Source organism: Castor canadensis, chromosome 11 (assembly GCF_047511655.1).
Source record: "Castor canadensis chromosome 11, mCasCan1.hap1v2, whole genome shotgun sequence".
In the NCBI taxonomy this organism is placed as follows: Eukaryota; Metazoa; Chordata; class Mammalia; order Rodentia; family Castoridae; genus Castor; species Castor canadensis.
Genome location: NC_133396.1, coordinates 128,499,625 through 128,642,223, shown reverse-complemented (window position 1 = coordinate 128,642,223; position 142,599 = coordinate 128,499,625). Strand labels below are relative to the sequence as shown.

The 142,599-nt window shown below is 47.0% G+C and overlaps 1 protein-coding gene and 3 long non-coding RNA genes across 7 annotated transcripts; 2 read left to right on the top strand and 2 right to left on the bottom strand.

Annotated features, from left to right (window-relative positions):
- Nucleotides 1-31,790: 31,790 nt before the first annotated feature.
- Nucleotides 31,791-33,434, top strand: LOC141414117 (uncharacterized). The gene is made up of 3 exons (XR_012439207.1): nt 31,791-32,014; nt 32,360-32,861; nt 33,149-33,434. It is a non-coding gene; the product is annotated as an uncharacterized lncRNA (long non-coding RNA).
- Nucleotides 33,435-47,579: 14,145 nt separating this feature from the next.
- On the top strand, nt 47,580-138,062 carry Atp2b4 (ATPase plasma membrane Ca2+ transporting 4). 4 transcript variants are annotated; one of them, XM_020176114.2, is made up of 22 exons: nt 47,581-47,983; nt 89,547-90,198; nt 102,861-103,058; nt 103,655-103,912; nt 104,448-104,573; nt 104,990-105,115; nt 106,218-106,253; nt 107,808-107,969; nt 110,485-110,699; nt 111,068-111,310; nt 111,871-112,112; nt 113,080-113,311; nt 114,190-114,369; nt 115,093-115,180; nt 115,833-115,939; nt 120,180-120,371; nt 120,821-121,034; nt 121,554-121,765; nt 122,736-122,843; nt 124,655-124,831; nt 128,178-128,328; nt 133,531-133,692. In XM_020176114.2, the coding sequence occupies exons 2-22, from the start codon at nt 90,006-90,008 to the stop codon at nt 133,554-133,556; spliced, it is 3,486 nt and encodes a 1,161-aa protein (XP_020031703.1). In that variant the 5' UTR covers nt 47,581-47,983; nt 89,547-90,005; the 3' UTR covers nt 133,557-133,692. The 4 variants fall into 4 exon arrangements, with proteins under 4 accessions (XP_020031704.1, XP_020031702.1, XP_020031703.1 ...); XM_020176115.2 differs by lacking the exon at nt 106,218-106,253 and having other exon boundaries at nt 47,580-47,983; XM_020176112.2 differs by lacking the exon at nt 128,178-128,328 and having other exon boundaries at nt 133,531-138,062.
- On the bottom strand, nt 48,489-50,920 carry LOC141413969 (uncharacterized). Its single transcript, XR_012439036.1, has 3 exons — nt 50,317-50,920; nt 49,504-49,562; nt 48,489-49,239 (listed from the first exon to the last, which is right to left on the bottom strand). It is a non-coding gene; the product is annotated as an uncharacterized lncRNA (long non-coding RNA).
- LOC141413968 (uncharacterized) lies at nt 56,718-65,819 on the bottom strand. The gene is made up of 3 exons (XR_012439035.1): nt 65,302-65,819; nt 59,393-59,566; nt 56,718-58,208 (listed from the first exon to the last, which is right to left on the bottom strand). It is a non-coding gene; the product is annotated as an uncharacterized lncRNA (long non-coding RNA).
- Nucleotides 138,063-142,599: the final 4,537 nt, after the last annotated feature.

Here is a 142,599-nt window from a genome sequence, read left to right as displayed (position 1 = left end):
AGGGCAGGGTGCTCTAAACATGGGCCCTGATTGGCTCACTGCCACCTCATCACTCATCACCAAACCCACACTTCCAATGCCTGTCAGTTCCTGACTCCAGTGACTCCCACCCTGGCCACATGGCTGCCCACTACTGGTCACTGGAAGCCTCCTCTTCATCAGCAAACCTCTCCACCACCCTGACATAGTGGCTCCTGATCCCACCTTATTTTCACCTCTCAACTCCAGGGATTCTCAGCTCTGCCCTTACCCAAAGAGTAATGAGGCTATCCTCCAAGTACTTACTGACTTTGAGATGAGACAAACTTGGGTTCAAATCCAGACTCCACCAACTTACTGTGTCACCTTAAGAAGATAATTTAATTCCTCTGATTTTCATTTCCCTAATCAGTAAAATGAATAATTTTCCTTACCTCAGAATGGTATGGTAAGAGTTCAATTAGGTAATTGTTATGTTTGGATATGAAATACCCTCTCCCCTCAAAAAGCTCATATATGAAAGGCTTAGTCCCCAGCTGGCGGATCCAATAATCGAGAGGCAATTGCGTCATGAGGTCTCTGACAATGAATGGATTGATCCACTGATAGATTCATAATTTGGTGATGTTGGAGGGGGGGTGGAAACTTTCAGAGGTGCAGTCTAGTTGGAGGAAGTAGGTTACTGGGAGCATGGTATAGGGAGCAATACCTTGTGTTGGGCCCCTTCCTCTCTTTCTGTCTCTCCCTTTCTCTCTCTCTCTCTCTCTCTCTCTCTCCCCCTCCCTCCCTCTTGACCATCATGAGGTGTGCAACCTTGCCCTGCCCACCTTTCCACCATCATATTCTCTCTCACCATTGCCCCAAAACAAGGAGCCAGATGACCATGGACTAAAACCTCCAAAGCCATGCCAAAAATAAATCTTTCCTCCTTGTATATCATTTTGCACAGTTACTTGTCACAGTGATGAAAAACTAACACAAAAATGGGTATCAGAGAAGTTGGGTCATTGCTATGACTTTACCTGAAAAGTGGTTCCGGAGCCTTTGGAATTAGTTTGTGGGAGGAGTTTGGGAAATTTGGAGAAGCGGGCTAGAGAAAGGCTTGAATGTTGTAAGCTGAGCTTAATGCATGACTGTTGGGAGCTCAGAAGACCAGAACACTTATGGGAATGTGGACAGTAAAGACTTTGCTCATGAGGCTTCAGATGGAAAGAGGACTCTATTGGGACCTGGAGGAGAGGCCATTCCTATTACACTGTGGCAAACAACTTGTCTACATTTTGTCCATGCCCAGAGACTGTGGGATGCTGAGTTTAAAGTTGACAGACCAATTAGACTGATGGAGGCAATTTCAAGGCAGCCCAGCAGTCAGACTATGGTATGAGTATTGCTGACTTCTTTGAGACAAATTTGTATTAAGAATTGGTAGCAAAAGGAAAAATAGCAAGGTTTGAAAAAAAAAATGCAGTGAGATCATAGAGGAGTGGGTGAAAGTTTTAGACCAAGAGGGTACTGTTGTTAAATAAATTAACACCATTGCACTAGGACAATGGGAAAGATGCCTTGAGGACATCTCAGGAACTGACCAAGATCCCACCTCTCCTAGACTCCAAGGTGTAAAAACATAAACTCATTTGAAAAACTTTCCTTGGAGAAGAGAACACCCTGGGGGTATCTGCTCACACAGGGCTGCCTGCAAACTTGTTTCCCTGGATTCATTTCACCATGTTTAGCCTCTCTGGCACTCAGAGCCCACTGCAGCCATGGTCCAAGGGGACCCAGCTACTTTTCCCACTGGCAGCATACCTTTGTGTCATCCAGGTGGTGCTGGTTTTGTAGGCACACAGAATGCAAGAGTTTTGGGGTATCAGCAGCTTCCCCTCAGATTTTAAAGGAAAGCCTGGAAAGCCAGGCAATAGGTAGCAGGATTGGATTCCCCTGGGGCAGCCCCTGAGAGGGCTTCAATCGTGAAGCTCTGAGCTGAAGCCAAAGCTACATTGGACACCCCAGCACCCTGGAAATGCCAGGAATGTGGAACACCTGCTAAGAACAGCCACAGGTAGTGAGCAGAGCCAGCCGAAGAGAGAGGCCATGTGGGTTATAACTGGCACAGCCATAGGGTGGGGCTGGCAACACCCCTTGGAGACTGAATCATGCCACTGTGTGCCCTGAGTGCTGGACTTGGAGCTACAGGACTTAATGTTTGCCCTGCTAGGTTTCAGTCTTGCTTGGATTCCATCCTTCCTCTTTACACCTCTATTTCTCCCTTTTGAAATGGAAATGTTGACCCTGTGCCATTGTGGTCAGAAGTGTGTAACTTGCTTTTTGAATTTTACAAGTGCTCTCAGCTAAGAGATTGCCTTGAGTCTAAGAGGAGACTTTGAACTTGGGCTTTTGAACAATGTTGGAAGTTTGGGAGCTTTGGGAGATGGACTGGATATATTTTGCATTATGCAATGGACATAAGCTAGGGTGGAATTCGATATGAAGTGTCCCCACAAAAGGGTTTAAAACCATGAGCCAAAATAAATCTTTTCTCTTTTTTTACATTGCTTGTCTCAGGGATGAAAAACTGACTAATACAAATAATTCATATAATTCATAGCACAGAGCTTGGCACAAAATAATGGTAGTTTGTTTGCGTTTAGGTGAAATTCATATTTTTTTTCCTTTTTGTGCGATGTTTGAGATCATTGTATTTTGTGTGGGGTGGCAGTTCTGGGGTTTGAACTCAGGGCCTCACACGTGCTAGGCAGGTGCTCTTGCCACTTGAGTCACTCCATCAGTCCAGTGGTGCTTGAGATCAAACCTAGGGTACTGTGCATATGAGGCAAATGCACCCCTTGCCACCCAGGTGAAATCCATGGGTCTGGAGAGGACACCCAGCAGCCAAGGTCTGACCTCATTCCAGCACAGACACCCCTCACTTCACTCCCTGTTTCCCAGACTCTGTTCTGGACTTCTCTGCTTTTACCTACCCTTGGGCTCCACTTGGACAGGACTGGCTCTTATGAACAGACCCCCGAGCTCTATTACCTTAATTATCCCACAGATTAAGATTCAGATAAGAACTGCTCAACTCTCCAATTACAGTGTCCCCTGCCCCTTCTACCACTTGCCATCCTGTTGTTCTAAAGAAGAAAACCTAATCTTACCATGCTGGTCTCTTTTCTCCTTAAAATGCCAACAGGAGATGAACACAGTGGGGGCTCTTGTCTAAATCTGACTTCTCCCTTCTACAGTGCTATTTGTGATGGGAGCTTGAAAGCAATTTATCACAGTAATGATTGCTGATGCCAATGCGCCATGGTGACTGATGGCCATGCTACCTGGAGCTTGTCTTCCCAGCATTGTCCTTCACTAAACTGTAATTGTACAGAGTTGGTGGTGGATCGGGTGGCTAAGAGAGGACAGAGTCACAGCTCAGCTTGTCTCCAGCCCTGGGGCAAGAGGGGAGGAGAGAAGGGCACAAATTAATAGCTGAGGTGGCTCACAGAGAAAATGCCAAACCTGTGCATTTAAGTGGACTGTTTCATCACTGGCTTTCTGAGTGTCTCTAACATACTCACTGCAGGCAAAAACATTGCTCCAGAATCAGGGAAAGGTGTGACCAGTGCAGGCTGGGCACAGGGATGGTGGCATATCAACAAAGGCTGTTCACACCAACCTCAAGGACAAACCAAGAGGAAGGATGCTGCAAGATGGATTGAGATAAGCTGAAGGAGACGCCACTCCAGCTAACAAAAAACACTTCAGGGGGTGATTTATTTTCCTAAGGGATCGTCCCAGACATCTGCCTCTCTTTTGGGTAAGGAGGACCTTACCTGGGGGATGGGGCTCAACCATTTTCGTTTTCCAACTTTCTAGGAAGCTCAGAGGGTGGGAGAGGAGGTGGGTTAGAATGTCAAGTTCTGATATGTCCCTCTGAACACCTTGCCCCATGACTGGTTAGCAGTCTTGAGGTATCCTCACCCCTTCCAGAGCTCTGGTAGGATTGTGGAATTAAGGGATGGAGGAGGTTAAACAGTGTCTCCCACAAATTCATGTTCAACCAGAAGCGCAGGTTGACTTTATTTGGAAATAAGGTCTTTGCAGGTGTAATTAAAGATCTCAAGAAGAAATCTATATTTGGGGTGCACACTAAATTTAAGGACTGATGTGCTTATAAGAGGAGACACATCAGTTGGAGGTCAAGTGATAGAGCACCTGCCTAGCAAGTACAAGGCCCAGAGTTCAAACTCCAGTATCTCAGAAAGAAAGGAAGAAAGGAAGGAAGGAAGGAAAAAAGAAGGCACATGGAGGAGAGTCCTTGTGAAGACAGATGAGGAGGTTGGATTAATGTACTTCCAAGACGAGGAATGCCACGAATTGTGGGCAACCACAAGAAGCCATGAGCAAGAGGCACGGAGCAGATTTCTCTTCCACCCTTTATTTCTGACTTTTGTTCTCCAGAATTGTGAGAGAATAAGCTTCCATGATTGTAAATCTCGTGTTCATGGTACATTGTTATACCAGTCTTAGGATAATAGTATAAGGGATCTGGGCAGAAAGACTCTAGAGGTACCCAGTTTTCCTGACCCCAAAGGGCCCTGATGGTATCACCTAATTTAATGGCCCAAATGTTACTGTCTCCAGAGCCTCCCACAGTGTCTTCAGAAGTTAGAGATTCTATCACATAGCACCCCAATCTCAGCACCCTTGTGCCCACCCAGACACATAAAAACCCTAACTTGGACTGCCATCTGTGCCCACCTACAGGGACTTCCTTTCTCCTGGTTCACCACATCTGCTGCCCTCATGTTCTTGTCCTCCCCAAGATGGCCTCTTCAGAAGCTTAGTCTACTAGCAAAAGCCCAGACAGTGGCTGTCCTTTGTGGCCTGTCACCTGCCTCACTCCTCACCACAGCTTCAGGCGCAGAGACCACCCAGGGCCTGTCTGGCCTGGAGAAGCAGGGAACTGATGAGTGCCAGGTTAAGAGAGGTCAAGCCAGTGGAAACCAAGGTCCAAGCACTCAAAATAGAGATATCAGAGAACCCCAAGACATGACATCCATACAGAGAAGGTAACTTGTACCCACTGTCCCCACTTCCATCCAGGTATCTGGGAAAGTCCCCTTCCTCTAAATGGGGTGAATATACTTATATGATATTTGGAAAGAAATCCAGCATAGACAGGCAAACAAAAGTAGACACAAAAAAATTTGGGGTCTCTTGAGTCACTCTCCCTCCCTCCCCCATTACTCTCCTCCCTCTTCTTGGACATTTCCATTTTTCCCTTCTTATAGTTAGTCCTTAGCTACCTAGTAAAGCATCTGAAATTTATTAAATCCCTAAAGCTGCCTTGTCCTTCTTCAGAGTTAAGGCAGATGAAGGCACAATGCTCAGAACTCAGTCCCTTTGCTCTTCAGGGTGGGCTTCTAGCTCTGTTGCCTGCCCCAGGGAGCTAGCAACCAGGAGGGGCGAGCAGCTGTCCTTATTCCCTTGGGTGTAGGTTGCAGTAAGGAAATGGAGGCCTGATGGTGGACCTGTGCCTTGAGACCTTGCCATGGAGGGAGCTGAGGATGAAGGCAGTCCCTGGGGAGGGAAGGTGGAGTGACATCTTGTTGAAGATGAGCTATTGGATGGATGGAGTAGAAACAAGTGGACTCTGTCCCCTCATTCAGTGACAATGCATGGGAACAGCTGATGGGGAGGAGGCAGACTGACAATGTCCCGGGAACTTTGGTTCACTGGAAGAGAAAATCAAGTAAATCTTGACCAACACATCCTGGTCTGGGCAGGCATGGAGAGAGAAGTGAGGGCTGGACTCAAGGAAGCTGAGGAATCATGGTCACAGCCACCATCTGTTTCATCACAAGTCTGAAGCCCAGCCCAGTGCTTGTCCGACGACCTGTCCAAATGTTTGATTCCAGAATGTAGCCACCAGAAACATGGCTGTCCTCCTCCCACCCACAGCCGGTCAGAGCCTGTGACAAACTAGAATTCTGTCCTCTTCACTCCAGCCCAGGGCGCCTTTTTCCACTTGAACCTCCAGCCTGACTCATCACAGGAGACGAGGGGAACACATGGCCCTGGGGACTTGTAGCCCCTTGGCTCTCTTCTGCCTTACTCCTGTTCCCTGAGTACATTCCCCACCCCGATAAGGAAGAGCTGACTTATACCAGGGGCAGGCTTCGTAGTCACCACTAAAGTGGAATTGCAGGACTAGGGTACCATCAGGGTTGTTTGGTTTTGAAACTATCTCCAGAACCTCCTTGATTTTCAATAAAAGAATTCTAGTGACCAGGTAAGAGGGGGCAGGGATCTGGTCCAATTAGATCCTGATGCCTATGCTTCTAGAAAGGCCAGGGCATCATCCAGAGTTGCTGGGCCTGGGTATCCCTGGAGCCTGGGGACTCCAGGGCAGGTGCTGTAAGCCTATTCTCTGGGAAAGGAGTCCTGCAGTAGGGGAGGCTGTTTCCCTAATTACTAATAAACGCTTTTTGTTTCTTAATGAACAGTCTGTCTTCCACCTCCGACTTAATTCAGTATTCTGCTTTCTAGGACTGATGGGACCTGAGGTTCAGTGTCTGGTGAAGGGGAGACACCCACTCCTCACTTTCCTGCCAGTCATGTCCTCTCAGGCAGAGAACCTGGGAGCCTGGGCTTCTGGTTTTCCTTTGGGAAATCAGGGGAGAGGAGTCCTTGAAGCTGCCATAATGAGGAAGTAAGGGAGGTGAATGGCAGAGGGAGATAAATCACCTTGGTAAAAAAGGAAAGCCAGGGGTGCCAGAGTCCTGTGGGAAGCAGGCTCTAGAGCTCCATCCCTTGCTTCCCCCATCCCAGGGCACCTCTGTCTCTTCCTTGTTCTTATGTCCCTTCTCCCTTGATGGCTCAGGGAAAGAGGGCTTCAGGACTGGCTTACATTTTCTCCTGAGCTATTTTGAGGGGTAGAGGGGGGCACAGAGCTCTCCTCTCTCTGGTTCCCACCCTCCCCTCCCCAGTCTGTGTTTGGAGGTTGCCAAGGGAACAGCACAGCCTATCTGCATCTTCTGTTTTGTTCCTGTCAACACCAGGAAACTTTGTAAGACCAAATCAGTGGGAGCACCCAGTCAGTGGGCAAGGAGAGGCCGCTCTGTCTTGAAGCCTCTGCGCCATGCCCTCCCACACAGCTGTACACATGGGCACACGCGCCTGCACACACACAAGCTCATACCACCCACGCACACACCCGCAGCTCCAATCACCCAGCCCAACCTACCAGGAGAGAAAATGGAAAACAAATGGGGAAAAAAAATCCACCCTGCCCAGCTCCCAGCAGAGCCACACCCCACACTGCCTCCATCTTCCTTTCCTCTGAGCCCTATGGGGCTGGTGAGGCATGGGTGCCCCCAGAAACCCATGCTCCAGCAATACCCTGCCACCCTGGGGGGAAGGGAACAAGGCAGGCCACCCTAAAGAAGAGGACAGCAAGAGAATGAGGACGAGTGGCCTAGGAGCTGCACAGTAGGAATCATGAAGTGGTGTGTGACTTTGAGAAGGGCACCCCAATTTGCTCAATGTCACCAGGACACAGCTGCTCCATGGTGTAGTGCCATCTGTCAGGGCTCCTGTAAAGAAGACTTCTTCCTTGAGTGGAAGCTTAGATCAAACGACCCTTGATGTTCTGTTGGAAGGAAGATTCCAGAGCCCATGGTTCAAAGTCTGAATCCAGCAGGCCATCTCTGGGCATGGTGGCCTAGGGGCTGAGGGCAGAGGGCCACCAGGTCCTTCCATACACTGGCATTGTCTGTGCAGCCATCTTTCCTCCAATCAGTCAGGTAGCCTGGTAATTGCTTTTCCTGGAAGGCCTAAGGGATTGAAGGGTAGACAGCCCAGGGGAAGATGTCTGGTGTGAAGAGGAGAGGCTTGCTCAGCCTGCCAGGAGTGGGTCCTGTCTAGAAGGCCAATTTCTGCTGGAATTGAAGAGTTGACAAGCAGCAGCTCCTGCAGTCAGGAGTAAGGAATGCAGGATATCAGCATCCTGGAAAGTTCCAGTCACACAGCAGGGAGCCTCTTGCTAGGGGACTGCTGCTTGACCTGCCGCCTTGCCGCCCACACCCCTAACCCCAAACACACACAGCTATGGAGGACTCTCAACCAGGCCACCACTGCTGTGAATGACTGCCTACTGTCCACACACTTTTTGTTACTCTCTCTGACTTCCAGTCCTAAACACCCTAATGGGATACCATTCTGGCTGACCCACTTTCACGGCACCCTCACTCTGCCCATGCTGCCCTGGGAAGGGGAAGGAGATCTCCCCTTTAGCTTGTGCAGTAGAAAGTAGAATCCTCCCTCCAACAGGACTCACGTGATGAGGAAGGCTCTCAGAAATAGGAAGGTGCTCAGATACCAAGCAACCAAGTCCATAACAAATGCCCACTTTCACACCTGGTGGCTCACACCTGTAATCCTAGCTACTCAGGAGGCAGAGATCAAGAGGACTGTGGCAAAAAGCCAGCCTGGGCAAATAGTTTTTAAGACCCTATCTTGAAAAATCCCTTCACACAAAAAGGGCTGGTGGAGTGGAACAGTGCCTGCCTAGCAAATGTGAGAACCTGAATTCAAACCCCAGCGATGCCAAAAAAAATAAATAAATAAAAGTCCACTTTCCTGTCTTCACCATCCCAAGTCATCCCTCCCATGCCACCTCCCTCAAAACTTCCTCCTCCCTAGGCACTCTCAGTGCTCCTCCGTTACACAGTACACATTTACCTCTACCAAGACCTTCTTGTTTTATTACATTTGTTTTCAGATCTGTCTTCCTTGCTAGATTGGGAGCTTCTTTTGGGGCCTTAGAGTGTGTGACCACTTGTCTACATCCTCTGCTCTCCCTCCCTTCAGTGAGTGGGGTTAGTGGGAGCTCAGGAAAGTTGTGAGTGAAGGATGGAATGACCACGCCTATCTCCAAGACTCCTCCTGTGGTATAAGCTTGGCTTCTATATGTCAGATGCCTGGCTGTGTGGGATCCTCACCATGGAGATGGGGTGACAAGAGTGAAGAAGTGGCACTAGGTTCCTATGCTTACAAGAATTAGAGGAAAAAGCTGTTACAGTGACCTTTTTCCCGAAAGGGCTGTGAAGGTACATGTTCCACAAGGCTCTCCAGAGAGAGGCCTGGCGGGGTGTTCATCCAACTGTAGCTCTGAGGCCTTCTTTCTTGTAAATCCGAAATTGTGTGGGCTGAGAAGGAAAAGCTTTGCACTCATCAGGCTCCATTGTGCAGGCAATTATACAAAGGCCTGCTGCAGACACCTGGGCCAAGAGTGGGCTGCAGCGGCCCTAAGTGTCCCCTCCCCCTGGTTGGGGGGAGGGAAGAGTAGAAGGGAAGCATCCAGAAAGACATGGAGGGGGAGCAAAGGCTGCTTAAAATAGAAGGGAAGAAGCAGAAGAGAAGGTGAGGAGAAAGCACCAGGAGAAGGAGCCCATGGGAACCATGCCTGGGAATAAGGATCGGGGGATTGGGTGCTGGGGGAGTATAGCAGGAGCTGCAGCTATGGAGCCCAGGGCTGGAACCAAAATACTAGTGGAGAAACAGAAAACCTGGGATGACATTGGCTGCCACCAGAGATAGGAGGCAGAGAGGGCTAGATAAGAAAACCAAATGCATATTACCTGCCTACCACCTGTCAGGCACTGTGCTAAGGCACCAAGAATATAAAGGCATATGACTGTATATAAAACAGGCAAGCCCTTGCCTTCCAGGGCACACAGACCAGTGATGCTGACACACACACACAGATTATATATAAAGCATTTGGTAGATGTACAGATAGGCCTGAGAGAAATAGTGACCCAGGTATGGTGGCACATGCCTATAATCCCAGTCCTGGGGAGGGTGAGGCATGAGCATCAGGAGTTTGAGGCCATCCTGGGTACATAGCAAGACTGTCTTTTAAAAAAAGGAAAGAAAGAAAAGAAAAGAACACAAGGTGAAAACAGTAAAGGAGTACTTCACCTAGGCTGATGGAGGAACCCATTGAGTGTTGGAGAACAAGTTAGCCATGGGAAGAAAGGTTGAAAGAGGCTCCAGTCAAAAACTTGGCACGAGCAAACACGGGGAGGCCTGGGATGCTGCAGAATGGGGCACAGAGGCAGACAGGAATGCAAGATGAACCAAGAGACAGTGAGGAGCCAGGCACAGCAGGCACATGTTGGGACTGACCCGCAGGTGATGGGGTACGATTTGCATTTTAGGATTGTCACGTTGACTGCTATGTGAGAGGTAATATATGTGGAGGAAGACTGTAGTCAGGGAGACCAATTAGAAGTTGATTGCCATTGTCAAGGTGAAAGATACGTGCCATTATCTGAGATGGAGGACCCTGAAAGAGGAGAACAGTTAGCAGCAGGAAGGGAAAAGGATGACACATTTGGCATGTGTTGAGTACAGAATGTTTGTAGACTACCTAAGGGCAGGCAGGTGTCTGTTAGGCAGCTGAAACAAAAGAAAGGGACGACAGCTAAAGACACAGACGGGCTCTATCAGCAGATAGATAGAACGTGGTTTTTATAGAAATGAACGGGCACAGCTCGAAATGAAATATACAAGGCTAAGCAGTGGGCCCAGGATGGAACTCAGAGGCACCCCAGTGTTTAAGGGGTGCAGAAAAGGAGGACAGTAAGAAGGAGAATGCTAAAGAAAGTTCAGAGATACAGGGGAGACGTACAGGAAATTTATGGCCACAGAGGCCAACAGATGGAAGGCTTCCAGAAGGATGGGACAGACAGGACAGCAGAGTCATCAGCACTACATAGGTCCAGAAAGACAAGCAGAAAAGTGGCCAAATGAGGGTGATGGGTGATTTTTTTTTAATGTGTGTTATATGAGACAAGATATTAGCAAATGGTGAGCATTGAGTGCATAGGAGTTCCTTTACTCTTCCCACTGCTTTTTTATAACTTTGAAATTGCATCAAAATAGAGTCACCCCAGAGCTTGAATATAGCTTAGCAGTAGAGAGCTTGCCTTTCACATAAAGATGCTGAATTCAATGCCCAGCAGTAAAAACAATTAAAACTACCCAAAGCTGGGGATAGCAGCTTATACCTATAATCCCAGCACTCGGGAGGCTGAAGCAGGAGGATCAAGAGGTCCAGCCTGGGCTGGAACCCATCTCCAAAAAATTTTTTAACTAAAAAAAAAAAGCTATCCTAAAAAAAAAACCCAAAAAACTAGTGTTGTTTTTATCTTTGTTTGTTTTGAGACAGGGTCTCACTGTGTTGCCCTGGTTGGCCTTGACCCCTAGGCTCAAGAAATCCTCTTGTCTCAGCCTCTGAGTAGCTGCAAAGAGGCACATACCACCATACTGTATGAGTTGTTTTTTTGTTGTTTTTTTTTTTTAAATAATACACAATCTTGGAAAGATTCACACGGTTCTAAAACACATCAACAGAAAATGAAAATTCCCCTTCTCTGTCCTTATCTAAATCCCATCCTTCAAGAATAACGTCTTAGCTAACTCTGTAGGGGAGGGACTGATGGGTGCATTAAGATCTTAAAGTATGCAAGTTTGTTTCTCTGTATCTGAAAAGAAGCTTTTGTTAACCTTTATAAATGTGTGTGTGTGTGTGTGTGTGTGTGTGTGTTTGCACAAGCCCCTGGGCCACTCCCCTACTGTTTTTAACCTAGGTTGTCCATGGATTTGCCATGTATATAGCCTCAAACTCACAATCCTCCCGCCTCTGCCTCCCAAGGACTGGGATTACAGACATGTGCCACCACTTCTGGTCATCTGCAAACTTTTTCTTTGACAGACAGAGGCCCCACCAGCCCTCCTGGTGAGCAGGGACTGGACCTCACTGCATCCTTCTGCACTGCACAAGTTGGATGCAGAGAGCTCCAGGCCCAGATCCCATCTGGAGAGAGCAAAGCCCTCTCGTCTCTGAGCAGGCTGATGACTGCCAGGCCTGCAGCAAAGGAGGGAAGGACAAGCACTTGTTTAGAGATAAATTCACTAATGCTCATGCAACAAACGTTTCGCCCCCAGATCTGGAAGCTGAACCAAAGGTTTTACACATGCATCCGAGCACTCTTCCACTGATCTGCATCCCCAGCCCACAACACGCACTTCTTTGGGCTTATTTGGTTTTTGAGACAGGATCTTGCTATGCAGCCTAGGCTTTGAACCCAGTAGGTTCTCAACCTCCCTAATTCCCTGGAGGTGTCTCTGGACACCAGAGTTTCCCTAGAGGAAACTCTGGATCTTCCTGCCTCAGCTTCCTGAGTGCTGGGATTACAGGTATGTACCACCTCACCTGGCTCCTGCAACATACACCCACACTGCTTTGGTACTGGGAATCGTGGATAGAGTTTATGACAAAGCAGGGAATTCCTTACATCCAAGGCTTCCTTGGCTTCCTCCTGAAATTCCTTTCTTACATAAGCTCAGTGGCTAAAAGTGGGACTCACCAGGTTTGCACTGTCCCACCTTTCCTGACATTGGTCTCCTCTTTGCCTCCCTCCCCTGTGTTCCCCCAACCCAGGCTGTGCCCAGCCAAACAGGTTGGTCTTTCATGTCCCCTGTAAGCGCTCCAGAGTGGGGCAGAATGGGTCTGCCCTACAGCAAGCTGTAGCATCCCGGCTCACTCTGGCTGTGTTGCTTCCTCTGACTCATTTGAGCAGGATGACAAATTCTAGCCTTCATCATGGCCCTTGGTTTTCTGCAGACAGCAGCCTCAGAAAGGAGAGACCAAGCCAGAGTTGGTGGCTCATGTCTGTAATCCTAGCTATTCAAGAGGCAGAGATCAGGAGGATCAAGGTTCAGTCTGGGAAAATAGTTTGTGAGACCCTATCTTGAAAAAACCCTTCACAAAAAATGACTGGTGGAGTGGCTCAAGGTGTAGGCTCTGAGTTCAAGCCCTAGTACTGCAAAAAAAAGAAAAAGAAAAGAGAGATCAGAGACTTAGAACTGTGGTCATGGGCTTGTGGAATGGCCCAAGTGATAGAGCACCTGCCTAGCAAGCATGAGGCCCTGAGTTCAAATCCTAGTGCCACCAAAACAAAACAAAACCCCATGGTCATGAGTTTTTCCTCTGTTCCCTTATGGAAGAAAGTCTGTGGCCCAGGAGACTGATATTAAGTCAGACAGGGCTGGGAGCCGGTGACCCAAGAACAGGGCTAGCCAGGGGTGGCAGGTTGGGGATTTGCCCCTACATTTTGCCCTCTGTCACTGTCATGGACATTCTTCATGGATGAGGTGTTCCCATGTGGCATTTGCTATTTCTGGGTCCTGTGTTTTGGAGTTTTGTGAATGTGCCCTTCATATCTGTCTACCCTTCCAGACCAAAAACCTCCCAAGGGCAGAAGTGATGTCTTCCCAGCATGGAGCCTCCTAGGATCTCTTACTTGTTCTCTGTGTCCCACCTTCTGAATGGGTTGTACCTGCTTTGGACTAATAAGGAAGCCAGCCTCCTTCTATGAGCTCTGGTCTGGCAGGAAGGTGAAGAATGAGCACAGCAAAACCACCAGATAGCTTCTTCCTGCAAAACCCTACAAAGACACCTCCATGGAAAACACTTTACGAGGAGGTTTATCCATCCCTGGGAGAAGTCTATGATACCAGAGGACAGAATCTTCATTTTCTATTTTGTCTTGGTAGGGAACCCCTGAGAAATCAAACCCTTTAGACAGACAGGCAAATCACAGATCTGAGAGTGGCTAAGTTAGAATTCAAATTCACAGCCCTTTTAGCCCTGATCCTCTGCCTGGCTCCCCACTCCTATTTGGTGGGATTTTTGCAAGTTGGAAAAAAAGCTCAATGCATCACTAAGAGATAGTGAACAGCTCAACAGACCCTGGCTGGTGGTTTTAGCTGCTCTCTCACTCCTGCTAATGAATAATTCAGTTTGGCTGTGTAGTGAGACAGGTCAGAAAAGGGCTATACATATGCATGCAAAAGAGAGAGTCATTGCCCAAACCAAGCACTATACAGGGAGGTGAAGCAGCAGATTGAGAGGTGAGATGGGGAGTGATGGCGAGGGTAGGCAGGGAAGACTGGAAGAGGGTCTACAGGGATGGTGGATGGGCTACCACAGAGCCTAAGAAGGACAGGTCCCTTCTTGTGGAGACGAAGAGGCAGATCATCAAAGCAAGCTGAGTGTAGGGATGCATACTTGTAATCCCAGCACTTGGGAGACTGAGGCAGTTCCAGGCTAGCCTAAATGGGTTTCCTTTTTTTATACTTTCCCTAGGATTGGGGCAACTGTTGCCTGCCCAGAAAAGAGCTCCAGAACTCCTCCAGGAGGCTGCGTGCTGTGTGAGCTGGTGCTGCAGTTTAAACCTGCAGTGATTGGTATATTTAAGTCGATGGCAAGACATAAAGGCTTCATCCAAATCACTGAGTGTAGTTGTGGATGCTCATAAGACCTCATGGAGAAGAGATTCGCTAGCCTCAGATGAAGAGCAGAGAAGGGGTAGAGAGCGAGGGAGGCAAATAAGGCAGAGCCTGAGAGCAGATGCAGGATCAGATGCAGTGAAAGGTCCGTGGCATCTTGTCTGAGGCCTGCAGGATGGGGCCTTTGCAACAACAGCCGGAGGAAACTAGAATTAGGGGGCTAGGCACGGCCACCTTATTCATTCCTTATCTCAGCCATGCTCCTGGCAGACAAGACATGGGACACTTGCGTTTCCCAAGGACATTCAACAGAGTGGTCTGATCTGAATTAAAGCCAAAATGGAGGCGACAGAATTCCAAGGGATGTGCCTCCCCTTTTCCAGAAGAAGGTGAGATGTGTAGCTCCTTGAGCTGAAGCAGGAGCAGAGTGAAGCTCTGACAATTTGAATTTTTATTAATCTTATTACGATCGGCGATGTTATAAATGATTAATAAGGCGTTTGAATTGGAGGTATTGTCCAGTGGAGACAAGAAAGTCAGGAAGGGAGATTAACATTTATCAAGTACAACATATATCAGGATTTCTGCTTGGGGCTTTCATACACATTATCTAGTGTAGTTTAGCCTAGTCTGAAGTTAACTCTTAGCCTCCCACAGTTTCTCCTTGTTTGCCTCGTCTCCATCTGGGCCTTTGGAATGCAGGTTGGTATTCCCTATGAGTTTCTGTCCCCAGGGCTGTCTGGGAGCCCCAGCATCAAGCGACTAGGTTTTCAGGATGTCCTGCTCAGCGTGGACTCAAGACACCAAGTCTGCTGAGTAAGCTGCAGATTTGCGAAATACAATTGGAGAAGAAGGAAGAAGAGGAGGGGACACTTTTGGTCAACTTTTCCAATCAGCACAGTGACCCTTACTCTTGACAGACCCTCCAGGAAAGGGACTGTACTTGTGTCACTGCCTGTGACATTCTGGATGCTGCATAGGAGGCCAGGGTCCTGGAGCCCACCGTGGTTCAGTCAACCTCACTCGCTTTCCCTCGAGCTCAGGTGCTGTTTCTCAGGCCTTGGTCAATTCTGACCTAGGAAGAGCTATAGAACCTTAGCAACATGAGAAAAGGGACTTTCCTTGTTTGGTGCATAGCTGTGCCAGGAATAGTGCCTGGCACACAGTAGACCTTGAGAAAATATTTCTTGGAGGAGCCTCTTGTCCTTTCTTCTTCTAGAGAGACATCCTTTCCTGGGAACCCACCTGTTTTGTACCAAAATTCAGGGAACAACATCCAGATCCTATAATTTCCCTGCTCAATCAGCCCCTCTCCTCAGGCTCTTCAGGTCACCAGCTAGTCCAGCTCCAGGCTGGGCAACTCTCCCTAGGGCTTAGTGGGCTGGATCTTCCATCCCATTAGTTCTGTCTCATATCCTGAAGAGCCCCCCAAAGGGGCAATACGTTTGGAGCTGCTCTCTGCCTGCTTGGAACTTTTCCCTGGGCTCAAGAAAGGCAGTCATGTTGTTCTCATTAGCCCATGGCCACCCATGACCCTGCTCGTTTGGTGGGGGGCGTTCCCTGCTTCTTCCTCCTTGCACCTCCCTTCTTGGTAATTAACAGGGCCTGGAAGGGCATCCTGCCAACAGACGGCCAAAAGGCAGAGCAGGCAGCCGTGGCAATGACAGTGCCAGCAAAAGGACGGGCGATTAAAACAAAATGATTCATCTTGGGAATGAGTGCAAATCGCTTTCCATTTACAGAAATCAGGGCTAGGCTCCAAACAGCCTTCATGGGCTTGTTGGGGATGAGTCTGGGCCATTGACCACTAAGTAATGAGCTCCTTGGAGTGCTCCCTGATGACTTGGTGGAGAGGGCATCTGGCTGGCAGCATAGGTGGGAAAGCCAGGGAAGGGGCAGGGACTCCCAGGCTGCCCAGATTCTTTAGGACATAGGGGACAGCCAGGAAGAGCTCCTGCCAGTTATGACCCTCTAGATTCAGAGTGGTCCTGGGTATCCTTGTGAATGAAGACTAGAAGACAACTGGGCTGGGGCCACCTGTGCTCTGCCACTCGGGATTCCAGAACCCACAAGGCATTTAAGCAGAATTTTCTGAGTGTGCCAGCCATAGTGGCAGGCACCAGGGAGCTGGCCAGGAGGGTCTCGTCCCCAAAGAACTTAGAACCCAGGCCCAGGTGATCGGCAGATGAACCGAGGAGAGCAAGGTCAGTGAGAAGGCCTGTGACACAGACAGAAAGAGGCCATGATGAGGAGCTCACGTGGGCAGAAGTCAGTCCTGCCTGGTGGAGGAAAGGCATCCAGGTGACTCTTGTGCTAAGATAAATAAGTCTTCTCCAGATGGATTGGAGGTGGGCAGCAGAGTGGAGTAGGGAATTAATCCAGTTAGAGAGGTGAACTTGAGAAAGGACACATCAATGAGTCCCTTTGAAAAGTGCCGGAACTAGAATAGCCTCCTGGGGCTGAGTGGGGGAGGGAATGCAGGTGGAGATGGCACAGGATTCAGAGAGCCTGAGAATGTCATGGTAAAGAGGTCTATTTACCCTGCTGGCAATGGGAACCACTGGAGAGGTCTAAGAAAGGAGGTGATGAGGTCAGATTGCAGTTTTAGGCATCTCCCAGCCATTGTGGGGCTTTTCAATCAGATCCCATCCAGGGAAGCCCGCTATAGTCTAAATGTAAATTAAAATGTGCATGCCAAACTCTTAGCATTTATTTTAAAGGGGAAGTGGGAGCACGGCTGCCCGTCATGTTACTCTTTGTACTTTAAGTTTTTAAATTTTAAGCTGGGCAGGTGGCCTGAGCCTATAGTCTCAGATACTCAGGAAACTGCAGAGAGAGGATCACTTGAGCCCAGCCTGGCAAAACAAAACCAAACCAAGCCCAGGGACAATAAAAAGGGATTTTCATGTGTCCCTGTGTTAGACAATGTGCAGTATTGAAGAATAAGGTGAACTATATATGCCTGTGATATATATTTAAGTTTCTGAACAACATACTTCTGTTTTTGTAACAATAACAACTACCACATGACATGGAAGGAAAACAAACCGCTTTTTGTGTTCAGGTGCTGGGATTTGAACTCAGGGCCTACATCCTGAGCCACTCAGCCAACCCATTTTTTTGTGAACTGTTGTTTTGAAGATAGAGTCTCACAAACTATTGGCCACATGGTAACACCTCTTGTATGAAGAATGTCCATGGCAGTGACAGAGGGCAAAATGCAGGGGCAAATCCCCAACCTGCCACCCTTGGGTCACCCCAAGGCTAGCACCCCTGGCTAGCCCTGCTCTTGGGTCACCAGCTCCCAGCCCTGTCTGACTTAATATCAGTCTCCTGGGCCACAGACTTCCTCCTACAAGGGAACAGAGGAAAAATTCATGACCATGGGGTTTTGTTTTGTTTTGGTGGCACTGAGATTTGAACTCGGGGCCTCATGCTTGCTAGGCAGGTGCTCTATCACTTGGGCCATTCCACAAGCCCATGACCACAATTTTAAATCTCTGGTCTCTCCTTTCTTTTTCTTTTTCTTTTTTTGCATTACTAGGGCTTGAACTCAGAGCCTACACCTTGAGCCACTCCACCAGTCATTTTTTGTGAAGGGTTTTTTCAAGATAGGGTCTCACAAACTATTTTCCCAGACTGAACCTTGATCTTCCTGATCTCTGCCTCTTGAATAGCTAGGATTACAGACATGAGCCACCAACTCTGGCTTGGTCTCTCCTTTCTGAGGCTGCTGTCTGCAGAAAACCAAGGGCCATGATGAAGGCTAGAATTTGTCATCCTGCTCAAATGAGTCAGAGGAAGCAACACAGCCAGAGTGAGCCGGGATGCTACAGCTTGCTGTAGGGCAGACCCATTCTGCCCCACTCTGGAGCGCTTACAGGGGACATGAAAGACCAACCTGTTTGGCTGGGCACAGCCTGGGTTGGGGGAACACAGGGGAGGGAGGCAAAGAGGAGACCAATGTCAGGAAAGGTGGGACAGTGCAAACCTGGTGAGTCCCACTTTTAGCCACTGAGCTTATGTAAGAAAGGAATTTCAGGAGGAAGCCAAGGAAGCCTTGGATGTAAGGAATTCCCTGCTTTGTCAAAACTCTATCCACGATTCCCAGTACCAAAGCAGTGTGGGTGTATGTTGCAGGAGCCAGGTGAGGTGGTACATACCTGTAATCCCAGCACTCAGGAAGCTGAGGCAGGAAGATCCAGAGTTTCCTCTAGGGAAACTCTGGTGTCCAGAGACACCTCCAGGGAATTAGGGAGGTTGAGAACCTACTGGGTTCAAAGCCTAGGCTGCATAGCAAGATCCTGTCTCAAAAACCAAATAAGCCCAAAGAAGTGCGTGTTGTGGGCTGGGGATGCAGATCAGTGGAAGAGTGCTCGGATGCATGTGTAAAACCTTTGGTTCAGCTTCCAGATCTGGGGGCGAAACGTTTGTTGCATGAGCATTAGTGAATTTATCTCTAAACAAGTGCTTGTCCTTCCCTCCTTTGCTGCAGGCCTGGCAGTCATCAGCCTGCTCAGAGACGAGAGGGCTTTGCTCTCTCCAGATGGGATCTGGGCCTGGAGCTCTCTGCATCCAACTTGTGCAGTGCAGAAGGATGCAGTGAGGTCCAGTCCCTGCTCACCAGGAGGGCTGGTGGGGCCTCTGTCTGTCAAAGAAAAAGTTTGCAGATGACCAGAAGTGGTGGCACATGTCTGTAATCCCAGTCCTTGGGAGGCAGAGGCGGGAGGATTGTGAGTTTGAGGCTATATACATGGCAAATCCATGGACAACCTAGGTTAAAAACAGTAGGGGAGTGGCCCAGGGGCTTGTGCAAACACACACACACACACACATTTATAAAGGTTAACAAAAGCTTCTTTTCAGATACAGAGAAACAAACTTGCATACTTTAAGATCTTAATGCACCCATCAGTCCCTCCCCTAGAAGCTTAGTATCCATGGGAGATTGGCTCTCACACCCCCATCCATGGATGTGCTGGAGGTGTAGCTCAGCAGTCCAGCTCTTGCCGAGCAAGTCTGAGGTCCTAGCGTGGCAAACAAACAAAATAAACGAACAAACAAAAAACTCACTGATTTCCAGCTGGGCATGGTGTCACCCAGCTGTAGTCTCAGCTGATTTGGGAGGATCACCTAAAGCCCATAAGTTCAAGGCCATCTTGGGCTACATAGTGAGACCCTGTCTTAAAAAAACATCTAGTCAATGACTCATGCCTATAATCCTAGCTATTCAGGAGGCAGAGATCAAAATCATTGAGGTTGAAGCCAGCCTGGGCAAATAGTTCGTGAGACCATATCTTGAAAAAAAAACCCTTCGCAAAAAAGGGCTGGTGGAGTGGCTCAAGGGGTCGGCTCTGTGTTCAAGCCTCAGTACTGAAAAAAAACAAAAAATCTAGAGATGCTCAAGTATTCTGTATAAAATGCCGTAGTATTTTCTCCTCTCTACTTTGCACACATACTCATATAATTTGTTGTTGTTTAAGAGAAAGTCTATGCCACCCATGCTGACCTTGAACTTGAGCTCTTCCTGCCTAAGTGCTGGAATTACAGGTGTGTACCACCATAACCTTCCCACCTATATATTTAAAATCTTGTCTACATTACTTAGAATACTTAATGCAATGTAAATGTCATATAAAGAGTTGTCATACTGTATTGTTCAGGAAATAATGACAAGAGAAAAATCTGTTCATGTCCAATTCAACCGCAATTTATTTTCCAAATTTTTTCCATCCTTGACTGATTGAATGTGATGATTAGAGCTGGTGGATACAAAGGTATAACAGAAAGTCACATGAAATCACACACATCCTGACCTCACCCTCCTGTCTGGAGGGCTTGTCCCAAAAAGATGTAACTGGCACATTTGCATCTTTCCCAGAAATGAAGTGGCATAGCAGCCCAACCCCCAGCCCACCCCACTGACTGACAGTCTGACAGCCCTGGATTCAGCCCTCCATTCTGGGGGACATCTCTTCCCCCTGCCCCTTGCCAATTTTGTTTCATTCTAATGGCTCTGTGTTCAGCCTGTCAAACTAATTCCTTGGTCCCTGAAGACAACACAACCAATTATCTTCAGCCTCCCCACCCAGAGAGGTGCCAGGCCACTGCTCCCTACCTGGGTACTCTCCTAGTTCCTCTTTCCAGTCCTTGCTCAGTAGTCACCTCCTCCAAGAAGTCTCCTCTAATTACCTCTGGTTTGTTCTAAATGGCGTGACTTCTCAGCACTCAGTAAGAAAAGTGTTTAGGTTGGAGGTGTGCCTCAAGTATAGACAGCCTACTTTGCAAACATGAAGCCCTGAGTTCAAACCCAGTCCCACCAAAAGAAAAGTGCTTTCCAGCTAGAGGTGTGACTCAGTAGTAGAGACCTTACCTAGCATGGGCAAGGCTCTCAGTTCCATCCCCAGTAGCCCCTCCCAAAAAAGCCTGGACATGGTACCACGCACCTGTAATCTCAGCACATGGGAGGCTGAGGCAGGAAGATCATGAGTTCTCTAACAGTCTGGGCTACATAGAAAAACCCTGTCTAAAAAGTAAATTAAAAGTAAAAACCAAAAAACAGATAAAATAAAGTGCTTTCCTTTTATTGCTTATTGTCTGTGCTGTGTTGGATCCGACTCGCGGGACTGCTGCCTTCTCTATTAAATGAACATGTTCTGATCCTCCAAACAATGTCCCCTTCCTCCAAGTTCTTGTGGGCTCGGGGGAGGCAGTCCTCTGGCTGCCAAGCTTCAAGGCTGCTGGCTGTCAGGACCCTGATGGGTCTCGGGAAGTTGGACCCAATGGCTGGAGCCACTGGTGTTCGAAGGGGGAAAATCTTTCCCAGAAGTGACTGTCTAACAATCACTGAGTGGAGAACAGCTCCTTGTCTGGCTTCAAAAGTGGGAGATGCTCTCTGTTCACTTCCCTGATCTCCCTAAGGTGATCTTACGCCAGGGAGAGCATGGTACAGAGCCAGCAAGGTGAGAACAGTCAACAGAAACTCTGGAGGGCAGGTCAAAGGAGAGGGGAAGAGAGAAGGAAGGGGAGGGGTAGAGTGGAAGGTGACAGAAAGAAAGTGTGTCTTTTGGGGAAGACAGTAACAAGAGAGGAGAAACAGAAAGTGGAGAAAGATATACTGAATTAAAAAAAAAAATAGAAGATAAGACAGAATTAGAAACCAGAAGACCCCTAACACACATACTAAGGCAAGGAGGAAGTCTCTTCATTCTACCTCCATCTGCAAGGAGGATTGTGAGTTTGAGCCCAGCCTGGGCTACAGAGAACAAGATCTAGTCTCAAGAAAAACCAAACCAAACCAAAGAACACTGCAAGAGCCATCACACATTGCATGGAACCCAGTCCAGATGCGTTCCCTGCTCACAGGGCCAGAATGTTTTGGCTGAACTGGGGAGAGGATGCCTTCCCATGACCAAGCTGGAGGAAGGACAGATGGCAGGACGGGCCTTAGGAATCCCTTTCTTTGTAGAGTTTCAAACTTGGACCCCAAGTTTCAATGGATTGCTGAAGTCTTGCCTGGAGGCTGTGGGAAGGACTCCACAATCTCTCAAGGTCACTAGAGAGACTTACACTTTAAACTATTCAGACAGGCAAGGAGGTACCAAGAATGAAATAACAGCCATGTGCGGAGCACTCCTTAGCTTCACTACACCACCATTAACACCACTGAAGACCCTGCTCACCCTCCTGGATGGCATGCTCCTTCTCCTCCCCCACTGCCCACAGCTCTGGATGTGGGGTTCATCACCCTTGGGGTTCTCTCCGCCCTAGGATGCCTGCCTCTCCTCCATCAGCTTTTGGCATCCTCCAGTTTCCTCCCATCCAGGGCTGCCTGATAGTGCTCCCTTCCTGCTTGGCCTCTTGCTTTCTGCTCAGATGGCTGAACAGACAATCAATATTTATGTGACTCCATCAGGCTCCCAGGGAGGCCAGGCGCACAGAGGCAGAGTCACATCTCCAGTGTGGGCGGGTTTTGAATCAGACACAGAGCACATAAAGAGACAGCCAGACCCAGGTTCCTGGCATCTCAAGCTAGGCTGAGGTCAACAAAAGCCAGGAGCTGGCCATGCTCTGAAACCCCAGTGGCCAGGCCCTTGTGCCTGCCAGGGCCAAAGTGTTGTACAGCTCCTCCCATTCTTATCTGGGTACAGCTCCCATTTTCTATGGTGGCTGACCAATCAAAAATCCCTGGGTAAAGCAAGGGCAGAATAGTAAGCAGCTTATTCACCCACAGGTGCAGAGCAGCCACACAGCTGCCTGGCTGGAAGAGCCTTTGGGGAGACACCGACCCATTTGCCCTCCAGGGCTCCAGCCACCAGCAGCTCCTTCTGTCCAGCTAGTTATGCATCACTCTCAGAAGGACACCCTGCTCTGCACAGTTCCACATAGGTCACCCCACCTCCTCTCAGTGGCCTCTTGGTCCTGGTCCTGCTGTCCTGGGCCTGCTGGCCTGGCTCCATCCTCCTTAGGAAGCCTTCCTTGGTTAAGCCTCCCAGCCCCTCAATACTTGTCCTCACTATATACCCTCAGTTCTCACAGTCAGCTGTCACAATGGCCATTTCCTCTTGTGAAAAGACAGCCTCCTGTACAATGAATTACCTTCCGTGCCATATTACATCCACTGGAGATCAGGGACCATGGTTAATCCATCTTGGACATCTATCCCAGCCATTTTCACAAGTGACTCCGTAAGTGGTTCTTGAATGACTGAGTGATCTCTGCCCTCCACATCTGTCTAAGAATTTCTCAAGAATGGAACCACTCATATCTTTTCTTGGACTCTCCCAGGAGAACCTATAGGGGGATACCCATTGCTAATTGTGGAAAAAGTGGAGAAAAACACTAGAAAAGCCTTTGCAGTTACCCACTTAGCATTCCTTCTCTACCCGCTGTTCATTTGCCCACTCCTGGCCCTGCCCTCCCCTCCAAACAGTAGAAGCAGAACCTATCATTCTTTGATCACATTCCTTTGAAACCCCTACTGATCTTGTTTTTGTTTGAGGGGTGTGTAGGTTGAGGATTTGTCTGCCCATTTATCAGACTCTACAATGTCTGGATCAAAACTGTCATAATTGGAGCTGGGATGTAGCTCAGTGGCAGAGCACTTGCCTAACATGCATGAGCCCTGAGTTGATTCCTCAGCACTATAAAAAAGCAAAAAAGGAAAAAAAAATTAATATCTAGCCAGGCACTGATAACTCATGCCTGTTACCCCAGCTATTTAGAAGGCTGAGATAGAGAGGACTGTGGTTTGAGGTCAGCCTGGGCACAGAGTTCTCAAGACTCCATCTCAACTAATAGCTGGGCACAGTGCCTCATACCAGCTATGGCTGAAATTGGGAAGGTCAGCTGGAGGAGGGAAAGGGTTGGAGTTCATGAGACTTCATCTCAACAGAAAAAGGTGGCTGTGGTGGCACATTCCTGTCATCCCAGGTATGGTGGGAAGCATACAAGGGTTATGGTGCAGGCCTGCAGAACAAAAAAGTGAGATCCTATTTCCAAAATAACCAGAGCATGAAAGGCTGGAGGTGTGGCTCAAGTAGTAGAGCCTTGTCTAGCAAACACAAATCCCTGAGTTCAAACCCTAATACTGCCAAAACAAAAGAAAACAGGAAAAAATTCTAAGAAGAAATTTGCTTCCACGCTAACACAGGACTTTTACAGTATAGTTGATCTTCATAGCAGGGTCTTCATTTCACAGATGAGGAAACAGGTTTACAGAGATGGAGCAACAGATCTGGTCCCAGTGTGGACCCAGATCTTCTGACTCCAGTTTCCCACATTGCTCTGATACTGTTTGGCCCCTCTCCCTCTTCTGATGTGGCTGTCACAAACCACAACCTCCAGGAAAGTTCTCTCTGCCTTTGGTCCAGATATAAAGGTCTTTGAGAATGATTCAAAGCCCCACCAGACTGCCCCAAAGCCTGTGCAGGAATGGGTGTGCCTGGGGTTTCTTGCTAATAGAAGGCTTGCAGGAGCAGGGGGAATTAGCAGCTCCTGATGGAGGCTAACTCCATCCGTGGCAACTAGAACACCATCAGTCATTGTCGAGCAGCCCAGATCCTCACCCAGCTCCTAAGGCCTCCAGGAACCAGAGAGGCTTCCTTACTCTTGACCAGTGCCCAGCTTCTTCCGAGGCCTGGGATGGTTATGCTGCCATGCTCTGAGACTTTCTGCTAAGCACATATGTGTTATCATATGTCTTTCTCAGTGCAAGAACTCACAAGGAAAGTGAATCCCTGCTTACAGGTAACACATGGAACCCAAAAAGGTCAAGCAACTTGTCCTAAGACTTGTAGCTGTCAAAGGCAGCATGCAGCCCCAATTCCAGGTCTTTCTAAAAGGCATCCTAATAACCTCTTTACTATACTGCTTCCCATAAACTGTTATCACCACCTTCCTGTTCCTGAGGACTGCACCTTGCCTAGGCCAGGAAGTGCATTTATTTATTTAACCGTGCTAGGGATCGAACCCAGGGCATTGCGCATAGTAGGCAAGTGTTCTACCACTAACCTATATCACCAGCCCCAAGAAAATTATTTTAAATTTTTTATCTTTACTTTTTTTTTTTTGATGGAGCTGGGGTTTGAACTCAGGGCTTCAAGCTTGCAAAGCATGTGCTCTACCACTTGAGTGACACCTCCAGTCCTTTTATCTTTACTTTTCCACATGTAGAGCCCTTCCAAAGCCTAGCTCCTGGAAGTACTGAGTAAAAGAAGCCAGTGTTGTTTTTCTTATTTCCCAATTCCAAGCAGGAGCTTCTTTTCCCTGGTGTCTCCTTCTTGCCCCTCCTGCCCTTCTGTGCTTTGTTGCCCTCCTCATGCCACCGTACACCATCTGTTCTTTGTGACTGTGAATTACCCACCAGCTCCTGGAGGGCTGACCTGTCTCCTTGGTTTCTACAGCCCGCATCAGCAGCCATGGGTCTTACCACGCAGCAGCGGTTTGGTAAAAGGTCTGTAAAGAAAGGAGTTATGGAAAGTGTCCCTCACAGCTCAACCTTCCAGGCTCTTGGTCCTTCAGCAGAGGGACAAAGGTCACCCCAGCCAACAGGCTAAAGAGCCCTCCAGCTTCCCTTCCTTCCTCCCTGAGTTCTGGTAATCAGGAAAGGTTTTTTGACTGTGCCATATTTAAAATTCCCAGCTCCTGCGCAGCCCCATCTCCCCACAGCCACCCACACACCCAGAGCCTGGTATAAAACACTCAGCTAGTCCACCTCTGGGGAGGGAGGGGGTGGAGAATATTCCCTGGCCCCTCTCCATTCCCCTCCTTCGCGTGTCCCCGGTTTGGACCACACACCACCAGGGAGATCATCGCTAGGGACTGTTGCCCAGAGAGCGGAGGGAGGTGGGAGGAAATCATTTCGATTTCTCTCTGGGAGCATAAATGCTTTTTTAATTGCTGTCAAACGCGGCTCTTTGGGAATGTATTATTGATAGCAATTGAAATGAAAGAGAAGAAAAAGCAGTACTCTCCCCTTTGCTGGCTCCACTGCCCTCCATGCGTGGCCACCCACCCACACTCTTCCCTGCAAGCCAGACCCCACCCCAGCCTGAGGCTCCCCCTCACCAGCTCTGGCAGCCTCTTCCTCTGCCGCCTCCCCTTCGCCACCCCTCCTCACCTGCCTACTCATCCTCTTCCCCGTGGTTGTGTGTCCCTGCCCCCTCCTGGCTCCCCAGTGTGTCTCTTTTCCTGCCTGTGGAACTCTGTCTCATTCACTTCCTGTCTCTCACTCTGCAACTTCACTTCTTGCTTCACCTTGACTTCCTCGTTGTCACTGGGTCCCCCACTCTTATCCTAAATGTCCACCATCTAGCCATTGCATTGACACTTGTGCTCCCTTCTCTTGCCATTCTAGCTCCTCTGATGCTACATTCTACCCCTCTCTTGCCTCCATTCTCTCTTCTCTCTTTTCCACTTGGGCTCTTTCTCTGTAATCTTCGGTGCTCAGTTACTCCTTCTCCAATCAAGAGAGGCTGGGCTATCCTTACGGTGTTTCTGACCCCCCACACGTGGGATATGAACACTTTAATATCCATCCTCCTTTTGTACCCAGGCCTCCACCCATTCCCCCAAATTCCTAGCCTTTAATCCTTAGTGTGTGCCAACAGGTCAGTGGATCTGGTGAGGTCACCAGCTAGCAGAGCCCAGATAAGCCGTCCCTGATCAAAGGTATAGAAAACCTCCAGACTGCTTCCTTCTCTCAACCGTGCAGTCCTGGTTCCTGAGCACTGGGGAGTTCCCCGTGGTGGGTCAGAATTCCACCTCTTTCCTTAACACTGGAAGCTGTCGAGGCTCCGCATCAGAGCCTCCTGTGCCTTTAAGAAAGCCACGCCTTCAGGCACCACCAGCTCCTCCTTGCCCCCTCCCCAGCTGGGGGGAGGGGAGCAAAACTGGATATTCCAGCATAGCCCCCTGCAGACAGGCTCATAAATGATGGCTGTTCTTCCCATGGGGGAACAGGGACGGTTCTGCTCTTGTGGAGTCTGGGAGAAGGGTGACAGAGCTCATTTATCTCCTCCTGCTCTCTTACTAGAGGCTCCCTTTTCCCTCTTCTTGGCCCATTTCTCCCTCTGGAGCTTACGGAAGTGAGGGATAGGGGGAGAGTAGGATGAGGCAGAGGAGACAGCCCTCCAGTCTCCTGCTTTCCACTCTTCCCCAGGCTAATATTTACTGAGCATTTCTCAGTACCGCTAGGTACAGCAGCAAAGCACAGGTCCTCCAGCCCCAGCCCCACCCTCACAGCCAGGAGCCCTGATCACAGCCCCTCCATCCCCTAGCAAGGTCAGAATGGCGGCCCCAGCACTAGTTTCTATAAGAGCAGGTGATGTTTGCCTTCCTTTAGCTTTTAGATCAGAAAGCAGTCATTTCTCAAGCCTCTCTGGCAGTCCCCAGGTTCCTGGCTCTCCTCCCCTCCCAGCACCCTCCACCCACGTACAGTGCCAGTCAAGTCTGGTTCAGCTCAGCTGGGGCTGACCCTTCTTTCTTGACTCCATCTCAGTGCTCTAACTCAACCATGTCCCCCATGTCCCCAAGGCCAGGGGAGCTATACCACTATTACAGAAAAATCTATGGGCCACCCCTAGCCCAAGCCAGGGGCTGGGCCCCTGGGCTGCGTGAATTTGCTGACTCGAGGCCCAGTCCCTAATGATGACATCAGAGGCGGCCAGAGGTCAGGAAAGTCCTGCCATCTCTGTTCTAATCATGGCTGCAGCAGGGCTCTCAGCTGGCGGGCCAGATGGGAGCCTGGCCTGGGGCTTCTTTTGTTGTCACTCTGTGCTCCCCCATCCAGCTGGCACCTGTGCACAGACAGGGCCACTGAGCTTCTCTCCATCCCAGGAACAGTGATCTGTCTGCTTCTTCTCTCCCTGCAACTCTCTTCTGTACCTCTTTTTATTCTCTCCCTATTTCATCTCCTTTTCTGTCTTTCCCTTTCTTTCCTTCTCTCCCTCCCATCATTATGTCTCTTTTTCTTCACCCTCCTCTCTGTCCCCTCCCATTCTCCCCCAGACTCCCTCCCTTCCTCCCTCTACTTAGTCCCTCCCCACCCCCCAAATCCACACCACCTTCCCTCCTGCCACTATATTTAGCTCTGAGCTGGGGGTTTAGACAGGCGCCTGCCGCTGCTGGAGCTGGCGTCTAGCTTTGAAGGGTCTGAAGCATTTCTCCAAGAGGCTCTGCTGCTGAGCATGCAACCAAGCAGCTTTCTTCCCTTGCCTGCACCAGGCCTGGGCTGAGTGTCTGAAGAGAAGGGACCTCCAAGTATATTGGAGAGATCTGCCCCCAGGAATGGTCAAGGTCTTCAAGAGGAGAAAGAAACGCAGGCCAATATCCTGAGGGTGGATCTGGGGCCCAGGTAGCCAGCCATAAGTGAGGACCTTCAGGACCCTGTGGACAGAGCCCTCCTAACCAGAGATGGAGAAAGAAGGTCTCAAAATTCCTATTGGGACCTGAAGAACTTTGAAAGACCCCATTCCCCAAGTATCTCACCAGCCTACTGTAATCTCCATAATGTAATCCTCACCATTATACGTGTGTGTGTGCGCGCGTGTGTGCGCGTGTGTGCGTGTGTGTGTGCATATGTGTGCGTGTGTGTGCGTGCGTGTGTGTGCGTGCGTGTGTGTGCGTGTGTGTGCGTGTGCGTGTGTGTGTGCGCGTGTGCGTGTGCGCGCGTGTGTGTGTGTATGTGTGTGCGTGTGTGTGCGCGCGCGTGTGCGTGTGTGTGTATGTGTGTGCGTGTGTGTGCGCGCGCGCGTGTGTGCGTGTGTGTGCGCGCGTGTGTGTGTGCGCGCGCGTGTGTGCGTGTGTGTGCGTGTGCGCGCGCGCGTGTGTGCGTGTGCATGTGTGTGTGCGCGCGCGTGTGTGCGTGTGTGTGTGTGCGTGTGTGCGTGGTGCTGGAGTGGAACCCAGGGCCTCACACATGTTGGGCAAATACTCTACCACTGCACTATAGCCCCAGTCCTATGGCCATTTGTTTATGTTAAATCAGCGCCTGTAGAAGACCTCTAATAAAAATCATATTCAAAGATGGGCACGGTGACACATGGCTGTAATCCCAGCACTCAGGAGGCTGAGGCAGGAGGATCGTGAATTCGAGCCAGCTTAGGCTACCTGGCAAGACCCTGTCTCAAAAACCAAAAGACAAAAAAAGCTGAGTGTGGTGGCACATGCCTATAATCACAGGAGATGGCAGGATTAAGAGTTTGAGGATAGCTTGGGTAACATAGCAAGTTCCAGGATAGCCTGAGCTTCACAGCAAGACCTCGCCTAAAAATAAAGTTTACAAAATCATATCCAACATTTGAGGGGCACTTAGAGTTTAACTAAGTGGGTGAACACACCATATTTTTTTTTCCTGACAGCATTACCCCTGGAACACATTTTTTTTTTTTTAAGACAATCTCCCTATGTAACCAGGCTGGCCTTGAACCCTCTCTCTCCTCCTGCCTCAGCCTCCCAAGTGCTGGAATTACAGGTGTGCACACCATAACCCAGCACACCATTGTTTCTGATCCTCAATTATGATGTCATGATAACACCCAGTAGTGGTAAAGTTTGAACTTGAACACAGGGCTTTCCTCTCTAACTGCTGTGCTCTCTTCACTGCAGTGAAGGAAACTACCCATCCTGGGCAGGCCACCAGCCCCAGGGAGCCTCAGCTGGAAGGTCAGGAGCACCTGCTGTAGATTAGGGACCTGGCTGGAGTCCTGATTCTGCTACTTAGTTCTGTACCATGTTGGGCAGGTGACCTCACTTCCCTGCATCCCATGGAAGATAAGAACACTGTGAGGGTTAAGTGACATAATGATTTAAATTCTCAACACAAGATGCTCAGTAAAGGGGACCTTGGGTTCACAAACAGCCCAAGTCCATAGGGGGCACGAGACATGTTTCAAGAGAGAGGGTAGCAAGGTTCTGGAGAGGTAGGGTAGGATGGGCCACAGAGCTGGCTAGCATATAGCAGGTGTGTGGAGCCATGGGAAGAGGGACTGAAGTGTCAGCTACTGTGTGGTCCCTGGTCTAGAACTTCATGGTATCTATGTGTCATTCACACCTGGCCATTGCTTTATTCCTGGGGTCTTGGTCTCCCAAAACCAAGATTCAGAAAGGGGAAGTAACCTGCCCAAGGTCATAGCCAGTTACTTCCTTCATCCATTCACTCCTTCATCAGCTATTGAGTGAGAAAATGCTCAGTGACAGGGCAAGAAGCAGAATGCCTGGCCCAGGCACCGAGCCCACAAGTTTAACATTGCAAGACCACTGTGCAGCCTTAGGGCCAAAATTACTGGTTCTACTAGTGTCGAGTAGGATTTGGACCTGGGCAGGATACAAAAATACAGTCTGGTATGGACCAAGTCTAACCCTTTGGCCTTACTCCACCCCGCCCACTAGCATGCAGTGTTTCTCTCAAAACCAGGCAATGAAGATACAGAGTAGAGACACCTTGTACAAGCACCATTCTTGGCCCCTGGGCCCTTGTATTTCACCTTTCTAAAACCCAGCCTCAGAAGCCATACCTACCAATCCATGGAAAGTGGTCATTCCCCTCCAGCAAGAGCAGTTTGAACTTCCTGGGAGCCTAGGACCCAGGGGAACCCTGAATCCGCAGCAGGATTTCAGAGGGCAGGTGGGAAGAGACCTTCTATTCCAGCCACCTTCCTCCTTGTCCTGGGACAAAGGAAGTTACTGCTAGTTTCTCTCAGTTGCTATGCTGACTTCTTCCTTCTGGGGTAGGAATGTCCTCTATAACAGGAAATAGTGCAAATGGGTTAAAGGCTGGAGGAACAAGAGAGAGTAACTCCAGGAATTGTAAATAGGTCCATGGAGAGGGAAGGGGATTGCCTGAGTTCCCTAACTTATCCCTCCATCCATCCCTCCATCTACCACCCACTCACCCATTCACCCTCTCTCCCTCTCACCCCACCCCCACTACCCTGTCTATCCATCCAGCTCCATCCAACCAATATAAAAGGTTGTTATCTCAGGTTTTTCCTCTTTCTCTTGCTCCATTTTCTTCACAAGATCCACAGGTAAGATGGGGGGATGGAGAGGGTGGTATCCTAAAAGTCGCCTCTCCTGCCCTCTGCCTCTAGGAGAAACTGTGTTAACTTTCCAAGCAGATAAACCAACTTTCCCCACACCTGGAATGAACAAGCTTGACTGCCTGAGCATTTATTATGTTTAACCTGAAGCTTTCTGCTTCTGTCTTGGCTGTTCTAGCTTTCCTTTGCTTCATTATTCTCCTACTGGAAAGAGCTGTGGATTTAGAGTCAGAAAACCTTGTTTTGAGCCAGGAACCAGTAGCTCACACCTATAATCCTAGCTACTCAGGAGGCAGAAATCAGAAGAATCACAGTTTGAAATCAGGCTGGGCAAATAGTTCAAGAACTCATATCTCAAAAAAACCCATCACAAAAAAAGAGCTGGTGGAGTGGCTGAAGGCATAGGCCCTGAGTTCAAACCCCAGTACCACAAAAAAAAAAAAAAAGAAAAGAAAAGAAAAGAAAAGAAAACCTCGTTTTGAATTTGAGTTCTATTACTCACAGTTGAATAGCCTTGAATTCTTTGGGCTTCGGTTTCTTCATCTGCAGCATGAATATAATAATTTCCAGTCGCTGTGAGGATCAAATGAGATAATGGATGAGAAGCAGTTTTGCAAATTGTAAACTGCCCCACTCCTGGGAAGCTTATCATTAATTCCCCCTTGTTTCTCTAACACCAAAGAGAGAAGAGCTGGGGAAAGCAGCAGGGCTCCAGGTCAGAGTTGGGGATGAGGCATTGAACCCTAACCCTGCCCTCTGGCGCTCCAGGTGACCGTGGGAAAGAAGCCATGGAACCTCTGAGCCTTGGTTTTCTCATCGGGAAAGGAGGAGTCATTAGACTAGTTCCCTGTGCCAGCCAAGAAGAGGCGCAGCTCGTAAACAGCCATTGCTCACTGTCTATTTTGGAGACGCTTCTGGCTTACCACCATCAATTACCATTTATTGAGCACACATGATGAGGTGGCCTGGGCTGGTCAACAGACCTTCCAAAGGCCTAGGCCTGGTTCCCAGCAGGCCAGCCCTGCTCAGAAGTGGAATCCCCTGGATAACCCACCAACTTGAGTAGAAATGACAGCTGAACCCATCCCTGGTATTGCATCAGCCACTCATGCGCAGCAGGACCCTAAATGACAAAAAAGGTAAGGGTTTCCTGGTCATGTCTGGGTACACTCAGTGACGAAAGCTGCTGATTCCTGTTTCTTGGTGGTTCTTGCAACTGTCCCTCTCTTCTGCTTCTGCCACCCTTCCGGATGGCAGATCAGGCTTTGGGGATGTAGCCCCAAAGGAAAAGGGAAACCGGGCCTGGTGGTGCCCAGCTGCAAACCCAGCACTTGGGAGACTGGAGCAGGAAGACTGTAAGGCCAGCTGTCACTATGGCAGTAACCTCCTCACAGCTCCTCACAGCTTCGACCTCACGCCTCTGCCATCAACTCCACTTCCTGCTGTCAGATGAATCTTCCTACAACACTGCTTTTGCCTCTCAGGTTCACGCTGGACACTTTCAATGATTCCCTGTTGCCTAAAGGATGAAGTCCAATCAAAACAGCAACTTCAAGAGCTGGCAGAGTAGCTCAAGTGGTAGAGCACCTGACCAGCAAGCATGAAGCCCTGAGTTCAAACTCCCAGCACTGCCAAAATACATGATACAACAGCAACTTTGGAACCAAGGTCACCTGGTATAAATCCTAGCTTTGACCTTGATGGGCAGACTACTTCAACCTCTCTGAGCAATTGTTTCTCCACTGCAAAGTAAAGCCAACAAGATTGATATTATATGACTGTACCTTCCCCAGAGACGTAATCCAGTACATATCAGCTCTTCCTCTTCCCATCCCCTCTTCTCCTCAGTATTATTTCCCTCCACAATCTGTGCCCCCAGCAAGGGGCACTGAGTAAGTCTAATCGCACGTCCACCCTGAGAATTCTGGGAGACTGATGCTGGTGCCAATACATCATCACATGCACCAAGAGGGTGCTGAGAAGAAGGTAAAGGGCTTTGGGATTGAGGATTGGGCTCCTGAAGATCAGGTTTGGGGAATGTAATACCAATGGAAAAGGGAAAACCAGGTAGGGTGGTGCACACTTGTAAACCTGGCCCCTGGGGGATTGGAGCAGGAAGATCACGAGTTCCATGCCAGCCTGGGCTCAAAATTGGAAAAAAAAAATATTGGGGGGCTATAGCTCAGTGATTATCCAACATGCATGAGGCCCTGAGTTCAATTCGCACCCCCCCACACACACACACACAGGTTTTTGTGTTTTTTTTTTTTAAGATAACACTGGGCACAGCACTTAAATGGCCTTGGCTCAGCCTCTGGGGAACCCACACTCTCTCAAAGACACAAAACGACGAAGGAAGCAACACTGGCTACAAAGTCCCAGCAGTCAGGAGACTTGAGCAGCCCAAGGACACAGGGACACCGAGCGGGTGTGGTGGAGAACCAGCAGCGAGGACAACAAAAACAGGATGACTTCATTTACCGAGTTATCAAAACCCACAATGTCTGCAAACCACAGCTTCTTGCCAAGAAATAGTGAGTCACCAGGACACACAGGAAGGACGGGCCACGTGGGTGGGTGGGTGGGATGGAGTGGGCAGAGATGAGCAAAGCGAGTATTTTGACAACACCCGGGTTCAAATCCTGGTGTAGCTCTGAGGCCTTCAGTTTGCTGAATCTCAGCTTCCTATTTTTAAAAATGGGAACTAATAAGAGTGTTTATTTCAAAGGATTGCTTTTTCTTTTTCTTTTTTTTTTGAAGGAGGGTACAGGATCTTGCTATGTAACCCAAACTGGGCTGGAATTCATCATCCTCCTGCCTGGGATTATAGGTGTATACCCCCACACCTGGACAAGCCTCAGCTTACCTACCTTTGTTTCCCCAGACTTGAAAGAGAGACATGAGGTCAGTGCATTTGACTTAACTACTCCCAAACACTTAGGAAAATTGTGCGTTGAAAAAAAGAAGACTGTTTTGCCAGTAAAACCTCACCTGTCCTGGGTGTCCAAAAGAGGCAGAAACTACTGGACAATTGGACAATTGTAGTTTTTACAGTTCAGGAGAGTCTAGTTTTCATAAGTCAGGAGAGCTGATGACTTGAGATAGTTTTGGAGAAAACCAAAAGACTTTTGGAGCCCAGACAGAGGAGGTTTTGCTTCTGCTGCTACAAAAGAAAGAGAGAGAAATCTCTCTGGAGTGGAAGGAATGGGGACCCAGAACAGGAGGCTGAAAATGTGGCTGTGGAAACCAGCTTGCGCACGTGTGGGAGTCAACACCAGCCCATCGAAGGTGCCAGAGATAGCAGACCTCTCTGTCAGTGGGGCTTGAGCTCATTCACCAGACGCAGGCCCAACAAATAAACTATCTCAGGCAGTCTAAACAGAGTGAATGCTCAAGGGCAGTGGAAGCAGGGGATAGGAATGGAGGAGACTCGGAGGTCCAGGTGCCATGAGTCAGAGGAGGGCTTTAGACTAAGGAAACTAGGTTTGAAACTGAGTAGCAGTGCATAGCAGCTGAAAGATCTTGGTTGAATTACTGAGCCTGTCTGACCTTCGGTCTCGTTCCCTATAAAATGAGAATGATAGCATGGGGTTCAAACAGCATAACTGAAACCTTTAACATTGTACCTGGCCCTTTGGAAGTGTAACAGCAATGGTGAGATAGGCTCAAGACTTACTATTTCAGAGATTTTTGAGCATTTCAACATTTGTCTTAGCACAGGCAAACTCAAAACAAGTGAGGGAAAAAAGAGGCCTGTTCCTTATATGAGTCATTGGCCCTATTCTTCGCTCCTTTGCTTGGTTTTGTGGCTTCCACAGCCCTGCCCCAGACCTGGCAGAGCCAAGGTTAGCCCAAAGCAGATAAATAGAATGCTGCTGTCTCTTAAATACCTCCAGGGAACGTATTTCTTGACCTGCCTGCATTTGGAATTCTATGAGAGACGATGTGGTGTGTGTGGTGTGTGTTACTTTGCCTGGGACCAGCCTCAAACCATGACCTTCCTGTCTCTGCCTCCAGAGTAACTAGGACCACCGGCATTTACCACCACACATCCAGCTGAGGATGTTTCTTCTTGTAACTAACCTCGAACCATCCTGCACCAATAGTGACTTACATTCCTTCAATAGTTGATGCAGTCTATCTATAATAATTACAGGACACCTGTTCTGCCAGGTACCATGGCAGCCACTGAAAATACAAAACTGGTTTGCCCTCAGGAAGTCTGGAGTTGGGGGTGGGGGGAGACAACATGGGAACAGGCAGATCAATAATCACCATAGAACACAGAAGGGCCTTGGCAAAGGTTAACTCTGAGCACTCTGAAAGCCCTGAGGAGTCCATGTGGAGGGGACCGAAGAAAGGATTTTCAAGGGTTGGGAGGTGTGGCTCAAGTGGTAGAGCATCTGCCTACCAAGTTCAAGGCCCTGAGTTCAAATTCCAGAACCTCAAAAAAAAAAAACCCAAAGGGCTTCTCAAAGGAGATGACACTTGAGCTGAGTCTCAAGGGACTATTGAGCAAGCAGATGGAAGCCACAGTTATTTTATGACTCCTATTCCTCAGCCTTTATTTTGCAAGAAGCTTATTGTGGAGTTATCACATAGAGATGATCTTGGGTTGGCCTCACTGGGGTTAATTACAGGCAGAAGTTACAGCCCAATGCCTGTGATTACAGCTTGGGCATTATGACCTCTTAGGGTGAATGGTGCCCTGTGGCCTGAAGCAGGTGGTTCAGGCAGGATGGACCACAGGGCTTGTTGTCACCTTCATGTTTAAGGCAAAGTGCAGGAGTAGAGGCCTGGACCTACCAGAGAGATGGGGAGTGGTGGCCTGCAGGAAAAGAACAAGTCCACATGAAGCTATTGACAGTCATCTCTCCCAGAAATCTCTCCTGATCCAGCACCAGGTACTGTTTGGGTAATAGCAAGGACACTCCTGCCTGGAATGTAGAAGGGAAGAACTGGATGACCTCTGGAGGTCACCTCTTGTCAGAGGTGCCCACAATTTCAGGGTCTGGCTCTACAGTTCTAACTTAGCCCAATGATTTTGGCTCAAGGTGCTGCCTTTGGTCTTTCCCTCCAACTAATTAGTTAGCCAGGAACCACACTACCACAGGAAGGGCAGCCTGTGGCACCCCCTCCCATGCCTCAATGCCACAGAGACCTAGAGAAATTGAACACTTTAAAAAAAGTTATTCCACAAACCCAAACCAGAACCCAACCATCATTCCTCAGATGACCCCACCCTCCACAAGACTCAAGGAGGATTAGCTTTTCCTGCTTACAAACTTTCTCCCATCTTAACCACCAAACCCAGAAGAAACCAGAAGAGCCAGGCAGGAGCATGCCATTGAGGTGATCCCCCTGTCATCTTTGGCTCTTGTAGGCACACCCCTCTTACAGCCCCCCCAAAATTCAGTTCCAAGAGTTGAAGGTGCTTCTAAGATAGAACTCTGGGCCACAAAATATCCGTTTGGAGTGGGGTGCTAGAGATGACCCTCAGAAGTCTTAAAGCGCCACATATCTTAGTTATTGTCCTGTTGTTGTTTCTAGTGGATTTGTAACCAGAAGGACTGAGGGAACTGGCAGAATAGCTTAAGTGATAAAGTGCCTGCCTAGCAATGGTGAAACCCTGAGTTCAAACCCCATTACTTCCAAAAAAATCAATTAAAGTTGATTTTTGCCAGGTGCTGGTGGCTTATGTCTGTCATCCTACCTACTCAGGAGGCAGAGATCAGGAGGATCACAGTTCAAAGTCAGCCTGGGCAAATCATTTGTGAGACCCTATCTCAAAAAAATCCATCACAAAAAGGTGGGGGTGGGGGCGCTGGTGACATGGCTCAAGGTATAGGCCCTGAGTTCAAACCCCAGTACCACAAAAAAAAAAAAAAAAAAACCACTGAGGGTGGACTCTTTGAAAACTTTGCCCCTCCTTCTTATTTTTCTTTTTTTGTTTTGTTTTCTTGCAATGCTAGGGATCAAATCCAGGGTCTTGCACATATTAGGGAAGCACTCTACCACTGAGCTACACTCCCCACCCAGAATTTGCTTCTTCTGATAAATGCCCAAAGAGGCTGCTGAGCCTCCCTCTCCAAAGGGTCTCCATCTGTTGGACCACATGCAGTTCTGCTTGGAGGTAGGGGTGGGGACTGATTGAGGTCTCACAAGCACAGGGCACCTCCTCCCCCAGAGGTCAGGCGAGATCCAGAGGAGTTAGGAGCAGAGTGGGGCAGACAGTTTATGGAAAGTGGTCAATTTTTTAAACATCCACCCATTCCGGCTCACATAATCTGCTGTGGTCTGAATGTTTGTGTCCCCCCACCAAAAAAAAAAAAAAAACTAATATGTTAAAACCTAATCCCTAATGCAATAGTATCAAGAGTTGATGGGTGTGGGAGGTGACTGTGGCCTGATAAAAGAGGAGCCTTGGGCTGTGGGTGTGGCTTCATGGTTGAGCAGTTGCCTAGCAATCAGGAGACCCTGCCTTTGATCCTCATCAGAGGGAGCTTGGTTACCTCTCCTACCATGTGAGGACACAGCAAGAAGGAGTCATCCATGAAGCAGTCAGTGAACTCTCATCAGGTATCAAATATGTAGGCATCTTGATCTTGGACTTCTCAGCCTCCAGAACTGTGAGAAATAAATTTCTGTTTATAAATTGCTCAGACTGTGGACTGGTGCCATGGCTCAAGTAGTAGAGCGCCTGCTTTAGCAAGTGCAAAGCCCTGAGTTCAAACCCCAGTATAGCCAAATTATAAATAAATAAATAAGGTAAAATAAATAGGCTGGTCAGGTGTGGTAACTCTTGTCTGTAATCCCAGCTACTTGGGAGGTGAAGAGAGCAAAAAGTTAGCAAGACTCCCATCTCAGCCAATAAGCTAAGTGTGATGGCATGCACCTATGAGTCCAGCTACCTGGAGGATTGAAGTCCGGGGCCAGCCCTAGGAAAAATGAGACACTGTCTGAAAATATAACAAAACAAGAAAGGAGTGGGAGTGTGGCTCAGGTGGAGTGCCTGCCTAGCAAGAGTAAGGCCCTGAGTTCAAACTCCAGTACTGCCAAAAAAAAAAAAAAAAGAAAAAAGAAATTCCCTAGTCCTAGGTATTTTGTTACAGTGACCTGATGGACAAAGACATGACCCTTCTTCTGTTCACTTTTGGTCTCTCCATTTGCCCACTCCTCCTCTCCCCATCTCTTCCCACTCCCCAGGTTAAATGCAGAGAGCAGTTATGTCTTCCCTCTTCCTGTTACTCCATAGATTTTTTTTTTTTTTCTTTTTCTTTTTGGTGGTACTGGGGTTTGAACTTCCCCTTGCTAGGCAGGCGCTCTACTGCTTGAACCATGCCTCCATTCCTCTTTTCCATCGATGAAGGCCTTTGCGGAGACACAGGTATTTCCCCATCCCCAGTTTCTGCCTTCTAGAAGCTGTAAAACTGAGATGGATACTCAGACTAGCCCTCTCTGTTCCCCCTCTGGTTTGGGACTGCTCACTGCAGTCTCTCCGGTGTCAGCTCAAGTAGCACAGAGGGTAAGGGCCTAGCCTCCATCAGACCAATCACAGCTGGCCTGGCTCTACAGCTTATTGACTGTTGGTCCTCCCTGAGTTTCATTTCCCGTGAAATTTGCCTACTGACACCTACTGCCCAGGACTGCAAAGGTGAAAGGAAACTGCGGGTAGAGGGACCTTTGTGGCGTGCGCATGCGTAGTAGGGCTCAATAAACGTAAGCGTGGAATGACTGAAAGGTAAGTGCACCGAGGCTGTGCGCTCGCTTCTTTGTTTGAAGCAGGATTACAAAGATGGGGTCTAAGGAGCTGCTAAGGAACAGGAAGGACTGAAGATGGCTAGGTGTGAACGGCCCCTTGGATCCTGAGGCCTGGAGAACTAGCCTAGGATGTAGAGGACAAGACAGCCTGTTGGCTCGAAGGGGCCGGGGGCAGGGGAGTCTGGATCTGCGGGCGGAGTTGGGTTATGTTCCTGCCATTAACCATGTGATGCTGAATATTTCTTTTTTTCTTTTTTTGGCGGAATTGGGGTTTGAACTTAGGGCCTCATGCTTGCTAGGCAGGCACTCTACCACTTGAGCCACTCTGCCAACCCTTTTGTGATGGGTTTTTTTCAAGATAGAGTCTCAAGAACTGTTTGCCCCGGGCTGGCTTCCAACCAAGATCCTCCTGATCTCTGCCTCCTGCGTAGCTGGGATTACAGGTGTGAGCCACCAGTGCCACGGTTCCCAGCTGACACTGAAACTTTCAGAGTCTCACTTTCCCCAACTGTAAAATGTGAACAATAAGTTTGGTTTTTTGTTTGTTTGTTTGTTTGTTTTTTGGTGGGAGTGGATTTGAGCTCAGGGCTTTTCACTTGCAAAGCAGGCACTCTACTGCTTGAGCCACACCTCCAGCCCATTTTGCTCTGGTTATTTTGGAAATGGAGTCTCTTGAACTATTTCCCTGGCCAACCTCAAACTGTGATCCTCCCAGTCTCAGCATCCTAACTAGCTAGGATTACAGGCATGCGCCACGGGTGCCCAGCTGGTGAATAATAATGTTTAATTAGTACATAATTTCAGGTTTTTTTACAATAAAGAATTTAAAGATGGATGGGGGTGTTGGATGCATGACAATATGAATGTACTTGCTGAACTGTACACTTAAAATGGTAAAATTTATGTTATGTGTATGTTATCACAATAAAAAATTTGAAAAAATGTGAATAATAATAATAATTCAGGTCCTTTTTTTTTGAGACAAGGTAGCTCAGATTGAAATTGACCTTGAGATCTCCTGCCTCAGCTTCCTGAGTGCTGGAATTACTGGTGTGTGCCACCATGCCCAGCCCAGATGCTCTGTTCTTCCTAGCATATAGGGCTATTGCAAGGATCAAATTAATACTCTATGTAGAAACTTTTGCAAACTGCAAAGTACTGTGCAAACACAAGCCTTTTGTTGTTGTTGTGAGACAGGGTCTCACTATGTAGCCCAGGGCTGGCCTCAAATTCAGGATCCTCCTGCCTCAGTCTCCCAAGTGCTGGGATAACAGGCATGTGCACCATCACACCTCATTCAACACAGGAGGCTTTTTTTTTTTTTGGCAGTACTGGGATTTGAACTCAGGACCACACGCTTGCTAGGCAGGCACTCTTACCATTTGAGCCACTCCTCCAGCCCCACAGGAGACTTTTAAGGACTCTGGAACAGGGGTGCATAAAGGGACAGGTAGTAACCCTTCTTATCTAGCTTGGGAGCCAGGAAGGATCCTTCCACTGGATTTCTTTTGATCTTCATTTTAATGAGTACTCAGGGCATTACTGACACTCTAATTAGGATTAAAAATTAAATTTAAAAATCATCACCTGTTCCCTTCCTTCTATACTCACTTCCTCAGCTCTACTGAGCACAACCATTAACCAAAAACTATTTTAAATGGCACTAATTTGCTGTACCCTGAAACAAATGAGAGATAAATATTTAGTTAGAAAAACAAATCACAAACCAAATGAGTTTAAAACAAAACAATAACCTAGTTAATGAGTTCTGAGTGAAATTAAAAGGAAACCACGGCAAGCTTCCAAAGCAATGGAACCAGAATGAAAACCTGAACAGCAAAATATGCGCCAAGGAAATGAAACTGATTCTGCATATCATCAAAGGCCCTGAATCAATACCTCTAGCCCTCACCTTCTCAATATCAGGTTTTTTCACCTGATACTGAGATTTTGTATGCCAAGCACTTGACAAAGGCTAAGGCAGGAGAATCACAAGTTCAAGGCTAGCCTGGTCTACATCGTGATCAGATGAAGTCTGTACTCCTTCATTTCACAGAGGTACCAGATGTCTTGGATGGGCTGTCACTAAAAAGAAAAAGAGAGGAAAAGACAATCCCCTCCCTCCAGGAGCACACAGTGTTTGCCTATAAAAATGCACTCCCACGCCCAGCCCAGCCTAATCCCCACCTAACCCTCCTCTAATAGCTCATGGTCCTAAGATGTCAGAGTAAAATGGACCTGGACACCCCTGCTAAACCTCATTACTGCCAGAAGCAGAGCATGAAACCAGCAAAGAACAAAAAAGTCAACAGACCCCACAGAGGTCTCCGTGGTGACTGTGACCAGGAGATCCCGGGAGACCAGCTTCTCAAGCCAACAAAGAAAGTGTTCTTCGTCTCAATTCCACATGCACACTCCTGCAGAGTCAGACATGCTTTCTAATGACCTCAGTAAAGATTGTCCCCTCCACTCCTCTCCACAGGAATCCCAGGAAGTGGGAAAAATGAAATTGCTGCTTATTGAGTGGAAATGACCACCCACACTCAGCAAGGGGTGAGCTGGAAGCCAGGCCCCCTGTGGAGGGCTCAGCAAGGTTCCCCCAAGTGGAAAAGTGGCCCAGCTCTGCTGCATTTGCTGCTGACAATGCAGCTGTTGCTCTTTGCTTATCTCTTGTATGAACACAGCCAGAACTGTCCATCCTTACTTGTCCTTGGACTCTCAGTGCTGAAGTCGCTTCCATGAGCAGAGTCCTCCTTATTTGGTTCCTGAAGCCATTTTAATTCACATGGACTTGAGACCTGGGTGTTTTGATTGCAGATGACAACGTCTTGGAGGTCACCCTGGCTATCTTTCTAACTGGAGGCTTTCCTTGTCTCCTGCCATCTTGGCCCAAGCCAAGTTCATAGACCTCTGCTGTGGTGTCTCAGCTCGCATTCTTACCCCCAGTCTGTAAGATGGACTGGTGTCCCCAGCCTTTGGGGCCAGCCTACAGTTACATTAGCTCCCCAAACTGTCTTCATGTCCTGGCTAGACATGTTAAGGACAGACAGGGATGGGGAAAGAGGCTATTTGGTTAAATGCCTGTCCTGCCTTTAACCATCACCAGGTCTGTTCTAGAGAAAGAAAAACACTGGAAGAATTTCAAAGTACAGCTGGAGTCCCACCAACTCTAGGAATCTTCCTAAAAGTTCCAGTGTATCTTCAGCTTTTCCTTCGTAAAACTTTCCCTGGATTCAAGATTCAGACTGGATCTATTTTTACCTGTGTTTTGTCTCCACCACTAGATCAGAGACTTCTGGAAGGCAAGGAGTATATTATATATGTCAAAAACCAAAATTACGGCAAATTTAAAGATTGTTTTTTCTAAAGACAGGGTATTGATATGTAGCCAAGGCTAGCCTTGAACTCAAAATCCTCTTGTCTCCACTTTCCCAGTATTGGGATTACAGACATATGTCACCACACCCAGACAGTTTAAAGATCTTGATTGGCTTTAGTTTGCAATTCTAGAATCAGGGAACATTTCATTCCATTTAATAGAGTAAGTGTTCCGATGAGCCAGTCAGAGGGACTGGTTTTATAGACAGAAAATGTTTTTTCAGTCCAGCTGACAAAAGCCAAAACAAAGAACAAAAAGCAAATGGCCATTTCAAAGTTACTTTCCTTGTGTCAGGGAACAGGGAGATAGAACAATGGAAAAATAACTGATTAGTTAATCTCCAGTTACTTTAATTACTTGTTTTGTATGAAGATTAAAGTAGATAAAGATAACTTCATTATCTGGCCGAGTAAAACTAGCCTGTTTGGGAAACTTGGCATTATCTCTCTCCCTCGATTTCTTGGAATGTCAAGTAACAACTTAGTTCTTGGTGATGTGGAACGTTAGCGTGAGTGACTCCATTTTGATTTTCAGTCTGGTCCAGTCTCTTGGGGCTCAGTGCAGGAGCATTAGTCCAAAACAATGGCCTCCTATAATTTTTTGTTGTTCTTTTTTGGGGGTGGTCAATACTGGTGGTTGAACTCAGTAGGTGTTCTACCACTTGAGCTACCCTGCTAGCCCAAGTGAATTCTTTTTTCTTTTTTTTTGGTAGTAGGGGGATTTGAACTGAAGGTGTGGGGCTTTTGATGCAGGTGTTCTACAACTTGAGCCATGTTCTCAGCCCTTATAATTTTTATCTAACACAAATAACTGTTGTATAAAGTTTCTCTGTATTACACTGAGCCTAGATTATCCCTGCCCACCATTTCCTGGTTTCCAATCTGTCCTACAACCTGTAGCTGCTACTCAGGGCTCTTCCTGGACCAACCCCAAACCATCTCCCTGGGCTTTATTCTCCATTTCTCCACCTCAGGACCTTTGCCCATGTCATTGCCCTGACTGTTCCACCCTATCCCATCCTCATCCCAAACAGTTAAAGTTTACTCTTTAAGGCCTTTCAAACACTCTCACCTTCCTAGAGCCTTCTAGTATTGTTGTCAGGAGCAGACACTCCCTGGAATTTCCATAGAAGTATTTCCACGTTTTATCTTTTAACTTATATTACCTAGCAATACTAAGCACTCAAAAAATAGACTTAAAAGAATAACTACAGTCGTGCCTGGTGGTACACATCTGTAATTCCAGCACTTCAGGTTGGGGTGGGGGGTAAGGAGGGAGAAGAGAGAAGAGGCTGAGGCAGGAAGATTAAGAATTCCAGGCTAGGGAGGGGGTGGGGGCAGGGGGGAGAAATGACCCAAGCCTTGTATGCACATATGAAAAATAAAACAATAAAATAAATAAATAAATAAAAAGAATTCCAGGCTAGTCTGGGCTACACAGAGAGACCCTGTCTCAAACAAGCAAATAAGAAATAGCACTTTTTCCTTTTGCCAGCCCTGGGGATTGAACTTTTTGCTTTTAGGTTTTTGTTGTTTTTTTTTTTCAGATACGGTCTCCTACTTTTGCCCTGGGTTGGCCTTGAACCACAATCCTCCTACCTCTATCTACTGAGTGGCTGGGATTACACACTTGCTAGGCATGATAGCACCTTCTATTGTAATGAGCTATACTATGAGCATACATTCCCCATCCCTACAAAACAATGTCTTTGAATACCTCATCTGAGTCCAGTGGATGTTGAAACAGTAAACGTACACTGAATTGAGTAGCAAGTGTTCAGTAGTACTTGTTGAGTGAATAAATGCACTGAAATGAGTCTATCTATAGGTACCAGCTCAAAGGGTTTCTATATTACTGTCTACATTGTAGTTCTATATTGCTTAGTACAAGTGACCTAAAAACCCCAGTTTCCTCTAGCATATGCGTGGGTGATGAGTCATGAAACTCATCTGGAGGAAAGATGCCACTGACTCAATTGCTGCCAGCACTCACTCTTCACCTTCCATCTCTGCCTCTCTCTGCTTGTGGTCTTATTCTTTCCTATTGGTCAGCTTCTTCCACATGGCAGGAAACATGGTTCCTCTTATGACCAGAGCCTCGCCATTCGCTGTGTTCACTGTTGAGCTGAGCCTTATTCTCTCTCTCTCTGATCTTAAATTCAAAAATCTCTGGAAAGGATTGGCTGGGCTTGGGACACATGGGGGCAGGACCTCTAATACAGTAACAGTTCCCATGTTTTTTTCCTTTTTTTTTGGTGGGACTTCATGCTTGCAAAGCAGGTGCTCTACTGCTTGAGCTACACCTCCAGTCCTTTTGCTCTGGTTATTTTGGAGATGAGATCTTACGAACCATTTGCCTGGGCTGGCCTCAAACCAAAAATGAAGCTCCTGATCTCATCCTCTCAAGTAGCTAGGATTACTGATGTGAGCTACCAGGGCCTAGCTAACAGTTCCCATCTTAACAATGAGGAGAAAGAGCGTCTTGAAAAATGCTGGGTCTGGGCATGGGAGGATGGTTGGTGTAGATACCCAAATAGGAGTGGTGCTGTCTGCATTCAAGGAAAGTGCAGAGAAAGGGTAAGCATGGCTGGGGGACCCAGGCAGAGCTCTCAAGAGGCAGAGGAACATATTCTGTCAAACACCCAAGGAAGAGAGAGTGCTGACTGTATCCTTTTCAACATGAGAACAGCCTGACTGTGAATGTCCAGAGGCAGGGCCCTCCCTCTTGCCCCAAAGGGGCAACTCCATTTTCCCATATCTAATGGTTATTTTTATGGATAGATTTATTTTTACCCATTCTGGACCTCAAACCTGCTGCTGGAAAAAAACAAGGCACCAAGGCTTCCAGGTTTCCAGAAAACACAGACTGCAATGGTTGGCTCAGCTACAGAGCTCAGGTTGTGGTCCCCTCTGCAGGTACCTTTCATATCCCTTTCTCCTGTCTATAGGGGGCAGAGGGTATAAATGACTGGGAGGAGTCTTCTCTCATCCCACAAGCCCCCAGCCAGCTGTAGGGGGATCACTGATCTGAGAGATGGGAGAACCTGTAGCCACCATAGATATAATCCTGCTTACCTGTGGATCCCACATAGTCCCAGGTGGATCAGCCTTCAGAGCCTCTTTCAAACTCAGCCCTCCCCTGCACAGCCTTCTCCCTGGAACCCAGGAGTGTGAGAGGATCTTGCCTTTCAGATAATAATCAGCTAGGAATAGGGACCATTTCTAGCCCTCCCAGGACCAGCAGCCCAAGCAGTCCTCTTCTTTAATGGGACCACTCATCTGGCCTAAATTGTTAGTCCCCAAGACACATTTACTGAACAGTTAGGCAATGACTCCACTAACCACCACTGCAGACAAGTTTAAAATATACTTTTATACATTTAAAGAATCATTTTAGAGATTGGCTTTCTCCTGATAAAGATGCAACTGACACTCACTGTGCTCTAAAATGTCAGGCTGCTGCCATCCAACAGGGAGCCTGACAAGCCGTGAAATCTGAAGCTCTGTTCAGCTGACTGTTCTCCCTTTCTTTCCCATGTCTTCCCCAACAATTGAATTGAATTCCTCAAGTTGACATTTTGGTAGGACTTACCAGAGTCTAACAAGGTGAGGTGCCATCTATCTTTCAATAAAATCCCCTAAGGAGGTGAGAGGGACTAGAGGAATTACAGGAGTCCAGAACAAATGAGAACAAATGTCACCTGTGGTATCCTCTTAAGTGCTTGGAGGCTGAGACCTCCAAAGCAGAAAACACTGCTTGGAAAATAATCCAAGATGGTTTCCATAGAGGGTAACCTTAAAAATCTTGTCCTCACCCCTGCAACCTGCCTTTGGCTGGGCTGGGCTAGGGAGGAGAGGCACCAGCACTGGTAGGGGCTTATTTTGGATTCAGTTCCCAAGATAGATGGTGGCAGGCAGTTTCTACCACACACACTGAGGAACTCTGAGCTCTGAGCCCAGCCCACCTATTCCAAAATAGTCTTTTTACTTTTGTATGTTTAACTTTCCTGAGTTCAGAAATAGGATGTGAGCTGGGAGCCAGTGGCTCACACCTGTAATCCTATCTACTCAAGAGGCAGAGACCAGGAGAATTGTGGCTCAAGGGCAGCCAGGGAAAAAAGCAAGACCCTATCTCAAAAATACCCAACATGACAAAAAAAAAACAAAAAAAGGGCTGGTGGAGTGGTTCAAGTGGTAGAGCACCTGCCTAGGAAGCGTGAGGCCCTGAGTTCAAACCCCATTACTGCAAAAAAGAAGGGCGGGGGGAGGAGGATGTGGATGAGAACAGGGAAATGAAAAGAAGAAAGGACAGAAAGGGTATGAAACAGCTGTTTCTCCCTATCCACATTGCTCCGGAGGGGCCAAAGAGGACAGGTGTGGAGTTAGGATAAGATCAAAGAGGCCTTTCCAAAGCCCTTATGAAAAGGTCAGGAAGTCCCTGGCTGGTCACCTTCTTCACAGCATAGTTTACTACTCTAATCTGTGAGCTTACGTTAGCCTGCCTTCTCTCAGCATATAAACATAAGTGAGTGTGTTTGCTGAAGTAGGTGTGGAATGTATCAGTCAATGGAGATATGTCCTCGTTGTGAGCCATCTGACGTGCATGTTTGTACTTGAAAGCCATAAGGTTCCATGCAAAATCTATTGGTAGCACTGTTGTTGCACAATGCTGGTGGGTGTGTAGGTGCGGGGGTGTGATTAACAGTTTATAAACTGTGCACAAGTGTGCAGGGATGTCTGAGTGTGTGCAAATTAAAATGGAAACGTGTGCTGCAGTCTGATAGAAGGCTTTGATACAGGCTTTGGACTGGGTCTGACTTGGCCTTTAATCCTGGCTGTCATTAACTAGATGTGTAACCTTGGGCGAGACACTCAACCCTCAATTTCCTCCACTATGAAATTAGGCTAATAGCAAGTACCTTTCAAGACTGTCCTGAGGATTAGAAATGATACTGTAGACGCAAAGGCGGTGAAGCGTAGTCACACATAGGACTCACTAGCAGGAAGCCATTCTAGGCACTGTGAGTGTGCCTCGGTGGGCACAGGGACAGGAGGGGGCAAAATGTGACCTGTGTGTGAAGTGGGGGTGAGGAGGAGTGACGAGCGTGAGCATCCAGAGCGAACCCCGATTCAGACAGGGGCAGGAGGGCGGACGGAGACAGAGGACGCACAAGTGTCCGCAGACTCCTTTGGGTTTCTGGGTCCTGGGTCTAAGTGAGTATGAGGTTGAGAGACCGGTAGGAACTGCAGGAAGCCAACCGCTTGCAGACGCTTCCTTTATTTCCCCTCCTAGCAGCAACGGTTGAATACCGCCGCCCACATCCACTCCCACCTCGACCCACCCCACCCCGGCTCTGCACCCCTTTCAACAAGTGAGAGCCAGCGCAGGAAGGAGACCTGAGAGCAGCCGATTCCCGCCCCTGCCTTTCCCCATTCCCCCTTAAGACGCACCAGCAAGCAGCCGCCGCGCGGAGCTGTCGGGCCACCTTAACAGTGGAGTAATGGCCTGGCCGCGCGCCAAGCCCCGCCCCCGCCCGGCCAGGCTCCGCCCCTTTCTCCTCCCGCATTGCTAGGGGAAAGCTGGGGAGCCCGAGTCTGGCCCGAGTTGGCTGGAGCTGTTGCCATGACAAGCATTTTCTTAAGAAAGCCCTGCTGTTGAGACCATCCAAAGCCGGGGGGTGGGGAGGGGCCACGAACTTCCTGGGAGAACCATCCCTCCGAAGAGAGCAAGGTCGCAGACACCCGCCCAGCTCCCTGCACCCATTTTCTTCCAGGAAGGTCCTTCTCATTGGAAGGAGACCCAGCCCACTCCCCCGCCGTAGCTGGAAAGGCTGGAGCGCTAAGCCCGCATCTCTAGCTTGGTCGCCACACTGGGGAGGCCGGCGGTGGTCACCCCACCCTATCGCGTCCATGGAGACCCGGAGGAAGAGTCCCGCTTGGAGAAACCCGGATCTGTGCTAGAAACAGAGGTAGGCTTGCAGAGAATGAATTGACCCGCGATTGCAAACTTTGTTTCTTTCTTTCCTCTCAATGGCTTCCAAAAACTCCCTGAATTTCCTCTTCCTAGCATATTTCATTCGGCTGGGTCTGGAGGTTTTTGTTGTTGTTGTTGTTCAGTGTGTGTGTGTGTGTGTGTGTGTGTGCGCGCGCGCGCGCACAGATTTGCTGTATTTCTTTTCTATCCTTACTTCCCAAGAACCATATAATCAAACAAGTGATTTCTGCTTCTTTTCCTAGTTTTTGTCATTCCCGGGTCATGAAATGGCTAGGGAAATGGAAAGACTGTCTTTTCACACCCAAATTAAGCTCTTGGAAAAAGCATTTATCCTCCCCCCGCCCCCACCCCGCACCCCATCCGTTCCTGTCCTCCCCCTCCCCCTTGGCTTGGGAATGAAACGCAGAATGGAAAACTGTTGCAAAAATATTTTCCGCGTCTGTTCCCTTTCTCGAAAGCCCCAAAGAGAGATGGGAAGAAAAATAAGACAGAGAGGACCAAGTAAGAAATCTTCAGCTGGAAGAAGGGGCAGCCAGGCGGCCTAGGAGGGGGACACATGAGGTGGGGATGGGGTGGGGATAAGGAGTGCACAAATTAAATTTCTTTGGCTTTGCAGAGAAACCTCAGCAGTTTCTCTGCCGCTTGCAAAACACCCTGAGACTCTGACGTCTATAATTAGCTGTGGAAAAAGCTGGGAGTTCCCTGGTACCGCTGTTGTTCGAGTGTGTGTAAGCGTCCAGAACCAACTGTATGAGTGTCTCCGAGGGCACCGCCCCACGCATTTCTGGTCCCAGAGGGGAGGAAGGAGAAGGGGGCGAAGTTGAAAAGTTTTCAGTTTCAAGGCTGGAGATTGTGGGGCTGGTGGGGGTGGGTCGAGGGTGTCCTTTGAGAAGGTCCCAGGGCGGCAGTGCTGAAGGGCTAGATATTAAGGCTGGGATTGTCCTTATGCTACACGCACACTCATATATTTGGCTCGCCCATGGCGGAGGCAGAGGAGGCTGAGGCAGAGGCTGGCATCCTTCCCCGAGGCGCGTCCAGCCCCACGCTCATCCACCTCACATGTGGGTGCCCATTGCTCTTTTCCAGCTGGGTGTGGAGGGCGCGGGAGGGGCCCGCCGCATCCTGGGAGCGGAGTGGGCACTCGCTGGCCACAGGCGCCTCCCTCCTGGGCATCCCTGCCGGACTTACAATAACTTGCAGACAGCAGACATGATGCCGGCGCCTGCTGGCCTGCCAGGGGGAATGGCAGATGAAGAAATAGGCGGGCCCTCCACTGCCGCTGTGCCGCGGTGTGTGTGTGGGGGGAAGGGGGGCGAAATCCCATTATACAGCGCCACCTCCTCTGGGTGGGGTGTCTGGCAGGGAGTTTTCAGATCCTCACCCTCCATTCTTGACATCCCACATCCCCCCAAGCGGGAGTTGCCCCTGCTCCAAGCTCTCTCATTTTGGAGCCCCCCCCACAGGCCCCCTCTGTTCTCTTGGGGTTCTCCTTACCTGGAAGGAAAGGGAGGAGAAGGGTGTCATTCCACACTGGGACAGGCTTGAAGTGGGGCCTAGGGCGAGGAGGGACAAGGTGGGGAGTATTTAGGAGGAAGAGGCTGTGACTTGAGCCTCCGGACTGATGAGCAGGTTACCCTCCTTGGCTGAGGGTGCAGCGTGGGGAGCTGGTTCTGAGGGGCAGGAGGGATGGTGGCATCCTGGTAAGGGTGCTCTTCGAATGGGTCCTGGGCCCGGAGCAGACAAATCTGTGGGTGTGAAGCAGGGGGACCCGGAGGAGTGGGAAAAGCCCAGCCTGAGAACCCGGGGAGGAAGCAGGCGGAAGACTCGGAGGAGAGCTTAACCCGGGGCCAGGGAAGCCCCTGGACCCAATGTTCATTTCGAGGTGTTTGGTTATTGATCTGACTGCATTCCCAGGCTAGACAACTCTACCCGATCTGTATTCTGATCCTGACGGGAAGGTGGCTTCCCCCGGACAGAATTAATGCCCGTGTTGTGTAGGAAGGGGGTGAGGATCTCTTTCTTGGCTCCTCCTAGGGAGTCCCCATCCCCCCTGCCACCCTAGCTGAGGTAGCACCCCGAAATCACCGCCTTCCCCACCCCTCGAGCCCCTCCTAATCCCACCGTTCCTGCAGCAGGCCTTCCTCCCAGTACCCAGAAAGGGGTACATTCTGATAGTCTTGGGGGGATCCCTACTTAGCGCGGACTGAGGCTCCTGCTCCATGGTCCTGAGTCCTTGGGCAGTGGGGGAATCTGCCCTGCACCCCCAGCCCTCACTCCGGTGACTATTGAGGTAATACTGCAACAAACCTGTGCCCTTCCCCTCTGGCAGCTTCTGCGGCCTCGCCCGGGCAGCCGCTCAGATGCTCAGCTCCACCCTACTGGCTCTGTCTCGGGGTAAGCCCTCCGTGGAGCTGGGGAGCAGAGGCTTCCCACCTCCGGGGCCCTGCTGCTCCCCAGGCCCTTCTCCTTCCGTTTGCCACCTCCTCAGATTCAAGGTCAAGTCAAAGGAGCATAGCTTGTCTCACCCCGGGGACTCCCAGCGCAGCGCACAGTGCCTGAAACACGACAGACATTTGGTCGACACTTGTTGAAAGAGGAAAGGGGGGGGCAGTTTATTGGATCCTGGGAATCGACTTCATTGAGGGATGCAGAGGGGGTTCCTAGCCGGCCCTGTGGTCTTCACTTTCCCTCCTGCACAGCGGGAGGCCTGTTCCCCACAGTCATGGGAGAAGGGAGTGGCCAGTTGGATTTGTGAGATTGCTAAAGTCTTTGATCTCAAAAGAAAACCAAAATGGGAGAGCAAGCAGAGCAGTTAGAATTTGACTAAGTTATAGGTGCTAGAGGTGGAAAGGTGGGTGTGTATGGGGGAGGGGGTGAAAGTCACAGGACAGCAATGCCAGGCTCACTTTTGGGAAAGTCTTGGGGGAAGGGGATAGGACTGACACTGCTCCAGCTGCCACCTGTCAGCCCCAAGCTTCAAGTTGTTTACTCTCCCTAACCCCCATGGCCTTTTCTCTTTTCTAAAGGCTGTTGGTCATGGAGTGATATTAAGAATCACCCCTTCCCATCTAAGATAGAACATTCCAGATCCACCAGCTCTTTAAGGAGATAAGGTATATGTTTACTCTTGTTCCCCAGGACCCTAAGAAGCATGTGTGGCTTGACCTTTCACAAGGAAACCCCAGCCTGGGCCTGCCCTTCCCTGGAGCGAGTCTTCAGGCCTCTGCCCTCTTTCCCCACAAGGGACCTGCATGAGGGAGGTAGGGGTGAGGAGTACAGGAGGCTGACAAAGGCCTAACTGAGCTCACAGCCTTTCTCCACTTGTCCTCTCTCCTCTTTAAACGTTTACGTATTCATTATTTTAAATTTCCACATAACATTGTACATATTTATGTGAAGCTTTGATACGTGTACACATTGGGTAATGTTCAAATCAGCAAGCACATCTCTTCAAATATTTATCATTTCTCTGTGGTGAAAGCAATTGAAAAGCATTTTGTCTAGCTTTTAGGAAATAGTACATATTATTCTCTCCAGTCCCCAACTGTGCAATGGCACACCGAATTTATTTCTCCTAACTCTGACTTAGTACATGTTGATCAAGCCCTCCCAGCCCCACCCCCACCTCAACACTCTCCCCAGCCTCCAGTAATCACCATTCTACTCTCCACTTTTCTAAGATTCACTTTTTTACATCTCACGTATGGACTGAGATCGTGCTTTACGTGTCATTCTGTGTCTGGCTTATTTCACTTAGCATAATGACCTTCAGCTCCTTCCATGTTGTCAGAATATCATGACAGGATACCATCCATTTTTCTAGGTGGATGGGATTCCATGGTGTGTATGTAACACATTCATCAGCTGATGGACACTTAGTTTCCATTTCTTAGTGCTGTAACAAAGGTAGTCCTACAGATGTCTCTTTGACAGTAATTTCACTTCCTTTGGATTCATACCCAGTGGTAGGATTGCTAGATCATATGGTAGTTCTATTTTAAGTGTGTGTGTGTGTGTGTGTGTGTGTGTGTGTGTGTGTGTGTGTATGAACCCAGGTGCATGCCAGGCAAATACAATTCCCCAGCCCTATTTCTAGAGTTTTGTTTGTTTGTTTGTTCTTGGTTGGACTGGGGTTTGATTTCAGGGCTTCGTGCTTTCAAAGCAGGTGTTCTTACCACCTCCAGTCCATTTTGCTCTGGTTATTTTGGAGATAGAGTCTTGCAAAATATTTGTCCCAGCTGGTTTTGAACCTCCTTCCTGATTTCAGCCTCTCAAGTAGCTAGAATTAGTGTGAGCCACTGGTGACTCTATTTTTAGTTTTTTGAGGCACCTCCATGCTGTTTTCCATAATGGTTTCTCCTTTTCTGTAGATCCTAAATGTGAGCGGTTCCTGGGGCTGGAGTCCAAAAGAGCTGTGTGGAGTGGTTTGCACTCTGCTTCCTTTCCCCAAATTTCTTTGTCTCCTCTTTCCTCTTTGCCTTATGTGAGCTAACCTTGTTCCACTGACTTATTTCCTCTGCACATGTCAAAACAGACAGGTCAAGGACTCTACTTCTGCCTCCACCTCAATCCCGTCAGCCCACATGAACGCCATTGAGGAGGGAAGCCAGGCAGGATCTGGTTAGCACCAGAGCCAAGTGTACCTGGTCAGGGAAGAGGCTGTGGGTGGACAATCTGTGTGATGGGGGTGAAGAGGGGAGAGAGAAAGGAGCTGAGAATACAGGCATTGAGGGGAGGGGTCCTCTCCTCACTTCTGCTTCTTCAGCTCCACTTCCTCTAGCTGAAGTTTGCAGGCTCACCACTTTTTCCCTCTGTTTTCCCAATTTCCCACACAAATCCCTGGGACAGTGTGGGGAAGGTGAACTGGCATCAGTGATCCTCCTCTTGCCTTCCCGCCATCACTTAGGGTAGGAGTAGTGTTGTGTTATTGGTAGGGAGGTGAAGGATTCTCTGCTAGGCCCACGGAAACTCTCTACTGAGGACTTTGCAGAATTAGTGCCAGGACTGCAAACCAGCCCAACCCCTGCAGGGTGGGGAGTTAGCACTATCTAACAGACTGCATCCACATTTACCCATTTGGGGGAATTTATCCTAAAGATGCATACTCACAAATAGGGAGAGGTGATTCTCTAAGGTACATTTAACAGGAACTCATTGGGAGCTATGCAAATGCCCATCCTTAAGAAGCTGGTTAAATGAACAATCATAGATCCACACAGTGGATCACTATGCAGCCAAGAAAGTGAATTGGAGCCATATGAGCTGATAGGATGTGATTTCTAGGGAACGTTGTTAAGTGAAAACAGCAAGATGCGGGAGCGTCAGTGTGCCACCTTTGTAGGAGAAATAAGAGTTTTTGTAAATACATACACACTGAGTAGAGATTAGCTGGAAATCAGTTAATAAGATTTCCCATACAAGGTAGAGAGGAGACAGGGATGGGATTGGGACTTTTCTGGTTATACTTTTTCAGGCATTTCTTTCTTTCTTTTTTTTTTTTTTGGCAGCACTGGGGTTTGAACTCAGGGCCTTGTGCTTGCTAGGCAGGTGTTCTACCACTTGAGCCACTGTACCAGCCCTTCTCTGTGTTGAGTATTTTCAAGATAGGGTCTCTTGGGGTTGGGGATTTAGCTCAGTGGAAGAGCGCTTGCCTGGCAAGTGTAAGGCCCTGAGTTCGGTCCCCAGCACCGAAAAAAAAAAAAAAAAAAAAGGAAAAAAAAAAGATAGGGTCTCTTGAGCTATTTGCTCAAACTAACCTTGAATCTTGATCCTCCTGATCTCTGCTTCCCAAGAAACTAGAATTAAAGGCATGAGCCACTAGTACCTGGTTTTTCAGGCAGTTCTGATCAAAATAGTTCCATGGTTCAAGAATTAAATTAGACCCAAAAGAAAGAAAAAGCTAGTTCTAAAGCTGACCACAACAGAAACAATGGCTAACGGGATAACAATTTGATCACAAAGGAAAGAATTTATTCAAGTATTCTTTTTTCTTTAGGTTCTTCAGATAGGGTCTTACCCTAGCCCAGGCTGGCCTGAAACTTGGCAATTGTCTTGCCTCAGCCTCGCAAGTGCTGGGATTAGAACTCCCTGCCCTTTTGTTTTTATTTTGTTATGAGATAGGGTCTCACTAACTTTGCCTGGGCTGTCCTTGAACTCATGATCCTCCTGCTTCCATATCCCTAGTAGCTGAGATTATAGGGATGCATCACCATGCCTGGCCAATTATTGTTTTTTTTTATCTTCAAGCTCTGATTCTGTATTCTTACTTTTCGGGTATGTTATTAGTCATGGTATTGGTGTCATAAATGGGAACTTGTGTTCTGTTTATTGTAGGACAAATCAAATAAGTAACTGCACTGCAAGTTGTATTTGTAGAAATTGGGATCTTACTGTGGAAGGAGACAGATAAAAGCATGAGATGGGGACTGGGATTGTAGCTCAAGTGGTAGAGACCTGCCTAGGGATTAGAGACCCTGAAGACATGAGCAAGGGAAAGGGAAGGAAGAATCTTGTGATTCTTTTTCTGTCTTATTGGGCCGCTCACCAAGGCTCTAGAAGCAAGGCCATACCTAGTGCCTAGATTTTTATTTCCAGCTACCACTTGCCACTAAAAGAAGCCCATGCTCCTTGGAAAAATGACTGATTCCAAGTTTGAGACAGGAAAAGAACAGTGAACCATATTTTTCCAGAAAGCTAGAACATGGTTTTATCAAAGGACACAGGAGCCCCTTAGAGAGGCTCCTTACAGGCAAATGTGGGGCACACTGAATATCAAAAGAAGATAATGGTGATAGATGTAATGCGTTGAATAAAAAAATTCTAGAAGTTCTGTCTGACAGCTAACAGGAGGTAGGGAGGAGCCGGAAGGGAAAAAACTCTTAACAGAAATTCTAGCTAATCAAATATAGAAATAGTGACAGAACTCTTTAAAATTTAGCCAGGTATGATGGTACATACCTGTAATCCTAGCTACTTGGGAGGCGGAAGATCCTAAGTGTAAAGTCAGTCTGAGTAATGTAGCAAGACTCTGTCTCAAAAACAAGTTTTTTGGTTTTGCTGAGACTAGGGTTTGAAGGCATTGCACTTGCCAAGCTGACTTGAGCCACACCTCTAGTCCAGTTTTGCTCTGGTTATTTTGAAGATGGGGTCTCATTAACTATTTGTTCCAACCGGCTTCCGACTTTGATCCTCCCAATCTCAGCTTCCCAAGAAGCTAGGATTATAGGGGTGAGCCACCAGTGCACAGCAACAAATTAGGTTTCTTTTGTTTTGTTTTGTTTTTTATCATTTTTTACTCACATGTGTATACATTGTTTGGGCTACCTTCTCCCCAACAAATTAGTTTTTAATTGAAAAATAATTACTTATTTATGGAGTACCCAATGTAACTTTTTTTTTTTTTTTTGCAGTACTGAGGCTTGAACTCAGGGCCTACACCTTGAGCTATTCCACCAGCCCTTTTTTGTGATAGGTTTTTTCAAGATAGGATCTTGTGAACTATTTGCCTGGGCTGGCTTTGAACAGCGATCCTCCTGATCTCTGCCTTCTGAGTAGCTAGGATTACAGACGTGAGCCACTGACACCCCGGCCCAATGTGATGTTTTGATATATGTATATATGCATTATAGAATGATTAAATTAAGATGATTACCATATCCATTACCACATATTTATCTTAGTGTGTGTGATACGAACATTTAAAATTTACTGTCTTAGTTCTAAAATATGTATTACGTTAATATAACTACATTTACTGTGCAAAGTTTCCTTCTCACTGAAACTTTGTACATCTTCCAATTCCTCCGGCTTCTGTCCCAACTTTTTTTTTTTTGGTGGGAGTGGGGTTTGAACTTAGGTCTTTGCACTTGCAAAGCAAGTATTCTACTGCTTGAGCCACACCTTCAGTTCATTTTGCTCTGGTTATTTTGGAGATGGGGTCACTTGAACTATTTGCATGGGCTGGCCTCGAACCAGAATCTTCCCAATCTCAGCTTCCCAAGAAGCTAGGATTACAGGTGTGAGCCATGGGCGCCCAGCCCCTGTCCCAACTTTAAATTGACCAGTTTGCAGCTTCTCATATAATTGATTCAGGCTAGTCTCACTAAAGGGTGATAAAACTATTGAATTAAAGGTTGATCTAATGTGCATCACAGACTGCCTGGCTTAAACAACAGAAATTTATTTTTCACAGTTGTGGAGGTTGGAGTCTAAGGTAAAGGTGCTGGCAGATCTGGTGTCTGGTGAGGGCTGCTTCCTGGATGGCAGATGGCTATTTTCTCTTTGTGTCCTCCCATGGCAGAGACAGAGAAAGGAAGAGGGAAAGGAGGGGGAGGGAGAGGGACAGGGAGGGAGAAAGAGGGAGAAAGAGAGAGAGAGAGAGAGAGAGAGAGAGAGAGAGAGAGAGAGAGAGAGAGAGAGAGAGAGAGAGAATCCTTCTGTGTCTCTGCTCACATGAGGGCCTTTACTTCCCAAAGGCCCTACTTTGGGGATTTAGGCTTCTACTTTGAACCTGGGGAGGGGGTGGGGCACAAGCATTAAGTCCATAGAACAGATCACCTCCCTGATTACATGTGACAAAAGGAAAAATATGTCTTTCCAATGGGGAGACCCAGCATTTGCCACCTTAACCACAGGATAAAGATGACCACCCAATATTAGAGCTGCCCCAAAGTCGGCAAGGAAGTTCTATCACACTGTGCTCTGGTCAAAGTGTTCATCCTAGATCTAATTACAAAGACACAACAGAGAGATCTAGAACATAAGCTATTAAATAATGACTAAGACTCTTCAAAAAGATGAATGTCATAAAAACAAAAATTGTGTGTTGTGGTGGGGAAAGGTGGGAGGCAGAAACCAGTCTAGATTAGAAGAGACCAAAGAGACATGCTGGCCAAAGACAGTGCGTAAATTTTAATCGGATCCTAGGGGGAAAAAAAATCACAAAAGACATCCTGGGACAATTGAGAAATTTTCAATATGGATACTAGATAATATGTAATAAATTTTTTAGGTGTGATAATGGTACTGTGGTTTTGTGGGGGAATGTCCTTATTTTTTTATTTTATTTTTCTTTTCTCTGTTGGAATGTCCTTATTTCTAGAGATTATGCAAAAGTATTTAGGGGAAAAAAGTCTACAAGTCATTTTCAAATGGCAGAAGTGGTTGTGTGTGTGTGTGTGTGTGTGTACGGATACACCGAGAGATACATATACCAAGAGAGTGGACAGTGTTAACAATGGTGAATTTAAGCTCCGCAGGAGGTAGAGATCAGGAAGATCAAGGTTTGAAGATAGCCCAGAAAAAAAAGTTAACAAGGGATCCTACCTGACAAGTAACAAGGCTGTAAGCATGCCTCAAGTGGTAGAGCCTCTGCCTAGCAAGCTCAAGGCCCTAAGTTCAAACCCCAGTGCCGCCAAAAAGAAACAGTTGGTGAGTCTCAGTGAAAGGCCCATAGTCGTTATTATATGATTTTTTGAACTACCAGGTGCTGAGTCCCAGCAGAGCACACAGAGGGACCTTCGGACACAGAGGTTTCCCTTAGGAAGTCCTCCTTCCCAGCCCCATGCACAAAGAGTAGGCACCCAGGGCCTGAGCAATACATGGCAGCCATTTGCCCACTGTGCCAGGCCAGCTTAGGAGGTCTAGGGACTAAGGGCTTCCAGAATCACTCGCCTACCTTTTGCGGAGGGTCCTAGGTTGTAAGGAGTGTGCTGACAGCCAAAGGTATTTGCTAATCTTTCATGTTCCCTTAGAGTTTTCTAACTAGGTCATACTAAGGGAACCCCATTGTGCCAGCCTGGAATCTTTGTATCTATGTTAAACAAGGCCTTCAGGTGCCCCTTAGTGGGGACAGCATATCTGGCTGTATCATCAGTGACCTAAATAGTGCTGCCACTATCCCTTCCTATAGCCTGAGCCTAGTTCTGGATAGATGGGGTTTCCAGGGCTGCTCCTCTCTCTCCCTGGAGACCATGGGGCTGGGGCCCACATGACTCAGGACTTTTACACCTGGGAGAGGGCTACTGATTCTTCAGTCGGTTCCCCTCTGTGTTTCCAGGAGCTTGAAGGAGCAGGAGCCAGGAAGTCCGGGCTGCCAGAGGCTCTCAGGACTGGGAGTCAGAGGACTAGTGATCTGGCCTCTTGCTTGCTGTATGACCTTGACTGAGGCGGGTGATACCTCTGGGCCTTCATCTTCTGTACTGTAACATGAAACCAAATTTAGACATACACACATTTCTGACTCAAGACCCGCTTCTACGGAAGGCAAAGGGATAAAATTCACCATCTGAACCAAATTCAGTTTATCATAGAGTCCAGCACCATGCACCAACCTACTGTTAAGTCCTATCTTCTCCCTGGGATGCTCAGAAGAAAGGAGACCAGAAAGCGTCTGCTCTTGAACAGATCCCCTTGAGTTTTGGGAGGAGGACAGGTTTTAGGTTCCCAACTCTCCTCTACCTGTTTTGAACTTCACTTACTTAGTACTCCCCAGGGCCACGACTCTGCTATGTCCTAAGCTAGAAGCTAAAAATACTGGTAAGAGAAATCTAGGTCTTCAGGGAGCTTATATCTTCCAGGGTACATGATCCCCCACAAAGTGTTACTAGGTTGAGCTGTATGACATTGCCAATGATGCAAGCATTTTGATCTACAAAAGGCATTTCCTATGGTTCAACCTGGTACGAATGTTATCAGACACCAGGAATCTGGCATTGCACTCAGTGCTGTCTACTGGAGAGATCAGATTTTCATCTGAACTGTTGGCTGGGTTAGGAGACATTGCTTAAAGCTGCCAGCTGCTAGGCCAGCTTGCCCTCCCTCTCAATCCAGACTTCTGGGCCTGGAGATAGACACGTTGGTGAAGCCCTTGTCCAGACTCTTATTGAAATTCTCTCATTAGCTTTTCTGGAACTGGCTGAAGCAGCTGCCCATAGGTAGAAAAGAAAGGACCATCCATCTGTTCAAGACTGTTCCTATGTCCTGAATGCTTGGCTGGAGGCCTGGAGGATGGAGAAAACTTTAAAACCTATTCTTCCCTGGGAGTGGGCACATACACTTGAAGCCTCATCAGACCCAACGGCACATGACTGCAGCACAGTTGGTAGCAACTAATGGAAGGCTGAGTGCTGAGGAGGTATTTGTGGGAATTAGGAGGCCAGAGAATTTAAGCGAGCTTAACTGGAAATAATTCCTGGAGGAGGCGATTGCCAGACAGGCTTTGTAGGAGGAGAAAGGATAGATAGGCTAGGAAGGTGGCAGAGGGGAGGCGAGGTTGGGAGGAAGGACTGTGCTGCTGCATTCAGACTGCCTGTGCCTGAGTGTGATGGAGAATCAGATGCTCTGGCAGGTGAAGGAGGCTGTGGGCTCCCACCCGCTGGAATACCTGCAGCCTTGTCTGAGCCAGCGCTGGTGTTGAGAGAGGGATGGCATCTGGTCTCAGTGGCGGCCGGCTGCCTGTCTGCTCTCCTGGCGCTCGTGGACCGTCAAGATGATTTCTGATGCTTCCTCCCTGCCGTCTGTGCTACAGCCTTCTTTGTGGGGAGCACTTGTAGGACATCTGTTAGGATGTGAGAACAGACACAGCTGGCATCCAAACTTCTATGAGCTTTCTGACCTTGTACAGAGAGGGTGATCACTTGGCTTTGGGCTTGGGGCAGCTTATTTTCTTGGGGCAGAATGTCTGAGATGAGCAGAGTTGGAGAAATGGTCTGGCTTTCACAACTGAGAAAACTGAAACCTAATACCTGCCCAAGGACAGCTGGATCGTTTGAGGCACAGCCAGGGCTGTTGTCTGCAACCCCACCAGTGCATCGTTAGGTGACCTAGATCATCACCAGACCTCTCTGGTGCTCAGTGCCTCTCCCCACATTGCAGGGAGAACCATTCCTGTTGCTTGGAGGAGGCTGTGTGGCTCAGTGAAGTCATGTGCTGAGAGCACTTTGGAAGAAAGATGCTAGAAACCATAAAGCCACTGTGCTGTGGTGGTCATCGTTGGTTCCATTATTAACCGTGAAGGTCATTAGCACTAGAGAAAATGTAAAGGAGAAGCCTTCTGGTGCCACCCTCATCCGCACAGCTCCTAATGGAGCTGGGAGAGGCAGGGTAATAGTGAGGGGAAGCAAAAGTTCTGGGAGGGGTGGGCAGAGGCTTCCTCCTTCCTGGGTATCCCTGGCCCTGCCCTTTCCTGGGGGGTGGTGCTCCTCTGAAAGGTCAGAGAAAGTGCAGAGGGGAAGCTCTGGGACCTTTCCTGCTTCCTTGGCAGCTGACTAAGCCAGACTGGCCACTGGCCGAGCTCTGCTTTGGGGTCTAAGAGTCCAGAGGGCAGGACGGCTGTAATGTGACAGGGCACACTGATACTGCCAGAGCCAATCTGTCATCCATTTGCTTGTTCGTTTGTTCATTTATTCATTCAACAAGTGGAATGTGAGTATAGACCATATGCCAGATGCTAGGTTAGGTTGGGGAAAGTGGTATCCAAAAGACAGTGTCACTGACCTGCAGCTCAGGGAAGGTTTTTCTATGCTGGGGACCCACAGCAAACCCTGACTGTGGAAGTGTGCTAGAGAATTTCTCTTTGTTTCCCTGGAAAGCATCTTAACCTCTGACTTCAGGAAAGTAAGGCACCTCTGAGCCTTAACCACCATTGCTGGGCAGCCCTTGGGGTTAACAATGAGCTATGGCTTGGGAGAAGAATCTGCCCCTATCCCTTGCTAGGGAAAAACTCCTCATGGGCCAGGGGGTGGCCCTGGTCCTGGGTGTTTGCCCAACCTGGCAGATTCAGTCCTCAGGCTGGCACTTCAGTGTTGCCCAGCTTTACACTCCCATCTACATCGAGAGCCTCTGACTGGTGGGGCAGATACCACATTGCTGTGTCGCCCAGAAAGGATTCAAATTATACTTGGGGATAAAAAATTAAACTTCCAGGAAATCCTGAGTTTCCCCTCCAGTCCTTACTTCTCACCGCAGACCTCTACCCTCCTTGCATAGGCGGTATGGCATGGAGTAGACTTAGCTGGTACATACTGTACATGTGTTTACTGAATCCCAGTACCTCTTCTAGAAATGGTACCCTTCCTTGTGTGCTCTGCAGTGTTGTGACAGCCCAGTGAGATACTGTAGTGAAAGCATCACATACACGTGAAAGGGCTGGACACGTGTGAAGCTTACTGTTCGCTCCCTGCTCCGCATTTCAGTCCTGTGATTCCACTCCGCACAGCATCCTTCTCTGTCTTCTCACTGTCCACACCAGATCCTGCTGTTACTGAGTCCTCCCTCCTTGTCTAGACAAGACCTAAGACAACACTTGCTGCAGCTTAAGTAACAACAGGAGCCCCGGTAATCCGAGCTAACGTTCATTGTGTGTTCACATTAAACTTAGATTAGCTCGTTTATTATTCCCAGCCCCAAAGAGGCCAGTACTAGACATCTTCATTTTATAGATTAATGAAGATATTCATAAAACAAAAGGCTGGAAAGCAACCCTACGCTAGTCTATTTATGGATTTCCTCTTTTTACTGCTGAGTGACTGGTTGACAAGAACATGGAGAGATTCGACAGCATTTATTGAATGTCGACTAAATGCCAGCTGCTTGCAAATTATGTCACAACAACCACCTTCTGAGACAGGTATAGGATTTGTCTTAGATCATCCACTTGTAGGAATAGAAGCTCACTCAGAGGAGCAGGTGGAAAAAGAACAAGGGGCTTTATCAGTAGATTACAGGGAAATGGCACAGAACCTAGGTGTGGGAGGGTAGCCCTATGTTGGTGGTGCCTGTCCCTTTAGCTGTGAGCACCCCTTTTACCTCCAGGCTCCCTCTTCTTCAACCCCATGCACAGGATCCAAGCAACAGGTTCAGTCCCAAAGGCTGGCCTCCCTGCCTAGTACCCCAATTAAATTAACTGAGGCTGTCAGTCCCAATGCCAAGAGACGCTGATCCCTGCTGAGCCGGATGTTATCTCCTGCTCTAATTACCTGTGGCCTCCTGGAGGGGGTGGAGCCAAATCAAACATGGCCACCCAGGCTTCTCTCTTTCACAAGGGGCTGGGTGGGGAAGAAGCTCAGGTGTTTCTAGATGAGAAACGCCTTGGTCTTGGGTGAATTCAAATCCAAGTGTGCTTGTCAGCACACCAAACTGTCTCAAGGACATTGGTTGCCCTGGTTGAAGGCCCCCTACATAAGATGATACAAATTCTAGTATCTGTGGGTCTAGTAGCTATATATGTAATAGTATAATTTTTGAACCCTGCTGTTTGCCTGGCTTCTCTTTTTTCTTTTTCTTGTTTTTCTTTTTATTTGTTTTTTGAGATAGGGTCTCACTATGGAGCCCAGGCTGGCCTTCAAGTTGTGATCCCCCTGCCTCAGCCTCCTGAGTGCTGGGATTATAGGGGTATGCAACCACACATATATGTTGTACAGACATTATCTTTAATCCCTACAACACTCCTATTAACATGCTAACATGTTCACTTTACAGATAAGAAACAGACTCAGTGGGTTAAGGACTCTTTCCCGGGTCTTCTGGCTGGTTGGGCTTGGGGCTTGATAATTAACCAGGCCTTCTTTTTTTTTTTTTTTTTTTTTTTTTGTGGTACTGGGGACCTACACCTTGAACCACTCCACCAGCTCTTCTCAAGAAGGGTTTTCTCGAGATAGGGGCTCACGAACTATTTGCCCAGGGCTGGCTTCAAACCTCAATCCTCCTGATCTCTGCCTCCTGAGTAGCTAGGATTACAGGCGTGAGCCACCAGCACCAGGATGACCCAGGCCTTCTGACATCAAGGCCCATATCCTTTTCTTTTTGGTGGCACTGGGGTTTGAACTCAGGACCTCAATTTACTAGGCAAGCATTCTTACCTCTTGAGCCATTCTGATAGTCCCAAAGATCTTAATCATTTGTGTTCACTGTATTCAAATTAATCATTTGTATTCACTGTTCTAAAACAGTCCTGGCATATAATAAGTCCCCATAAAAACAGCTGTCATGCTGGGGGTGTGGCTCAGTGCTAGAACACTTGCCTAGCATGCATGAGGCCCTGGGTTCAACCGACAGCACCGTCAAAAGCAAAACAAAACAAAAAGAAAAGCCTGTGTGCATTTTGCTTTGGTAACTTCTGTACTCTGGGCTCCCCAAAATCAGGGGCAAAGGTCACTCTCTAGTCCTTAGAGAATGGCCCACTGAAATAAATGGGATAACCCTATGTATGTGCTTCTGGTTCCTGACTCCCAAAGTCTACTTTTATGGGAAATATTAGGAACAGTCCCTCAGTATGGAAAAGTCTGTGGGGAAGCATGACCCTAGGTCCCTGTTTCCTGTTTTGTACTTCTGACCTAGAACTTAAGGGAAGCAGGTGGAGGGAGATTTCCCTAACACTAGAAAACCTACTTACTGGGACTAGGAAATAGAATGGTGAGATCCTGTACTGATAGGGCAAGAACACTAATTTCCACTGGGTTTACAGCCTCAAGGCCAGAGTTCACCAAATCCTTACTCCCTTTGAATGCCTTTCCCTACAGCAGTTCCCTGTGTCCCAAATCACCCAGCCTGCTTTCTTGTTCCCATCATTTGATGTTACAAAAGAGCATAGTTTTAGAGGAGTCAAGTGGAACTGGCTTTTAAGTCTGTCTGGCTGGCTGTGTGACCTTGTGCAAATTAAACAGTCATATATGTTCTGAGGGCCTGACCCATAGAAGGTGCTTATCAAAGTTTAATTTTTCCTCCTTGAACCTTTCATTTCATTTCTCCCTTCTCCAAAGATACTGGCATCAGTCTGTCCATCTGCTCCCTTTGGATTTAGTGCATCTATAAAATGGTCCTAGCCCATTACCCCCCTATGGCTGAAAAGTCCAGAAGCTCCAGCTTCCTGTGGCTCTCCAGCCAAGTGCCTGCAGGGGTGGGTCTCGGGCTCCATTTCCAGTGACATGCTACCCTCTTGGTACCAACTCTAGGATTTTGCTTAGTAGTTGAGCCACAAGATTCCTGGGAAATTAAGTGAGAGTGGAAGGTGGAGAAGTGGGGCCACTTTGCCCTGTTTGCTTTCACCCTGCATTCCTCTCCCAGGAACAGATGCCGAAGAGCAGCTGAAATCTTTTGTTGGTATGTGTGTGGCAGGGGAAGAGCTGGGTAACGATGCTGTTCTTACTTTTGTAGATGCTATGATGGCCCAAGGGAGCCTTCACTGTTTGGTCACCCATGTCAACTGCCCAGCTGGCCCTGCAATTGAGCAGACTACTGGATAAACAGGCAGGAGAGTCCCAGGCTGGAATCTCCCTTGCTCTCCCTTGTACACACATTCTCACACAGAGACTTTAGTTGGTTTGAAGTGGCAGCTTGGCCAAGGTAATGCATGAACCTGTGTTTTCCCTGTGCTGGAAGGGGCTTGACCTTGAAATCTTGTCCTTGCTTCCCATGAGTCATTTAAGTGCTCCAGGCTCTCTTGGAGCAGGGCATATTTTCCAGTCCTCTCCAAGTTTTCCAGGAACAGCACCCAGCATTGGGAAAAGCTTTCAGAGGAAGTGACTTATAGGCAAGGGTGTGAGCATCAGCTGAGAGTTCACATGAACAGGCTATGGCAACACGGCTGTAGGAACGCAGCACTTTCACCAAGCCCACTTGTGAGCCTGGAGCTACTTAAAAGGAGGAGGAGTGGTGCTGAGTCATCTCTGAGTAATCAGAGTTTAGCACAGTCTTTGGCTCATCATATGATAATTAGGAAAGGATGGACAGATGGGTGGATGGAGAGATGGATGGATGGTGGATAGTTGGCTGGTTGGATGGAGGATAGATAAATAGATGGCTGAATGGATGGTTGGTTGGATAGTTGGGTAAATAGATGGGTTGGTGGCTGGATGAATAAATGAATAAACAAATAGAAATTTTCTCTAAAATTGAGTCAAGACCACAGTAAAGTTTACTACTTTCTTCCCAGAGTCGCCATACCTGCTCAGTGACTCATCTCTCATGCTTAAATAATAGCAAAGGCATCCTAATGACAGGCACAGTGGTCTAGAGGAATGAGTTCTATACTAGAAGCTGGGACAGCTGGGGTTTGAGTGGTTAAAAGTTGCTCCATCACCAACCTTTTTAGGTTTCAATTTGTTCATGTGTAAAATGAATAGTTTCAGCTTGAAGAACATTTCAACTCAAAAATTTTCTGTTTCCTCCTACCCAAATAACCCTGCAGATTAATTATAGTTGGTTACCAAAATTTAAAAGTAAGAAGATTTCACATAGAAATCCAAATTTCTTGTTTCTTTCCAAAACCCAGAAGCCCTGACGATATCAGCCTACCTTTTTTCCATGGCAACGGTCAGCGGGAGCTAAGAAACCGCTGCCCAGTCCGGATGGGTGTGCAGTTTCTCCTGTACCACACAGAGCACCCTGTTGCAGAAGGCTCAGCCTGCTCCTCTCACTTTTGTTCTTTCCTGGTCTCATAGCCATTTGAATGTGCAAAGGCAGAGGATAAAGTGACAGCCCAGGAACCAGCTGTTTTGCTCAACTGGACTTGGGTGGTAGAGCATGGAAAAGTCTTCCTGGGAAGTTGGTGACTCAAGTGTGAAAAGAAGCAGTGGCCAGCACCCTGGGAGACTTTGCTTTGGGATGTGACCTTGCAGGCAGGATTCTTGAACCCCTGCAGTTCACTGCATAACTTCATGTGGCCACTCCTTCAAGGTGGAGAGGAGGGCTGGGCTTCCATTGCAGACCATGGTGGCGATTCCTTTCTGTCTGATAGCCAACCTCCACTTATGTCTTTGTCACAAAACAGGTCAGGGTGTTGAAAGGACACCAGCTGTGCTCAGATCGCTGAAACACACACTCTCCTGGTCATGGTCTCACTTTCTCTTCTGCACCTGTTATAAACAGTTGCTTTTCAGAGCTGCCTGGTCTGGCCTAACCCATACCCCCAAGTTGTCTAACTTGGGGCTAATTTCAGCCCCAGTTTAATCCAGCTGTGTCTCACTCAACTTCTTAGTCATCCTGTCTGAGCCCTCAGCAATAATGCCTCTAATACTCCAACCAAGCAGAACACCTCTGCTTACCCACCCCACGGACTCTTCTCTTCCTCCTCTCTGGTTTGTATACTTTTCTTATGCTTGTTGCTTTAGAGTGTGATCAGTTATTCTGTGATCTTATCTAGCTTGTTTTGTGGAATTTTTTTTCTAAAAGCCCTCTAGGGCTGGGGTGTAGCTCAGTGGTAGTGTACATACATAGCCATGACTCAATCCCAGCACCAAACGAAAAAAACACATCTCTATTTTCGTTAATCCACTTTGCATTTCTCATACCCTTCCCTTCCCTTCTAGTATTTTCCCTTTCCCTGTGAACATTGACATGTCTAAACCCCCATTATGGTTATTCTTGTTCTAGTCTCTTTCAGAGAACCAGGAGGGTCTTGCTCTTTTCTAAGTGTCCTTCAATGCAAATGATGAATTCTTAGCAAAGCGACTAGTTTTTTAATGTATTTACTTTTCCTCTGAGCATAAAAATAAAACATTAAAATATCTAACATTTGCTGACCGTTTCCTATCACCCACCAAGACAGGTGCTAAAATTGCATGACCTCATTTCCTCCTCATGACAACCCTATAAGGAAGGTGTCATGCCTGTCCTCCCTTTCAAAAAAAGAAACTAAGGCTCAGAGAGATAAAGTATTTTATCCAAGTTCCCACGGTTACTACGTGAAGGGTGTGGAATTTAATCCATGCCTTTGAGATTCCAGAGTCTCAACTCCATACTGCCTCTACTCAAGATCATTCTAGAAAGTTTGGGAAATCCAGAAAAACATAAAGGGAACAAATAAAATTCCACAAGACTAGAGATATAACTGTTAATATTTTGGTATCTTTTCTTTTATTCTTTTATATGTGAAAAAAATAAAAAGAGGCAAGGGTCTTGCTATATTGCCCAGACTGGCCTCCAACACCTGCACTCGAGCTTCCTAAGTACCTGGGGTTACAGGCATGAACCACTTCACCCAGCTTAGTCTAGACATTTTTTAAGCAAAAATCGGGAACATGTTATATGTGGAGCTATTGATTTAATCTTTTTCCTACTGAATACTAGGAGCATTTTCCTTCATCATAGGAAAGTGGTTACAAGTCAGTCCCAAACATGGCCCCATGGAATCCAAAAATAGCAGGTAACTGGAGACAAAAGGTCAGTGTGGTTTTAGACTGAGGCCTGTAGCCCGAGTCTTGAAAGTTGACTATCTAGAGCCAACCTGGGCAGGATGTAGGATAACAAATCAGAAAGGCAAGAAGTTTTGAAACTCTTGGGTTGCCTTTAAGAAATTTCTTCCTCCCTCTACGTGTCTGGATTCCACACAAAGGTGTAAAGAAGATGAGCAGGCTAACTTGTGTTTGAAATGAGAGTTAGACATGCAGAGTGGCTTTTCCACAGGCCCAGCTCAAGGCCAGGCCTTCTGAAGAAGGTGTGGAACACCCTAAGTAAAGCCCCCTATAAGCCTGGGAGTGGGATTACGCATTCATCGCAGAGAGGCTGGCCCCTCCTACTGGGTTTGGCTCTCACACTGGCCCCTAGTTGCAGAGAACTATGAGACTTTCCTGTTGTAATTCTCTTACATGTAGATGTGTAAAGACAAGCTAAGAATATTTTATCTGCAGCTATATTTTTAAAGAAAAGAAACTTAAAAAAAGTCATCCAAGAATAGAGCAGGGAGAGACAGAGAGAAAGGAGTTAGGGAGATCAGGAAGCTGTCAACAGCCAAAAGGATGATTGGCAAATGTAGGGCTGGGGCAAAGACAGTGTCTAGTGGGCGTGATGGGGGGAGAGAGGTCCTGTGTTTGCAGTAGGCCACTTGACACCCCTCAGCAGTTAGGATAGTTTAGAATGACAGCTTCTTAGATGTTATACCAACTGGCTGCCATAAATTCAAGAGTGACAGAGTCCCAGCGGCCTCTATGGCAGATCCGGGCTTGCCCAAGGAATGTTGGCAGGTGTCCAGTGCAGGATCAAGGACTGGGATATGAAGTCTTGGGTTCATCCACCAACTGGCACCACCTTGTTGTATGACTGGAACGCCTTGGCCACTCTGCCCATAGTCTGCCCTGTGACCCATAGAAAGGCTTCATTTTCCCTCCTTCCTGGGGAGGAAGATAAGAAAAATAGAAGGGTTCCATTATGAATACAGAGGATTCCCCCTTATTACATGAGCAAATCCAGATCCTCCTGGCACAACACACGAAGAGAACAGAGTGTTATGGGGCACTGCTAAAAGTCAACCTTCTGTCTCATTAAAACATCTGGTAATATGTAGTCCTGAATACCTTACGGGGTCATTACAGGAGTCACGTGAGAGATGGATCTAAGAGTACCTTGTGTATCATTGACCACCTATAAATATATGGATATTATTTTAAAAGCCTGTTTGAATGGGACCCTCCCCTCTCCCCGCTCGCTGAGGTTCAGAAGGCATTTCTCTAGCTCCTCCTGTACAATTTGAGCCTGCTCCTTGAGGAGGGTGGGTTACTCCCCCTACAGTAGGTGGGAAAGTGAGTCCCAGCAGTGTAGATGGCCTGCTCAAAGTTGGCGAGAAGTCTGGGAATTCTGGGGCATGAAAGTGTCCCTGAATTCCATTCTTGACCAGGATACTAGCTAGCAGTTTGACTTTGAGCAAGTCACTTAACCTTTGAGCCTCATTTGTCATCTGCTTCTAACCACAAATAGTTGCTATAATAATCTAGGGGAGAGGATGAAATCTAAATAGAAGGTTTCTGAAACGTTAAAAGCATTGTATTGCTCATGCCTGTAATACTAGCCACTTGGGAGGATCACAGTTCGAGGCCAGCCCTGGAAGATAGTTCATGAGAGCCCATCTCCAAAATTACCAGAGCAAAATGGACTGGAGGTTTGGCTTAAATTGTAGAGTGCCTGCTTTGCAAGTGTGAAGCTCTATGTTCAAACCCCAGTTCCTCCTCCCACCAAAAAAAGCATTGTGTTGTACAGACCAGAAAGGTTTTTTTACAGACTGGGAGAATTGAATCTAAGGAAAGCAATGGTCCCCATTGGTGCCTAAGCAGGCCAGTCCCAGTCTCTACTCTGGGGCTTAGGCTCCCCACATTCTCAGAGGGTACTCTTCAGTTGGCCTGCCCTCCTCCTGGTGAAGAAGGACTGTGGACCTCATCCCTGTGCACACTGCCTTGTGTCCTGCTCACCACTGATCTCCCTTCCACTTGACCACATTCCAGAATCACCCCAGTTTTTGGCCCTCTGACATCATGCATGTGTTGATTAACCACTGCTGGAGCATGCATGCAGTGTGAAGTTTGGAGCCTGGGCCCTGTTCCCATGGGTCTTGGCAGTGGCCCCAGAACTATCTTGATTAAACGGTCTCTGAGCCACTGAAACCATGGAGGTTTGTTTAAGGCAGCCAGGTGAAGTGGTGGGGCGGGAAGTGGTGGGGTTCCCAGGGTGTGGCCAAGGGTCATGGAGGGGAGGGAGTGCTTGGCTGTCTGGGTCACAGTGAGTCACTGGTCCCCTTGGGTGAGCAGTTGGAGTCAGTGCCTTGTTTTGGGTTCTGGGCTGAGCCAGGCTGCAGAGGCTCAAGCATTGATTTCTCAGCTGTGCCTACAGCAGAGGGCAGGGAGCTGCAGGTTGAGACCCAGCCTGCCTGGGGCGAGAGCCATGTCTCAGCTGGGCTAATGGAAGGCAAAGAGCTACACTGCCAGCCTGCCAGGCCTGTCACTGTTCCTGACCTCCCAAGCCCACAGCTGCCACTCCTGCCTGGCAGCAGTTGGTCTCTACTTAGGGCCCAGGAAGGGGTGTGGGTTCTGCAGAGGACAGGTGCACTAGGTCATGAGGCCCCCAATGACTTAAGAGCTTCCCTCCAATGTGGAATGTAAGGATTCCCCTCTACGGGGCCCCACCCAAAGCCAAACTGGCAGCCTGGAGGCCCAGCCCCTTGCTTCAACACCTCTCCCCTAGTACCCTGTCCCTAAGGAACCAGACAGCACCTCTGCCCTGCTTGCCTTCACTCCCACCTCCCTCCCACCCTCCCCAAGGCAGATCTCCAAGTTTAGTGCTCTCCTCTTGTTAGGCAAACATGCTCACATGCAGTGTGTTGGCTAACTGTTGAATGGCAGTTTTAGGTCATGAAATTGACAACAGAAGTTCTCTCTGAAGGGTAGTCTTGCTAACTTTGATCACACAAATTAAAAATTTTTGCAGGTGGAAACTCATTTTTCTTCTCATTCTTTAGCTTCTTCTTTTCCTCCTCCTCCTTCTCCCTCTCTTAGCCCTATCCCTTTTGCTTTCTTTCTCAAGTACATGAAATTGGATGAATCAAATTTCATGGTTCATGACATATTTTCTTCACTGGCTTATATCCCTCTTTTGCTATGTATGCATAGGTTATTAATATATTTGGTTTGTTTATTTTTATTCAGGAATCATTTTATTTGCCAATTTTAAAACTTGAGAGGAAGAGAGAGAGGAGGGGAGGGGAAGGGAGACAGGAAAGAGATCTACTTCTATTTCTGATGTTTTAAGACAGGTCTCACTATGTAGCCCAGATCCTCCTTTTGCCTATCAAGTGCTAGGATTACAGGAGTGCATGCTTTATTTCTAAAACATACTATGAACGGTATTCTTGGACTTGCTTATTTCATTCAGTATTACAGTACTAAGATTCATTCCATTGAGTGTAGCTGTACTCATTCATTTCATTTTCGTGGCTATATAATAGTCCCTTGATAAAAGCATCAACCCTTTCCACTGTTAGGAGTAGTACTGCCACGCAAACAGTCATATTCGTGTCTCCTGTTGCTTCTCAATGTTTTTAGTAGTTTTTACCCCTCTACCCATAATGTGTAAGAGATGCTTTTGACCCACCCCTCCCAAGCACTGAGCATTGCCACACTTTAAATTTTTGCCAATCCAGTGGTAAGTTTTTTTGTTTTGTTTTATGTGGTACTGGGGTTTGAATTCAGAGCCTCAACCTTAGTAGGCAGGTGCTCTACCACTTGATCCATTCTGCCAGCCCTTTTTTGTGTTGGGTATTTTTGAGATAGGGTCTTTTTGCCAAGGCTAGCATTGAACCATGGTCCTCCTGGTCTCTGCCTCCTGAGTAGCTAGGATTACAGGCGTGAACCACTGGTGCCTAGCTTCACATTTTTTAATATTTTACAATCCTCTCCCTTTTTGGCAGGGATTGAACCTTAAAGAAAAGTACTCTGCCACTGAGCTATACACCCAGCCCCTCAGAAATGAACATTTAAGTGACTAGATTCAACAGTATGTTATACCTAAAGATAAAATTGGTGAAGTATTAGCAAAATAGATTATACGTGAAGATGAAATTAGTAAAGTGGGAGATATTTGTGAAGAAATTATATAGAAGATGAAAGAGATGAAAGATTAAAAATACAGAAAAGGGCCGGGTACCGGTGGCTCACATTTGTAATCCTAGCTACTCAGGAGGCAGAGATCAGGAGGATCACAGTTCAAAGCCAGCTGGGCAAATAGTTCACAAGACCCTATCTTGAAAAAAAACTATCACAAAAAAGGACTGGTGGAGTGGCTCAAGATGTAGGCCTTAGTTCAAACCCTGGTACCACCAAAAAAAAAAAATAATAAAAAATAAAAAAAAAATATATATATATATATATATATATGGAAAAGGAGCTGGAGGCATGATAGGCTGCCCACCTAGAGCTTAGCAAACAGAGCCAGAGTTAACATTTTCTGTAAAAGGCCAGAGAATAAATATTTTAGGCTTTGTGGTCATATGGTCTCTGTTGTAACTGCTCAGCTTTGCTGTTGTATTTTTGAAAGCAGCCATAGACATATGTAAATGGTCGGTGTGGCTGTGTGTCAATAAAACTTTATTTACAAAAACAGACAGCAGGCTGAGTTTGGCCCATGTGTTATAATTTGCCGATACCTGGAATAAAGTAAAAAGATGTCAGCATGGTTTTCACTAAAGATAGTGAAATACTATCTTTAAGGGGCTGAGAACGTAGCTGCTGTTACTGTAGAATCCTATCGCTGGTAAAAAAAAAAAAAAAATTTTTTTCGAGAATGTGGTGGAGTGGCTCAAGTGGTAGAACACCTGCCTAGTAAGCATGAGACCCCGAGTTCAAATCCTAGTACCGCCCAAAATAAAAGCAAAGAATGTAGACAAAATAGAGCCCCTTTGGAGACAGACATAAACAGAGGTTTCTACAATGGAACACACACACACAAGAAACTTGTAAAGAGATCGTTCAACAAGAAGAAAAATTACTTAAGAGCAAGGCCTCAAATTCAAGAACTATGGTAAAAATGAAATGGTAAACGTGGAGCTAAATCTAAATATTGATAGGAAAGAAAATAAAGATAGCAATGCCTCATTTATAGGGATAAAAATGAGCTGTAATTAAAATCCTCAGTAACCATGGCGTGTACACGGGAAGGTTATTAGTTGGAGTTTAAGTGTTCTCAGATCCTTGTATGGTGTGGGAAGAGGTTGTAGATACGATCACAAGATTTTAAGTTAAGCATACATGTTAAAATTTTGAGTACAATAGAAAACGTGACAGTTAATATTTAAAGCTGGGCAGAGTGTGTAGCTCTGGTGGTGGAGCGGGCCCTGAGTTCAATCCCATCACCACACACATATCCAAAATAAGGCTGCGATACAAAAGAAACTAACACCTATTACCATTTCTTGAATAGCTGCTGTTAGTCACTTTCAAACATTAATCTTCATAATTTTTATGTTAATGTATGTAACAGTGCCAAGTGCAACACAGGCATTAAAAATACCTTCTATATTATTACTGGATTTCTGTACTTAAAACAAGGTCTCCAACGTAAGCAGGAACTCATATTTACTGAAGAATGAATTACATGGGCGTGAGTACTGATTCTAATCTAAGGGTTTGCAAACTGGGGTTCCAAGAAAGAGCATGATAACAAGAAGAGTCAGCCAGGTGGATGTGAAATGTGTCTCTTCTACTTGGGAAGTTTGTGGTTGTGAGTATGGTACCATATGTGTTTCAGTGTTCTTTTCAGTAAAGGAGAGAAAAGCCAAACAGCACTAGATACTTAATAGTTCTCTTCAAATGCTAGATGATCAGTAAGTGGTAGATGCCGTGTTAGAGAACACGTCTAAGGTCACAGAGCTTGGGTTCCAATCCAGGTATTTAGAATTCAACAACAGCTACTTCTCCTCACCCTCTGAATGTGAGCAGGTCCCTGGTGGCTCCAGACCCAACAAGTGAAGTGGACTGACTAATAGTACTCAGTGAGACTCTGGGTTCCATCCCCAGCACCCACACACACACACATTGTTTATCACAGTAGGTATATTTGGGACCATATATATGGCAGTACTGTGGATTATTTAATTATCTCAAATCTTGTGAAATGTGTACTATTCCTTTTTTTTTTTTTTTTGATTCTCAAGGTCTTGTACTTCCTAGGCAGGCACTCTACCACTTGAGCCACTCCACCAGCCCTTTTCTGTGTTGAGAATTTTCCAGATAGGGTCTCATGAACTATTTGCCTGGGGCTGACTTTGAACCACAATCCTCCTGATCTCTGCATCCTGAGTAGCTAGGATTGTAGGTAGGTGGGAACCACCAGCACCTGGCACATTTCTTCCCTTGTCAGACTTTGTCATTTCCGGCCTCCCTCTGGCTTCGAATCCGCTCATATGTCTGTGTGCACTGCACTGCAACCATAGGCCTTCTTAACATGGGTGTGTCCTGACTCCTTTATTTAGACTTCTTGGGACTGGGAGTTCCCTAATGCAAAGGGTCCTCTCCCATCCTTTCTCTGACTCTTCCTCCACCTTTTATTCTCCTTTCTCTGTGTCTCTCTCTTAAATCCCCTCAGTGCACCAGCTGCTGCGCAGCCTCTATCTAGACCACAGTCTGTACCCTTAAGGTGTCCACAGCCAATGTGATGACACACACAGACATCACACATACACTCAGCGTGTCTCACAGTCATCTCTGAGAGGAAGTAGGAGAAACCTATATTAATCCTCTGAGCTCATCAAGACAGGAATCCCCTAGCTCTAATGTCCTGGCTGGGCCTTAGAGCCCAGTCATATGGACTGCTCTCTTGTTCTCTTATTACAGTTCCTCTCTGTCCTTAGAGCATGACATATGTCTCAGCTGCTTCTGTGCTCTTCCTGTGGTTGCATAGCCTTCACTGGGTGAGTCACTTCACCTTTAAGAACATGTATTCTAAAATCTGTAAAAGGAATAATATCATTACTCCTGTCTGTCTTAAAATATTGTCACACCAGGCATAGTGCTTCATGCTTGTAATCCCAGCACTCAAGAAGCTGAAGCAGGAAGATCAAAAACAACAAAAAAATGAACAAACAACAAAACATTGTCACAAAAATCAAATGTCAGAGTGCTTTGAAAATTGGGAAGTCACAACCTTCTTTTACCCCCCATTTTTTTTCTGCCTCTGCTCAGTTTTGCTGACACCCTTTAAGGAGCTTCAGGCAGACAGATTCCTTAGAAATAGCTGTAAAAGTTAGAGAGTCCAGTGAAGTCTATGAACAGGGAGTACTAGTGTCAGTCTGGTACCTAGAACCCAGGATCGGATCTAAGACTGGGAAGTATAGGAACAAGGTGGCCAGAGGCACTGGGAGGCTCTGCAGAGGGGCAGAGGCAGTTTGCATCAATAGCTTCTTATCACCATCCATCTTGATCCAATAGCAATGGGCCTTTTCACATGAAGGAAGTAATAATCCTTTAACTTCCATATAAGGTAGAATCTTTTTTTCTTTTTCTTTTTTTTTGCTGTACTGGAGTTTGAACTCAGGGCTTTGCACTTTTGAGGCAGGTACTCTACTGCTTGAGTCACACCGGCTTTTCTCTTTTAGCTTTGGTTATTTTGGACACAGGATCTTGCTTTTTTGCCCAGACCAGCCTGGACCACAATTTTCCTATTTTACACATCCCACAGTCTCTGGGTGACAGGCACATGCCACCAAACCCTGCTTTTTTCCATTCACACAGGGTCTCAAACATTTTCGCCTGAGCTTCCCTGGAACAACCATCCTCCCAATCTCAGCCTCCCCCACAGTTTGGGATGACAGGCGAGTCACCATGCCCTGCTATTGGTTGGATGCGGTTTCATGAATTCCCTGCTGAGGTTACCCTGGAACTGCGATCCTCCTGATCTCAGCCTCCCAAGTAGCTGGAATTTATAGGCGTGAGCCACCAGCTCCCGGCTTCCTTCCTTCCTTCCTTTTCTTCTTTCTTTCCTTCCTCCCTTCCTCCCTCCCTTCCTTTCTTTTTTCTTGTTTTGAGACAGGGTATTGCCCAGGTTAGCCTCAAACTTGAGACCTTCCTGCCTCAGCCTCCTTAGTGTGGATTACTTTTTGACCCCCATTTTAAGGTTAGGACACTGAGGCTCAGGACTGTCATGGGAGAGCTTGTAAACTATGAGAGGCAGGTACTTGGCTAAAGACGGATGGCTCTGGCCTCCAGGACAGAACTCCATCCAGGTGGGCCTGGGTCCAGGGGCCTATGGACCTGATTACCTTGGCATATTCATCCCTGTGCCCAGGGGACCCCTGTTCAAACTAGACTCACTTCTGGTTTTCTTCCTTGAGTATTTCTTAGGGTCTTTGGTCCTAAGGAAGTGTGCCAGGTTGACAGTAAAGTGCTGCTAGTCCAGACAGTTCTTTTATAAAGATATTAAAAAGATGAATAGAGCCTATGGTGTAAGGCCCATCTAGCAAAAACTTAGTGTGGATTTTGTCTCCTAACCACCTCCTTACCTGGTACCCATGTGTAGGGCACACCCCATACAACTGTCGGTACCAGCCTGGAAAGGCCTAAGAAAGTTCCCTTTGTTCAGGCTGTGGGGCTGAGCCTCTTAGGGGAGGTCTAGGCTGTGAGTAAGCTTTCTCCTGCAGCATCCTGATGGCTCCACAGGTGTTAGATACACACAGGTGAACCTGTAAGGGCATTATTTTATACCTAATTCAGATTTCTCTGCATCCTTTGCCTCCACCTCGTTTCTGGTTTCTTGTCTGTGCTGTTTGCTCAATGACTAACACAGAGTTTGGCTCATAGCTGCTTAAATGTAAAATTAGGGGGGGGGGGGTCATATGAGATTTTCCCCCAAATCCCCTGCAAATCTGGGATTCTGGGATTCTGTGAGTTGTTTGATACAGTTGGTGAGAAAAGCAAGAACCTGCTCCCAGACAAGGCCAGGAAATTATTAGTGCATTTACTATTGATGAAATTGTGACTGACCTACCTCCTGGTTGTGGTCAGCTGAGCCCAGCTCCTCTCTGCTTTGAAGAGGCGACAAGGCGCAAGTGATAGTGAACCTTCAGCAGTGCCCCAACTGCCACTTCCAAGGGTACAGAGTCCTGAGCAACTCTGTCCCTTGCCACCTCTCCAGGGGGATCCAAGCAGGCACCAGCTCAGGAGGAGGCACCCAACGGGGTTTTTAGAAGCTGCAGAGCTACCCATGAGGCTGAAAGGGAATCCCTTGGCCAGGTGGTAGTGTTCAGCTGACAGTTTCTGCTGGGAGGACATGGTAGCCTGTTGGCACTTTACACCATCCTTATGTATCTGACTCCTTTGGAACAAGAGGGTCCTGAGCAATCAGGGGACATGAAAAAGTGGTGTGCTGATCAAGGCAGGGGTAGGCAGCTGGACAGACCTCAGGTCTGGGAAACAGCTGCGTCATTTCTAGGGTATTGACCTCACCTGCATTCTCGAAGGCAAAACTCTGAGCCCTTGGACGTCCTTGGCCCAAAGCAGCTGCCTTGCAGCTCTGTGTTCCCGGCGTCTAGGTTTGGGTGGTGGATGTTTGATACAGAAGAGGTGCTCAGCTTCCTGCTAACCTCCAAGGTGATAGCACCTTCTGAGTCAGGCCCTATTCTCCCAGTGCTCACAGGAAACATGGGAACTGTGAACTTCAAGGCTGTCCGTGTCATGTCATGCTCTGTAACCCTCTCTTCATTCTTGCAGCTATTCCCATAGGAAGAAAAAGGCTGTTTCCTTCCTTCCTCCTATTTTGGACCAAACCTCTGTTTGTCCTCTTGGAAACCATGGCAACCTGGGCTAGGAGGTCACTTGTATCATCTTGGAAGTTAGTACTCCAGAGCCGGGGACTCAAACCTGTGAGTTCTCTAGCTCTTTTTTTTCTAAGAGGGACAGAAGCCTCAGATTTTTTTTTTTTTTTTTGATCTGCTAAAAGAAGAAAATTTCAAAAGACACAGCAGCCTCTAAACATTCAGTTTATGAGTGGGTTAGCCGGTCTGGAGTGTGGATACAGCAGCATCTGCTGGGAATCTGGTCTTTTTTTTTTTTTGGTGGTCCTAAGGTTTGAACTCAGGACCTCCCATCTGCTGGGAATCTGGAAGAGGATTCTGGAGCATGGTCCCTGCTTTGCTTTTTTTTTTTTTAATTCTTAGGCTCTTTTTATCTTTTCCCTTCTCACCATTACTCAGTTACCAGGTTACTCAGAGGACTAGTGTTGGAGATGGTTATCTTTTAGCTTATACCTGCTTTGTTTCTTCTTCCTCTTCTTCTTTTCTCTGACATGTTTGTCCTTCTTGCTCCCGTGCTACCTTTTAAAGTCCCAAGTTAGGAATCCAGGGAGCTGCAATGATTAACTGCAGGAGCCCAGTGGGAGAATTCCACAGCCTTAGACGGCAAAGTTTCTGGTCTCGACATCTGCCTGCGTGGGACCACAGGCAGACAGTCCTCTCTGGAGCTGGCCGTGGGGGTGGGTGGCAGAGAAGAGAGCAGGCCATGTCCTCAGCTTCTCTTTAGGCTGGCTACTGGCAGAGAGAGAGCTCAGTGCCTGAAACCCTAAAGGGAGGGCATGGCCCTTCTTCCACTCTGAAAAGGGTTGTTCCCTGGTGATGAAGATCTTGCTAATTTGGAGCAGCTCGGGGAAAGCTGGGCCTGGCAAACTCTACAGAAGTGAACTTAGGCAATAGTGTGAGATACCTGCACAAGTTTGACTCTGCTCTGGTAGGGTGCCTGTTGCCCCTCCTCCTCCGGTCCCTCTAGGAATCCTTGCATCTGGTGGGGAGAGACAGAAGGAGACACCTTTGTCTGTTCCCTACCAGGCTCAGAAGAGCCATCTTGTAGTTTATCATCTTCAGGACCTGGATTTTCAGCTTCTTTGGGGACTTTGAAAGAACCCAGGGTGGGTCATATTACAGGTTGGATGCCTTTCCCATCTCTGTAGTCTCCTGGCCCTTTTCTCCCCTATTTCTGTTAGATTGGAAGCTTAGCTGAGCAGACTAAATGCTGACTTTTGTCTTTAATCCATAGGAATACTTTCATATCCCTCTTTCCACTTCTCTGTTAGAGTCCCTCCCTCACTTCTGAGTCCTCAGTGTTAACAGTTTACCTCTGCTTCAAGCACAGTTACAGCCACATAGATATTTGATTAGCCAGGCTCCAGAAAGACTCAGGAGAAAGCAGAGTGTTACAGAGTCCCGACCTATGTGCCTGTGACCTGTCAGCCATGATTCCGATGACACAGATCTACGCTGCATTGGTGCCAGCTGTGCTATCCCACGGCTCTCCCAGCCCCAAACTTTGGGAACTGTGTCCCCGGAGGAACAATGGGGAGGTACCTTCAGTCCGTTCAGACCACAAGTGTCAAGGTCCCATGGAAGAGGTAGAAGAAAAGTGCTGAAGGGACTCCCAGAAGCCGATTCTCTCTGGAGATGGGAGTCTCCCTCAGGGCCTTCCCTACACTTCCTTTCCCTGGAAATGAAAGATCACCCAGGAAGAAAAGGATGGCTCATTCATCGCGCAGTTGGGTAGAGAGCAGCATGCCTTCCTGCTCATTCAGGAGAAAAATATACAAAACCCTCACTTTCGCTCCCCTGAGAGTCTTCCATCAATAGTGGCCAGCTGAGGCTGAGTCACCTCTTCCCCTGCCCTTTGTCTCTCTCAACAATGGGCCCTGTGTCCCTCACCATCGTTCTGAGCCCTTTTAATAGATCCTTTCAGAGCCCGTGATTTTGGAAGCTTACTCCACCTTGGGATTCTGAGACATGTCTGTGCCTCTATCTTTTTATGTTTTCCCAAGTAATGGCCACCCAACCGAAGTTAATGCTGTTAGTCCCAGGAGAGACCCACGGTTATGTGTCTGGCTAGTGGCCTCCTATCAGACTGCTCCCAGCTGTTCAGGACAATACTCTCTGCCCAGTCTGGATCCTTCTCTCACTCTTCCCTTCTCCTCTCCTACCCTCCAGGAACAGGGATGCTGATGACAGTGAGTTTGACAGGCTTAGAAACGTCGCCTGCTCTGCTCTTTTGACCTCAAGGTGCTGCCAAGACTGCTATCTGTCGTATCTGTCCCAAGTTCTGATTCTTCCAACACGACTCTCAGCTAACCAGGGCTGTCCGTTAGGACTTTGACTTCTTCTGGGACAGCAGAGGGGCAATTCCCTCAGAACTCTCTGCGTCCTCCCCCATTTCCTGCCCTCTCTCCTCCCTGCAGGGGGTTTTCCATACCCTTTCCCAGCCTTAGCAGGATCTAGGAGGCATTTAGTTATGAGCTGGAAGGAATTGGAGCAGTCTAGAAGATTTGCTCCTTTAACACTACCCTAACACTTTTTCTTGATCCAACCCAGGTCCTTAGGTAGCTTAGGCAAGCTCTCTACCACTGAGCTATATTCCCCCTAACTTTATTTTTATCTGGTGAGACGGTGGGAGATTTTTTTCTTTCTGGTAGTGCGTACCAATCAGAAAGGAGCTGGAACGAGGTGGGGAAAGAGGGATGATAAAATATCCTTCAGCAACCAACTAGAGTTTTCTGGAAGGTGACTCTCATCTGTGCCACTAAGCATGTTTATCCATCAGCTTAGATATGTGTCTGTGTGTATGTCTGTGTGTGTGTGTACATGACCTAGAGACACCCATTCTTTTGCCCCTCTTAAGTTGCCTATGACCCATTTGTTTTTTGAGACAGGGTCTCACTATATAGCTCAGGCTGGCCTTACACTCTCAATTCTCCTTCCTCAGCTTTCCTAGTGCTGGGATTACAGGTGTATGCTACAATCCCAGCTTCTATTTCTCTTTTTCTTGTTGGTTTATTTTGGGGTGGAAGAGTGGAAAAGGCAGAGGGCCATAGTGCCCCCACCCAGTAGATGGACACTCATCTCTGGTCACTCCCTCCCTCCCTCCTCTACCAATGACCCTCTCCCCGGCCTGATGCCCTAGAGACATATGTGCCTAAGGAGAGTCTCACTTTAAATCATCCATCAGCGTCAGAACCTCTTCACCCCACAAAGCTTCCTGGGAAGTGAGAATTAGATGAAAGTCCTGTCCAAGTGGAGGGACTTGTGTCCCTTCAGAGGCACTTCTAGAGATTGTTCTTGCAAACCTCCAGCTGGGCGTAACCAGGCTTCATGCCGGGTGGCCCAGCTGCCTGCAGGAGGGGGTGGGAGCTTTGAGGCTCTCTTCCCACACCCTGGAGAGTCTTTAGGGTCTTCATGATGAGGGGGCCTGGAGGGGCCAGGGGAGAGTGAGGAATGCTGTGGCTGGAGGAAGAAGACAAAGGGGCATTGTCTCTCTCCGTCCTAGAAACCAAGAGAGGTAACAAGAACCTGTGTTTGGCCTTTCTTCTTGATGAGCTGAGGGAGGTAGGGCTTGGTTCCCAAGAGATCAGGCACGGCCTGTGGCCAGAAGCCACATTCCCTTCTTTTAAAGGAGCTTACCCAAGCTCCTCGCTTTGGTTTTCCCCTTCCTGGCTCGAGGCATAAACTCTAGTTTCTGGCTAGACTCTTTTTGTTCTTGAGAAAGTTGCAGTGCCCCCCACCTTCTTTTTTAAAAGCTGTTTTAGGGGGCTGGGAAAGGAAAACTTTAAAAGTAAAATAATAAAAAACAGACCACTCTGCCATTTCAGGCACATAAATAGCTTCACCGTAGCCAGGCTGCACACTCGCTTTGCCATAGCAACCTAAAACAAGTGTTTATAACAGCCTGTCAGCCGGCCTGGAAAACAGCAGCTGCTGCGCTCCGCCCGTAGCCGGCCCTTGGCCTGGGAGCAGTGGGCAGGCTTCCCCCTGGAGGTGTTGCTGAGGCAGTGGGCCTGGCCCTCCTGCTGGAACCATGGGAGATGACTGGGAAAAGGCAGCCTGGGGTCCACATGTGACAAGGGGCAATAGTACTGTGGGAGTGAGCTGTGGTGGGTGTCTTTGGTTTTGTGTTGTCTTTAGTGTGTGTCACCCTCACCCATCCCTCATCTCCTGTGGAGATGGACAACAGGAGTGGACGGGGCTTGGTTCTACCTGAACCTATAGGGGCTGGTGGCACTTGGAGCCTCCCAGGGGGCTTAAGTTTCTGGATAAACCTGGGCTTCTGCTGTAGCCTGTCAAGTAACCTCCTCCTAAGTTTGCTTTGTCATGGACTGAAAGGTGGCCCCTTTCCTTGAGAAGCTCATGGAGGAGAGAAAGAGTAGGAGCACAGAAGCAACAAGAAAGGCCTTGCCATGACTTCCCCTGTCAGCCTGGAGATAGGGCAGTGTTTGGACCACCGATTGAGGCTTTCCGAGCAAGATGACCTGGTGGTGTTGGACAGTCTCGTGAGGCAGAACGCAGAGAGGCTGCAGAACCCCTTCAGGGTTCTCAGGTGTGGTCCCCTGCCAGTTGCATCTGCTTACCTTAAGGAACTTGTTAGAAATGCACATTTCCAGGGTACCCCCAGATCTCTGGAACCAGATGCTGGGAGGGAGCCCCCTGGGGCCTGCTCTAAGATTTTGCCTAAGTGCCAGGGGGTGTGACCAGTCCACTCACAAAAGTCCTGGTGGACTTAGTGCCTGCAGTCTGGGGCATGGTGTGAACATGGGAGCGGAGAGATGACAGGTGATGAGGGAGTGCCTTTGGTCCTCTTTTTTTTAATAAACATCTTTTCAGCAAGCAGTCCTTGCTCATTTGTCTGTGACTTCCAGGAGATAGTTGGACTGAGAGGAGAGAAGGCTGGAACAGGCAAGGGGGTAGGGGCTTTCTGTGCTCTGAACAGGTGAAACCATCATGGAGTGGAGGGGGAAGAGCCAGCATGATGGCCAGCCACCATGTGGTTCCCTGCTGAGGGTCTGGGTCCCACAGGAATCTGGAAATTTGCTTCCTTTCCTGCTGAGTCCTTGGGGACAAAGCAGCTGCCCACGGCACTCCCTTGTGGTAGAGGCCTCTTAATGAGGCCTTCTCAGTCCGAGGCCTGGGAGTGACCAGGTCCTGACTCCCGTAGCAGATTGATCTTCTTCGCCCTCTCCATGAGCATGACATGAGTCTGTTGAAATTTGTTTCTAAAAATAATCCTGAATCCAATCCAGCTGCCAAAAAAGCCCCTTTGTTCCCCTGGAACCAAAATGTGGAAAAACCACAACAGCCCCAAGAAAGGCAATCGATGTTGTTCAAGCGAGTGTACAGAATTGAATACTTGAGTGTCACTGCCCCAGGTCTGCATCCTGTCTGTGGTCTGCAGCTTCCTGTCCCAGTTCTTCCGAGTGAGAAGCAGATACCCTGGCTCACCCTTATCCTGACCATTTCCCATGATCTCTCGGCAAGGGAAGGGGGCCACCAGCTCCCCTTCTTAAACGATAGGCCTTTTAGATGGTACTGTCACCCCCACCTAAAATCTCCCTCATCCTTAACCAGAAGAATATAATCAGCTTTGCATTTTGTCCTCTGCCTTTTTCTTTTTCTTGAGCTCAGCTTGCTATGAACACACACACACACTCTCTCTCTCTCTACATGCACACACACTTAAGAGTCACAAGAAGAGACAGAGGTGACCTGGACCAGTGCAATCCAGATTATTTGGAAGCGGGTACCTTCCCCATAGCTCTGGGCCCAAGGGACTGCCCCTTTTCATCTTGATAATATTGATGCTATTTTAGGATGGAGCCAGGGGGTGACATAGCCTTCTCAGACACATTCCTGCTTCCGCCCACACACTGTTTCCTGCCCATCCTATGGAGCGTCCTGGGGTCTCTGACACAGGCTGGATCTGAGCAGGTCAGATGATCAGGTCAATCGTGGGTCAGCTCTTAGTATCACTGTTTGGAGAAAGCTTGTCCTGTCTACCTTCCCCTTGCCTCCTGAAGGCATCTATCATATCCTGAAACAACATAGCCACTCCACAGCTGAGGGGTCTTAGCACCTGGTATGTTTTATTTTTATATTTTTGGACCTCAAGTGCAGAAGGGTGAGTCAGTCATCCTGTCATCGGTCTGTGTGAGGCCTCTCCTTTGTTCACTCTGTCCCCATATCCTATTTCCATTCTCATCTCTGCCCATGGGCAGCATTCCACCTGCTAAGATATCTTTTTGTTTAAGTAAGTCTCCTAAAATATATAGCATTGCTTTTAGATGCACGTTTTTAATTTCTCTAAAAACCGTGAAATCATCTTTTTTTCTTCTAGTAGGCACTGTATTTTTTAATGTGTTTCTAACGGTTGGATAATATGCCTTGTTATGTAGCTAGTATATTTTAGTGATCCATCACTGGGAGAGTGGATCCCAGCTTGCTTCCAACTCCCTGTCACCCCAAATAATGTGCCAGGGAGCAGCCTTGCACATGCTTTCTTTAGGCTCTATATGAGAGCTTCTTTGGGACGTGCAGCCGGGAGTAGGTGGCTGCAGTGTGTATAGACTTAGCTGAACTAAGAAGTATCCAGTGGTTCTGAGAAGAAGGAGGTTGGCACATTCTTCCAGATAACCACTCTGTTCCTAGTACTGCATTTCCGCTACCGAATTGAAGACGCCCTTAGGGTGGCAGACTTGAAGAAGGGGAGAGTGAGGGGCACACCCCCTCCTAACCAGAAGCAGGACTCTTCAGGAAGAAAGAGTCCACGGGAGCCTTGAGCTCCAGGAAGGGAAGGCCCAGCAGGGTCGCAGGACCAGGGGGTAGCTGAGCATTGGCATCAGGTTGTCAGGCCACAGAGTGCCACCCTGTGGTCAGTGCCCCAGCCCTCACTTGGCTTCCTGGCCCGGGTGTGGCTGTTGAATGATAATGATGAGCTCCCACCCTGAACTTGCCCCAGTGCAGTCTGCCTCTGCCTGTCTTCCAATGCCTCCAGAGGAGGGTGTGTGCTCAGCTCAGTTCTGCAAAGCAGCCGGCATGAGAGCAGCACTTAGGGATAGACAGGCATGGGGAGCCCAGGGCCACAGTGAGACCTGTGTGATGGGAGGTGGCCAGGTGGGGCTGGAATCTGAGTCATGGAAATAAGGGGCTGGTAATGAGGCAGACCGAGCAACCACCATATGGGGTTCATGCCTTTGGAGAGAAGGGCCAGCCTGGGATGTTTTGGATATATATCAGCCTTCATGGACATGAGCAGGTTCTTCTTTTTTCTTTTTTTTTTTTTTTTTTTGAGACAGGGTCTTCTTTTTTTATTTTTTGGTGGTGCTGGGACTTAAATTCAGAGCCTCACATTTGCTAGGAGGTGCTTTACCACCTGAGTCACTTGGCTGGCCTGAGATGGGGTCTTCTTATGTAGACCCTGTCCCAGGCTGGCCTAGAATTCACAATCCTCTGCCTTGGTTTCCTGAGCACTAGGGTTACAGGTGAGCACCACAAAGCCCTTCATAGCCAGGTTTTTGCCTACTCTCTTTCCTTTCTTTCTTTTAAAAAAATTTTTTTTGGCAATACTGGGGTTTGAACACAGGGCTTCACACTTGCTAGGCAAGTGCTCTACTGCTTGAGCCATGCAGGGCCAAGGGTGTGAGATGGCAATGAGAAGGAAATCCGCATCCCCGCCCCTGGGTTCTTCCCAGGTGGAATCACATGTGCTAGGAACTGTGCCAGCCTGGAGCCCAGAGCATCTGGCTTGGGCTGGTGGCAGGGGTGGTAGCCGCAAGGGGTAAGGGGAGAGAATCAGGAAGGTATCTGTTCCTGAGTGACTGTGGGTCCATCCCACACCTCCCCAGTCAAAAGAGGTAAGTGTTCCCCTAATCTGTTTCAGAGCCTCCCAAGGGTCATGAGCAAGGGATTGGTAGACTTACATGGTCTTCTCATCAAGGTTTATATCTTTGTTTCTGTTTTCTTACAGCTTTTGTCTTGTATTTGAGGTGGAGTAGCTTTTGACTATGGTACAAATTCTGGCTCTCCAAATCTACATTTCTCTGCTATAAAATAAATGTCTTTTTTTTTTTTTTTTTGGCTGTACTGAGGATTAAACCCAGGGCCTAACACTCTGACCCTTGAACTATGTCCTCAACCCTTTTGTTTTTATTTTAGTTAGTTAGTTAGTTAGTTTTGGCAACACTGGGGTTTGAACTCAAGGCTTCAAGCTTGCTAGGCAGACATTCTACCACTTGAGTCACCCTGCCAGCCCTTATTTTCTTTTTTTAAAGATAAGGTCTGGATAACTTTGACCAGGCTGGCATTGAACCTTGCTCCTCCTACATCCACCTCTGAGTAGCTGAGATTATAGGCACGTACCACCATGCCCAGCTGAAGATGTCCTTTTATAGGGTTATTGGTGAGGAGTTGGTGATACAGTATATATAATAATGATAACCATTATGTGTCAGCCACTATGACAGCACTAAATAATATTAATGAGTTGATATTTATTAATTTATCATAGTATATATATCTAATGCCTCACATAAAATGCCTAATATAGCACCTGGCACATTGTACCTACTCAAGAAATATTGTTTCCCTCCCTTTCCACCTCTCTCCCACCCCATCCTGTTCCTGAATGGGAGAGAAGTAAACCCTCACTGGGGATGAGGGAGACTCAGGGGCTCCTAAGAAGCTTCTGGCTTTCAGTTTGGTGCCGCTTCCCTTCCCTGTGGGCTTTCCTCCTTCACCCTCACTTCCTGCCTGGCAGTGACACCAGAGTTGATTGGAGTCGCTTATTATTCCAGGCAGGTCTGTTTGTGATGCTGCACCAGCCCGGAGGCTGAGCCCCTGGCCCCCTGCCTCCTTTCTCCATTTCCACGCATGCTTCCTGGGCATGAGGAGGGGGAGAGGAGCCTTGGGCATGGAGGTTCCCGGGCAGGTCCCTCATCTTCAATGATACTGTCCTCTATAACGACCATAGGGGCTTACCCCTGTCCTTCATGGTCTGGAGCTGGACCTCTTTCTTAGCACACCGGGAAAGCTTCCCAGAGAAGGGATTCCTCGGACAGAATTGGAGGAAATTAGTGCCTGGATGATGTTGTCCATTTGGTGGCTTTGGGCATCAGGGGTTAGTGCTACTGAGCGTCACTGAGAGTCGCTGCTGGTTGGGATCCTGCAAGGAAGCAGGAGGGGAGACTGATTTGCTCTGTTGCGTGGGATGTGATGTCACTGATCCTGAAAGAGTAAGAATAAGGGAAAGGGTAGGACTTCCCAAACGGAAGCAGGTATTCACCCTAGAGGCGCCTCCCTTTTAAAGGGTCTCACAGGCTGGGCAGGGCGGTTAGTGGACACCTGGAGTCTCAGCAACTTGGGAAGCTGAGACAAGAGGATTGCTTGAGCCCAGGAGTTTGAGGCTCTCATGAGCAATACAGGGAGACTGCATCTCAAACAAGCAAAAAGAAGGGCTTCTTAGGTGTTTGTCACAAAACTGGAGTATAACCAAAAGAGCAGCGGGAAATCAAGGGCCCTGACCTGCCAAAGACCAAATCACTTTTTCTCTCCTTGGGCTTTGCTGTCGTCTTCTGTAAAAAGGGGTCATGGCCATCCTACCTAGAATGGATATGACAGTGTTTTCACATGTCATCTACAAATTATGGAACAGATGTTACAGGACTTGAGGAGGAAAAAATGAAAAGGGTGTAATGATCACATAAAGTAACATGATTTCTTACCCCAGGAGGACAGGTTGAGAGAGTTTGCCCTTGTATCCCACCATCCCCTAGGTTGGCAAAAAGCTGGAAATGGGAGTGAGGACATACCTTACCCAGAATGCCCCTGGTCAGATGACTAATCCTGACCTGACGAGGTAGTGCCTCCCAACTGGAGGGTTATGAGCAATTACAAATTATTCTTTGATAGCTGCCTAATAAGGTTAGGGGCCAGGCAGGCTTAGCAGTTGCAAGGAGCTCATGCTCTAGAGAGCTCAGAGAGAAGTGTGGACGCCCTCATGTGCCTCCTGGCCACAAGAGAACTTCTGTAGGAATGCCACCTTAAACTTGCGGCCCCAGCCAGCTCACTGCTGTGAGCTTCTAATCTCATGTTCCTTTTCAATCTGTTGCCTCTGTGAGTAGAAAAATCTCTCCCCTTTGGTATTCTGACAAGAGGGCCAAAGTGAGGAATTTGGATTCAGATTGTCCCTTTTATTCTTCAGAGACCCAGGACTATATATGCTGGTGGTTATCGCTAATAGTCGTAACCTACCTAATGGCTATTGTTAAAGAAGCTGCCTTGAAATTGCCATTCTCTTATGGGAGTTCCCTGGCAAGAAGAGATAGGGTGCTTATTGCCCTTCTGCTTAAAAGGATAAAATAACAAAAGTTCATTATCCCATCACTTGGGGGCCCTATACTGGACACTGGGCATCTTTCCAAGGTTTTGAAGCACTATTTTTAAAAATCATCGTCCTGCTCTTTTATTACTTTCTCAGGATGATGTGAAAAGGTAGGGCTGATTCTTCTTCTGATTAGCCTTCCTCAGAAGGCTAAGGGTGACTGGAAAAATGACAAATCTGGTCACCCAACAATAACAACAGAAATATCAACTGAATGCCCACTCTGCAAGTTCTCTGCTAGGCACTGGGAAGCAAGCAGTAGACAAGACAGGTGAATTCCCTGACCTCGTGGAACAAACACTGTAATGGACAGAGACAGAAAAAGTAAAATTCTGTATAGTAGTACAGAACCCTATATCCACCATGCGTTTTCCTAAACATACATACTGATAAAGTTTAGTTCATAAATTGATGACAATAACTAACGACAAACTAACAGTTATCACAACATACTTTAATATAAGTTATGTGAATGTGGCCTCCCTCTCTTTCCCCCTCTCCCTTCCTTCCCCCTCCCCCTCTTCTCCTCCCTCCCCTTTCCTCCCTCCCCCTCTCTCCCTTCCGCCCCTGCCCCACTTTGTCCTGTCTGTTTCTATACCACTACACCAGTCTGAATGAGGAGGTTTTGACCTAGGACCTCAGGTTCTTTTCAAACCTTATTCTCCATGATTCCCTGATGACATCTTAAAAAGGGAGGAGGGGGAGGAGTGTGATATTTAACACAGACAAAACCTTGCTTGCTTAACTCTTTGTAAGTCAGAGCAGTTGGACAGGGCGGCAGGGATGCCCTGGGGAAGGAAGGACGTAACAACCCCATCCCAAAGGAACCTGCAGAAACAGCATTGATTAGAAGTAGCAGGGACTCTGGCCGCATGTGATTGGGTAATGTAACTGATAAAGTATCAAGGCCTTATCTGATAATTCGTGTGCTGCTTTGTTCACCTGCTAGAAGCAAGGATGGCACCTGTTTAGTAGACAGGCCGACCAGAGCTCCTATCTCGAAGCAGTGGGGGCTGTTTGGCCAGGACTGGGCTCACATGTTCTGTTGTTCACTCAGGAAGAGCTTCTCCCATAGCCAGCCCCTCTCTGAAGCTGAGAACAGGGCTGCACTCAGTCTCCCACCCACCTCCAGCCCCCCACATCCTCACTTACACACAGCTCTGCCCCCACGCCTTAGTCAGCTGTGGCGGAGGTAACACTTGTCTTGCTGAGGGGGAAACGGCCGCCTCCCATTAACTCACTGTGCTGATGCTGATGTGAGCGCCCTGGTGTTCCCTCGCACACAGGCTGGCTGGTCTGTCCTGGTGACCTTGCTGGGGCCTGTGATCTAGCTGGGCTGATAGCTGTCTTATCCCTCCCACACTAGAGAAACTTTGACACTCATGGGGCTTCAAACTCACTATCTTTTCTCCTCAGAGCTCCGTTAGCAGACATGATTGCACCCTGTATCATAACATGCGAGAGCATTTTACTCTCTCCTCCCCCAAAGCCCCTGGGATGGGGTGGGGCCTAGTCCCAACACCAGATCTTGGTGCCTGACTGCTTGAGAGCTGCACCGGCTGCCAGACTTCCATCCAGCTGAAGGCCGAGGGTTGTGAGAGTTTGGAGGATTTGTATGTCATCTGTCAGGCTGTCCTCCTGGTCTGTAAATATCTGTATTGAGAGTGGGGGGAAGTGGCGGACATGGGAGATGGTGGCACACTGGCAGGCCACCCACTAGACCATATGGGTCTGGACTCCTTTTCTGACTTGTTCTCACCTCTTACAGGTAAGGTCAGACCAAAGGACCTTGTCACAGGCCCCTCAAGTTGACAAAACATTAGAGGTTGTAACCTTTTATTTGCAGGTTTCTAAATTTGTAGGATTTGTGTGTGGCTTGGTTTCGGATGTGTCCGAAATAACTTCTCTGTGTTGTAGTTACGGACTACTGGGGCCTCCCAGGAGGAAGGGGACCCCCGTGAGTCAGGTCACTGACTCACTGAGCTGGGGCCTCAGCTATCAGTTTGGCCCAGACCCCATCACCTCCCTTGTGCTAGAATGAGTACCTTTTGCTGTCACAGATGCCAGATCCCCATGACTGATCTAATTGTGTCTATCTTTGAATCTTTATTCCAGACATCCAGTTGTCATCCGTATCCAGTGAGGCCTCCTCTTCCTCCTCCTCCTGCTCTACCACCACAGTTGCCGGTTGTTGCTAAGGTGACCTCCACGGTGTTCCACCTCCATCTGGGCAAGTCAGTGTAAGCTAGGAACCTACGTACCCTGGACAACCACGTCCACCACACCCCCCCCTTTCTGGGGACACCAGTCATCGCGACACGAAGTCCGTCTTCTATTCAGTTCCCCCACCCTCTTCCTCTTCTCACTGCCAGGCTCCATACAGAAGGAAAGATCTAGGCTTGGGGTTGCTACTCTGAAGCCTGTTGCACAAGACATAGTCGATCTGTTTTCTAACTGGACCCCCCAAGACAAGCAAGAAACAGGAGGAAGCAGGACAAGGAGGCAGGAGACACTGATCCGTTGAAGGGACTCTCCACATCTTCTCTGGTTGAGGGACTGGTAACTGCAGGCAAAATGACGACCCCATCGGGACATTCCTTGCCGGCCAACTCGGTGGCCGAGAGCCGTGGAGGGGAGTTTGGCTGTACATTAATGGACCTGAGGAAGCTTATGGAGCTGCGTTCCACCGATGCACTGGCCCAGATTAATGTCCGCTATGGAGGTGTACTCAACATATGCAGTAGACTGAAAACCTCCCCCGTGGAAGGTAAAGGCCATTTCAGGGGTGGGGAACTGGAAGAAGGTGGCCAGGGTTTCCAGCTTCTAGGAAAGGTACATTTCTGGAGAGCCAACTGGTATGTTTTTGTCTGATGGGAAAACTATGGTATCTGTAGCCCTGAAAGGAGGGGAAGTCATGAAGAGCCGTTCTCTCCCAGAGATGATGCTTAGGAACTGTGATATTCTCTGAAGACCATTCCTTTCCTCATTTTTTTGGATCAGTATGCAGAAAGGAGAATTTTTTTTTTTTTTTTTTTTTTTTTTGGCGAGACGACTAGAGTTTGAACTCAGAGCTTCCCACCTGTAAAGTAGGCACTCTATTGCTTGAGCTACACCCCCACTCCACTTTGTTTTGGTTATTTTGGAAATGGTGTCTCACAAGCTGTTTGTCCAGGATGGCTTTGAACCACAATCCCCCTCGCCCAGCCCCAATCTCAGCCTCCCAAGTAGCTAGGATTACAGGTGTGAGCCACCAGCTCAGGGCTTGGTACCAATGCTTTTATCAGTAAATAATCGCCAAGTCCTTTATTCGACATTAGTGTTTGGTTATAAAAGAGCTTGAGATATAATTCTTCCTCATGCCGACCTTTAAGTATAAAGTGAATAATTCAGCTAGCCATTTGAGTGCTTTATTTTATACAAAACGATGAGAAATCATATCTTTGGGTCTCTTGTTCTTTTTCCATCATGGAATTATCTATAATTTTTTTAACCATGCCTGATACACTTTGGTGAGGGGGAGGGGGTAGTACTGAGGTTTGATCTTAGAGCCTTGTGTTTGCTAGGCAAACGCTCTACCACTTGAGCCATGCCCCCTGCCCTTTTGTGCTTTAGTTATTTTTCAGACAGAGTCTTGCATTTTTGCCCAGTACCAAACTTGGACTGAGATCCTACTACCTATACCTACTACATAGCTGGGATTACAAGCATGTACCACCATACCTGGCTTATTTATTGAGATGGGTCTTGATAGATTTTTGCCTAGGCTGGCTTCAAACCAGGATCCTCCTCCTGAGTAGTTAAGATTATAGATGCAAACCACCTTGCCCAGTCTGATTCATTTTTTTAAGTAGTGCTGGGGGTTGAACTCAGGGCCTCACACTTGCTATGGAAGTGTTCTATCACTTGAGCTACTCCACCAGTTCCTGATACTAGCCTTGGACTACATTTCTCCTGATATCAGCCTCTTAAGTAGTTAGGACTACAGGCATGAGCCATCAGCACCTGGCTTAGACTTTTAATATACTTCTTAATGTATTTTAAAGGGGAATGAAAAAAAATCCAGCTTCATGCATGCCTGTTGCAGCACAAACGCCCAGTCTACCAGGGCATTATGAATTTACCTCATCAAAATGTAGAGAGGACAGAGAAACTTGCTTTTTCTCACTTTTGTCCGGTTGTAGCATCTTTTTTGTGTGGGTGTAGGACTGGGATTTGAACACGGGGCTTTGCAGTTGAAAAGCTGGTGCTCTACTCCCAGTTCATTTTGCCCTGGTTATTTTGGAGATGGGGGGGGGGGGTCTTGAGAACTAGTTGCCTAGGCTGGCCTTGAACCACTATCCTCCCAATCTCAGTCTCCCAACTAGCTAGGATTACAAGCATGAGCCACCTGTGCCCAGCAATGGTTGTAGCATCTTTGCAGCAAATTCCTTCTTGGTCCTATATGTCATGCTGTCCATGGTTGAGGAGCAGGAGATAAAGCAAATATCTTGTCTTTAGAGGCCTTCAGCCTCTGTGCTCCTGTTTCTGGGCCTTCCTTGGAGGCCCATCATATTTCTTGCCAATTCTAAGCATTTTGACCCCTAACCAATGCTGTAAGTTAGTGACTTGGAGTCTAGGCTTTCTCCACCCTCACGGTGCTGGAGATTGAACCCAAGGCCTTCTCGTGCACAGTAAGCAGGCACTCGACCCCTAAGGTACAACCCCCGGAATGATGCTAGACTCTGCGATAAAAGAGGGGAGAGATTTTTACCTAGGTAAGTGCCTATTGCCCATGTCTTGTTCTCCTTGCAACCTAAGGGAGCTTCCCTACGTAGTCTCGTCATTTCTAGCACTGTTCCCTATCTCATAGGCTCTGAGTTCAAATATGAGCTATGCCACTTGCTAGCTAAATAGCACTGAGCAGTTTACTCAGCCTCCCTGAGTCTTTTTCTTCTTTGAAAATAATGTTGATAATACCCAACTCTTAGGCTCTTAGGATTAAAGAATGTAATTCGTGTACGTGTCCAAACTTACAATGGGCGTGGAACACATTAGTCTCAGATTAAAACAGAGTCCATGTGTCTGGGGTTATTTGTCAGAGTATCAGTGCCTGTGCAGTGCATGGTTCATCCTGTCCAATGAGGCTGCTGCTTGTATAACTGCAGCTTCTGTCTGCCCCTCTCGCTGCGTGATCTCAAAGAGACTTGGTTAAGATGGCAGCACGTACTTGTTTTCAGGTGGCTCCATCTCTTCCTTCTAGCTAGTGCCTTTTGGGCACTGCCCTCTTCTTGCCGGTGTGTTTCATTGTTCGGTGGCTTTTATAGCAGTGTTGACCTGGGGCATGTTTGTACCCAGTTATGTTTTCACTGAGATCAGGCCGGGCTTGGCCAACGCCTGTCAGAATTTAAGCAGGATCTTTCTTTCCCCTTCTTTTGCTGTTCTGGTCCAATGTTTCTCTTACAAAGAGAACTCAGCTTATTTGGAACCTGGGGAGCTCCTAATAGCAGGATCCAGGCTTTCCTCTGATTTCCCAATTTCTTTCCCAATCCTTCCTTGTAACTGTGGCTGTAGGCTCTCTGATCCCAAGAGAGCTTCCATTCCCAAAGTCAACATACATTCCACTTTTCTTCAGCATTGGAAATCAAATGTTATAGACATGGTTAATGCTCCTGAATTCTTTCCCAGACCTGGTTTCAATTCTATAGTTAAAAGTCACCTCTTATGATTTCAGGTGCTACTCTTGCTACAGGCGCTATATCCTTGGACTCCTACTTTGGCCATTATCCTGCTTCTCTAGATCACAAATATGTATCCTAATGTTTTACTTGTTTTGTTGTTGTTGTTTTAGGAAGGGTTGTGTTTTGTTTTGTTAGTGGGGCTGGGTTTGAACTCAGGGCTTCACACTTATAAAGCAAGTGCTCTACTGCTCTATCCACACCTCCAGTCCTAGTTTGGTTTTTGACATAAGGTCTCAGTTTGCAGCCCAGTCTGGTCTTGAACACTCAGTCCCCCTGCCTCAGCCTCTAGAGTGATGGGATTACAGATGTGCACCATCGTGCACTGCCTTTGATTTTCATGTAAGATTTACCAGTGCTTGTCCTGGAACTAGAGGGGCAGGGTGTCAGAAAACAACGTTTCATTAGTAAGTTTTTAGCCCACAGTTTTAGTCCACAGTGACCCCCTGGAGGAAGTAGAGGGATAGAAAAAAGAGACACAGAACAGCTAAGACACAGGAGTCCCTATCCAGACAAGAGTGATACTCGGTTGTTTTAGTTGGACAGGCAAGAAAAAGAGCATCGGTATCCAGGTGCCCCCTTGAGCTGGTGCTATAAAAAGCCATCCTGTTCGCAGAAGACCAACACAGGTGTCTAGTAGCCTAGCATAATTTTGTCAGCTGTGGAAAGCCCCTGCAGACTAACAATAGGAATAAAGATATTTACCTGGTGCTTGAATTCTTCCAGTTGGAAACCAATGTGAAATAAAACTGGGAAGATTGGAGCCAGGCATGGTGAGGACCACCTGTCATCCCAGTTACTCAGGAGTCCAAGGCAGGAGAATCCCATGAGTCCAATAGTTCAAGGCCACCTGGGCAACATAGTAAGACCCAGTATCAAAATTTAAAAAATAAATAAATAAAAGCACAGAATTTGTTTTGCATTTTACTGCCTGATAAATTGTGGGATTGGACAGAACACTCATGTTAATACTATTTTCCCTAAGTGTGCATGGGCTAGCTGAAGACAGAGTGGTCGCCCCAGTGGCCAATTTAGACTCAAGCAAGGCTTAAAAGGACTCTGCGACCACAGCAGCATCTGGAAAAAGGCTGAGAGTATGAGCAGGAGACAGGAAATTTAGGGGAACAAGAAGATGTGTAAAAAGATGTGTAAGAAGTTAACGTGCTCAGATATAAGTAAGCAAAGATTTCATTCTTTTTTTGGGGGGGTACTAGGATTTGAACTCAGGGCCTCACACTTGCTAGGCACCACTTGAACCACTCCACCATCCCCCCCCTTTTTTTTTAATTTTGGGTACTTTTGAAATAGATTCTCTCGAACTATTTTCCCAGGCTGGCTTCAAACCATGACCCTCCTGATCTGTGCCTCTTGAGTAACTAGGATTACAGGCAGGAGCAACCTCATCTGGCAAGATTTCATTCTTTATGGCTCTGCACAAATAGAAGTGATGATGTAGGACTGAGGCCCTGCAGCTCTCTTGGAATCAGAATGTACGCTGTGTTGCCTTGGATTTCTCTAAGAGAAAGTCTGAGCATTTTGCATGGATGGAGTCTTTTTCATTTGCTCTCTTCTTTCCTCATTCTAATCTCTTCATCTCCTTCCTTGTATTGTCTATTCTGCTTTCTCTGCCCCATTCCCACCCCTGCCAATCTCTGCAGTCCCCAAAGAGTGGAGCAGTTCAGTTGACTCGGGCTAGAAGAGAGCTCTTATCTTCTGAGTGGTCCCCGACATGTCTCATAGTCTCAGAAGTAGAAAAAAGCTTTGGTGAGTTCAGAATAGGAATCTCCCGTGGCTTGAGAGAAGGAAGAAGAGGTATTTCTCTTAGGTTCTCTATCCCTGTACGTGTAAGGATTCTAGATGAGAGATTCTTTGGTCTGGACACGAAATCACAGTATTTTTTCTTCCCCATAGAATTTTCCATGTTGGTCTTCAGCTATACTACCCTATTTAGGAAGAAGAATGATCTTTTCCAAGGAGGAGGTAGGCCAGTGGTTGGGGAGAAGCTCTGGGCTCAGACCAGGAAGGTCTGCGGGAGGAACTTTAAATAAACAGCAAGTCATTAACTGTAGGGCTTCTTTAAAAGACTAAAGACAATTTCTGTTGGATTTGGATCTAGACAAATGTGGATGGGGTTTTCCATTTCATGTTCCCTCCGTACCCTTCTGTATCTTTTCAACTCTGCAGTTGTGTGCAACAGTGTAATAACTGACAGCCTCCAGCTCATCTTTAGCAACATGCAGCCGCTACTTACAGCAAGGGGCACAAGGGTGAACATAACAGGCACTGACCCTCATTCCCCAGAGCTTATAGGCTAAAAGAAGTTACACACGAATGAAAGCTATTTTAGAAATATGTTGGGGAAGAGCATGGGTTGTGGGAGCACACGGTATGGGACCTAACTGAAGGGACTGCATGAAGAGGAAGAGGGCTTGGAAATTGGGAACAGAACCTCTGTACCATCTAGGGACTGTCTAGTGGCCACTCTGTGTGGTAATTGTATCACTTCCTGAATGCTCCAGGCTTCCAGTGCAAGCATCTTTGTCTTCCATAATTACTGACCAGGTGGCAGGTGTAGGGAGCCGAGATTGTTTGGAAAGTGGATGGAAGGAGGGAAAAGAATCTACCTAAAGACAGTCAGCTGAATTAGGATTCTGGATCATTAACTTCAGGATTTAGGCTAATATCTCCTGTCACCTTAGGATCTCTGGGGTTTTTACTGTCTTCCTGTCACTTTTTGAGGGCAATGGCATGTTCTACCAACAATCATCCATGTTGCCACTAGCTGGGATTGGGCTCTTCCTCAGCATAACAAGCTGAGATCCCTCCCTCCCTTCCTTCTTTCCTTTCCCTTCCTTCCTTCCTTCCTTCCTTTCCCTTCCTTTATTCCTTCCTTCCTTTCCTTTCCTTCCCTTCCTATCCCTTCCTTCATTTTCTCCCTTCTTTTCCCTCCCTCCTTCCCTTCCTCTTTCACTCCCTCCTTCCCTCACACCTTCCCTCCCTCCTTCCCTCCCTCTCTCCCTCTCTCCCTTCCTTCATTTCCTTCCTTCCTTCCTTCCTTGCTTTTTTTCCCTTTGGTGGTGGTGGAGGTCACACATGCTAGGTATGCACTTTGCACTGATAGCATCAGTCTAAAAAAAAATTGAATACATACCCCCAATAAATGTTCCTCTAAACACTTCTGTCAAACTATTAGTACTTCTGACACTAATATTATTTGCATAATAAGATATGCAAGCATAGACATGGATGAGGTAATTTTTTTTTTTAAATTCTAGTATTTTCTACCTCTCTCCAACAGAAGGATGCACACCCTACCCTTCAGAAACCACTACTTTAGGGAATGTCACTGTTTGGGGAAGAGGATTTTGGTGAGTGAATACAGAATGAAATAGATATGAGAGAAAGATGTGTAACTAGCTTCTTTGATTTCCTTTCCTCTCTTAAAAGATCATAATCTCTTCTAGAATATCAGTTTTGCAGAGCTTATCAGTTGGAGCTTAGAGGCATAGCCTCTGTTGATCTCTCTTCATGCCCTCTGTTCCATAGCCATCTCCTTGAACTCTTGCCCACCTCTCCTAGGAATGCCAGATCCTTTTGTAGCAATTTATCTGGACCTGGCTACAGAGATTTGCATTCTGTGGTCCCCTCTGCCCATCACACTTTGGGCAGATATGGTAGCAGTAGTTTAAGAAGTGAGAGAGACTTATGCCAAGAGGAAGGAGTGGATGTGGATAGCCCAGCTGAGACAGCTAGAAAGGGGCTGCTACACGGTGATGTTGAATTGTAGAGGCAGGGTCAGTAGATTCATTAAAGAAATTCTTACTACTTGATAGAGGGGTGGTTTTTGTAAAACTTGGGGAAGTAGGTGGTTGGGAGGTAGGTAAATGAGAGAGTCAGGAGAGTAAAAGTGCCTTCCCTCTGGCCCTCATCCACAGGGAACTTTCCAGACACCCCAGAAGTTCTGTCTGGTTTGAGTTTCATGCCTTGGCTGAATTAGGCCAGAACAGCTGTGGGCCTTCTCTTCCCAACCCAACCCCAGGCTCTGTGAATTCTTGCAACTCAGCCCCTCCTTGCCCAGTGCTGGGCTTCTGGGTTCACTGGCACAGTGCTGCCAGGCTGGGGGCAGAGAGAGCTTGTTGGGAGAGTGTGACTAAGCCTTCTGAACCTGAGGTTCCCTCCCTGCTTTCTCCCCTCCCCCAGGCCTGGAAACCTTTATGCTGCATTCCTTCCACAGCTCAGCAGCAACTCTTGCAAGTTGTCGTTAGTTCGCTTTGATTTTTCTTTTCCCCCTGCAGTGTCAGGGATGGAACCCAGGGCCTCCTGCGTGCTGGACAGGGGCAGCCTGTAGTTTGATCTTTAATCTTTTTGTTGTTGCCTTGCATTGAACCATCAGTGGGAGTGGGAAGAAAGATGGCATTCACTCCTTGGCTGTGGCGGATACTGTGCCTCTCCTTAGAAGTGGGGCTCTCGCTCTTTTTATTTAGCTCCGAGGTGTGAGCACTGGGGATGTGACTCGTTGGAAGGAAGCACATGCGTGCAGCATGGGAGAAGGGGGCAGAGCAGAGGGCTGAAGAGGCGGCTCCAGCCCAGGAGCTTTCTATTCCCTGTGTCAGAGCCAGGGTTTTCAAAAAAGACGAGAGCAGGGGAAAGGGGAGATGTGGATAAAGAGAGATGTCCTGAGGTTGATGTCCTGGGGAAGCCATCCACCTCAAGCAGACAGGACTTTGTGGAACCAATGAGGAAAAGTGTAGCAAAGAGGACTAGTGTAGTCCTCTTGCTGTGACCTTGAGTCCTTTGCTTTATCTCAGGAGAATCTAGCAGATGGAGAACACATCTCCCAGTCCTGGATGGGTTGAAGTAGGGAAAGTGTTCACTCCTTTAAAACATGGCATCTGGCTCACAGCGAGGAGTTGGCTCCATCCATCTTAAGCTACTCCTTCCTCTTAGTGTCTAAGCCAGGGTTTTAAGGTGGGACTTCAAAGATGCTCTTTGCTTTGGGTTTTATGCTGGTGGGTGCTGAGAATGAAGTGCACTTGCATGGTAGGCAAACTCTACGCTGAGCTTGAAAGTGTTCTGATGTCTGTTCTCAAGCACCAAAAGAGGACTATCTGCAAATCTACCTCGAGAAATGTATGCCTCACATCTATCTGTGGGAGACAGACAGCTGGGAAATCCCTCATGTTGTCTGACCTAGCCCCACCCTTTCTGGGGCTGAGCCGGTTCTGATAAAGGGTGCCTCTGCTTACACCATCCTTGGTGAGTGAAAGAGTCTGGCCTTGGCCCCTTCCTGCTCGAGCCAGGCCCCTACAGCCTGGGCTCCACTTCTCTCAGATTCTGGGTCCTGCACGGGCTCTTGGCATCCACAGATGTTCCACTCCTGCTGATTCCGGCCGCCCAGCCTAGGGTGGGGCGATGACTTCATGGCCTAACCTTCTCTTCGCCTCTCCCAGTACATGTGCTCAGTCTGGTTTTTAGGACCAGAGCACTCCTGGTTTGGGTGGAGCTTTCCCTTTCATGTTCTTGGGGACAGGTTTCCTCTCATTTTCCTGATGAATTTCTCAGGGAAACCCTTTTCCTGTGGTTCCAGCATTTTCTCCCTGCCAAGTCATCCTTCCCTTCTCCAGGAGGCTATGTAAGCATTTGAGAAGCCCCTGCAGATATCAGAGCCCCAAACAGTTTTCCAGGCTAGACAAGTATTTGTGTGAAATTACAGCTACTGAGATCAGTGCCTGAAAGCCTCTCCAGGGCTAAACAAAAGGAATGGAAAGCCCAAAATTGGGGATTGGCCACATGGCTTTCCTGAGCAGCACTTCAAGTGAGAGAGGCTTCCCAAGGCTACCCTTGCTCACAGCCCCAGCCTGCCCCACCCTGCTGCAGGGCATGCTGGGAACTGGGACTGACACTTGACTTCTTAAGGTAGCTGTTATATGAGCTCAGGGTAATTTAAGGTGGAACAGATAAGATGAGTAGAAAATGGCGAAAAGGAAACAGGTGAGTGACTTTGAGGGCATCAAGGCAAGACATCAACAACCTTTTGTGTTGTCTATAATATGTCTTGCTTCACTCACTCAGGTCCAAAAAAGCCCATATGGAGACTTTTTTGAGTACAGGATTCATGGGTTGGACTCTGACAGACCTGATGTCACCATCCCTGAGGACAGGAAAAAGACAGGACTAATCACCCCAGTCATAGGCCATGGGATCAGAGCTGGCTGGCTCAGAGGTACAGAGGAAGGCAACACATGGGCCTGCCCCATGATTCAGGAGGTATGGTGGCCAGCTACTCCATGTACTGGGGCTACAGGACATTCGCAGAGGCGACTCCTAACAAGTCCCAGCAAACCAGGACAAGTTGGTCACACTGGAGTGGAGCCTAGCTGCTCTCACACCCCAGCCCTCTCCAGGTGTCGGGTGGCAATCAGCTGCTTCCTATGTTGGATATAGACTCTCCCCCTTACTGGCTCAAGGAACTCCATCACCTCTCCAGGTCTTAGTTGGCTTATATGTCAAATGGGGTTATCAGTGGCTACCTCCTGTGATGTTTGAATGAGAAGGCTCGACTGGCCCATGTGGGACATAGTAATCAAATGTGAACAACTTTATTTATTACTCATTCATTCAGTTCATTCAGCAGATTTGTATGTGTACATCACACTACAAGTGGCTATAGGCCTGAGGAACAAAGACAAAAACTCTGCCCTTACAGAGGGGGAGAGATGAGCAAGAAATGACTAAATCCTTGGCACAGTAGGCGAGAAGACAATGGAGGGAAGCAGTAGATCAGGGTAAGGGAGACTGAGAGTGTCACGACTGTGGGCAGAGCAGCCTCACTCAGAAGGAGACACTTGGACAAAGACCCAAAGGACAGGAGGGGCAAGCCCTACCCTGGGAAGAGGAGATCTAGGCAGAGGAAGCAGCTCGTGCGGAGGCCTGATGTGGAAGCAGGTGTGGTACGTTCAGAGCAGAAGGAAGGCAAGCTGGGCTAGAACACCATGCACACAGTTATCAGGAGATCTGGAGGCCATCGTGAGGTCTTGCTGCCCAGTTCACTCTGAATACAAGCCACAGAGCATTTGAGGGGGTGACTGGTGTGCTTCCTTGGGTCTTCAAAAAGATCCTGCTGGCTATCGTTTGGGAATAGACTGAGAACAGAAGAGCATGGGTGGAAGAGAGAGACAAGAGAGCAGAAAGGGTGGGAGTCAGGTGATCATGAAGTTTTAATGTGAGCTGAGAGGGTAGGTGCTCTAAGATGGGATGCTTCCATTGCTCTCGTTGGGAATGGGAATTAGGCTGTTGGGATGTAGCTTAGTATCCGGTTTGCTGGTTTGCCCTCATAGTGGTCTACTGACCCCTGTTAAAGAAGGGATGGTCATCTCCCACTACACTGTGAATCCTGCTTCTTTGAAAAATATCCCAGCTAGATTAACAATTTATCAGAACTCCTATTCCCTCAAGTAAACCTGCTCCTCCAGCACAGTAATCCCACAGCTTTGGCACAGCCTTACCATTACTGGTCACCAGGGAGAAAGAACCAGCAAGGTCCTGCCCTCGGCTGCCCTGCCCCTGCCTGCCTGGGGATCCAGATGCCCTGCCCGAACTCTCTTTTCCCAGGCCCTTGCCTTCCTTTTCTACTGGGAACCTGACTTTGCAGGGCAGGCGGGGGAGGCAGTGAGCATCTGGGAAGCAGTTCAACTTGCTTCTAGGGCTTTGGCCAAACCCTGCTCCCCTGCTGAGCTCAGCTGTGCCATTTAGCTGGAGAGCAGGGTGAAGGCCAGGAGGCCCTAGATTATAGTCTCAGGCATCACCATCCAACCAGCTCCCTGCCTTCCCGTTAACACTAGCAAGTGAGAATGGTCTCCATGCCCTTAAATCCCTCAGTGCACAGTGTGGACACTGGATCATCCCCATCCACACTGCACCCCCGGGCCAGCTCCATGTCTTCGCTCGCAGACCCAGGAGTAGCTCCAGTTTTGTTTTTGATGGGAAATGAAGGTCATCGCAGACCCTGCAAACAGTACTCCCTTGTGTACCTATTTTCACATTTTCAACATCTTTTCCTGTCCTGATGTCTTCCTGAGATCTAACTCACGTTCTCCTCCTGCCATTGAAGGTCACATTGTTGAGTGCTATTGAGTGGAGAGGGGAAGAAGATGTTGGCCTTCATCCCATGCTCTGTTCCTTCCCACCAGTGGAAGAGCCCTTTCGTGTGGAAAAGACCTCTGGCACTGCTGCCTCCATTTTGGCCTTGCTCCTTCCAGGCATCTGCCTTTCCTTATTCTGTATCAAACCCAGTGGATCATCCCCTTCCCCTGGTTCTTACCATCCCCAGATGCTGACCTGTTTCAAAGACAAGGGTTGCCCCACCCTGCCTATGGGGAACCCATCAAACAAGCAGCCAACAGCTTCCAGTGCCAGCGCCAGGACTAATTTGCTGCAGAGTGTAAACAACTTGATGAATGCCAACTGGCATCAAATGCCACCTTAGGATTCGCCCCCACCTTAAAGAGGTCTGGGGGCCAGTAAAAAAGCCTAAATTCATAGGAAGGCACTCCGAATAATTCTGCCCATCTCTTTTCCCTCTGGGACTACACCTACAATGGATGTATGTGTGCTTGTGCGTGTGTGTTTGTGTGTGTGTGTAATATTTATGTGTGTGATGCCTTGAGTGTTGGGGGGGTGGAGTACAAGTGATGTGTGTGTGTGTGTGTGGTGTGTATGTATTCAGTGTGTGTTGTACGTGCAGGTATATAAGTATATTTGAGTGTTAGTGGAAAGGAAGCCAGTAATCAAGAACTGTGTAGCATCAGAAAACTTTGTAGTCTGGCCTTTCTTCTCTTTTCATTCAACCTCAGTAGCAGTACTTCTCTTAGTACCTACTTATAGGTGCACACTACGTAGCAGGTGTGTGAGACACGTAGGAGTGTGTGTGTGTGTATAAAGGGGATGGCCATAGGTTCCAGTCTCGAAGCCTCTGCTCCCTTGATCTTCTGCAGCTGCTGGAACTTGGAGTCAGGATGCATGTGTAGGCCCTGCCTCACCTTGCATGACCTTGAGCAGGCAGCTTGTTCTTCCTGGCCTTTGTGTATGAGCCGGTGGATGGAAGCTAACTCTGTATTCAAATCATCACCAACATTTATATGTCAACGTAAACGAAGAGTTTCATGTGCATCCCAAGATATAATTTAGAGTTTATTTTCTTAGAGCCAGAGCTTGGAGCACATTCCATGAGGAGCAGATGAGATTTTCTGTCTGGGATACATTTTCATGGTTACTAAGAGAAGTGAGTGGCTCCCATCTTCAAGCCAACTTGGTGCACTTTGTCTATTTTTGAGTAAAAGATTTTTTTACCCCAGAGTCCTAAGCAAATTGGGATGGTTGGCAACCCTAACTGAATCCCATAGTTACACAGATCAGGAAGAAAAGACTTTTTTAAAGAGTTTGGTTTTTTTGTATTGTTTTTTTTCAGTACTGGTTTGAACTCAGGGCCTTCACCTTGAGCCACTCCACCAGCCCTATTTTTGTGATGAGTTTTTGGAAAAAGGGTCTTGTGGAACTATTTGCCTGGGCTGGCTTCAAACTTCAATCCTCCTGATCTCTGCCTTCTGAGTAGCTAGGATTACAGGCGTGAGTCACCAGCTCCCACCTAAAGGGTCTTTTTAAAAGAGTTCTTTTAACTGCCTTCTGTAAATCCCTTTTATTCTCATTCATTTGTCAGGTCTATCTGGGAACCCTGCAGATCTGGAGAAACGTAGACTTGTGTTCGGACAGAATCTGATCCCTCCAAAAAAGCCCAAGACCTTCTTAGAGTTAGTGTGGGAAGCCCTTCAAGACGTCACGCTCATCATCCTGGAGATTGCAGCCATCATCTCCCTGGTCTTGTCCTTCTACCGCCCCCCTGGTGGAGATAATGAATGTGAGTGTCTGAACAGCTCAGTGTGACTCTGATCTGGGTTCTTCCCACTACCACCAAAGTGCACTTAGTATTGCTGGTTGACGGGTTACACATAAAACCTTCCAATTACCAGTGGGCTCTCCAGAGGAAGCCAACTAGCAGTTAGTAAACTATTCTTCTAACACATTCTATAGCAATACGTGCCCTGGGTTTCATCACCCTCCCCAATCCCCTTTCTCCCATCAAATACTTATTCAGATTGTCATGGGCCCTCTGCCCCCCAGTCATCAACGCCTTACTTCTCAAAGTATCCTCATGTCATCTGGCATTCTGGAAAACAGCAGTAAGAGTTGACCATGTTGTAACCATAAGTCCCTTTCACGTGACTTGCGTTGACATATTTTGTGCCAGTCATTTGCTTCTTGCAGATTAACGTAAACAGATCTAGTATCCTTGGAGGGTAGCTCTTCTACCTTAGAGCTTTATTTTCTACGCCTCTTCCCCTGACTTCTTATTTTGTGGAGGTCATGGAAGCACCATCCTCATTTCTTAATGTCAACAAAAGCCCCTCAGTGACTATTTCTCTCCCTCTCTTTCTCTCTCCTCCCGGATACTAGTGTGTGGTCAAGCTGTAAGTAACCCGGAAGAGTCAGAGGAGGGAGAAACTGGCTGGATCGAGGGGGCAGCCATCCTGGCCTCAGTGATCATCGTGGTGTTAGTGACTGCCTTCAATGACTGGAGTAAAGAGAAGCAATTCCGGGGACTACAGAGTCGCATCGAACAAGAGCAAAAATTCTCCATTATCCGGAATGGTCAGCTCATCCAGCTCCCTGTGGCCGAGATCGTGGTGGGTGATATCGCCCAGATCAAATACGGTGAGAGCTCCATATTCCTCGCACCTGTGCTACCCTCCTCTCACACACATTGGAGGAGTAGGTCCTTTGGCATGAGGGGACTGAGATCTGATGAAAATCCAGAAAAAGAATCCCCAGAATTGTGTTAGCTTTAGGTTAGCATTTAGGAGGTTGTAGGAAAATTTTCAAAGAAAACAGTAGCTGAAAATCTCCCATGATTTGTCAGACTTGTCCCTGTGTGTCTTAGAATTAAAAGTTTATAATATTCAGGCTGTGAAAAGGTGTTTGAGGGTCAGTAATAATTTGAGTATATAGTACCTTGAAGGAATCTTGTCCCCAGATCTTTGTTTTCTTTTTTTGGTGATGCTAGGAATCGAACCCAGGACTTTGTGCACTCTAGGAAAATAACTCTTCCAGGAAGCCACACCCAGCCATGTGGAATTATCTTTTGAAGGCCATTGCTCAAGAGCTGGGGCCCATGGGAGCAGCCCTAAGATGGAGTGGAGAAGCTGTTACCTACTCTTTTTCACTGTGTCCCTTCCCTTTTGTGTACTAGGTGACCTGCTTCCTGCAGATGGGATCCTGATCCAGGGGAATGATCTGAAGATTGATGAGAGTTCTCTGACAGGAGAATCAGACCATGTCAAGAAGACCCTGGAGAAAGACCCCATGTTGCTCTCAGGTATGGCCTCTGGCTGTCCAAGTTCACATTCTATCCCCACCCCATCCCTCCAGACAGCTGGACACAGCTGTTCTCTCTACTGGCTCCGTCCTATTTCTTCCCTTGGGAACAGCTGGGGCAGGAGCACATTGTGGGTTGAACACAAGGATATCAGGCAACCTGAGTCTAGGAGTCTTGGAGGAGCTCTGCCATTTGGGAGGGTGGCACAAAGTTAGAAACATTTTCCACTTAAGTGTGCTTGGTCTGTTTTAAATGGGCCCAGCTCTTGACTTTTTCTTTCTATCTGCTTTGTGTATCATTATCCACTGGGCAGGAGCTGAGGGTCATGGTTTTTTCTTTCAAGTTTGTGTTTCACAGCAAATCATGACAAGGAATAAAAAAAACAACACTCCTTCCCATCTTCTTTCACATTATAGGGACCCATGTGATGGAAGGTTCTGGCCGGATGGTAGTGACTGCTGTGGGGGTCAACTCCCAGACAGGGATCATCTTTACTCTCTTAGGAGCCAGTGAGGAAGAGGAGGAGGAGAAGAAGAAGAAAGGTAAGGGACATTTGGAATGAGGTTGTCTTTCCTCTCATCCCCGTGGATGAACTAGAAGCAAGGAAGTAGATCCAGATGGAAAGTCTGATTGAAAAAATGTGCTGGAATGAAGAGGCAGGTACCCAGACTCCTTGCTGAAATATACATGTAAACCTTGGGTGCTGATGGAGACCAGATCTTGCCTCAAGCTCCCAAATCAGGTTGCATTTAAGCCTAATTCTTATGTCTTTGGTGGGCTGCAAAGAGTTAACTCTGCCCAACATGAGCTGGTAGGTGCTCTAGTCAAAGTGCCCTCTGTCTGCTCTTCCTCCTCCTCCCCTACACTCTTCCTCATAAACAGGGGAGTAAATGAACCATCATAGCTAAGAGGAAACTGACCCAAAGAAGAAAATGGGCTGAAACTATCGGCTCTCAGTGGAAGAGGGACACAGCTGGAAGAGTAGAAACAGAGAGGTAGTGTCCACCCTAAAGTTAGTCTAGTCTTTGCCATTTACTTATTCCTGAAATCAGAATGATAGCAGAAAGAGAGAGTTACTGAAATTGAATCTACACCTTTTTCTGAGCATTCCTTCTTCCCTTGGGAGAGAGGAGAATTGCTACCACTTGGGCAGAGGATCATCTTGGGCTGTTTAGTGGACAAACACATTCTCTTGGAGGTAGCCTATTCATTGCCACAGCTGCCTACAGACAAATAAGGAGGACATTTGTCTGGTGTTGAACTGACACGGAGATACCTTATAGGGCCTTTGCCGTTGGGCAGAAAACAGTTCCTACCTCTTGCTCCCTAACCTCCACCCATTTTTTCCAAGAGGTGTGACTCTGGCCAGGAGCATCCTCCCTCCAGGCAGCAGCCACGCTCCAAGAGAAAGCAGCTCAGGTGCGAATTTGCACGCACTCATGTGAGCGCTCTTCCCCGGATCCCAAGGATTCACTAGAGCCTCTCGGAAGATGTGAGCTTCCTTTACGTTTATTTCCCTGCCCTGCAACCCACCTCCTTCACTGACGCTCTTCTGGGCTCAGAACAGGACCAACAAATTGGATATCTGATCTCTTAATAGTCACTTTGGGTATCCACCCCACTTTTTCTTTCTTGTTCAAACAGGTAAAAAACAAGGAGTCTCTGAAAATCGCAACAAAGGTAACTTCTCCACCCACTCATTTACCATCTCTACCTGCCCACGCTCAAATCAGACCTTTCCAGGCCATCTGCCTTTCCCCCTTCCCTCTCCATAATCTGTTATCTGCTGCCTCACATGCATCATCCTGAGGAAGGTGCAGAGATCTGATCTGGGGGTGGGCTTAAGGGCCCAGTCCCAATCTAACATGGGACAGCAGCACCCTCTGCTGTTGGCTCACAGAAGTTCACGTTCGTGTTTCTCTTGGGTGTATGGGATTGATCTGCTCTTCCCAGGATGCTAAACTCTGCTTCGTTGCCCACGGTCATCGGTTTCTGGGTTGGAAGTCTTTGCAGTCCTTACAGTGGAGGGCTTTGGGCTAGGCAGTCCCTGCACCCTCCTCTTGCTAACCACCTCATCCTCTTCTGGTCTGGATTCCTTCTGCACTAATCGCCCAGGATTGCTTGGAGAGAGCTCTTTTTCCCTCTCTGCCCACCCTTTCTTTCTTTGTTCTTGCCACAGTCGGTTTTGTTCCTCCTGATCTGGTGTGTGTTTCTCTTTTAGTGGCTGTGTTTACATCCGTCTCTGTCTTGTTTGTGTGTCTGAAGGCAGAGGCAATATTTCAGGAAGAACATCCTAAGTCAGGGGTAAAGTTGGTGGGGTGTTGGAAACCAGAGTAAAGAGCTCTCTTGGGAAAGCGTCTAGAGATTTTTTTTCCCTTGTTACCCACATCACAGTAGTCTTTAGAAATAAAGTCACCATGTCAGAAAACCAAGGCAAAACAGAAAAAAGTCTTTAATTTTAGATTTCTTTAATTCTTCTTCTACAAGCTAAATGGATTTACATATCTGTCTTTATTCCTGCTTTCTCTTATTCCAGGGGATCCCTTTATATTAGGTTCTTTCCTCCTCCCACTCCACCCAGGTCCCACTCTGTACTTCCCCACCTTTTCAGGCAGGGGAGAATGGGGATTTCTTTCCCAGTCCTTCAATTTATATAAGAAAAAACTGGGAAATATCTTAAGTCGGGGGAGGGGGGGGGGCGTGTTCCTTCCCTAAGAGTCTGCAGAGGGAGAGAGAGAGAGAGAGAGAGAGAGAGAGAGAGAGAGAGAAAGAGAAAGAGAGAGAATAGGGAAAGTGCTAAACCTTTTAACAGAACAGGCTAGGACCCTTGTGTTCTAGAAACTTCTGCCAGCCTTCCCCCTTTAGTCCCTTTCTGCAGTAAACATTCACTATTTTAAGCACTAAATTCCAGGAAGGATGGCTATTGGTAATAGCGCTCAGTGGCATGATTAATCTTGCTGGAATAAACCTGGCCTGAGGCTGTGAGGTGGTGCCAGGAAGCTGCCACTGAAGAGCAAATCCAGACCCTAAAAGTGCCCCCATTTCATTTCTAGAAGCTAAACTGTCGTTCCAAAGGCCCTGATGGAGGGTTGAAGGCAAGTCCCATATCTGGCATGGGGTGAGAAAGGTCAAAGTACATTCTAAGAGACAGAAGGGGGATTTTTGTTTGTTTTTTGGTTTCCATCAGCCTGCCATCTTGCCTGCTCACTTCCCTTGTTTGTGTGTACACCCTAGCAAAGACCCAGGATGGAGTGGCCTTGGAAATCCAGCCACTCAACAGCCAGGAGGGGGCTGACAATGAGGAAAAGGAGAAGAAGGTAACCAAGGTGCCCAAGAAGGAGAAGTCAGTGCTGCAGGGCAAGCTGACACGCTTGGCCGTACAGATCGGGAAAGCTGGTGAGTCATGTCTAGCCTGATTGTCACTGTTGATTTCCACCACTACTCCTCGTGCCACCACTTCCATCTCCTTCCTTGTGCACCAGCCAGGACTGGCAGTAGGAAGGTGAAGCTTCTGAGTGGCGGCTAATCAGGCCTGGCTGGCTATGTCCCTGTCTCTGCCACCATCAGGCCATTCTCTGGTTCTTTCACAGAGAAATGTTTTCCTGTATGTAAGGGTTCACAGCCCAGAGGTCATTTTTATCCAAGCAAATGGGTAACTCTCACAGCGGGGAGAGTTACCTTAGCAAGAAGGAACACTTGGAGAATTCTTACCTGCTTCAGATGTTGGCTTGTAAATTCTTTAAGGACAGAGGAGGCTGCAATTTGCTGGAGACAGTTTCCTTGCATAGTGGAAGCTGATGGCCTCACAGAGCAAGGAGTGTGTGGCACAGATGAAGGGGAAGTCAGTGGCTAGAGAGATGCTTTCCTGAGGAAGGGTCTTTAAGCACAATCCTGTGCATAGAAGACATGGCTTCTCCATCGCTCACCTTTCTGCACTCCTCTCTCCCCACCTTCTTTCAGTGGCAGGTGGCAGGGAGAGGGAACAAGTTATGATCTGTGCCACTGAATATTTTCTGACCCCACCCTTCTATTTGCCACCATCATACTTGGCATAGCTCTGTGTGTGCAGCTCACCCAGGGTCCTTTAAGTGGAGATTCAGCTCAGCAGGTCTGCACGAGACCTGAGACTGCATGTTCCTAACACTGCCAGGCAGTGCTAGTGCTGCTGGTCTGCCAAGCAAGGGTCTGTGCTGCCTGCTACAGCAGCCACTAACCACATGTGGCTATTTTCATCTAAGTTACTTAAAATTAAATAGTTAGAAAGTCACCTCCTCGGTCACATTGGCCACATTTTGAATGGTCAATAGCTGTGTGTGACCAGTGGCTACTGTATTGGACATCATCAGTAGAGAACATTTTAAGCAACAGAGAAAGTTCTATGTAAGTGCATTGGACTGGCCTATTCATTCCAGCTAATTTTCCTTGAAGTCTCTTGCATATAAAGTCTGGATGAGATGAACTGCAGGCACAAAAGCAAGCTATTGAGCCTGATGCATAGATTGAAGCATTAAATGGATTCACCTAACTCTGTTGTTCTCTTCATCCCTGCCTCAATCTTTGGGGTACAAGCTACCTGGATACTGGCCACTGTCTCCTCTGTTGTTCTGTTTCACAAATCAAGCCAGGCCAGGACTTGGGCAAAGCAAACAAGAGTGAGCATCTTCCTAAATTTTATACTATAGGCACATCACTTCCTTACCACCTTAGTCCTGGCTCTAATCAAGTGAGGTACAAACAAGTATGCTTTCATTGAGATCCTCACCCCTAGCCTTGCTTTGAGACCCCTGAATCATCAGACTCTCAGGAAGAGCCAAGGCCCAAACCAATCTATGGTTTCAAGAAGAGCTTTCCCCACATGCTATGCCACAAATAGGTACAGATGTGCCCACATAGTCAGCCCTCAGGATAGCCCATTGTTTTTTGACCTTGAAAAAATTCTTCCATTTACTTCAACGTATAAGTTAACCAACTATCCCTGTTGGCTCGGAACTTTCTTAATTTTAGCACTGAAAGTCTCACATTCCAGGGAATTATTCAGTCTCAGGCAAACCAGGATGATTGGTTACCCTGCCATTGTGCCACACCAGAAGTCTCTCTGTGCCTTAATTTTCTCATCTTTGAAAAGGACATGGTGGAGCTGGGGGTGTAGCTCATTGGTACTGCACTTGCCTGCCATGCAAAGGCCCTGGGTTTGATCCCTCCACGGCAGGAAGAAAAGGGGCAGATCATAACAGTAACCTATCTGACAGAGTTGTTGTAAAGTGGTTGTGAAGGACTCTCCAGGCCCACTGTAGCCACTATATAAATTTTTTCCTATTGTTGTCATTTTTTATGTGTGCCATAATAGGAGAGAGTTGAGAAGCACTCTTCTAAGGGTTAGTCATTTAGGTGATGTGCTAGCACCTTAGGGGCCTCACTGTCACTTAGTTGTGAGGTGTGAGAAGTCAAAATCAATAAGCTAGTAGTAAGTAGACAAAAACAGTGGCTACATTGTGAGTGGTGGAATGAAATCTTAGAATGCTATTTCTGAAAGCAGGCCAAGTCTACAGCCGTATCACCCTGAATGCGCCCAATCTTGTCTGAAAGCAGTCCAACCCTCTTCTATGTGAATAAGGACTTTGATCTAGGAAATGGACCCAGTGAAGGTCAATGACTAGTCCAAAGTCATGAATCAGGTTAGTGCAGTGATTAGAAGTTGTGTCTTTGGAACCACTGTATTTAGAACTACCTCTTTTCTCTTATACCATAGTGTAAAGCAACAGAGAATAGATAGACGATTTTAGCATGACTCCCTGAAGCTGGTGGTTTAAAAAATACTTAGGAGACACTACAACTTACGCTAGTCCATTTCTGACTAGAGCCCTAGGAATGCCCTTGAGCCTGGGTTCACCTGCCTTATTTCCCTGGACAGGTCTGATCATGTCCGCTATCACAGTTGTCATCCTGATTGTATACTTTGTGGTTGACAACTTCGTGATACAGCGCAGGCCGTGGCTACCTGAGTGTACTCCTGTCTACATCCAGTACTTTGTCAAATTCTTCATCATCGGCGTCACTGTACTGGTGGTAGCTGTGCCAGAGGGGCTGCCACTGGCTGTCACCATCTCATTGGCTTACTCTGTGAAGGTGAGACTAAACCAATTCTGCTTCTTACTTGAGGACAGATGGGAGGGAAGGGTACCATGCAGCCTTTGGTGAAAGGATAAACTCTTTTGTTCTCTACAAACTTTGGGTGATGCATCACAAACGCAGAAGTCCCTACTACTGGGGAAGGACCATCTCAGATTTTATTTATCTATTTTTGCATCGGTGTTTAAATAAACCAGTAAACCCTTAGGAGATCAACAAAAATAGTATCTTGCATTTTTGTGTGGGATTAGAAAAGGAATTAGAAAGGAAGAAAGGAGGAGATGTTGGCTAGGACATGGCCTTTGACCTATGTTTGGGAGAACCCAGTTGGTCCTTTCTCAAGTCCTGTCTCTTTTCTTTTATAGAAAATGATGAAAGACAATAATCTGGTACGGCACTTGGACGCTTGTGAGACAATGGGCAATGCCACAGCCATTTGCTCTGATAAGACGGGCACGTTAACCATGAACCGCATGACAGTGGTACAAGCTTATTTTGGGGACACCCACTATCGTCAGATCCCAAGCCCTGATGTCTTCCAGCCTAGGGTCCTGGACCTTCTTGTCAATGGCATTTCTATCAACAGTGCTTATACATCCAAGATTCTGGTAAGTGCCTCCGCACCTGGAGTGGGTAGTTCGAAGGGAACATTAATTTTTTCTAAGACAGGTTCCTTATTGTTCGTTCTTCCTAAATTGCCATCCTACATCCCATTTCTCACTTGTGATTGAGCATGTTTGGGGTGGGACTGAGGAATAATCCATGGGAGTAGATGGAAGGATGGGGAAGAGGGCCTATAGGAATCAGTGGCCATGAAATGCCCTCCAATTACCATGGAAAGGCAGTATCTTGAAGGAGGAACCTCAAGCTCTTAGCAGACTTGGGCTTATCTGGAGTAAATTGCTCACATTCCACAAAGAAAGAGTATTAGAATAAGAGCCACCCAGGATGAGACACCTCCACTACCATTACTAGAGCAAACTATAAATTCCCTAACCTGGATAGCTCTGGAATCAAGATCATCACTGTCTGCTTACCCTTGAAAAAACAAAAACAAATGTGGCCTCCTGGATGAGCTTTTGGTATGTCTGTGTAATTTACCTTCCTAAATTCTCTCTCTGCTCAAGGTATCTTAGTCACTAGGACCATGCGTATTTTTGTCTCTCAGCCTCCAGAGAAGGAGGGAGGTCTCCCACGGCAGGTGGGCAACAAGACGGAGTGTGCCCTGCTGGGCTTTGTCACAGACCTGAAGCAGGATTACCAGGCAGTGCGCCATGAAGTGCCTGAGGAGAAGCTCTACAAGGTTTACACCTTCAATTCAGTGCGCAAGTCCATGAGCACCGTCATCGAAAAACCCGGTGGGGGCTTCCGCATGTTCAGCAAGGGCGCCTCAGAGATCATTTTGCGCAAGTGAGTACCATTCCCCTCATATTCCCCTTCCCTTGGAGACTGTCCCCTCAGGAAGGCCTAGGTGACATCCCCATGTTGAACCAGTCTGAATGATGAGTGGCCCCTCCAGCCAGGCAGTGCCGTCTGACTAACATCTGAGCTTTTGCCCAGATCAAGCATTGTTTTTGAGGACTTCAGGTGATTTTCTCTTTATGTAATCATCACAACTCAGTGGGGTGGGTGCTATTATTTCCCCAGTTTTATAGATGAGAAAACAGAGGTCCAGGGCAGTAACTTGCTCCAGGAGATACAGCCAATAGTGGCACAGCCAGAATTCAGACCCAGGCAACCTAAGTTTCTATTACTAATCTGAAAACAGAAATGGCCAGAGTAAGACCCATCTCACCATGGTTAAATAACTCAATGAGCATGAGACACACTGCACATATTAAGTACTAGCAATATAGTTCTGTGCTCCCTTTTATTTTCCATTCTCAGCTCTAATTACAGGGCATTTGCAAAGCTTAAAAAGTGACTAGGATATAGGTCATTGAAAGTTGACCCAACTTGGGTATAGGGTCAGTAAAGCTGAATTAACCAGCGCCTCAACTTGGCTGTAGCCCCCTTTCAGTCAACACGCTCTTGTTTAGCAACTGTGCGTTATTCGAGATTGAGAAAGTCTCTACTTTGAAGAAGTTCACAGTAGCAGGCCTCTACCAGTGCCTCGGCATTGCATTCACATGTGAGTGAGAACAAGGGGCATTGCAGAATCATATTCCCTGCCCACCTGCACCTTACCCAGTCCATCGGCCTCCCCACCTTGGAAAGAGGGACTCAGCTGGGTGATGGATAAAGGCGATACTTGACCAAGGAATGCTGTTGTTAGGAATGGTGCAGTTGCCAGAATGTCTAGAAAGGACTGTGAAAAAAAGACACATTGAGTGAGAAGAGGGGACGACACTGCTTTCTGACTGTTTGCTTCCCCCAGGTGTAATCGAATCCTGGACAAGGAAGGGAAAGCAGTGCCATTCAAGAGTGTGGACCGAGACACTATTGTGCACACTGTCATTGAGCCCATGGCCTGCGAGGGACTCCGGACTATCTGCATAGCTTACCGGGATTTTGATGACGCAGAGCCCATATGGGAAAATGAGAATGAGATCCTCACTGAGCTGACCTGTATCGCCGTAGTGGGCATTGAGGACCCTGTGCGCCCAGAGGTGAGGCTTTGACTCAGAGAAAGGGCAAGAAAACATGAGCCACAGTCCCCCAATGACTGCAGGCCCAAGCACTTGCCCAGTGTGGCCTAATAAGAAGCCCCCCAGAATCAGAGGGAGTGGAAGTTGGTTCCTAATCTATTTGTGACCCCAAGCAAGTTGCTTAGCCACCTCTTACTTGCAGAGATAGGTGTTTCTGTGCCTCCTGCTTTCCATACCTGTGGAGCGCAAAGGTGGCATTCCAGGAGTTAGTGCTGTCTGAGTGGTAGGAAGCAGGTTTTATTGGGCCTATTATTTGGTATCCAAGAGGCAAAATGAACCAGGACACCAGCGTTAGCCACCTTTTTATCAATTGGTGTATTTTCTGTTCACATTCATCCCTGTATGCGGAACACTATTCTAGATACAAAGGGTATTGAAACGTCCTTGCTTCGAAGCAGTGCAGTTGTCATGGCTGAGGCTGGTGGCAGGGGTGTCCTGCATTTGGTAGACTACAGAGAGCTGATAAGATTGGGGACTGGCCCAGGTGGGCAAAGTGGTCTGAGATTCTGCTAGGAAAGACGGTGGTAGCCATGGGCCCAGATGCTGTCCACATCCTGCCAAGGAGCCAGGAGGAGAAGAGAAGCACAGGTGTTCACACCTGGCTCTTGAAGCGTTATTTCCCTTCAACTCATGGCCAGTAAGTGAGATTCAGATGTGACTATTGTAGGATTGGGCAGAAATGAGGTGCATTGAGCACTCACTCATACCAAAATTACTAGACGTAGCCCTTGGCCCAGCTTGTAGAGTACCTCTCTCCTGTCCACAGTGAAGAGAAGCTGAACAGCGAATGGTATTGCCATGCCCATGTCCACCTTTTCTTCTTTCTTCACTCTCCACAGGTACCAGATGCTATTGTCAAATGCAAACGAGCTGGTATTACTGTCAGAATGGTGACCGGCGATAATGTCAACACAGCCCGGGCTATTGCCACCAAATGTGGCATTCTGACACCTGGAGATGACTTCTTGTGCTTAGAAGGCAAAGAATTCAACAGACTTATCCGCGATGAGAAAGGAGAGGTGGGTCCTGGGTGGGAGGAACCAAAGCCTCACTTGACCAGGGCAGGGCCTGTTCTAGTGTATGATATTTGGGGTACATGGGAGCAGGTAGGTGGCTTCTAAATGGAAATCTATTCATAGTGAGACATCCCTAGCTACCAAAGCCATGCAAATGGCAAAATGGGAAGTTGTCTGTCTTGTCATTATCTCCATTCACAAGTTACCTTTTAAGAGAGAATAGCTAATGTTTCATGTCTGTCTGTCTTTCCAGTCATGGGATGATTTTGTACTGATTTCCCCTACCCCACCCCTTCCTATGTCGCTGCTCGGTGGCTGCTGGTGGCTCAGGTTTGTAATAGGATGTGGTGTGAGTACAGCATACACTAAAGCTTCCTGGTCTACAGAGAAATCAAACCTAAGATCTCGGAAGCACCACACTAGCCATCTGAGCCAGCTGTTTAACTCTGGCCTGCCTCCTATCAAGGATCTAAGAACTCAAAATTGACATCCAGGCAGGAAAATGGGAGGAAAAAAAAAGAGAAGTGAGGCCTGAGTGGTCACCATCAATGACTCAACCCTTGGAGACCGAGATGGCTCTTTCACCTCCATGGAGACCAGCATAAGGCTCCTTACAGGGCCGTGGGGCTCCAGCACTCCCAGAAGCTTGGCTTGAAAGAAGAAGTGAGATTTCCCTGAATAGCTGATCTGAGTTTGACTGATCCACGTGTGGTCTGGTGTTGGCAGGTAGAACAAGAAAAGCTGGACAAGATCTGGCCCAAGCTTCGGGTGCTGGCGCGGTCTTCTCCCACAGACAAGCACACGCTGGTGAAAGGTGAGGTTGACTCCTGAGCAGGCACTTACCATAGAGAAGGGCAGGCCAGGGTGGGGACAGGTAAGAGTCTCTAGCCAAAGCAACCCTCCTGCCCTGAATAAGGAGATCTTAGGAGCACTCCCAGGCTAGTGGGGAGAACGTTCATTTTAGCATATGTCTGCGTCCTTGGTAAGTATGGCAGATAACAGAGCTGGGTTTTTTAAACATTCTGCATCTTATTTGGCAGTAGTAGTGTGAACTAGTCATGGCTGGTAAAACCATTCTCATTTTGTCAGTGAGGAAATTGGAGGCCAAAAAGACAAGTAACTTCCCAAATTGCCCAGCTGCTAAGCCAAGGTGGTGCAGATGACCTCTGGAAGTCTGTCTTCGAATCCATCTGGTGCTTTTTGCACCACATAGTAGCTACCTTACGGCCCTAGGTGAGGACTAACTTTCTTAGCTTGGAGTGCTACCAGTGAAGCAATTACTGCCCCTGGGTAGTTCCTATAGATACTTCGTCATAGGGAAAGTGAAGGAAAGAAGAGAGTGGAAGCAGGGGGGTGTAGTGAATCAGGGAGTTGACTATAAGCCCTTTCATTGACAACAGAGTCTTTGAGCAATGGTCTCCATTGACACACGCCTGCTCACTGTGGTGCATATCTGTTTTTCTCAGGCATCATTGACAGCACTGTTGGGGAACAGCGGCAGGTGGTGGCTGTCACTGGTGATGGCACAAATGATGGGCCCGCTCTAAAGAAAGCAGACGTTGGTTTTGCCATGGTAAGCTCATTGCAGTATTTCTCCCTGTGTGCAAGCTGTCTTTTCCACTGGAACCCAGACAGACTTCTGGCTCCTGCTGCTTCCTGTGCCTTCATATCCCATGGTATACTCTTTCTGGAGCTCCATGTCTCCTACATATTTGGTCAGTAGTAATATGTGTGATGAGGGACCCATCAAGTATGAAAAATAGGTGACAGGCAGAGAAATCACAAAACACCTTACCAAAAAGCTTGACTGTAGCATGATGATGTCTTCTGCCTGGGAGAATTATAGGAAATGTGTTAGCCTTGCTCAGTATTCAAAGTTGAGCATTTTGATTCAGAAGGGTCTGAGGTGGCTACTGAAAGTTGTTTGTTTTTTGGGTTTTTTGGCTTTTTGGGGTTTTTTTTTTTTTTGGCACTGATGTTTGAAGGGCCTTGTGCTTGCTAGGTAGGTGCTCTACCACTTGAGTCACTCTGCCAGTCCTTGTTTGTTTTTTTTGTTTGTTTGTTTGTTTTTTAAGCAAGCACACAAGCTGATTCCAATGTCCAGGTTTAGAAGCTCCCAGGCTAGAAAATGTGTTCCTCACATTCAAATACCTCATAATTGTAAGCCCCCCACATAAATACTGTTGGTGGGTTTTAAGCATTTAGAGGGACTTCATGAAGTAACCTATCTTTAGGGAGCTCTCTTTTAAAAACCAAAGTTTTAATTCTAGGAAACGTTAAGGATATGCAGAACTAGGGAGAATCATATAATGAATTCCCACGTACCTATCACTCAGGTTCAACAATTATTGACATTTGACCCCTTTGTTTCATTGATCGCCCACTCACCACCAACTCCAGCTGAAGTGTTTTGAAGCAAATCAAAGACATTGTCATTTCATCCATATATATGTATATATATATGTATGCATATATATATATATATATATATATATATATATATACACACACACACACCGCAGTACTGGAGATCGAGCTTGGGGCCTCATACTTGCTAGCCAAGTGTTCTACCACTTGAGTCATGCCCCCAGTGCTCATCCATAAAAATATGAATTTTTTTATAACTCTGAATGATAAGTATGTGTTGATAAAATACACCTAAAAAATCCTAAAACCATTTGCTCACAACAAAATTGATGATTCCTTACTATCATCAAATTTCTGCTGCGCATCCATATTTCCCAACTGACTCATTGATGTGTTTTCTTGCTTTATTTGTCCAAATAAGATCCATACATTGTGATGCACAATCTCTTAAATTTCTTATTTTATTAGTGCATATTGTACAAAGGGATTTCCTTGTGATATTTCCATATATGCATATAACTTTGTTTAGGTGATAGTGGGATTTGAACTCAGGACCACGAGTTTGCTAGGCAGATGCTCTACCTCTTGAGCTACACCCCTAGATTAAGTCTGTGTCTCTCTATCTGTCTATCTATCTCTCAGTACTGAGGTTTGTATTCAGGGCCTTGTACACTCTCCCACTTGAGCCATGCTCCCAGCCCTCAATTTCAGTCTCGTCATCTTTAGCAGTGGCTCTTCAAATGTGCTCCTCCTTCCAGCTGCACCAGCAGTACCTGAATCTGAAGTGCAGATTCTCAGGTGCTACCCCAGGTCTCCTGAATCAGAAATCTGGAGTTGGGACCCAGCAATCTGTTTTACAAGCCCTCTCAGTGATTCTGATACACCCTACTGTTTGAGAACCACCAATCTCTTGACATTCCTGAATCAGGGGTCCCAAAGACATCCTTATAGTTATGGATTTAACTAGACGGACTGACAGAACTCAGCATATAGTTGTACTCATGGCAAAGATTTCTTACAGTGGCAAGGATGCAGTTGGGTCACAAGACAAAAGGGCATGGTAAAATCTGTATGCTCCACTTGCATCTTCCTGTGCTCTCCCTCCCACAAGGAGCTACAGAGTCCATTCTTCTCCCTTTACAAAACACAGCAGTCCATATGTGATGTGCTGTCCAGGGAAGCCCATCACAGGCTCAGCACCCGTGGCTTTTACTAGGGCTGGGCTTACAGGCCAACCTTCTGCCTAACACATACCAAGTATCCCAGAAGGAAGCAGGTGCCCCATATAAACCAGATTGTTTGGGCACAGTCTAGACACAGTGCTCTACCCTTATCAGCTAATTGCTGACCAGGAGTGTTTGGGAGCTAAGCTCCCAGGCCCCAGCCAAAGCCGGCCTTGCAAGCAGACCTTTCTAAGGATAGCAGTCTCAGACCTGTAACTCTGTTCTGCACAATTCCCTTCCATCTTTTTTCTTGTGTCATTTTGAAGAAAGTGGATTGCTCATCTGCACAGACTATCCTACAGTATGAATTTTGCTGATTGTAGCTCTATGGAGTCCTTTAATGTGTTGTTTTGTCCCTTGTTTTGGAGGGTTTAAACTGAGGGCTTTGAGCTTGCTAGGCAAGCTCTCTGTACCACCACACATGGCTTCAATGTTTGTCTTAAAGATAAAACTTTATGAATTTATATTACTATTTCCCACTCAAATTTTAAAATCATAGAATTCTAACTTCCTAATTGTATTTAGCTTCTCTGATTTTATATTTGTATCTCTTAAGTTAAAAATGTTATTCCCAATGTCATTAACATAATTATTAATTTGCTTTATCTTATATATAATAATTTTAAGATAACAATAATATAACTACTGAAAACAGTTAAATATTTTTATACTTCATAGGAATGTATCATTAAATTACTAAAAGTATATTTTTAATTAAAAAATGATACAGCTGAGCACCAGTGACTCACCCCTGTAATCCTAGCTTCTCAGGAAGCAGAGATCAGGAGGATCGTGAGGATCGCGGGGATCGCGGTTCAAAGCCATCGTGGGCAAATAGTTCTGCAAAACCCTATCTTGAAAAAACCCTTCACAAAAATAGGGCTGGTGGAGTGGCTCCAACACCAGGCTTCAAGGTGAAGGTCCTGAGTGAAAGCCCCAGTACCACAAAAAGGAAAATACAAATTGCTAAAAGATCACTTGAGCCATTTTTCTTTTGTGCAGATCACAAAAGAGCTACCAGTTAACTACAGAAGTTCATTTATTTATATCACATTCTTTTCCATTTTAGAGATTGCCTTTTAAATCTAATTTTGTTTTCTATTTGTATAAAATAATTTGCTCTCAAGCCAAATATACAAAGCAAGGTGTAGTCATGGAAATCCGGCTTCGCCCTGTTGCTATCTTTCAGGTAACTTTTTTTCTTAAGTTTTGGTCTATTTTCTTGTTTCTTTAGAATAATAATCAGGGCAGGCACCAGTGGCTCACACCTGTAATCCTAGCTACTTGGGAGGCTGAGATTGGGAGGATCATGGTTCAAGACCAGCTCAGGCAAATAGTTTTCAAGACCCTATCTTCCAAAATAACCACAGCGAAATGAACTGGAGGCATAGCTCAAGTGGTAGAGTTCCTGCTCTGCAAGTGTGAAGCCCTGAGTTCAAATCCCAGTCCCACCAAAAAAAATTTTTAAAAAAAAGCAGGTAGTAAAATGAATCAGGGTCCCCTTTGATAAACAAGAAATCTTAACTCTTTTGAAAGCACAGCCTTCATCCATTGACATGTTCATTCAGAAACCTTTCATAGTTCCCCAGTGACAAGATTTTGAATAAGGATAGAACATCTGACGTATGCTACCAGACTGGTTGTTCTTCCTACAACAAAATGTAGGGCTTTAAAAAAAATCATTTTATTTTTAATAATACAAGGGGATTTCATTGTGACAATTCTATATGTGCATACTGTGTACTTTGAACAAGTTTACCCCTCCACTCTATTCCCTTTCCCCTATTGTAGGGCTTCTTAAAGTTGTAGGGGAGATATGAATTTAAGTTAGATAGCAATAATACCAAAGAAATGTATACATTTAGAGGTAGAATAGGTGGGACTTGTCCATACCTCTTAGTTTCTAAGCAGGGCAGGGAGAAAGGGCTAATCAAAGATGACTAATTTCACATCTGGGTGCAGGAGTCCAGCATTGGCATTAAGCTCTCTAGCCTTCTTTTCTGTAAAGTGACAGTAAACATGGTTTCCCTTGGTTTTCTAGCCTTCTTTTCTGTAAAGTGACAGTAACATGGTTTCCCTTGGTTTTCTTGTGTGTGGCTAGTATGCCCTCTAGTGTCTGCACCTGTTTCTGAAGCTTCTTGGAGGTAAGGAAATGGAGCCCAAGTGTAGACAAGCTCTGCTCTGTCCAGCTCCTCACTGTCTTCCCTCCCCATCTCACCTCAGGGTATTGCAGGCACAGACGTCGCAAAGGAGGCATCAGACATTATCCTAACAGATGACAACTTCACCAGCATCGTGAAGGCAGTGATGTGGGGACGGAACGTCTATGACAGCATCTCCAAGTTCCTGCAGTTCCAGCTCACTGTCAATGTAGTCGCTGTGATAGTGGCCTTCACCGGAGCCTGTATCACTCAGGTGAGGGGGGGTTGGCTAGGCTGAGATGAGAGGGGCAAGACAGGGGCTGAGGAATACAGGACAGGAGATGCAGCGTGTCTACTGAGGAGTAAGGAAAAGGGTTCCCCAGTAACCTTGGCTCACCTTTGTGAGATCCACTGCGTCCATCTGCTTCTATGGAATGCTAATAACTCACCTATTTAAATAGGTTACTAATAGCACTTACATGTGTCATCTCCATTCTTCAAAGCCTGCAAGGTAGGCATTTCTATCCCCATATTACAGGTGAGGAGCCCATGGCTCAAAGAGGTTAAGTAACTTTCTCAGGGTCACTCAGCCAGTAGGTGGCCAGATTCAGAATCTAGGTGGATAACAGGAACAAGGCCAAGTTGAAGGAAAGATGGGGTTGGTGAGTGAGGCAGGGCTGGTTTCTGAGGAAAGCTAAGAGGACTGGTTCTTCTCCCCACCAGGATTCACCACTGAAAGCCGTGCAGATGTTGTGGGTTAATCTGATCATGGACACCTTTGCTTCACTGGCCCTGGCTACTGAGCCCCCTACGGATTCTCTGTTGAAGCGCCGCCCGTATGGCCGAAATAAGCCTCTAATCTCCCGTACTATGATGAAGAACATCTTGGGCCATGCAGTCTATCAGCTCACTGTCGTTTTTCTCCTAGTCTTTGTTGGTGAGCCACAGGGGGAGGTGGAGGGGACCGCAGTTGAGATGCTAGATGGAGATGGGAACAGAAGGTAACATGGGATTGGTGGAGCACAAGCCAGGCATGACAGCCACTTCACCTGCTGAATGCCTCCTACATATTCCCACTACATGACTGTCGTGCACATAGCATTCCACCATGCTATCTGCAAGAAAGCAAATATCAACGGAGCAAACCAAGACACAAGGTCATACAAGGGCTCACATATTTGATTAAAAATAATAATATTTGATAGCTAGTGTAACAAAGAAACTAACCAATTACAACAGACATTCTTTTTTTTTTTTTTTGGTGGCACTGGGGTTTGAACTCGGGGCCTCATTCTTGCTAGGCAGGTGCTCTACCACCTGAGCCATTCTGCCAGGCCTACAATGAGTATTCTAGTGGCCATAAGCCATTAGCATAGCTGTTCTGACTTCTTTGGTATCAACCTAAACCCTAACTGAGACCACAGTTACCCTCCAATGCTTGCCCTCTCCCCACCAGGTGAGAGATTATTTGACATTGATAGTGGGAGGAAGGCGCCTCTCCACTCGCCACCCAGCCAGCACTATACTATTGTTTTCAACACCTTCGTGCTGATGCAGCTCTTTAATGAAATCAACTCCAGAAAGATCCATGGGGAGAGGAACGTCTTCGCAGGCATCTACCGTAACATCATCTTCTGCTCGGTAGTCTTGGGCACATTCGTCGCCCAGGTGAGAGTCCATCTGGAGTCAGGATAGGAGGTCTGGGAAGATGAAGGCCAGTAACCTGAGAGCCAGGATTCCCTAAGAATCCAGGGGAAGAAATGAAGGAGTCATGGTGACCAGAGCTGTGGGTAAATGGGGTTCCCAATTGGCTTCCATTTGCACCTCACTCTAGAATTGAGCCTAGTGTGTCAAGCACTTCAGTGCAAGGCAGCATGTTGATTGCAAATAGAATAAGATGTGTACATTTTATAAATGTACAAAAACTCCATAAAGTGACCAAGAGAAGGGTAACTCTCCTCCAGTCCCTTCCTGGCCTCCTGCCAGCATACATGAGGTATGCACACACATGTCGCATAGCCTCCCTCCCTGCCCTTGTTCTGGCGGGGCATGTGGTAGGAAGTACCACACAGTTCTCAGAGGAGGGGAAAAGATAGGCTGGCGCATGTGTAATTGATGTAGTACGCATGGCGTGGGCTTCTGCTGTTGGAACTAGGGCCATGGGCATGGTGGCCTGGTGGTGAAAAGACGGGGCCCCTTCCTTCTTGCCCTACTCAGAGGTACACTAAACCATCTGTGGGTACAAGGGATTATGAGTAGGCCACACAACCAAAGAACTCCTATCTCATGCCTCAGTCCGACTCCCGATTCCTCTTCTCTAGTGCTGTGTCTTCTCTTTGTCATTCACTGGCTTTAGTCACAGAAAGCCTCCAGCTCCCTGTACTCTGCCAGACCTTACTTAATTCTCATCACATCATCATGGTGACTGTGAGTGTCTCCCCATCAGAATGCTATATAGGGACTGAATCTAATGCCCCTCCTCCCCTTCTAGATCTCGCTTTTGCTATTCCTTAGCAAGCAAATCAAAACTTGTGCCACCCTGGACAGGGAGGTGACATGGCTTTGGTAGCCATAACTGGAGGGCTAGCTACCTATTGGTCACCTCCCTGATAGTGAGCTGTCCTTTTCTCTGTTCTAGGTTTTCATTGTGGAATTTGGGGGTAAACCCTTCAGTTGTACAAAGCTCAGCCTGACCCAGTGGTTGTGGTGTCTCTTCATCGGGATTGGAGAACTTTTGTGGGGTCAGGTGAGTATGGCCTGGCTGCCTGTACGTTTACAGAGACTGCAGACTGCTCTCCTCTGTGGGCAATGGGACAAGCAGTGATGCCAGGTTCTGGATCCCCGCCTTCTCCGTCTCCCACTCTCCTTCCTACCTAAGCTTTCAAGTGCATTCCATTTCAGAGGTACCATGACAGAGTGATCATCACCCATCAATGTACAGCTTTAAGTCCTATGCCTGGCAGCTGGCAAAACCCTAGCTTCTCTCAGACACACATAGAACTTTTCACTCAAATTTTGCTAAAACCCCTAAGGGTCTTAGAATTAGAAGAGTTTACACAGCACATGTCTTACAAAATAAACATTCTCATGATTTAAGAAAAAAACAGCACTCATCTTTTATTCTAATGATGCAGCAGTGCTGACATCATTTGGGGCTCCCAGCCCCTTCTGCTTCTCATCATGGTTTTATCTGAATTGAATGCATGACTCTCAGCTGAGATAAATTCATACTCACAAGGTCTAAAGGATAGCATATGGTTCAGAGCATAGACTAGGAATGACTGGGTTCAGATCCCAGTTCTCTCCTGTTCACAAACTGAGTCATTGTGGGGCAGGTACTTAATCCTTTACTCTGTGCCTCAGTGTCCTCAGCTTAGGATAACAGGGTCATTGTAAGTTGTTAATTGGTGAATTAGTTACTACACAGAAAAAACAATCTCTAATACCTTGTAAGTACTCAATGAATATTAATATTAATAACAGTAATGTCAAGTGTGAAAAGGGTCTCACTCCTTCCCCTAGTACCCCACCACCTGGGTAGTAGGGCCCCAAAGAGCCCTGCCTGGAGCTGCAGGTCTTCCCCAAGACGAGCTGATTGTTTCACCACTACTCAATGCTTTCCTGATTAATCCCCATCCCAGTGCCTAACCTGCTTCCTCCACCCTAAACTTGCTAAAGTTTGCTAACCAGTAGGTCCCAAAAGCAGTTTTACCCTTGGGTTGTTTCACCTATTTGAGACTCTTCTGAGTCTGGCCTTGCATGTGACCACGAGGCCTTAACCAATCACCGCAGCTCCTTCCAACATCCAAAAGCAGAACATCGTTCTTCCCATTCCAAACCTCCTGGCTCCACATTGGACTGCCTGTGAAGTTCCTCTATCCCATCTGAGCCCTGTCTATTCCTCATCTTGCTTATAAAGGACTCTCCGACTGGCCCTGAGCTCACCAAGTGATATATTTTGAATTGCAAGTCCAACCTTCTGGTCTATGTCTTCTGCTAATACTCATGTGCCCCTTCTTTCAGGGGCTGTCCTGCCATCTTTCCTACCCCAAGACCAAGAAAACATATATCTCCTCTCACTGTCGTTTTATAACACTGGAGCTACCTCACAAGTGGTGACTTGAGAAGGGGCTGGTTTTCTCCCAACTCCTCTACCCCTCACCTATATATGTGCCATGTGCCCTTCTCCTCCCCACATCTGTTTCCTGGTCTCTGCCCCTCCCTGCTATGTGCCATGCATTATTCTTCTATTTCTCTCAAAAGATAGCACCATGGAAAGGAATAGCTGAGACAGAAAAAGAGGAAGTATGTGACTAAGTAGGTGGCTGGTAGGTTATTAAAATATAAGTTCTCTTCTGTGTGTCCATAAACACAGACACCTTCCTAAGAGCCTGACAGCTAGGGGCACCTGGTGAATGCCTCCTGAACAAATTGGTACTTGTCCTTGCTGCTCTCCCAGTGGGAAGGATGACAGGGTAGAGGAACCTCCCAAGGGCCTGAGTATACCGACAGCTCTTCTCCCCAATTCTGCACCCATTTTGTTTCATCTGCTCTCAGGTCATTTCTGCAATACCGACCCAGTCCCTGAAGTTCCTGAAGGAGGCTGGGCATGGCACTATCAAGGATGATTTGACCCACGATGGCGAGGGGATGGATGAGATTGACTTTGCAGAGATGGAGCTACGCCGTGGTCAGATCCTCTGGTTCCGAGGCCTGAACCGTATTCAGACTCAGGTACTGTGCTGGTGGCTTGGCCTTGCCTTGGGGGAAGAAATCTCCCCATGGTGGAGATGGTTAGGAGAGTGCCAGTTCTTGGAGGTCAGCATGTCTCACCTTCCTTAGATCCACCTCTAAAAAGCAGCTCTAACTCCCTAGCTTTGGGGTAGTAGAGACAGAGGTGTCTGCATGGGCCCCCTCTTAGAGAATAGTCAGCAGACCTAACCATGGGCCACTGTTAGCAGAGTCCTTCGGCTGTGGGTTGGCTTAAAGTCCACTTCCCCTGCCTATGTTGGCTGGGCAAGCTTCCCACACAAGATAGCTTGTAAGAAATAGCCCCAAAGGAGCAAAGCCAGGCAGGGTGGCATACACCTGTAATCCCAGCATTTGGGAGACTGAAGCAAGGAGGATCATGAGTTCAAGGCCAGCCTGGGCTACAGAGCCACCCCCAATCAATAATAAATAAATGAAAAAAAAATAAAGAAGGAGGAAGTAAACCGCATCCCTCTGCCAGCATCCACAGAAGTCATTTAATGTGCTGTTACAATAATAGAGGTTATCTGGAGGGGTCTTTGTAACAGAAACTCGCCCTCTTACATCTTTCCCACTTGAAATTTAAGCCTATGGTGGGTACTTTGATGGGTAAGTGTTTATAGATGACTACAGGCTCTCAGACTTACTTACCAGAAAGGAAGAAGTTGGCATTTCCTTAAACTGTTCCCTTCTTGTAATCTCTGAAATGGGGTAGAAGGTGCTCATAAGTCCCTTGCCTGTTGCCCTACAGTACATTTTTTTGTTTCTTTTCCCACTTTTCATACATCAGTTGTACCTACATTCTGGGGGAGGTGAGCTGGCCTAGGCATTGGTAACCCTCCTCCCCTGCTCCCACTCCACCTCCTTTATTGTTTTATTCCCAGGATTCCCCATCTTCAGAATCTGACCATTCCACAGGTGTTCTCCAGAGCACTGGCCTGTTTCTCTCTGTTGATTGGCTGAAGAACCCCAAAATGTTTCACTCTCACAAAGTGGTCTTGCAAATAGTTTTTAAGATTCCATAGTCAACCTCACCTCCTCACCAGAGAAGATAGGTGAAACAAATACTCCAAACTACTTACCTGGTAGGAACTCATCTCCCAGATATAAGTCAACAGATGGAAAAGTGGGAAAGATCTAAGTAGAAGAATGCTGGGGCTCCTTTCCTCTCTCTTGAGTTCCTCCTCCCAGGAAAGGAAATTGCAGCGAGATCTGCGCAGACTGCCCTGTGGTGGACAGAGTTCCCACAGCCACCCACCCCACCATCCGGGCCATTGAGTCCATCAGGTGCCCATAGAACCTGGTGCCTTGGCTCTCATCTCTAAAGCCCCAGTACTTTCCTTTGGGTCTGCTCTTTTCAAAGTAACCTCTTTGCTTTTCTTCCCTTCAGGATCACCTGCCTCCTCTTCTACTATGTGATTTTTTTCCTAGCCAGGATTCCCTCATTCCAGTACCTCCTCATTCATTGCCAGTCTTCTCTCCTGGGGGCTGAAATTCATGAGTCTTCCTTCCCCTCCTCTGCCAATTCCCATTCCCTAAACTTCCCTCCTCTCTGTTTGTCTCTTGCCTACATAACTTTAGGTACACTCCCTTCCCCGCTGGAGTATGAGGCAGTTGGGCCAGAATGCATTAAAACCATACCAAAGGTGACCTGTTAAAGATGCCGCTGGCCTGATCCATGCTGTTCCAGTAGGCACGTGACTCTGCCAGCAGATGAGGCTGAATATGCTAATGAGTACCTTAGACACTGAGGTCCCTGACATCCCCTGCAGCCTCAGCATGGCTCTCACAAAGACGCCTGCCATCTCACAGTTGAACCTTATCATTCTCATTGCTACATGTGGAACGGGAAGCGTTGCCAGGCTGTGGCCTGGTCCTGCTTGGGATTTCCCCTTCCCCTTGCTCTAGGCAGTTCTTCCCCTCTCCTTTACCCTTTAGTATAGGGGGAGCTAAAGGCACTAGAGAGCAGAAGTTTGAGGAATGTGAAGGCTGGAATCTGGGAGAGGTAAGCCTGAATGCCATTTCTTTGCAGAGGTTGGACCTTATAACCTTACTGAGCATGAAGGAGGGTGTCTCTACAGCCCCTTCTTCATAGAGCTGGAAACCCTTTCCTCCTACAGACGTAGGCTCCTAGGTTCTCTGGAACTGAAAAGTGGGTAATGTGAGGAAGTAGGGGTGTTTTAGCTCAGACTTTGATCTGAATCTGGACACTAACCTTAAAAACATCCAAGCTTCTCTAGAAACTTTACAAATAAGAACAACTGTCTGACTCATAAGACACCTGCTTCGCATCTTCTCCCGGGAATGAGTCAGTCAGAGTAATGAGGTTAGCACCTTACCTGCTCATCTGGGGGATTGCCCCTGGAATTAGGCATGTGTGTATTTCTAAGAGGATTCCAACAGAACCATGAGGGATAAAGGAATCTCTTTCAATTTGTTGCTTCTTACTTAGGGTCAGGGATTCGATGGAGGCTCCCAGACCACAGCCATGGTTGGAAAGCGAATCACATTAATTACTGTGTCAATGGGTGGGCATGGAGCTGTAGCTTGCTCACCACCAACAACCAACGTCTCCTCCTGCCTGCTCCCCCTGTGTAACTACTGAGTTTCTGTCAGTTCTGCCAGCCATCTCAGGATCGCTAGTGCATTAACACAGTATGGTGGCATTCTCTTTAATGGGCCTGGCCGTTGGATTCCTGAGCTCCACTTCAGCCAGAGGAAGTGGATCTCAGGGAAGACACCCGGAAGAGGATGAGTCAGGCAACTGATGGTCCAGGGGCCTTTCCACCCTGGCCGTCTATGTGTGGGCTACTCCATTGCACTGCTCTGTTTTTGTTTAAACACATAAGTTATTTTCCTGGAAAAGCCACAAAAATACGTATTGATTTAGAGATTCTTGAGCCTTGAAATTCAGTAATATGTAGTCTGCCTAGTATCTCAGATTGCATGCCTATTTTTAAGAGTACAGGTCAAAATAATGAATATGCTGCCAGCCTCTAGTCTAGTTGTTAGCAGTGACGGGTGGGAAAAGTCCCTTTAAGTTTTCAAGACCCTCAAACACCTGTACACCTCAAATGCCCGCTCTAAGCTATAAGGAAAGAGAAAACCAGATTGTGGCTGGGGGTTTGAATTCCATGGCAAGATGTTCTTTAAGTGAAGTATGACACACAATTAACGTTCTCTCCCATCCCCACCCCACTGTGTGTGTGAGGGACTCTCTCTGTTGCTTTCCATCCCCTTCCCCAGACCTCCATCACCCTGCCTTCCTGTCCGTCCCTTCTCCTCTCTCTGACTGTGGAGCAAAGCTGTCTCACTCTCTGATTCTTTGCAGATCGAAGTTATTAACACATTCCAGACGGGAGCCACTTTTAAGGGAGTCATAAAGCGCCAGACCATGGGTCCTAGCTCATCCTATGCAGCAGTTGCACCAGGCAAACCTTCCCCCACCACCTCTGCTGCCGTTTCATCTCCTCCTATGGGCAGTGAGTGATAGTTATTACGATGCATGATTTGCTAAAATGACCACAAGAGAGCGCGTGGCATCCACTTTAAACAACCGTGGTTACCTTTTCCTTTTGGTTTTTCCTTTTGATTCATTGACTTAAGAGAAGAAAAGTCAAAAATCCCACTCTCAAACCAGGCTGTGTGTTCTTTTATTCTATTATTTTTTCAATGTTGGAAAGCTATTAAACCTTAATCATTTTAAAAACAATAGTCCTGTTTTCTGATTGTTCCTCTGCATTGCTTCTTTCTTTCTTTTCTTGAGTTCGTTTCTGCTTTGCTTTGGTTTTTGCTTTGTTTGGATATGCTGTTTCTGCTCTCCTCTTGCTCCTCTGAGTCTAAACTCTGTCTCCTAAGCTTAGATGTGGGGTTAGGATGAATGAAAACTCAGGGACTCTTGAAGCAAGTTTGAGCTCCCCTGAAGGAAGGTAGAAAGAGAACTGCTGAGTCTGTGGGTCCTTTTCCAGGGGACCTGTCCTAATGAAACTGATACTGAACTTTCTTAGTAATAAAAGTCCTATGGCTACTGAGCATTGTTATAGCTCAGACATAGAAGGATAGATATCCCTGTTATCTTATTTCTCAGGGACTTTAAACCAATTAATTTTTAAAAAATAGCTGGAAAAAAGTAAAAGTTAAAAAAAAGAATCAATTCACATGGGTAGGAGAAATACATGAAAGTTTCAAAACAGCTCATTTTTTTCTTCATTTAAAATTTTTAGACTGGGCGTGGTAGTCCACTCCTGTAATCCCAGCACTTGGGAGGCTGAGGCAGGAGAATCAAGAGTTCAAGGCCAGCCTGGGCCACAAAAAAAAAAAAAAGAAAGAAAAAAAATTTTAGGAGTTTCTGAAGAAGAACCTATTTTTGTTTCTCCCCTTCTCTAGTTGAATCATTTTACCAACCAGCCCTTTGTCACTTATTTTACACATAAAGTTTAGGAACCCCTTTCCTGCCAGCCTTTTGGTTGGAATGCTGTCAACTCTCAACCTAAGACCTGGTGTTCTCATTGACAGATAGTCATACTCTTATTGATACCTCCTTATTCCTGACCATTTTACCTTCCCCAAATGAGAGAGAGAGAGGACAGCCAGTAAGGTGGGAAAGGAATTCCCCTGTACTAAATATATTGTGAACCTCAAATATTCCTTTCTCCCCACACCCAAAAGCCCACACCCCACCCCGGGGAGAAAGATGAAGAATGAGTAATTGTATTGACGGTGAACTGGGCAGATTGATCAGATTTAGATTTGTATTTTCTTTTTAGCAATCGTAAGTGTCCTTGTGTGAGATATGAGGGGTAGGGTTGATGGAGATACATATTATTTCTTTAGGCCCAAAGGTAAGCAAGAAAATTCTAAATAAGTCTTACCCTGCAAATATCTAAGAACCTCTCACTCTAGTCCTTCCATATTCCTCTCTGAATTCCTTTCTTCTCCTAGTTCTGCCATCTCCTTCTAACTAGCTTCTGTCCTTCTTTGATCGTCCCTCTCTGGTAGAAAGGGTTAGTGTCAAGTGTCTAGTGAGTGGACGATAGAAGGTGACTAAGCAGAAGACAGAGCCCAGTGAGCTCTTAAAGCGAAGCTAGAAGAGGTTGTGCGCCAAACCCTCATAGGCTAAAATATCAGGGCGTGGGTATGCATTAAGCGGTATCACATTTGCCTAGCAAGTATAAGGCCCTGAGTTCAAACCCTAGTACCACAAAAAAAAAAAAAAAGGCTAGAAAAATCAGAGGAGAGACAGGCCATGCCTGCTCTTTCTCCAGCTGTGACTTCTTATCTGGAGGTCCTGGAAGTTACAGTCATGCATTTTAAAGCCCTTCTTTCCCATTCCAGAATTCCAGTTGAATTAACTGGCTAAGGTTTCCCTCCGGAGAGAGGCCCTAATCCTTCTCCTTCCCTGGTTTCTGAAAAGGGAGAAGAAAATGATAGAATTCCAGTTGGTGAAGTGGCCTCTTCATTGACCACTCACTGAGCTTCAGAGACTAGACTTTACACTCATTCCTAATCTGAGGCCCAGCCCGGTTGGGGCCCATGAGCCACAAAAGAACTGCCCTGCTGTCAGCTCCCAAGAGATGTTTCTGGGGGGGAAAAAAAAAATGTTCAGGGAAAGAAGAGCTGATTGACTTAGTGAAGAGTGTGCCCAGCTTTCACCACACCACTTCACTAGCCCTGCCTTCTCCCACACACTGCTCACACACCAGGCCCCATGCACCTTGGGGTGAGTTGGTGGTGGTACCTTGTGCGACTGTTCATCAGCATGTGTTCTTTGAGTCGGTGTTGGAGTTCAGTATTCTGGTTCAACCCTCCCTCCCCACCCCCATCCTTCTCTCCACCCCCCTGGGGCCTGGTGCTGCTCCCTTGCTCTCTGGTGCCTCTTCACTTGAGCTTCCCTTACAGGTACCTGGTTTTCCTCTAAACTCCAGAAGTCCTGCAGTCTAGCTGGATGTCTGTTCTTTGCTCCCCCCACCCAAACAGTGTTTTTCTGTATTTTTCACCTACCCATCCCTAATTCACTTTTATCTCTCTCAGTTGTTTATTTATAACAGTGTTATGGTCACCCCAACAGGTGACAGAAAAACCAACAAATAGGCTCTCATTCTAACATTAATCTTTTTAAATATATTTTATGATGGACTTTACATACAATTGTTTCAATAAAGTATTTAGAAGCAGGAAGTTTAAACATCACTAATATAGAAGACAATGAATCAGTGGTATAAATGTACCTGCTGTCCTAGAACTCATTAGAAATTTAAGATCTTGCCAGGTACCCATTGCTTATGTCGGTAATCCTAGCTACTTGGGAGGCAGAGATCAGGAGGATGGAGGTTAGAAGCCAGCCCCAGGCAAATATTCATGAGACCCTATGTTGAAAATATCCAACACAAAACAGGGCTAGTTGAGTAGCTCAAGTGGTAGAGTGCCTGCCTAGCAAGCATGAGGCCCTGAGTTCAAACCCCAGTGCCACCAAAAGAAAGAAATTTTAAGATCTCAAAAAAATATGAAAAATGAGGGCTATGTTATTGCTCCTAGAGAGGTGAGATGGCTTTGGACCCTCCCTTGGTCAGTGTTTCTGTACCAGGGCCAAAGGAGAAGGCATTGACCTTGGGCTCATTTCATCCAAGTTACCTCACTCCAAGATTTGATGTAGGTCACTGAATCTTGGGACCTCCTGCAGGTTAGATAGAGCCTCCTTTCCACCTGCTCTCACCTAGATCTGGAGCAAAGGCAATATGATGGGTAAAACTCACCATCAGATCGCAATAGGAATCATAGAAGAATGGAAAAGTGGGTCCACACCTTCTGTTCCGTATGGTGAGTGTGTACCCAGTTTCCTTGAGTCTTCTTAGCCAAAGTGTTGAGTCATTTTCCTTCTAAGCTCAGGGAACCTCCACGCTGGGGGGATCTGCAGGCTGTGGAGGAGAGGGGCAAGGTAAGGAAAGCCTTAGCCAGCAGTAGCCCAATCTTCAGAAAAGAGGAACCCACAGTACTGATAGTGAGGCTGCATTGTGTAGTATCTTTGAAAGTTCTAATGTAAAAACGATAAAATGAAAGAAAAAGAAAGAAAGTTCTTCTGTAAGATGATAGGAAGTACTGGGACAGGAAATCCAGCCAGTTTGTTTGGTTTACTTTTTATATGCTCTGTTACCTCCCCATTCTTGTCTTTTCTCCAGAAAAATACGGTTTTTTTTTTTTTTTTGCTTAAACAGCAGAGAAATGAAAGGGGTGCCCTGCCTCAACATTTCCCCATTCCTCCTTATCCTCCTTCCCACCTTAACAGTTTCTCCAGCATTACTCCCATGTCTTTTCTGAGGGAGGGATTTTTAGACAAGACCAAGATTGGTCACCTCCCCAAAACAAAACTATCCTACAACCACTTATCTTTCCACGTTCTCCAGTCTCCAGGACCCAGCTCCCCACCCCCCACCATCCCAATTCTACCACCCTAGGTTCTAAACCACACTCCAGGGAGTCCTACAGTTCAGAAAAGCAGAACTGCCAAAAGAGTTGGTGCCTGTGGATAAGCAAAAGCTGTTCCCAGGGATTGATTATTGTCAGTTTTTCCCTCTTGCCTCTGAATTGACTGAATTCCTTCCTTTTTGTGTGGTAGAACGAGGACTTTGACACAGGGCAATGTATTTCCCTTTGCCCAGTAAAACTGCAAATTTTTCCATTCTTCCATCTTCTTCCTCTTTCCCATCAGAAGGGCTGCCTGTTTGTAGCCTGCCTCCTGGATTAGGTTTTTCTCCTGCTCCCAGACTTTCCCTTCTCCGTGCAAGATCAGACTCCTCTTCATAATTTGGAAAAAAGCAGCATGAATGAGCACCACTTCCATGGATCAGAGACATGGATGTGCATTTGAGTCATGAGAGCCAGGTCTTCCTCAGTAGGCGGGGGAGGGCATCTTTTGACATCTGTATTTTATCCACATCTTCTAGGGGAGGGAATGGAGTTCTGCTTTCTTCGAGAGGAGGGGACATGGTGGAGGTTGTGGGATATAAATATATGCCTGTCTTCTGACTGAACAGGCAAATTATTAAATTGGACAGTTTTAATTTCCTGCATGCTACTGAATGAAAATTGGCTTGTCTGCCTGGCTGCACAGTATCCGTGGTTGCTTGTCACCAAATGTGTATTATGTGAAGATTGGTATATATTGGCTCTTTGAGAGTTTTAAAACAGTTAACAAAACTTCAATGTGTAAGTTTTCCATTCCACATTCACAAAATGTTTGGCCTCAATACAGAAATCCACCTGAGTGAATTATCTTTTAAGTTTGGCTGTTAATTTGCATTGCACCTGGTTCCAGCGTCCTGCCCTCTATCAAAAAAGAACTAATGAATCTTTGTTTTCTGTTTCATTTTAAGAATGGATTGTTTGGGAATGCTAACTTTGCTTTGGTTTTCTAGTTTTTTTTAAAGCAAGCTTTGAAACATCCTTTTTGTTTGCCATCACTCACCCCACCCTTGTGCCTGAAATTTGAGCTGTGATATTTCTAGTGTCCCATGATCTCTCCTTTCATGTTTGGTTTTGGTTGTTGAGCAGTCATGTTTTATAGTTTGCATTTTGTTTTGTTTTGTTTTGTTTTTTCTCTCTCTCTCTCCTCAAACCACTAGTTCCTTGGTCTGCTGGCCAATTCTCATCCTTATTTTCTCATCGTCCTTTTCCTTCCCCCGGTATAGATCAGAGTGGTCAGAGTGTTCCATAGCTCCCTCCCCGGAGTCATTCCGAAGTCCAAGATTCAACAATCCATCCACAACTTCATGGCCACCCCTGAATTCGATGACGAGTTTCCGCGAACACCCGCCCAGCATAGCCACGAGGAGGACCTTAGCAAGGATGCTAAGACTGGGACAAGGGTGCTTCTGTTGGATGGTGAGGCCGCTCCACATGCTAACAAAAACAACAACGCTGCGGATTCCAATCAAGTGCAGGTCTTTGCCTCTCATTCGGACAGCCCCCTGCAAAGCCTGGAGACATCAGTTTGAACTTTCATTCTCTGACTCCCATCCCTGCTTTCTCTTATTTCCTTTTTTTACCTATCCCATCTACAAGGTGACGATGGGACTTTTCACTGTCATGTCAGCTGCTCCCAAGTGTGTGAAGACCCCCACCTGACCACGAAGAAGCAACAGCACAGACCTACAAGGATTTCAACTTAAACTTGAGCTGGGGTTTGTAGCAGGACCCAGTCAAACCCCAGGCAAGTAATGGTAGAATCTACTCCTTAGGTGTGTCATTTGTTATTTTTAAAGAAGTGACGACAATCCTAGCATAATCTCAACCCAAATTCTCCATGGTGTTTATACACATGTCACCATCTTCTGGCTTCTAGATTTCATCCTATGAGTCTCTGCCATTTACAAGCTAATTAAGGGTTCAGAGAGAGACAAATATTCACAAATGAAATGTGTTGAGGTAGGGATGGAAGGTGTAAAATCAGCCAGTGTAGTGATTGTTTTAAAAACATTTTTTTCCCATTTTGAAAACTTATACCTGAACACCTCTAGTTCTTTCTGCCCTTCCAGTCAGTCCTCCCCAGGGTTCTTTTGGTTTTGCGTGACCCTTCCTTCTTTGCTTCTCTCATATTCTCTCTTTCTCTCTCCCTCTTTGTCTCTCTCTTTCTCTCTCTCTCTCTCATTGTGATAGTTAAGAGAAAGGATACAGATGGACTGAATCAACCATTCTCCCTTCTGGCCCCAATAGAACACTTAATTTAGTTCTAGATCTGGAGACAGACAGGTTTCCTTGCTAAAAGGATCCTCTTGAAGCAATTAAGAGCTGGTAAGAACAGTCCCCTGTTGTTTCCAGGTTAGCTTTTACATCTAAACTGCCATCTTGTCAGGGGTGTGTGGCTTTTAAGTGCCAGGGAGATCAGCCTTGACTATGAAGCTGGTGTATGTGTGATATATAGCTTTTTACCTTAGGCCTGAGCTTCGTCCTATTCCTAAAGAGGTGGCAAAAGAATGAATTGGGTGTGACCCTACCTCCTTACTGCATTTGGAGTTTGAGGACCAGAAGCTGCCAGGCCTACGACAAGACAAGCCATTGAAGCAGACTCTCAAAGGGTTCCCCATAGGGTGGCCACTGCTTTCAAAGCCATCTTCCAAGACCCCTCTGGGGCAGGACGTGATTGTTGGGAGAAATGAGTGTTAAAAAGCCTTGGAAGAGGCCAAAGAGCCATTCTAGCAGTATCTAAGAAAACCTCCCTGTAAGCATCAGAAACCTCGAGCTTAGGTGCTGGGTTTCACTTTGTCATTCCCTTCACAATCCTAATTCTACTCTTTGCTGTGTCCCATACATCTTTAGTCTTGCACAAATATTTTGACTTTGAACACATATCCAAAGGGGGAGGCTCCCGTGACATTGTGCTGACTTCAAGGAGCAACAAGCCCACGCTGGGGAGTACCCTGACTTCCTCTCTTCTTGCTCTCGCATGCCCCACTCCAACCCTCCCCAACACATACTCCAGCTGCTGCCCAGGAAAGTCCTGTGCCTTTTCGCCCTGAACACTGCTCAGAGCATCCCCAGTCCACTTGCATCTCAGGGGTTGAGGATTTTGCTAGGAGGCTTAAGTGTTCCATCCTGGGACAAGGTAGAGCCAAATTCCCAGGAGCACCATGGTTTTCCCTGCTCTTCTGTGTAGATGGCGCTAACCCATGTCCCCAAGTCTCACCTCGCATTAGATCAATGAAGCACTCCCCCCCACACACTTCCAGACTGATGGGAGTGAGAAGAGGACACTCGAGGCCCGTAAGAACTGCCAGTTTTCGGTTTGGGAGAAGAAGATGACCTGAAACTGTCTACTTCTAGCCTTTTCTTCTGGATCCCTCCTCCCTCACTCCTTATACTTGAGCTATCCAAGGTAGAATGAGTAGAGAACACATCCATGACTACATAACCCATCACTGTAGGAAACAGGAAAACAGCTCTGATTTGGGTTTTGTAAGGGTTACGTGCTTCAGCAATCTTTTCTCTGTCTTAAATACTCATGGTGGGGGAGACGAATAGCTCACCCAAGGTGTCAGGTGTTCACATATATATATTTATTAAGTATATTGGAAGATTTAATTCTGTCAAGTCTTTTATTACCTCAGATCATTTTAAAAAGCAAGCCAATAACAAGCTTCAGAGGCCATTTTACCATTCCTGTTCCCTAAAGACTCTCATGGTGCCTGATAGGATACCCCTGAGGGCTCATGTCTACTTTTTTAAAGTCAACGATTTTGTGTGTGTGTGTGTGTGTGTGTGTGTGTGTTCTAGTTTCCATAGTAAGAGAGAAAATACAGAAATATTATGCAAAATATATAGTTTTCTTTAGATCAGAAACTGATATTTTTGAGTCAGCCATATGTATTTTGTTTAAAGGATTTGAGATAAAGTGCCGTCACCTAACTCTGTGGAAGGGAGCACATAACCAGCTGTTTGACATGACAGTGACTTAGTATATTTATAATTGGTTGTAAAAAACCAATACACCATACTTCCTTTCTCCAAACAGCCATCTTTATACTTAGGGGAAAATTTTTGTTGGGTTCTAGACTTTTTTAATATAAATTTTGTTGATATGGAATTGAGTAAGTGTTTCTGTCCATATGGTTTTTTATGTTTTTTTCTATTCAGTTTCAGTGATCCAACTGGCAGTGGTGACTATGGCCTAAACTAACAATGCTTTTCCCAAAATGGTGCTTTCAGTTTGAAAAGGGTCTGATGGGGAGGAGAAAATACCATCTTAGGTTCCTCTCTTGATAAGCCTAGAAAAACAGGTAGTAAACTACTGATAGGAAAACATCCAGCAAGAAGGTTCGCAACTGCCAGGAATTGGACGTGTACCCCCAGCCCCCACAGAGATGGGTTGCCAGGCTTTTTGGTACATGGCGGTTGGTATCAGGGCCTTATGTTGGTTTTGTGTTTCTTGAAGAATTAGCTGTCAGACTGGTACCAAAGACAGTCTGGATCTGTAAGGGAACTGATTTGGGATTTGCATGTTTTGTTTCTTCCATTTCCTGTTCCCCCTGGACTTTTCCATTAGTGAGTTTTTGTGCAAGAATCTGATTTGTAATTCCTTTCTTCCCCTAGGAAGATATTGTGTGATATGTTAGACAGAAGACAGAGCTATGTGTGATTTAAAAACAACGGCTGGTTCCAGCCCTGGGCAATAGTCTCAGAGCTAGGTCCTTCCCATAGGTGTCCTCTGTCCTCTGAAGTAACTCTTCCATCTCAAAAGGTATTAAGAGCGAAACCACCAGGAAATCCCTGTGGGCCCTGTGGATTCTTTAGTGTTTGGGTTTCTTCTCTTTGAGCTTCAGAGGAGAGTTTACACAGATACATCTGAATGATTACCTCACTGCCGAAAACCCAGAGGGACACAAACCCTCTTAATGCATCCCTTCCTTTCTTTCCTGCTTCCCTTGCCTTACAATTGAAGCCACCCATGGCACCATCCCAATGTGCATATTTGCTCATCTTTCATATCTAGGGACCACCCTACTGCATTGGTGGTGGTGGGCAGTTATAAATATCTGCTATTCTTAAGCCATTCTAGACTCTCGGAGCAGACCAGATACCCTTCCATTTAGCTCAGTGCCAGAATTTTTATCTTCCCAACCCTGCAGTTATACCTGCCATCCCCTTTCCTCTTGATTAGGGGAGGCAGAGGGAGGTGAGCTCCCTGCAACTGAATCGGCCTTTGGTTCATGTTTTCTCCCCATATGTATATATGCCATATGTGAATATGCCATATATATGTGGCAGCAGATCTATCTATGTTGTTCTTTTCAAATTAGCACGCAGGTAGGAATTTTGAGTTTCTTCTTCTTTTTGGTAACTAGTATAACAAGCACTGATATTTTTGTACAAAAAAAAAATCAGAAGATTGACTATTGTGGTCTGCATGACAAGCAAATGGTGATATCAAAGCAATGTATACCCTTGTGTGTGTTACCATAATTTGCAGTTCAACTTAACAGTGCACCCAATCTGTATTTGCATTTTGATATTATTTAAGCTCTATGTACAATGTTTTGCATGTATTTATACGGTTCTTAGGGGAAAAATTTTGATAAACTGGCAAATCTGATGTGTTGTTCCACTGAGACGGGATGAAGAGGAGTTTTAAAAGGGGTCATTTTTTGGAACCAATAAAGCTTTTTCGCTGATAAGCAGAACCAATACTGCCATGCACTGAGAATAAAAAACCCATACCCACTTGTAACTGTGCTGTCCTCAATGTGTCTCCACTTTTGGGTAATGCCACTGTTGATCTTGGAGCTGAGAAGGTTACCACCACAGCCACCCATCAGAGCCAGCACAGATCTCAGCTTGCTCCTTACCCTCCCTATCTCTCCCTGGAGTTTTGCTGTCCTGGGTGCCAGTCTTGTTCCCTGGTGGAACAAGCTTTGTTCTGCCCACTACAGTTGGAGTAAGTAGAGTCCACAATCCAGGAACTGGTAAGTTGGAGTCTTGGGAGGGATAAGCAAGAAGCAGTCTTAGGTGACCTCTGTCCATTTTTTTTTTTTTAATGAGATGCCATTTGGCAAAGTTAGTTCTCCTTATATTTGTTGTTTTTCCCTTTGTTCTCTACCACCCACTTCCTCCTTATAGCTTTGGTTTTTCTTCATTGTTTTCGTTTTGTTTTTAATGGTTTCGTTTCTAGTATATTTCTAGAATTTCTAGTGTGTCTGGTATTAGATGCATTTCCAGCCAAAACAGTTTCCTGACAGGTCATTTATATTCTGAGCTTTCAGGTCTCAGGTAACCCCCTCCTGCAGCTCTCATCCAGTTGCACAGCCAAGTTCCCTGCTCTCTTTTAAAACACCATAGTAGAAAAGCTCCCCAAGTCCCCTTAGGAATGTACAATGTTGAAGAACAGCCAAAATTCCTGCAGGTTCTCCCAGGCTGTTTCTGAAGACTCTGGATTTAGGGAGGACCCAGCCTTACTTGGAAAAGTCCCCTGCAGCCTGTGGTCTTACCCCACTTTTCTTGCCTTGTCCCAGGTTGTTCCCCACAGGCATGGACACACCCACTTAGTTTCTTGAAATAGAGACTGGAGGTAGTTAATTAAAAGAAATTAAGGGGGCTGGGCTTATTTGATAACAGGAGTCACAACAGAACCATAAGTTCCCCCACAGACTGCCTTGCTAATAAGGAAGCAACACATACACAAGAGTCCTTTCCAAAGCTTCACCCCATATTTCTCCTCTCACTCTTAGACAAGATAGAAGGCAGATATATCTGTGCCTTTCTTCTATGCCAACAGAGACTCTTAAAAGTCCAATCTCCAAACCCCAGTATGTGGTAAGGAATGGTGAAGAACAAGTCTCACAAGTGTCATTCTGTCAGACACCATGTATTCATAGACATTAGGACAACAGGACCTAGAGGCCAGCTTGGCTCCTTGGGCCCAGAGAATATAGAAGAAACATGCCCTTTTCCTTCTTCTTCTCTACCCCCAGTTTCAGAAGCTTTACCCTCCATCTTTAGTAACAAATTGTGAGATCCCCTCTCTCACTAATGCATCTTCTCCATGTCGTCAGTGGGTTTGTTTGAAGCTCTCTGCCAGTCCTTCCTGGTTCTCTCCCAAGCATACACATGGCCAGGCAACCTCCCTCACTTCATTCTGTGGCAAATCCAAAGATGACTTGTGGATATCAGCAAGTTATTACCAGTCCCTGACCAGAATCTCTCATCTGTGCCTCTCATCACTGAAAGCAAAGAGAGGATGAGAATGTCATTTCCTTCACCAGCAAATAATTTTGGTGCTCTGTTGCAAATAAAGCATCTAAACATGTTACTATCTCTGTGTGGTGTCATTAACAATCAGTTGCCTCCAGCAGGAACCTAAGCCATAGGGAAGAACCTATGAGATGTGTAATCACAAAACACTCATCTGGAAACTGGGAGTTGCTGGCTAGTGTGTGATGGGGAGCCAACCATAAACAAGTCTTTAACATTTTTTCAAACAATCCCTCCTGGCCCATCACCACTCCCCTATCCTGAGAAGACACATACACGGGAGAAAATGCTCTTTGGAATGGTGTCAAATTCAAAATGCCATTTCACACTTACTTACACTGAGAAGTGAAATGATTCATGTATTTGGAAAATCAAATGACAACCAGAAATCTAACTTCTGCTCATGAAAGTCAAGCAAGGCAAATACTTGAGCTGTCTGCTCAAGGATATATCCCAAGGATATATCTTTCTCTCCTCTGGGATAGACCTGTGCCCTGTGTGCAAGTTCAGGCAACACATGTTTTCCCCAGTGTCCTCTCCAATAGAGAACATATAGCCCATCTTCTTTTAGCACCCACATTTTCCAAATGTTGCACCATTTGATGTGGTTACACTTTCTTGCTCTACCAATTCCAGGAATGCTGCATTGGATTTGGTGTTTAAAAAGAAAAACTCTGACTGGGCACTGGTGGCTCACACCTGTAATCCTAGCTACTCAGGAGGCAGAGATCAGGAGGATCATGGTTCCAGGCGAACTGGGGCAAATAGTTCACAAGACCCTACCTTGAAAACATCCAGCACAAAAAAGGACTGGTGGAGTGGCTCAAGTGGTAGAGTGCCTGCTTAGTAAGCATAAAACCCTGAGTTCGAACCCCAGTACCACCAAACTATAATACTAATTAATTAAAAACTCCAGTCTTTATGTCTTAGCCTATTTAATTTTTGATTGCAGTATTGTGGACTGAACCCAGGGCCTCACACAAGCTAGGCAAGTGCTCTAGACTAAGGAACATCCCCAATTCCTTAGGCCCATGTAAAGTAAATACATATGACAACTTCCTTGAGACAGGCATGGTGGTGCACGCCTGGAATCTCAGCACTCAGAAGACTGAGGCAGGAGGATCTTGAATTTGAAGCCAGCTGGGACTACATAGTGAGAAAACTTAACTTGAAAGAGGAAGTAAGGCTGGGGAGGGAAGGGTGAGGGACTTCAATGCCTGCCTTTGAAGACAAACAAATACTTTCACAGTTATCTGAAACCCTTCATTTTGAGTCAAGAATTCTTGCATCTTCCCTTTGAATGAGCTGCTGCTGACCAAATAGGAAAGAGAGGGGACAAATCTGATTTTGCTCACACTTTGGTAAAAGGCTGAGCCAGCAAAATTAGATATGGGGTAAAATCCTGCTGTTCCAAAGTGGGCAGCAGGAGATGTGCACCCTGATCCCAGCTTCTTTACTGGCTTGGTTTCCCATCCCCACAAGACCATCAAGCGACGTGAATGATTTTCAAACTACACTTTGAAGATCACAGAGACTCCTTAGAGATAATTCGGGGCCCACAGGTGTGGGCACTTCTTAAAAAAAGCTTGACTTCCAGGTCAGCTGTAACTTTTGAAATGACTTACTCAAGTAGCTGGGCCCTGTGGCTCACACCTATAATCCCAGCTACTTGGGAGATGGAGAACATGAGAATCATAGTTCAAATCCAGCCTGGGCAAATAATTTGTGAGACTCCCATCTCCAAAATAACTAGAGTAAAATGGACTGGAGGTTTGGCTCAAACAATAGAACACCTGCTTTGTAAGTGTGAAGCACTGAGTTCAAACTCCAGTCCCTCCAAAACACACACACACACACACCCCTGAAATAACTCCTCTCTAATGTCTCTGCTGGCTCTGAAATGCTATGGTTCTATTTATTTTTATTTTATTTTATTTTATTTTAACGTTTTTGCATTTACTTACATGTGTATACATTATTTGGGCCACCTCCCCCCCCTCTCCACCATGGTTCTATTTGAAAAAAAAAAAGTGCTGAAATGATCCAAAATTAGGTGACAATGTAACAAGTTATGTGTTTAAATGTACAATCAGGGCAGGTGTGGTGGTTCACATCAAGAACACAGCTATTCAGGAGGTAGAGCTAGGTTGATTGCAGTCTGAGGCCAGTCAGACAAAAGTGTGAGACCCTATCTGAAAAACAAACTAAAACCAAAAGTGCTGGGGGCGTGACTCAAGTGGTACAGTGCTTACCTAGCCCTGAGTTCAATCCCCAGTACAGAAAAAGAAAAAAAAAAATAGGCAAGTCTAATTTGGATCCCTTCTCAACTTTCTCCCATTTTAATTGTCAACATATGCACAAATAAAATATAATAAAACCTAGAGAGTGGAGTCCAGCCAGCCAAGACAACTATCTAGCTGATTCTGGCTTGGACTGAAATCTGCTTGGGAATTTGTGGTGGGAAGAGCAGGAGTTCAGAAATCCAGAGCTAGAGCCCAGTGGAACCATATAAAATTAGAGAGGAGAAGCAAGGTATGTCTTTTGAGGAAAGGCGGGAAGAGCCTGGCCTGCAAATCAGAAGGGTTGTATCACAATCCTGACCCTGCTACGTATTTGCTGTGTGACTTCAGGATCTTTCCAGCTCTGACACTATTTCCATTCTTGCTCTAGTGTTTTAACTGCTATTAATAACCACTGGAGAACGACTAAGTGGGATTTCGCTTTCATGGCTTTATCAGCCCTGGAATGTGGCATAATTTTGTGAGTATTGAACACTGCTTCATACCAGGACGTGTGCAGGCAGGCTTCACGTCAGACTGAGCCACTTTTGTGTCTGCAATAAAGACAAATTGCTCTACGCCTTTAAAGTGGGAGAAATATGTTTCTTTTCTAAATCAAATCCAGCACTGAACTAGCCTGTGCTCACCAAGGTCTGTGAGAGGACTTTTTGTGCTATTGATCCACTCATTCGGCTAACAAGCACAGTATTTATTGTGCCAGGTACTGTTGTAAACACT

Coding starts and splice junctions, on each gene's coding strand:
- Atp2b4 (XM_020176112.2), top strand. CDS start 90,006: ATGACGACCCCATCGGGACATTCCTTGCCGGCCAACTCGGTGGCCGAG. Junction 107,970..110,484: donor CGTACAGATCGGGAAAGCTG/GTGAGTCATGTC, acceptor TTCCCTGGACAG/GTCTGATCATGTCCGCTATC. Junction 112,113..113,079: donor TCAGAGATCATTTTGCGCAA/GTGAGTACCATT, acceptor TGCTTCCCCCAG/GTGTAATCGAATCCTGGACA.